This window comes from Dendrobates tinctorius, unplaced genomic scaffold, assembly GCF_039654945.1.
Source record: "Dendrobates tinctorius isolate UK_male_01 unplaced genomic scaffold, ASM3965494v1 ptg000254l, whole genome shotgun sequence".
In the NCBI taxonomy this organism is placed as follows: Eukaryota; Metazoa; Chordata; class Amphibia; order Anura; family Dendrobatidae; genus Dendrobates; species Dendrobates tinctorius.
The window spans coordinates 21,135,077-21,279,255 of record NW_027361921.1 but is presented as its reverse complement, the minus strand read 5'-3'; the positions used below and the strand labels follow the sequence as shown (position 1 = coordinate 21,279,255).

Below are 144,179 nucleotides of genomic sequence, written 5' to 3'. Positions count from 1 at the left end.
CTGAAGTCTTTTGAAAGATTCCATTTCTCCCCAGTCCTCTATAAACCTTTTTTACACCATTCAGAATGAGCCTGTTACTTTGAGGTGTAAAATACCCAGGGCCTAACAGAATGCAACTGTGTCCTGAAGTCTGTAGAGAGATTCCATTTCTCCCCAGTTCTCTGTACACCTCTTTTACACCATCCAGATTCAGCCTGTTACTTTGAGGTGTAAAATACACAGGTTCTGACTAAATCCAACTGTGTCATGAAGTTTGTAGAGAGATTCCATTTCTCCCCAGTTCTCTATACAACTTTTTTACACCATCCAGAGTGAGCCTGTTACTTTGAGGTGTAAAATACACAGGGCCTGACAGAATACAACTGTGTCCTGAAGTCTGTAGAGAGATTCCATTTCTCACCAGTCCTCTATAAACCTTTTTTACACCATTCAGAATCAGCCTGTTACTTTGAGGTGTAAAATACACAGGGCCTGACAGAGTAGAACTGTGTCCTGCAGTCGGTAGATATATTCTATTTCTCCCCAGTCCTCTATACACCTCTTTTACACCATCCAGAATCAGCCTGTTACTTTGAGCTGTAAATTACACAGGACCTGACAGAATCCAACTGTGTCCTGAAGTCTGTAGAGAGATTCCATTTCTCCCCAGTCCTCTATAAACCTTTTTAACACCATTCAGAATCAGCCTGTTACTTTGAGGTATAAAATACACAGGGCCTGACAGAATACAACTGTGTCCTGAAGTATGTAGAGAGATTCCATTTCTCCCCAGTCCTCTATACACCTCTTTTACACCATCCAGAATCAGCCTGTTACTTAGAGGTGTAAAATACACAGGGCCTGACAGAATACAACTGTGTCCTGAAGTCTGTAGAGAGATTCCAATTCTACCCAGTCATCTATACATCTTTTTACACCATCCAGAATCATCCTGTTACTTTAAAATACACAGGGCCTGACAGAATACAACTGGGTCCTGAAGTCTGTTGAGAGATTCCATTTCTCCCCAGTCCTCTATACACCTTTTTTACACCATCCAGAATGAGCCTGTTTCTTTGAAGTGAAAAATACACAGGGCCTGACAGAATACAACTGTGTCCTGAAGTCTGTAGAGAGATTCCATTTCTGCCCAGTCCTCTATCAACCTTTTTTACACCATTCAGAATCAGCCTGTTACTTTGAGGTGTAAATTACACAGGGCCTGACAGAATCAACTGTGTCCTGAAGTCTGTAGAGAGATTCCATTTCTCCCCAGTCCTCTATAAACCTTTTTTACTCCATTCAGAATCAGCCTGTTACTTTGAAGTGAAAAATACACAGGGCCTGACAGAATACAACTGTGTCCTGAAGTCTGTTGAGAGATTCCATTTCTCCCCAATCCTCTATACACCTTTTTTACACCATCCAGAATGAGCCTGTTACTTTGAAGTGAAAAATACACAGGGCCTGACAGAATACAACTGTGTCCTGAAGTCTGTAGAGAGATTCCATTTCTGCCCAGTCCTCTATCAACCTTTTTTACACCATTCAGAATCAGCCTGTTACTTTGAGGTGCAAATTACACAGGGCCTGACAGAATCAACTGTGTCCTGAAGGCTGTAGAGATATTCCATTTCTCCCCTGTCCTCTAAACACCTCTTTGACACCACCCAGAATCAGCCTGTTATATTGAGGTATAAATTACACAGGGCCTGACAGAATCCAACTGTGTCCTGAAGTCTGTAGAGAGATGTCATTGCTCCACAGTCCTCTATACACCTCTTTTACACCATCCAGAATCAGCCTGTTACTTTGACATGTAAAATACACAGGGCCTGACAGAATACAGCTGTGTCCTGAATTCTGTAGAAAGATTCCATTTCTCCCCATTCCTCTATACACCTCTTTTACACCATCCAGAATCATCCTGTTACTTTAAAATACACAGGGCCTGACAGAATACAACTAGATCCTGAAGTCTGTAGATAGATTCCATTTCTCCCCAGTCCATTATAATGCTTTTTTTCACCATCGAGAATCAGCCTGTTTACTTTGAGGTGTAATATACACAGGGCCTGACAGAAACCATATGTGTCCTGAAGTCTGTAGAGAGATTCCATTTCTCCCCAGTCCTCTAGAAACCTTTTTTACACCATCCAGAATGAGCCTGTTACTTTGAGGTGTAAAATACACAGGGCCTAACAGAATGCAACTGTGTCCTGAAGTCAGTAGAGAGATTCCATTGCTCCCCAGTCCTCTATACACCTCTTTTACACCATCCAGAATCAGCCTGTCACTTTGAGGTGTAAAATACACAGGGCCTGACAGAGTACAACTGTGTCCTGAAGTCTGTAGATAGATTCCATTTCTCCACAGTCCTCTATACACCTCTTTTACACCATCCAGAATCAGCCTGTTACTTTGATGTGTAAAATACACAGGGCCTTACAGAATACAACTATGTCTTGAAGTCTGTAGAGAGATTCCATTTCTCCCCAGTCCTCTAGAAACCTTTTTTACACCATCCAGAATGAGCCTGTTACTTTGAGGTGTAAATTACACAGGGCCTGACAGAATCCAACTGTGTCCTGAAGTCTGTAGAGAGATTCCATTTCTCCCCAGTCCTCTATAAACCTTTTTTACACCATCCAGAATCAGCCTGTTACTTTGAGGTGTAATATACACAGGGTGTGACAGAATCCATCTGTGTCCTGAAGTCTGTAGAGAGATTCCATTTCTCCCCAGTCCTCTATACACCTCTTTTACACCATCCAGAATCAGCCTGTTACTTAGAGGTGTAAAATACACAGGGCCTGACAGAATACAACTGTAACCTGAAGTCTGTAGAGAGATTCCAATTCTCCCCAATCATCTATACATCTTTTTTACACCATCCAGAATCAGCCAGTTACTTTGAGTTGTAAAATACACAGGGTCTTACAGAATCCAACTGTGTCCTGAAGTCTGTAGAGAGATGCAATTTCTCCCCAGTCCTCTATACACCTCTTTTACACCATCCAGAATCAGCCTGTTAGTTTGACACGTAAAATAAACAGGGCCTAACAGAATACAGCTGTGCCCTGAAGTCTGTAGAGAGATTCCATTTCTCCCCAGTCCTCTATACACCTCTTTTACACCATTCAGAATCATCCTGTTTCTTTAAAATACACAGGGCCTGACAGAATACAACTGGGTCCTGAAGTCTGTAGAGAAATTCCATTTCTCTCCAGTCCACTATAAAGCTTTTTTACACCATCCAGAATCAGCCTGCTTACTTTGAGGTGTAATATACACAGGGTCTGACAGAATCCATCTGTGTCCTGAAGTCTGTAGAGAGATTCCATTTCTCCCCAGTCCTCTATACACCTCTTTTACACCAACCAGAATCAGCCTGTTACTTAGAGGTGTAAAATACAGAGGGCCTTACAGAGTTCAACTGTATCCTGAAGTCTGTATAGAGATTCCAATTCTCCCCAATCATCTATACACTTTTTTTACACCATCCAGAATACGCCTGTTACTTTGAGGTGTAAAATACATAGGGCCTAACAGAATACAACTGTGTCCTGAAGTCTGTAGAGAGATTCCATTTCTTCCCAGTCCAATATAAACCTTTTTTTACACCATTCAGAATCAGCCTGTCACTTTGAGGTGTAAAATACACAGGGCCTGACAGAGTACAACTGTGTCCTGAAGTCTGTAGATAGATTCCATTTCTCCCCAGTCCTCTATACACCTCTTTTACACCATCCAGAATCAGCCTGTTACTTTGAGGTGTAAAATACACAGGGCCTTACAGAATACAACTGTGTCTTGAAGTCTGTAGAGAGATTCCAATTCTCCCCAGTCCTCTATAAACCTTTTTTACACCATCCAGAATGAGCCTGTTACTTTGAGGTGTAAAATACACAGGGCCTAACAGAATGCAACTGTGTCCAGAAGTCAGTAGAGAGATTCAATTTCTCCCCAGTCCTGTATTAACCTTTTTTACACCATTCAGAATCAGCCTGTCACTTTGAGGTGTAAAATACACAGGGCCTGACAGAGTACAACTGTGTCCTGAAGTCTGTACAGAGATGCTATTTCTCCCCAGACCTCTATACAACTCTTTTACACCATCCAGAAACAGCCTGTTACTTTGACGTGTAAAATACACAGGTCCTGACAGAGTACAACTGTGTCCTGAAGTCTGTAGAGAGATTCCATTTCTCCCAAGTCCTCTATACACCTCTTTTACACCATCCAGTATCAGCCTGTTACTTTGAGGTGTAAATTACACAGGGCCTGACAGAATCCAACTGTGTCCTGAAGTCTGTAGAGAGATTCCATTTCTCCCCAGTCCTCTATAAACCTTTTTTACACCATCCAGAATCAGCCTGTTACTTTGAGGTGTAAAATACACAGGGCCTGACAGAGTAGAACTGTGTCCTGCAGTCGGTAGATATATTCTATTTCTCCCCAGTCCTCTATACACCTCTTTTACACCATCCAGAATCAGCCTGTAACTTTGAGCTGTAAATTACAGAGGACCTGACAGAATCCAACTGTGTCCTGAAGTCTGTAGAGAGATTCCATTTCTCCCCAGTCCTCTATAAACCTTTTTAACACCATTCAGAATCAGCCTGTTACTTTGAGGTATAAAATACACAGGGCCTGACAGAATACAACTGTGTCCTGAAGTATGTAGAGAGATTCCATTTCTCCCCAGTCCTCTATACACCTCTTTTACACCATCCAGAATCAGCCTGTTACTTAGAGGTGTAAAATACACAGGGCCTGACAGAGTACAACTGTGTCCTGAAGTCTGTAGAGAGATTCCAATTCTACCCAGTCATCTATACATCTTTTTACACCATCCCGAATCATCCTGTTACTTTAAAATACACAGGGCCTGACAGAATACAACTGGGTCCTGAAGTCTGTAAAGAGATTCCATTTCTCCCCAGTCCTCTCTAAAGCTTTATTACACCATCCAGAATCAGCCTGCTTACTTTGAGGTGTAATATACACAGGGCCTGACAGAATCTATTTGTGTCCTGAAGTCTGTAGAGGGATTCCATTTCTCCCCAGTCCTCTATAAACCTTTTTTACACCATTCATAATCAGCCTGTCTCTTTGAGGTGTAAAATACATACGGCCTTACAGAGTACAACTGTGTCCTGAAGTCTGCAGATAAATTCCATTTCTCCCCAGTCTTCTATACACCTCTTTAACACCATCCAGAATCAGCCAGTTACTTTGAGGTGCAAAATACACAGGGCCTTACAGAATACAACTGTGTCCTGAATTGTGTAGAGAGATTCCATTTCTCCCCAGTCATCTATACACCTCTCTTACACCATCCAGAATCAGCCTGTTACTTAGAGGTGTAAAATACACAGGGCCTGATAGAATACAACTGTGTCCTGAAGTCTGTAGAGAGATTGCAATTCTCCCCAGTCATCTATACATCTTTTTACACCATCCAGAATCAGCCTGTTACTTTGAGGTGTAAAATACAGAGGGCCTTACAGAATACAACTGTGTCCTGAAGTCTGTAGAGAGATTCCATTTCTCCCCAGTCCTCTATAAACCTTTTTTACACCATTCAGAATCAGCCTGTTACTTTGAAGTGAAAAATACACAGGGCCTGACAGAATACAACTGTGTCCTGAAGTCTGTTGAGAGATTCCATTTCTCCCCAGTCCTCTATACACCTTTTTTACACCATCCAGAATGAGCCTGTTACTTTGAAGTGAAAAATACACAGGGCCTGACAGAATACAACTGTGTCCTGAAGTCTGTAGAGAGATTCCATTTCTGCCCAGTCCTCTATCAACCTTTTTTACACCATTCAGAATCAGCCTGTTACTTTGAGGTGTAAATTACACAGGGCCTGACAGAATCAACTGTGTCCTGAAGGCTGTAGAGATATTTCATTTCTCCCCTGTCCTCTAAACACCTCTTTGACACCACCCAGAATCAGCCTGTTATATTGAGGTGTAAAATACACAGATCCTGACAGAGTACAACTGTGTCCTCAAGTCTGTAGAGAAATTCCATTTCTCCCCAGTCCTCTATACACCTCTTTTACACCATCCAGAATCAGCCTGTACTTTGAGGTATAAAATACACAGGGCCTGACAGAATCCAACTGTGTCCTGAAGTCTGTAGAGAGATGTCATTGCTCCACAGTCCTCTATACACCTCTTTTACACCATCCAGAATCAGCCTGTTACTTTGACATGTAAAATACACAGGGCCTGACAGAATACAGCTGTGTCCTGAATTCTGTAGAAAGATTCCATTTCTCCCCAGTCCTCTATACACCTCTTTTACACCATCCAGAATCATCCTGTTACTTTAAAATACACAGGGCCTGACAGAATACAACTAGATCCTGAAGTCTGTAGATAGATTCCATTTCTCCCCAGTCCATTATAATGCTTTTTTTCACCATCGAGAATCAGCCTGTTTACTTTGAGGTGTAATATACACAGGGCCTGACAGAAACCATATGTGTCCTGAAGTCTGTAGAGAGATTCCATTTCTCCCCAGTCCTCTAGAAACCTTTTTTACACCATCCAGAATGAGCCTGTTACTTTGAGGTGTAAAATACACAGGGCCTAACAGAATGCAACTGTGTCCTGAAGTCAGTAGATAGATTCCATTGCTCCCCAGTCCTCTATACACCTCTTTTACACCATCCAGAATCAGCCTGTCACTTTGAGGTGTAAAATACACAGGGCCTGACAGAGTACAACTGTGTCCTGAAGTCTGTAGATAGATTCCATTTCTCCCCAGTCCTCTATACACCTCTTTTACACCATCCAGAATCAGCCTGTTACTTTGAGGTGTAAAATACACAGGGCCTTACAGAATACAACTATGTCTTGAAGTCTGTAGAGAGATTCCAATTCTCCCCAGTCCTCTATAAACCTTTTTTACACCATCCAGAATGAGCCTGTTACTTTGAGGTGTAAAATACACAGGGCCTAACAGAATGCAACTGTGTCCAGAAGTCAGTAGAGAGATTCAATTTCTCCCCAGTCCTGTATAAACCTTTTTTACACCATTCAGAATCAGCCTGTCACTTTGAGGTGTAAAATACACAGGGCCTGACAGAGTACAACTGTGTCCTGAAGTCTGTACAGAGATGCTATTTCTCCCCAGACCTCTATACAACTCTTTTACACCATCCAGAAACAGCCTGTTACTTTGACGTGTAAAATACACAGGTCCTGACAGAGTACAACTGTGTCCTGAAGTCTGTAGAGAGATTCCATTTCTCCCAAGTCCTCTATACACCTCTTTTACACCATCCAGTATCAGCCTGTTACTTTGAGGTGTAAATTACACAGGGCCTGACAGAATCCAACTGTGTCCTGAAGTCTGTAGAGAGATTCCATTTCTCCCCAGTCCTCTATAAACCTTTTTTACACCATCCAGAATCAGCCTGTTACTTTGAGGTATAAAATACAGAGGGCCTGACAAAATCCAACTGTGTTCTGAAGGCTGTAGAGAGATTCCATTTCTCCCTAGTCCTCTATACACCTCTTTTACACCATCCAGAATCAGCCTGCTTACTTTGAGGTGTAATATACACAGGGTCTGACAGAATCCATCTGTGTCCTGAAGTCTGTAGAGAGATTCCATTTCTCCCCAGTCCTCTATACACCTCTTTTACACCATCCAGAATCAGCCTGTTACTTAGAGGTGTAAAATACACAGGGCCTGACAGAATACAACTGTATCCTGAAGTCTGTAGAGAGATTCCAATTCTCCCCAATCATCTATACATCTTTTTTACACCATCCAGAATCAGCCAGTTACTTTGAGTTGTAAAATACACAGGGTCTTACAGAATCCAACTGTGTCCTGAAGTCTGTAGAGAGATGCCATTTCTCCCCAGTCCTCTATACAACTCTTTTACACCATCCAGAATCAGCCTGTTAGTTTGACATGTAAAATAAACAGGGCCTAACAGAATACAGCTGTGCCCTGAAGTCTGTAGAGAGATTCCATTTCTCCCCAGTCCTCTATACACCTCTTTTACACCATCCAGAATCAGCCTGTTAGTTTGACATGTATAATAAACAGGGCCTAACAGAATACAGCTGTGCCCTGAAGTCTGTAGAGAAATTCCATTTCTCTCCAGTCCACTATAAAGCTTTTTTACACCATCCAGAATCAGCCTGCTTACTTTGAGGTGTAATATACACAGGGTCTGACAGAATCCATCTGTGTCCTGAAGTCTGTAGAGAGATTCCATTTCTCCCCAGTCCTCTATACACCTCTTTTACACCAACCAGAATCAGCCTGTTACTTTGAGGTATAAAATAAACAGGGCCTGACAGAATCCAACTGTGTCCTGAAGTCTGTAGAGAGATTATATTTCTCCCAAGTCCTCTATACACCTCTTTTACACCATCCAGAATCAGCCTGTTACTTTGAGGTGTAAAATACACAGGTCCTGACAGAGTACAACTGTGTCCTGAAGTCTGTAGAGAGATTCCATTTCTCCCCAGTCCTCTATACATCTCTTTTACACCATCCAGAATCAGCCTGTTATTTTGAGGTATAAAATACACAGGGCCTGACAGAATCCAACTGTGTCCTGAAGTCTGTAGAGAGATGCCATTTCTCCCCAGTCCTCTATACACCTCTTTTACACCATCCAGAATCAGCCTGTTACTTTGAGGTGTAAAATACAGAGGGCCTTACAGAATACAACTGTGTCCTGAAGTCTGTAGAGAAATTCCATCTCTCCCCAGTCCTCTATACACCTCTTTTACACCATCCAGAATCAGCCTGTTACTTAGAGGTGTAAAATACACAGGACTTGACAGAATACAACTGCTTACTGAAGTCTGTAGATAGATTCCATTTCTCCCCAGTCCTCTATAAACCTTTTTTACACCATTCAGAATCAGCCTGTTACTATGAAGTGAAAAATACACAGGGCCTGAAAGAATGCAACTGTGTACTGAAGTCTGTAGAGAGATTCCATTACTCCCCAGTCCTCTATACACTTTTTTTACACCATCCAGAATGTGCCTGTTACTTTGAGGTGTAAAATACATAGGGCCTAACAGAATACAACTGTGTCCTGAAGTCTGTAGAGAGATTCCATTTCTCCCCAGTCCTCTATAAACCTTTTTTACACCATTCAGAATCAGCCTGTTACTTTGAGGTGTAAAATACACAGGGACTGACAGAATCCAACTGTGTCCTGAAGGCTGTAGAGAGATTCCATTTCTCCCCAGTCCTCTATACACCTCTTTTACACCATCCAGAATCAGCCTGTTACTTTGAGGTTTAAAATACACAGGTCCTGACAGGGTACAACTGTGTCCTAAAGTCTGTAGATAGATTCCATTTCTCCCCAGTCCTCTATACACTTCTTTTACACCATCCAGAATCAGCCTGTTACTTTGAGGTTTAAAATACACATGGCCTGACAGCATCCAACTGTGTCCTGAAGTCTGTACAGAGATGCTATTTCTCCCCAGACCTCTATACAACTCTTTTACACCATCCAGAAACAGCCTGTTACTTTGACGTGTAAAATACACAGGGCCTGACAGAATACAACTGTGTCCTGAAGTCTGTAGAGAGATTACATTTCTCCCCAGTCCTCTGTACACCTCTTTTTCACCATCCAGAATCAGCCTGTTACTTTAAAATACTCAGGGCCAGACAGAATACAGCTGGGTCCTGAAGTCTGTAGAGAGATTCCATTTCACCCCAGTCCTCTATAAACCTTTTTTACACCATTCAGAATGAGCCTGTTACTTTGAGGTGTAAAATACCCAGGGCCTAACAGAATGCAACTGTGTCCTGAAGTCTGTAGAGAGATTCCATTTCTCCCCAGTTCTCTATACAACTTTTTTACACCATCCAGAGTGAGCCTGTTACTTTGAGGTGTAAAATACACAGGGCCTGACAGAATACAACTGTGTCCTGAAGTCTGTAGAGAGATTCCATTTCTCACCAGTCCTCTATAAACCTTTTTTACACCATTCAGAATCAGCCTGTTACTTTGAGGTATGAAATACATAGGGCCTGACAGAATACAACTGTGTCCTGAAGTATGTAGAGAGATTCCATTTCTCCCCAGTCTTCTATACACCTCTTTTACACCATCCAGAATCAGCCTGTTACTTAGAGGTGTAAAATACACAGGGCCTGACAGAATACAACAGTGTCCTGAAGTCTGTAGAGAGATTCCAATTCTCCACAGTCATCTATACATCTTTTTACACCATCCAGAATCAGCCTGTTACTTTAAGGTGTAATATACAAAGGGCCTGACAGAATCCAACTGTGTCCTGAAGGCTATAGAGAGATTCCATTTCTCCCCTGTCCTCTATACACCTCTTTGACACCATCCAGAATCAGCCTGTTACTTTGAGGTTTAAAATACACAGGGCCTGACAGAATCCAAATGTGTCCTGAAGTCTGTAGAGAGATGTCATTGCTCCCCAGTCCTCTATACACCTGTTTTACACCATCCAGAATCAGCCTGTTACTTTGATGTGTAAAATACACAGGGCCTGACAGAATACAGCTGTGTCCTGAATTCTGTAGAGAGATTCCATTTCTCCCCAGTCCTCTATACACTCCTTTTACACCATCCAGAATCATCCTGTTACTGTAAAATACACAGGGCCTGACAGAATACAACTAGGTCCTGAAGTCTGTAGAGAGATTCCATTTCTCCCCAGTCCATTATAATGCTTTTTTACACCATCGAGAATCAGCCTGTTTCCTTTGAGGTGTAATATAAACTGGGCCTGACAGAAACCATATGTGTCCTGAAGTCTGTAGAGAGAATCCATTTCTCCCCAGTCCTCTAGAAACCTTTTTTACACAATCCAGAATGAGCCTGTTACTTTGAGGTGTAAAATACACAGGGCCTAACAGAATGCAATTGTGTCCTGAAGTCAATAGAGAGATTCCATTGCTCCCCAGTCCAATATAAACCTTTTTTTACACCATTCAGAATCAGCCTGTCACTTTGAGGTGTAAAATACACAGGGCCTGACAGAATACAACTGTGTCTTGAAGTCTGTAGAGAGATTCCATTTCTCCCCAGTCCTCTATACACCTCTTTTACACCATCCAGAATCAGCCTGTTACTTTGAGGTGTAAAATACACAGGGCCTTACAGAATACAACTGTGTCTTGAAGTCTGTAGAGAGATTCCATTTCTCCCCAGTCCTCTATAAACCTTTTTTACACCATCCAGAATGAGCATGTTACTTTGAGGTGTAAAATACACAGGGCCTAACAGAATGCAACTGTGTCCAGAAGTCAGTAGAGAGATTCAATTTCTCCCCAGTCCTGTATAAACCTTTTTTACACCATTCAGAATCAGCCTGTCACTTTGAGGTGTAAAACACACTGGGCCTGACAGAGTACAACTGTGCCCTGAAATCTGAAGATAGATTCCATTTCTCCCCAGTCCTCTATAAACCTTTTTTACACCATTCAGAATCAGCCTGTTACTTTGAAGTGAAAAATACACAGGGCCTGAAAGAATACAACTGTGTCTTGAAGTCTGTAGAGAGATTCCATTTCTCCCCAGTCCTCTATACACCTTTTTTACACCATCCAGAATGAGCCTGTTACTTTGAAGTGAAAAATACACAGGCCCTGACAGAATACAACTGTGTCCTGAAGACTGTAGAAAGATTCCATTACTCGCCAGTCCTCTATGCACTTTTTTTACACCATCCAGAATGCGCCTGTTACTTTGAGGTGTAAAATACATAGGGCGTAACAGAATACAACTGTGTCCTGAAGTCTGTAGAGAGATTCCATTTCTCCCCAGTCCTCTATAAACCTTTTTTACACCATTCAGAATCAGCCTGTTACTTTGAGGTGTAAAATACACAGGGACTGACAGAATCCAACTGTGTCCTGAAGGCTGTAGAGAGATTCCATTTCTCCCCAGTCCTCTATACACCTCTTTTACACCATCCAGAATCAGCCTGATACTTTGAGGTATAAAATACACAGGGCCTGACAGAATCCAACTGTGTCCTGAAGTCTGTACAGAGATGCTATTTCTCCCCAGACCTCTATACACCTCTTTTACACCATCCAGAAACAGCCTGTTACTTTGACGTGTAAAATACACAGGGCCTGAGAGAATACAACTGTGTACTGGAGTCTGTAGAGAGATTCCATTTCTCCCCAGTCCTCTGTTCACCTCTTTTACACCATCCAGAATCAGCCTGTTACTTTAAGGTGTAATATACACAGGGCCTGACAGAATCCATCTGTATCCTGAAGTCTTTTGAGAGATTCCATTTCTCCCCAGTCCTCTATAAACCTTTTTTACACCATTCAGAATGAGCCTGTTACTTTGAGGTGTAAAATACCCAGGGCCTAACAGAATGCAACTGTGTCCTGAAGTCTGTAGAGAGATTCCATTTCTCCCCAGTTCTCTGTACACCTCTTTTACACCATCCAGATTCAGCCTGTTACTTTGAGGTGTAAAATACACAGGTTCTGACTAAATCCAACTGTGTCATGAAGTTTGTAGAGATTCCATTTCTCCCCAGTTCTCTATACAACTTTTTTACACCATCCAGAGTGAGCCTGTTACTTTGAGGTGTAAAATACACAGGGCCTGACAGAATACAACTGTGTCCTGAAGTCTGTAGAGAGATTCCATTTCTCACCAGTCCTCTATAAACCTTTTTTACACCATTCAGAATCAGCCTGTTACTTTGAGGTGCAAATTACACAGGGCCTGACAGAATCAACTGTGTCCTGAAGGCTGTAGAGATATTCCATTTCTCCCCTGTCCTCTAAACACCTCTTTGACACCACCCAGAATCAGCCTGTTATATTGAGGTATAAATTACACAGGGCCTGACAGAATCCAACTGTGTCCTGAAGTCTGTAGAGAGATGTCATTGCTCCACAGTCCTCTATACACCTCTTTTACACCATCCAGAATCAGCCTGTTACTTTGACATGTAAAATACACAGGGCCTGACAGAATACAGCTGTGTCCTGAATTCTGTAGAAAGATTCCATTTCTCCCCATTCCTCTATACACCTCTTTTACACCATCCAGAATCATCCTGTTACTTTAAAATACACAGGGCCTGACAGAATACAACTAGATCCTGAAGTCTGTAGATAGATTCCATTTCTCCCCAGTCCATTATAATGCTTTTTTTCACCATCGAGAATCAGCCTGTTTACTTTGAGGTGTAATATACACAGGGCCTGACAGAAACCATATGTGTCCTGAAGTCTGTAGAGAGATTCCATTTCTCCCCAGTCCTCTAGAAACCTTTTTTACACCATCCAGAATGAGCCTGTTACTTTGAGGTGTAAAATACACAGGGCCTAACAGAATGCAACTGTGTCCTGAAGTCAGTAGAGAGATTCCATTGCTCCCCAGTCCTCTATACACCTCTTTTACACCATCCAGAATCAGCCTGTCACTTTGAGGTGTAAAATACACAGGGCCTGACAGAGTACAACTGTGTCCTGAAGTCTGTAGATAGATTCCATTTCTCCACAGTCCTCTATACACCTCTTTTACACCATCCAGAATCAGCCTGTTACTTTGATGTGTAAAATACACAGGGCCTTACAGAATACAACTATGTCTTGAAGTCTGTAGAGAGATTCCATTTCTCCCCAGTCCTATAGAAACCTTTTTTACACCATCCAGAATGAGCCTGTTACTTTGAGGTGTAAATTACACAGGGCCTGACAGAATCCAACTGTGTCCTGAAGTCTGTAGAGAGATTCCATTTCTCCCCAGTCCTCTATAAACCTTTTTTACACCATCCAGAATCAGCCTGTTACTTTGAGGTGTAATATACACAGGGTGTGACAGAATCCATCTGTGTCCTGAAGTCTGTAGAGAGATTCCATTTCTCCCCAGTCCTCTATACACCTCTTTTACACCATCCAGAATCAGCCTGTTACTTAGAGGTGTAAAATACACAGGGCCTGACAGAATACAACTGTAACCTGAAGTCTGTAGAGAGATTCCAATTCTCCCCAATCATCTATACATCTTTTTTACACCATCCAGAATCAGCCAGTTACTTTGAGTTGTAAAATACACAGGGTCTTACAGAATCCAACTGTGTCCTGAAGTCTGTAGAGAGATGCAATTTCTCCCCAGTCCTCTATACACCTCTTTTACACCATCCAGAATCAGCCTGTTAGTTTGACACGTAAAATAAACAGGGCCTAACAGAATACAGCTGTGCCCTGAAGTCTGTAGAGAGATTCCATTTCTCCCCAGTCCTCTATACACCTCTTTTACACCATTCAGAATCATCCTGTTTCTTTAAAATACACAGGGCCTGACAGAATACAACTGGGTCCTGAAGTCTGTAGAGAAATTCCATTTCTCTCCAGTCCACTATAAAGCTTTTTTACACCATCCAGAATCAGCCTGCTTACTTTGAGGTGTAATATACACAGGGTCTGACAGAATCCATCTGTGTCCTGAAGTCTGTAGAGAGATTCCATTTCTCCCCAGTCCTCTATACACCTCTTTTACACCAACCAGAATCAGCCTGTTACTTAGAGGTGTAAAATACAGAGGGCCTTACAGAGTTCAACTGTATCCTGAAGTCTGTATAGAGATTCCAATTCTCCCCAATCATCTATACACTTTTTTTACACCATCCAGAATACGCCTGTTACTTTGAGGTGTAAAATACATAGGGCCTAACAGAATACAACTGTGTCCTGAAGTCTGTAGAGAGATTCCATTTCTTCCCAGTCCAATATAAACCTTTTTTTACACCATTCAGAATCAGCCTGTCACTTTGAGGTGTAAAATACACAGGGCCTGACAGAGTACAACTGTGTCCTGAAGTCTGTAGATAGATTCCATTTCTCCCCAGTCCTCTATACACCTCTTTTACACCATCCAGAATCAGCCTGTTACTTTGAGGTGTAAAATACACAGGGCCTTACAGAATACAACTGTGTCTTGAAGTCTGTAGAGAGATTCCAATTCTCCCCAGTCCTCTATAAACCTTTTTTACACCATCCAGAATGAGCCTGTTACTTTGAGGTGTAAAATACACAGGGCCTAACAGAATGCAACTGTGTCCAGAAGTCAGTAGAGAGATTCAATTTCTCCCCAGTCCTGTATTAACCTTTTTTACACCATTCAGAATCAGCCTGTCACTTTGAGGTGTAAAATACACAGGGCCTGACAGAGTACAACTGTGTCCTGAAGTCTGTACAGAGATGCTATTTCTCCCCAGACCTCTATACAACTCTTTTACACCATCCAGAAACAGCCTGTTACTTTGACGTGTAAAATACACAGGTCCTGACAGAGTACAACTGTGTCCTGAAGTCTGTAGAGAGATTCCATTTCTCCCAAGTCCTCTATACACCTCTTTTACACCATCCAGTATCAGCCTGTTACTTTGAGGTGTAAATTACACAGGGCCTGACAGAATCCAACTGTGTCCTGAAGTCTGTAGAGAGATTCCATTTCTCCCCAGTCCTCTATAAACCTTTTTTACACCATCCAGAATCAGCCTGTTACTTTGAGGTGTAAAATACACAGGGCCTGACAGAGTAGAACTGTGTCCTGCAGTCGGTAGATATATTCTATTTCTCCCCAGTCCTCTATACACCTCTTTTACACCATCCAGAATCAGCCTGTAACTTTGAGCTGTAAATTACACAGGACCTGACAGAATCCAACTGTGTCCTGAAGTCTGTAGAGAGATTCCATTTCTCCCCAGTCCTCTATAAACCTTTTTAACACCATTCAGAATCAGCCTGTTACTTTGAGGTATAAAATACACAGGGCCTGACAGAATACAACTGTGTCCTGAAGTATGTAGAGAGATTCCATTTCTCCCCAGTCCTCTATACACCTCTTTTACACCATCCAGAATCAGCCTGTTACTTAGAGGTGTAAAATACACAGGGCCTGACAGAATACAACTGTGTCCTGAAGTCTGTAGAGAGATTCCAATTCTACCCAGTCATCTATACATCTTTTTACACCATCCCGAATCATCCTGTTACTTTAAAATACACAGGGCCTGACAGAATACAACTGGGTCCTGAAGTCTGTAAAGAGATTCCATTTCTCCCCAGTCCTCTCTAAAGCTTTATTACACCATCCAGAATCAGCCTGCTTACTTTGAGGTGTAATATACACAGGGCCTGACAGAATCTATTTGTGTCCTGAAGTCTGTAGAGGGATTCCATTTCTCCCCAGTCCTCTATAAACCTTTTTTACACCATTCATAATCAGCCTGTCTCTTTGAGGTGTAAAATACATACGGCCTTACAGAGTACAACTGTGTCCTGAAGTCTGCAGATAAATTCCATTTCTCCCCAGTCTTCTATACACCTCTTTAACACCATCCAGAATCAGCCAGTTACTTTGAGGTGCAAAATACACAGGGCCTTACAGAATACAACTGTGTCCTGAATTGTGTAGAGAGATTCCATTTCTCCCCAGTCATCTATACACCTCTCTTACACCATCCAGAATCAGCCTGTTACTTAGAGGTGTAAAATACACAGGGCCTGATAGAATACAACTGTGTCCTGAAGTCTGTAGAGAGATTGCAATTCTCCCCAGTCATCTATACATCTTTTTACACCATCCAGAATCAGCCTGTTACTTTGAGGTGTAAAATACAGAGGGCCTTACAGAATACAACTGTGTCCTGAAGTCTGTAGAGAGATTCCATTTCTCCCCAGTCCTCTATAAACCTTTTTTACACCATTCAGAATCAGCCTGTTACTTTGAAGTGAAAAATACACAGGGCCTGACAGAATACAACTGTGTCCTGAAGTCTGTTGAGAGATTCCATTTCTCCCCAGTCCTCTATACACCTTTTTTACACCATCCAGAATGAGCCTGTTACTTTGAAGTGAAAAATACACAGGGCCTGACAGAATACAACTGTGTCCTGAAGTCTGTAGAGAGATTCCATTTCTGCCCAGTCCTCTATCAACCTTTTTTACACCATTCAGAATCAGCCTGTTACTTTGAGGTGTAAATTACACAGGGCCTGACAGAATCAACTGTGTCCTGAAGGCTGTAGAGATATTCCATTTCTCCCCTGTCCTCTAAACACCTCTTTGACACCACCCAGAATCAGCCTGTTATATTGAGGTGTAAAATACACAGATCCTGACAGAGTACAACTGTGTCCTCAAGTCTGTAGAGAAATTCCATTTCTCCCCAGTCCTCTATACACCTCTTTTACACCATCCAGAATCAGCCTGTACTTTGAGGTATAAAATACACAGGGCCTGACAGAATCCAACTGTGTCCTGAAGTCTGTAGAGAGATGTCATTGCTCCACAGTCCTCTATACACCTCTTTTACACCATCCAGAATCAGCCTGTTACTTTGACATGTAAAATACACAGGGCCTGACAGAATACAGCTGTGTCCTGAATTCTGTAGAAAGATTCCATTTCTCCCCAGTCCTCTATACACCTCTTTTACACCATCCAGAATCATCCTGTTACTTTAAAATACACAGGGCCTGACAGAATACAACTAGATCCTGAAGTCTGTAGATAGATTCCATTTCTCCCCAGTCCATTATAATGCTTTTTTTCACCATCGAGAATCAGCCTGTTTACTTTGAGGTGTAATATACACAGGGCCTGACAGAAACCATATGTGTCCTGAAGTCTGTAGAGAGATTCCATTTCTCCCCAGTCCTCTAGAAACCTTTTTTACACCATCCAGAATGAGCCTGTTACTTTGAGGTGTAAAATACACAGGGCCTAACAGAATGCAACTGTGTCCTGAAGTCAGTAGAGAGATTCCATTGCTCCCCAGTCCTCTATACACCTCTTTTACACCATCCAGAATCAGCCTGTCACTTTGAGGTGTAAAATACACAGGGCCTGACAGAGTACAACTGTGTCCTGAAGTCTGTAGATAGATTCCATTTCTCCCCAGTCCTCTATACACCTCTTTTACACCATCCAGAATCAGCCTGTTACTTTGAGGTGTAAAATACACAGGGCCTTACAGAATACAACTATGTCTTGAAGTCTGTAGAGAGATTCCAATTCTCCCCAGTCCTCTATAAACCTTTTTTACACCATCCAGAATGAGCCTGTTACTTTGAGGTGTAAAATACACAGGGCCTAACAGAATGCAACTGTGTCCAGAAGTCAGTAGAGAGATTCAATTTCTCCCCAGTCCTGTATAAACCTTTTTTACACCATTCAGAATCAGCCTGTCACTTTGAGGTGTAAAATACACAGGGCCTGACAGAGTACAACTGTGTCCTGAAGTCTGTACAGAGATGCTATTTCTCCCCAGACCTCTATACAACTCTTTTACACCATCCAGAAACAGCCTGTTACTTTGACGTGTAAAATACACAGGTCCTGACAGAGTACAACTGTGTCCTGAAGTCTGTAGAGAGATTCCATTTCTCCCAAGTCCTCTATACACCTCTTTTACACCATCCAGTATCAGCCTGTTACTTTGAGGTGTAAATTACACAGGGCCTGACAGAATCCAACTGTGTCCTGAAGTCTGTAGAGAGATTCCATTTCTCCCCAGTCCTCTATAAACCTTTTTTACACCATCCAGAATCAGCCTGTTACTTTGAGGTATAAAATACAGAGGGCCTGACAAAATCCAACTGTGTTCTGAAGGCTGTAGAGAGATTCCATTTCTCCCTAGTCCTCTATACACCTCTTTTACACCATCCAGAATCAGCCTGCTTACTTTGAGGTGTAATATACACAGGGTCTGACAGAATCCATCTGTGTCCTGAAGTCTGTAGAGAGATTCCATTTCTCCCCAGTCCTCTATACACCTCTTTTACACCATCCAGAATCAGCCTGTTACTTAGAGGTGTAAAATACACAGGGCCTGACAGAATACAACTGTATCCTGAAGTCTGTAGAGAGATTCCAATTCTCCCCAATCATCTATACATCTTTTTTACACCATCCAGAATCAGCCAGTTACTTTGAGTTGTAAAATACACAGGGTCTTACAGAATCCAACTGTGTCCTGAAGTCTGTAGAGAGATGCCATTTCTCCCCAGTCCTCTATACAACTCTTTTACACCATCCAGAATCAGCCTGTTAGTTTGACATGTAAAATAAACAGGGCCTAACAGAATACAGCTGTGCCCTGAAGTCTGTAGAGAGATTCCATTTCTCCCCAGTCCTCTATACACCTCTTTTACACCATCCAGAATCAGCCTGTTAGTTTGACATGTATAATAAACAGGGCCTAACAGAATACAGCTGTGCCCTGAAGTCTGTAGAGAAATTCCATTTCTCTCCAGTCCACTATAAAGCTTTTTTACACCATCCAGAATCAGCCTGCTTACTTTGAGGTGTAATATACACAGGGTCTGACAGAATCCATCTGTGTCCTGAAGTCTGTAGAGAGATTCCATTTCTCCCCAGTCCTCTATACACCTCTTTTACACCAACCAGAATCAGCCTGTTACTTTGAGGTATAAAATAAACAGGGCCTGACAGAATCCAACTGTGTCCTGAAGTCTGTAGAGAGATTATATTTCTCCCAAGTCCTCTATACACCTCTTTTACACCATCCAGAATCAGCCTGTTACTTTGAGGTGTAAAATACACAGGTCCTGACAGAGTACAACTGTGTCCTGAAGTCTGTAGAGAGATTCCATTTCTCCCCAGTCCTCTATACATCTCTTTTACACCATCCAGAATCAGCCTGTTATTTTGAGGTATAAAATACACAGGGCCTGACAGAATCCAACTGTGTCCTGAAGTCTGTAGAGAGATGCCATTTCTCCCCAGTCCTCTATACACCTCTTTTACACCATCCAGAATCAGCCTGTTACTTTGAGGTGTAAAATACAGAGGGCCTTACAGAATACAACTGTGTCCTGAAGTCTGTAGAGAAATTCCATCTCTCCCCAGTCCTCTATACACCTCTTTTACACCATCCAGAATCAGCCTGTTACTTAGAGGTGTAAAATACACAGGACTTGACAGAATACAACTGCTTACTGAAGTCTGTAGATAGATTCCATTTCTCCCCAGTCCTCTATAAACCTTTTTTACACCATTCAGAATCAGCCTGTTACTATGAAGTGAAAAATACACAGGGCCTGAAAGAATGCAACTGTGTACTGAAGTCTGTAGAGAGATTCCATTACTCCCCAGTCCTCTATACACTTTTTTTACACCATCCAGAATGTGCCTGTTACTTTGAGGTGTAAAATACATAGGGCCTAACAGAATACAACTGTGTCCTGAAGTCTGTAGAGAGATTCCATTTCTCCCCAGTCCTCTATAAACCTTTTTTACACCATTCAGAATCAGCCTGTTACTTTGAGGTGTAAAATACACAGGGACTGACAGAATCCAACTGTGTCCTGAAGGCTGTAGAGAGATTCCATTTCTCCCCAGTCCTCTATACACCTCTTTTACACCATCCAGAATCAGCCTGTTACTTTGAGGTTTAAAATACACAGGTCCTGACAGGGTACAACTGTGTCCTAAAGTCTGTAGATAGATTCCATTTCTCCCCAGTCCTCTATACACTTCTTTTACACCATCCAGAATCAGCCTGTTACTTTGAGGTTTAAAATACACATGGCCTGACAGCATCCAACTGTGTCCTGAAGTCTGTACAGAGATGCTATTTCTCCCCAGACCTCTATACAACTCTTTTACACCATCCAGAAACAGCCTGTTACTTTGACGTGTAAAATACACAGGGCCTGACAGAATACAACTGTGTCCTGAAGTCTGTAGAGAGATTACATTTCTCCCCAGTCCTCTGTACACCTCTTTTTCACCATCCAGAATCAGCCTGTTACTTTAAAATACTCAGGGCCAGACAGAATACAGCTGGGTCCTGAAGTCTGTAGAGAGATTCCATTTCACCCCAGTCCTCTATAAACCTTTTTTACACCATTCAGAATGAGCCTGTTACTTTGAGGTGTAAAATACCCAGGGCCTAACAGAATGCAACTGTGTCCTGAAGTCTGTAGAGAGATTCCATTTCTCCCCAGTTCTCTATACAACTTTTTTACACCATCCAGAGTGAGCCTGTTACTTTGAGGTGTAAAATACACAGGGCCTGACAGAATACAACTGTGTCCTGAAGTCTGTAGAGAGATTCCATTTCTCACCAGTCCTCTATAAACCTTTTTTACACCATTCAGAATCAGCCTGTTACTTTGAGGTATGAAATACATAGGGCCTGACAGAATACAACTGTGTCCTGAAGTATGTAGAGAGATTCCATTTCTCCCCAGTCTTCTATACACCTCTTTTACACCATCCAGAATCAGCCTGTTACTTAGAGGTGTAAAATACACAGGGCCTGACAGAATACAACAGTGTCCTGAAGTCTGTAGAGAGATTCCAATTCTCCACAGTCATCTATACATCTTTTTACACCATCCAGAATCAGCCTGTTACTTTAAGGTGTAATATACAAAGGGCCTGACAGAATCCAACTGTGTCCTGAAGGCTATAGAGAGATTCCATTTCTCCCCTGTCCTCTATACACCTCTTTGACACCATCCAGAATCAGCCTGTTACTTTGAGGTTTAAAATACACAGGGCCTGACAGAATCCAAATGTGTCCTGAAGTCTGTAGAGAGATGTCATTGCTCCCCAGTCCTCTATACACCTGTTTTACACCATCCAGAATCAGCCTGTTACTTTGATGTGTAAAATACACAGGGCCTGACAGAATACAGCTGTGTCCTGAATTCTGTAGAGAGATTCCATTTCTCCCCAGTCCTCTATACACTCCTTTTACACCATCCAGAATCATCCTGTTACTGTAAAATACACAGGGCCTGACAGAATACAACTAGGTCCTGAAGTCTGTAGAGAGATTCCATTTCTCCCCAGTCCATTATAATGCTTTTTTACACCATCGAGAATCAGCCTGTTTCCTTTGAGGTGTAATATAAACTGGGCCTGACAGAAACCATATGTGTCCTGAAGTCTGTAGAGAGAATCCATTTCTCCCCAGTCCTCTAGAAACCTTTTTTACACAATCCAGAATGAGCCTGTTACTTTGAGGTGTAAAATACACAGGGCCTAACAGAATGCAATTGTGTCCTGAAGTCAATAGAGAGATTCCATTGCTCCCCAGTCCAATATAAACCTTTTTTTACACCATTCAGAATCAGCCTGTCACTTTGAGGTGTAAAATACACAGGGCCTGACAGAATACAACTGTGTCTTGAAGTCTGTAGAGAGATTCCATTTCTCCCCAGTCCTCTATACACCTCTTTTACACCATCCAGAATCAGCCTGTTACTTTGAGGTGTAAAATACACAGGGCCTTACAGAATACAACTGTGTCTTGAAGTCTGTAGAGAGATTCCATTTCTCCCCAGTCCTCTATAAACCTTTTTTACACCATCCAGAATGAGCATGTTACTTTGAGGTGTAAAATACACAGGGCCTAACAGAATGCAACTGTGTCCAGAAGTCAGTAGAGAGATTCAATTTCTCCCCAGTCCTGTATAAACCTTTTTTACACCATTCAGAATCAGCCTGTCACTTTGAGGTGTAAAACACACTGGGCCTGACAGAGTACAACTGTGCCCTGAAATCTGAAGATAGATTCCATTTCTCCCCAGTCCTCTATAAACCTTTTTTACACCATTCAGAATCAGCCTGTTACTTTGAAGTGAAAAATACACAGGGCCTGAAAGAATACAACTGTGTCTTGAAGTCTGTAGAGAGATTCCATTTCTCCCCAGTCCTCTATACACCTTTTTTACACCATCCAGAATGAGCCTGTTACTTTGAAGTGAAAAATACACAGGCCCTGACAGAATACAACTGTGTCCTGAAGACTGTAGAAAGATTCCATTACTCGCCAGTCCTCTATGCACTTTTTTTACACCATCCAGAATGCGCCTGTTACTTTGAGGTGTAAAATACATAGGGCGTAACAGAATACAACTGTGTCCTGAAGTCTGTAGAGAGATTCCATTTCTCCCCAGTCCTCTATAAACCTTTTTTACACCATTCAGAATCAGCCTGTTACTTTGAGGTGTAAAATACACAGGGACTGACAGAATCCAACTGTGTCCTGAAGGCTGTAGAGAGATTCCATTTCTCCCCAGTCCTCTATACACCTCTTTTACACCATCCAGAATCAGCCTGATACTTTGAGGTATAAAATACACAGGGCCTGACAGAATCCAACTGTGTCCTGAAGTCTGTACAGAGATGCTATTTCTCCCCAGACCTCTATACACCTCTTTTACACCATCCAGAAACAGCCTGTTACTTTGACGTGTAAAATACACAGGGCCTGAGAGAATACAACTGTGTACTGGAGTCTGTAGAGAGATTCCATTTCTCCCCAGTCCTCTGTTCACCTCTTTTACACCATCCAGAATCAGCCTGTTACTTTAAGGTGTAATATACACAGGGCCTGACAGAATCCATCTGTATCCTGAAGTCTTTTGAGAGATTCCATTTCTCCCCAGTCCTCTATAAACCTTTTTTACACCATTCAGAATGAGCCTGTTACTTTGAGGTGTAAAATACCCAGGGCCTAACAGAATGCAACTGTGTCCTGAAGTCTGTAGAGAGATTCCATTTCTCCCCAGTTCTCTGTACACCTCTTTTACACCATCCAGATTCAGCCTGTTACTTTGAGGTGTAAAATACACAGGTTCTGACTAAATCCAACTGTGTCATGAAGTTTGTAGAGATTCCATTTCTCCCCAGTTCTCTATACAACTTTTTTACACCATCCAGAGTGAGCCTGTTACTTTGAGGTGTAAAATACACAGGGCCTGACAGAATACAACTGTGTCCTGAAGTCTGTAGAGAGATTCCATTTCTCACCAGTCCTCTATAAACCTTTTTTACACCATTCAGAATCAGCCTGTTACTTTGAGGTGTAAAATACACAGGGCCTGACAGAGTAGAACTGTGTCCTGCAGTCGGTAGATATATTCTATTTCTCCCCAGTCCTCTATACATCTCTTTTACACCATCCAGAATCAGCCTGTTACTTTGACCTGTAAATTACACAGGATCTGACAGAATCCAACTGTGTCCTGAAGTCTGTAGAGAGATTCCATTTCTCCCCAGTCCTCTATAAACCTTTTTAACACCATTCAGAATCAGCCTGTTACTTTGAGGTGTAAAATACACAGGGCCTGACAGAATACAACTGTGTCCTGAAGTCTGTAGAGAGATTCCAATTCTACCCAGTCATCTATACATCTTTTTACACCATCCAGAATCATCCTGTTACTTTAAAATACACAGGGCCTGACAGAATACAACTGGGTCCTGAAGTCTGTAAAGAGATTCCATTTCTCCCCAGTCCTCTCTAAAGCATTATTACACCATCCAGAATCAGCCTGCTTACTTTGAGGTGTAATATACACATGGCCTGACAGAATCTATTTGTGTCCTGAAGTCTGTAGAGGGATTCCATTTCTCCCCAGTCCTCTATAAACCTTTTTTACACCATTCAGAATCAGCCTGTCTCTTTGAGGTGTAAAATACATACGGCCTGACAGAGTACAACTGTGTCCTGAAGTCTGCAGATAAATTCCATTTCTCCCCAGTCTTCTATACACCTCTTTAACACCATCCTGAATCAGCCAGTTACTTTGAGGTGTAAAATACACAGGGCCTTACAGAATACAACTGTGTCCTGAATTGTGTAGAGAGATTCCATTTCTCCCCAGTCATCTATACACCTCTCTTACACCATCCAGAATCAGCCTGTTACTTAGAGGTGTAAAATACACTGGGCCTGATAGAATACAACTGTGTCCTGAAGTCTGTAGAGAGATTGCAATTCTCCCCAGTCATCTATACATCTTTTTACACCATGCAGAATCAGCCTGTTACTTTGAGGTGTAAAATACAGAGGGCCTTACAGAATACAACTGTGTCCTGAAGTCTGTAGAGAGATTCCATTTCTCCCCAGTCCTCTATAAACCTTTTTTACACCATTCAGAATCAGCCTGTTACTTTGAAGTGAAAAATACACAGGGCCTGACAGAATACAACTGTGTCCTGAAGTCTGTTGAGAGATTCCATTTCTCCCCAGTCCTCTATACACCTTTTTTACACCATCCAGAATGAGCCTGTTACTTTGAAGTGAAAAATACACAGGGCCTGACAGAATACAACTGTGTCCTGAAGTCTGTAGACAGATTCCATTTCTGCCCAGTCCTCTATCAACCTTTTTTACACCATTCAGAATCAGCCTGTTACTTTGAGGTGCAAATTACACAGGGCCTGACAGAATCAACTGTGTCCTGAAGGCTGTAGAGATATTCCATTTCTCCCCTGTCCTCTAAACACCTCTTTGACACCACCCAGAATCAGCCTGTTATATTGAGGTGTAAAATACACAGATCCTGACAGAGTACAACTGTGTCCTGAAGTCTGTAGAGAAATTCCATTTCTCCCCAGTCCTCTATACACCTCTTTTACACCATCCAGAATCAGCCTGTTACTTTGAGGTATAAAATACACAGGGCCTGACAGAATCCAACTGTGTCCTGAAGTCTGTAGAGAGATGTCATTGCTCCACAGTCCTCTATACACCTCTTTTACACCATCCAGAATCAGCCTGTTACTTTGACATGTAAAATACACAGGGCCTGACAGAATACAGCTGTGTCCTGAATTCTGTAGAAAGATTCCATTTCTCCCCAGTCCTCTATACACCTTTTTTACACCATCCAGAATCATCCTGTTACTTTAAAACACACAGGGACTGACAGAATACAACTTGATCCTGAAGTCTGTAGATAGATTCCATTTCTCCCCAGTCCATTATAATGCTTTTTTTCACCATCGAGAATCAGCCTGTTTACTTTGAGGTGTATTATACACAGGGCCTGACAGAAACCATATGTGTCCGGAAGTCTGTAGAGAGATTCCATTTCTCCCCAGTCCTCTAGAAACCTTTTTTACACCATCCAGAATGAGCCTGTTACTTTGAGGTGTAAAATACACAGGGCCTAACAGAATGCAACTGTGTCCAGAAGTCAGTAGAGAGATTAAATTTCTCCCCAGTCCTCTATAAACCTTTTTTACACCATTCAGAATCAGCCTGTCACTTTGAGGTGTAAAATACACAGGGCCTGACAGAGTACAACTGTGTCCTGAAGTCTGTAGATAGATTCCATTTCTCCCCAGTCCTCTATACACCTCTTTTACACCATCCAGAATCAGCCTGTTACTTTGAGGTGTAAAATACAAAGGGCCTTACAGAATACAACTGCGTACTGAAGTCTGTAGAGAGATTCCATTTCTCCCCTGTCCTCTATAAACCTTTTTTACACCATTCAGAATCAGCCTGTCACTTTGAGGTGTAAAACACACAGGGCCTGACAGAGTACAAATGTGTCCTGAAGTCTGTAGATAGATTCCATTTCTCTCCAGTCCTCTATACACTTCTTTTACACCATCCAGAATCAGCCTGGTACTTTGAGGTATAAAATACACAGGGCCTGACAGAATCCAACTGTGTCCTGAAGTCTGTACAGAGATGCTATTTCTCCCCAGACCTCTATACACCTCTTTTACACCATCCAGAAACAGCCTGTTACTTTGACGTGTAAAATACACAGGGCCTGAGAGAATACAACTGTGTACTGGAGTCTGTAGAGAGATTCCATTTCTCCCCAGTCCTCTGTTCACCTCTTTTACACCATCCAGAATCAGCCTGTTACTTTAAGGTGTAATATACACAGGGCCTGACAGAATCCATCTGTATCCTGAAGTCTTTTGAGAGATTCCATTTCTCCCCAGTCCTCTATAAACCTTTTTTACACCATTCAGAATGAGCCTGTTACTTTGAGGTGTAAAATACCCAGGGCCTAACAGAATGCAACTGTGTCCTGAAGTCTGTAGAGAGATTCCATTTCTCCCCAGTTCTCTGTACACCTCTTTTACACCATCCAGATTCAGCCTGTTACTTTGAGGTGTAAAATACACAGGTTCTGACTAAATCCAACTGTGTCATGAAGTTTGTAGAGATTCCATTTCTCCCCAGTTCTCTATACAACTTTTTTACACCATCCAGAGTGAGCCTGTTACTTTGAGGTGTAAAATACACAGGGCCTGACAGAATACAACTGTGTCCTGAAGTCTGTAGAGAGATTCCATTTCTCACCAGTCCTCTATAAACCTTTTTTACACCATTCAGAATCAGCCTGTTACTTTGAGGTGTAAAATACACAGGGCCTGACAGAGTAGAACTGTGTCCTGCAGTCGGTAGATATATTCTATTTCTCCCCAGTCCTCTATACATCTCTTTTACACCATCCAGAATCAGCCTGTTACTTTGAGCTGTAAATTACACAGGATCTGACAGAATCCAACTGTGTCCTGAAGTCTGTAGAGAGATTCCATTTCTCCCCAGTCCTCTATAAACCTTTTTAACACCATTCAGAATCAGCCTGTTACTTTGAGGTGTAAAATACACAGGGCCTGACAGAATACAACTGTGTCCTGAAGTCTGTAGAGAGATTCCAATTCTACCCAGTCATCTATACATCTTTTTACACCATCCAGAATCATACTGTTACTTTAAAATACACAGGGCCTGACAGAATACAACTGGGTCCTGAAGTCTGTAAAGAGATTCCATTTCTCTCCAGTCCTCTCTAAAGCATTATTACACCATCCAGAATCAGCCTGCTTACTTTGAGGTGTAATATACACATGGCCTGACAGAATCTATTTGTGTCCTGAAGTCTGTAGAGGGATTCCATTTCTCCCCAGTCCTCTATAAACCTTTTTTACACCATTCAGAATCAGCCTGTCTCTTTGAGGTGTAAAATACATACGGCCTGACAGAGTACAACTGTGTCCTGAAGTCTGCAGATAAATTCCATTTCTCCCCAGTCTTCTATACACCTCTTTAACACCATCCTGAATCAGCCAGTTACTTTGAGGTGTAAAATACACAGGGCCTTACAGAATACAACTGTGTCCTGAATTGTGTAGAGAGATTCCATTTCTCCCCAGTCATCTATACACCTCTCTTACACCATCCAGAATCAGCCTGTTACTTAGAGGTGTAAAATACACAGGGCCTGATAGAATACAACTGTGTCCTGAAGTCTGTAGAGAGATTGCAATTCTCCCCAGTCATCTATACATCTTTTTACACCATCCAGAATCAGCCTGTTACTTTGAGGTGTAAAATACAGAGGGCCTTACAGAATACAACTGTGTCCTGAAGTCTGTAGAGAGATTCCATTTCTCCCCAGTCCTCTATAAACCTTTTTTACACCATTCAGAATCAGCCTGTTACTTTGAAGTGAAAAATACACAGGGCCTGACAGAATACAACTGTGTCCTGAAGTCTGTTGAGAGATTCCATTTCTCCCCAGTCCTCTATACACCTTTTTTACACCATCCAGAATGAGCCTGTTACTTTGAAGTGAAAAATACACAGGGCCTGACAGAATACAACTGTGTCCTGAAGTCTGTAGACAGATTCCATTTCTGCCCAGTCCTCTATCAACCTTTTTTACACCATTCAGAATCAGCCTGTTACTTTGAGGTGCAAATTACACAGGGCCTGACAGAATCAACTGTGTCCTGAAGGCTGTAGAGATATTCCATTTCTCCCCTGTCCTCTAAACACCTCTTTGACACCACCCAGAATCAGCCTGTTATATTGAGGTGTAAAATACACAGATCCTGACAGAGTACAACTGTGTCCTGAAGTCTGTAGAGAAATTCCATTTCTCCCCAGTCCTCTATACACCTCTTTTACACCATCCAGAATCAGCCTGTTACTTTGAGGTATAAAATACACAGGGCCTGACAGAATCCAACTGTGTCCTGAAGTCTGTAGAGAGATGTCATTGCTCCACAGTCCTCTATACACCTCTTTTACACCATCCAGAATCAGCCTGTTACTTTGACATGTAAAATACACAGGGCCTGACAGAATACAGCTGTGTCCTGAATTCTGTAGAAAGATTCCATTTCTCCCCAGTCCTCTATACACCTTTTTTACACCATCCAGAATCATCCTGTTACTTTAAAACACACAGGGCCTGACAGAATACAACTAGATCCTGAAGTCTGTAGATAGATTCCATTTCTCCCCAGTCCATTATAATGCTTTTTTTCACCATCGAGAATCAGCCTGTTTACTTTGAGGTGTAATATACACAGGGCCTGACAGAAACCATATGTGTCCGGAAGTCTGTAGAGAGATTCCATTTCTCCCCAGTCCTCTAGAAACCTTTTTTACACCATCCAGAATGAGCCTGTTACTTTGAGGTGTAAAATACACAGGGCCTAACAGAATGCAACTGTGTCCAGAAGTCAGTAGAGAGATTAAATTTCTCCCCAGTCCTCTATAAACCTTTTTTACACCATTCAGAATCAGCCTGTCACTTTGAGGTGTAAAATACACAGGGCCTGACAGAGTACAACTGTGTCCTGAAGTCTGTAGATAGATTCCATTTCTCCCCAGTCCTCTATACACCTCTTTTACACCATCCAGAATCAGCCTGTTACTTTGAGGTGTAAAATACAAAGGGCCTTACAGAATACAACTGCGTACTGAAGTCTGTAGAGAGATTCCATTTCTCCCCTGTCCTCTATAAACCTTTTTTACACCATTCAGAATCAGCCTGTCACTTTGAGGTGTAAAACACACAGGGCCTGACAGAGTACAACTGTTCCCTGAAGTCTGTAGATAGATTCCATTTCTCCCCAGTCCTCTATAAACCTTTTTTACACCATTCAGAATCAGCCTGTTACTATGAAGTGAAAAATACACAGGGCCTGAAAGAATGCAACTGTGTGGTGAAGTCTGTAGAGAGATTCCATTACTACCCAGTCCTCTATACACTTTTTTTACACCATACAGAATGCGCCTGTTACTTTGAGGTGTAAAATACATAGGGTCTAACAGAATACAACTGTGTCCTGAAGTCTGTAGAGAGATTCCATTTCTCCCCAGTCCTCTATAAACCTTTTTTACACCATTCAGAATCAGCCTGTTACTTTGAGGTGTAAAATACACAGGGACTGACAGAATCCAACTGTGTCCTGAAGGCTGTAGAGAGATTCCATTTCTCCCCAGTCCTCTATACACCTCTTTTACACCATCCAGAATCAGCCTGTTACTTTGAGGTTTAAAATACACAGGTCCTGACAGGGTACAACTGTGTCCTGAAGTCTGTAGAGAGATTCCATTTCTCCCCAGTCCTCTATACACTTCTTTTACACCACTCAGAATCAGCCTGTTACTTTGAAGTGAAAAATACACAGGGCCTGACAGAATACAACTGTGTACTGAAGTCTGTAGAAAGATTCCATTTCTCCCCAGTCCTCTTTGCGCCTTTTTTACACCATCCAGAATGCACCTGTTACTTTGAGGTGTAAAATACCCAGGGCCTAACAGAATATAAATGTGTCCTGAAGTCTGTAGAGAGATTCCATTTCTCCCCATTCCTCTATAAACCTTTTTTACACCGTCCTGAATAAGCCTGTTACTTTGAGGTGTAAAATACAGATGGCCTTACAGAATACAACTGTGTCCTGAAGTCTGTAGAGAGATTCCATCTCTCCCCAGTCCTCTATACACCTCTTTTACACCATCCAGAATCAGCCTGTTACTTAGAGGTGTAAAATACACAGGACTTGACAGAATACAACTGTGCCCTGAAGTCTGTAGATAGATTCCATTTCTCCCCAGTCCTCTACAAACCTTTTTTACACCATTCAGAATCAGCCTGTTACTATGAAGTGAAAAATACACAGGGCCTGAAAGAATGCAACTGTGTCCTGAAGTCTGTAGAGAGATTCCATTACTCCACAGTCCTCTATACACTTTTTTTACACCATCCAGAATACGCCTGTTACTTTGAGGTGTAAAATACATAAGGCCTAAAAGAATACAACTGTGTCCTGAAGTCTGTAGAGAGATTCCATTTCTCCCCAGTCCAATATAAACCTTTTTTTACACCATTCAGAATCAGCCTGTCACTTTGAGGTGTAAAATACACAGGGCCTGACAGAGTACAACGGTGTCCTGAAGTCTGTAGATAGATTCCATTTCTCCCCAGATCTCTATACACCTCTTTTACACCATCCAGAATCAGCCTGTTACTTTGAGGTGTAAAATACACAGGGCCTTACAGAATACAACTATGTCTTGAAGTCTGTAGAGAGATTCCAATTCTCCCCAGTCCTCTATAAACCTTTTTTACACCATCCAGAATGAGCCTGTTACTTTGAGGTGTAAAATACACAGGGCCTAACAGAATGCAACTGTGTCCAGAAGTCAGTAGAGAGATTCAATTTCTCCCCAGTCCTGTATAAACCTTTTTTACACCATTCAGAATCAGCCTGTCACTTTGAGGTGTAAATTACACAGGGCCTGACAGAATCCAACTGTGTCCTGAAGTCTGTAGAGAGATTCCATTTCTCCCCAGTCCTCTATAAACCTTTTTTACACCATCCAGAATCAGCCTGTTACTTTGAGGTATAAAATACAGAGGGCCTGACAAAGTCCAACTGTGTTCTGAAGGCTGTAGAGAGATTCCATTTCTCCCCAGTCCTCTATACACCTCTTTTACACCATCCAGAATCAGCCTGCTTACTTTGAGGTGTAATATACACAGGGTCTGACAGAATCCATCTGTGTCCTGAAGTCTGTAGAGAGATTCCATTTCTCCCCAGTCCTCTATACACCTCTTTTACACCATCCAGAATCAGCCTGTTACTTAGAGGTGTAAAATACACAGGGCCTGACAGAATACAACTGTATCCTGAAGTCTGTAGAGAGATTCCAATTCTCCCCAATCATCTATACATCTTTTTTACACCATCCAGAATCAGCCAGTTACTTTGAGTTGTAAAATACACAGGGTCTTACAGAATCGAACTGTGTCCTGAAGTCTGTAGAGAGATGCCATTTCTCCCTAGTCCTCTATACACCTCTTTTACACCATCCAGAATCAGCCTGTTAGTTTGACATGTAAAATAAACAGGGCCTAACAGAATACATCTGTGCCCTGAAGTCTGTAGATAGATTCCATTTCTCCCCAGTCCTCTATACACCTCTTTTACACCTTTCAGAATCATCCTGTTACTTTAAAATACACAGGGCCTGACAGAATACAACTGGGTCCTGAAGTCTGTAGAGAAATTCCATTTCTCTCCAGTCCACTATAAAGCTTTTTTACACCATCCAGAATCAGCCTGCTTACTTTGAGGTGTAATATACACAGGGTCTGACAGAATCCATCTGTGTCCTGAAGTCTGTAGAGAGATTCCATTTCTCCCCAGTCCTCTATACACCTCTTTTACACCAACCAGAATCAGCCTGTTACTTAGAGGTGTAAAATACAGAGGGCCTTACAGAGTTCAACTGTATCCTGAAGTCTGTATAGAGATTCCAATTCTCCCCAATCATCTATACACTTTTTTTACACCATCCAGAATACGCCTGTTACTTTGAGGTGTAAAATACATAGGGCCTAACAGAATACAACTGTGTCCTGAAGTCTGTAGATAGATTCCATTTCTCCCCAGTCCTCTATACACCTCTTTTACACCATCCAGAATCAGCCTGTTACTTTGAGGTGTAAAATACACAGGGCCTTACAGAATACAACTGTGTCTTGAAGTCTGTAGAGAGATTCCAATTCTCCCCAGTCCTCTATAAACCCTTTTTACACCATCCAGAATGAGCCTGTTACTTTGAGGTGTAAAATACACAGGGCCTAACAGAATGCAACTGTGTCCAGAAGTCAGTAGAGAGATTCAATTTCTCCCCAGTCCTGTATAAACCTTTTTTACACCATTCAGAATCAGCCTGTCACTTTGAGGTGTAAAATACACAGGGCCTGACAGAGTACAACTGTGTCCTGAAGTCTGTACAGAGATGCTATTTCTCCCCAGACCTCTATACAACTCTTTTACACCATCCAGAAACAGCCTGTTACTTTGACGTGTAAAATACACAGGTCCTGACAGAGTACAACTGTGTCCTGAAGTCTGTAGAGAGATTCCATTTCTCCCAAGTCCTCTATACACCTCTTTTACACCATCCAGTATCAGCCTGTTACTTTGAGGTGTAAATTACACAGGGCCTGACAGAATCCAACTGTGTCCTGAAGTCTGTAGAGAGATTCCATTTCTCCCCAGTCCTCTATAAACCTTTTTTACACCATCCAGAATCAGCCTGTTACTTTGAGGTATAAAATACAGAGGGCCTGACAAAATCCAACTGTGTTCTGAAGGCTGTAGAGAGATTCCATTTCTCCCCAGTCCTCTATACACCTCTTTTACACCATCCAGAATCAGCCTGCTTACTTTGAGGTGTAATATACACAGGGTCTGACAGAATCCATCTGTGTCCTGAAGTCTGTAGAGAGATTCCATTTCTCCCCAGTCCTCTATACACCTCTTTTACACCATCCAGAATCAGCCTGTTACTTAGAGGTGTAAAATACACAGGGCCTGACAGAATACAACTGTATCCTGAAGTCTGTAGAGAGATTCCAATTCTCCCCAATCATCTATACATCTTTTTTACACCATCCAGAATCAGCCAGTTACTTTGAGTTGTAAAATACACAGGGTCTTACAGAATCCAACTGTGTCCTGAAGTCTGTAGAGAGATGCCATTTCTCCCCAGTCCTCTATACACCTCTTTTACACCATCCAGAATCAGCCTGTTAGTTTGACATGTAAAATAAACAGGGCCTAACAGAATACAGCTGTGCCCTGAAGTCTGTAGAGAGATTCCATTTCTCCCCAGTCCTCTATACACCTCTTTTACACCATTCAGAATCATCCTGTTACTTTAAAATACACAGGGCCTGACAGAATACAACTGGGTCCTGAAGTCTGTAGAGAAATTCCATTTCTCTCCAGTCCACTATAAAGCTTTTTTACACCATCCAGAATCAGCCTGCTTACTTTGAGGTGTAATATACACAGGGTCTGACAGAATCCATCTGTGTCCTGAAGTCTGTAGAGAGATTCCATTTCTCCCCAGTCCTCTATACACCTCTTTTACACCAACCAGAATCAGCCTGTTACTTAGAGGTGTAAAATACAGAGGGCCTTACAGAGTTCAACTGTATCCTGAAGTCTGTATAGAGATTCCAATTCTCCCCAATCATCTATACATCTTTTTTACACCATCCAGAATCAGCCAGTTACTTTGAGTTGTAAAATACACAGGGCCTTACAAAATACAACTGTGTCCTGAAGTCTGTAGAGAGATTCCATTTCTCCCCTGTCCTCTATACACCTTTTTTACACCATCCAGAATCAGCCTGTTACTTTGAGGTGTAATATACACAGGGCCTGACAGAATCCAACTGTGTCCTGAAGTCTGTAGAGAGATTGCATTTCTCCCCAGTCCTCTATAAACCTTTTTTACACCATTCAGAATCAGCCTGTTACTTTGAGGTGTAAAATACACAGGGCCTGACAGAATACAACTGTGTCCTGAAGTCTGTAAAGAGATTCCATTTCTCCCCAGTCCTCTATATACCTTTTTTACACCATCCAGAATCATCCTGTTACTTTGAGGTATAAAATAAACAGGGCCTGACAGAATCCAACTGTGTCCTGAAGTCTGTAGAGATATTATATTTCTCCCAAGTCCTCTATACACCTCTTTTACACCATCCAGAATCAGCCTGTTACTTTGAGGTGTAAAATACACAGGTCCTGACAGAGTACAACTGTGTCCTGAAGTCTGTAGAGAGATTCCATTTCTCCCCAGTCCTCTATACATCTCTTTTACACCATCCAGAATCAGCCTGTTACTTTGAGGTATAAAATACACAGGGCCTGACAGAATCCAACTGTGTCCTGAAGTCTGTAGAGAGATGCCATTTCTCCCCAGTCCTCTATACACCTCTTTTACACCATCCAGAATCAGCCTGTTACTTTGATGTGTAAAATACACAGGGCCTAACAGAATACAGCTATGTCCTGAAGTCTGTAGAGAGATTCCATTTCTCCCCAGTCCTCTATACACCTATTTTACACCATCCAGACTCATCCTGTTACTTTAAAATACACAGGGCCTGACAGAATACAACTGGGTCCTGAAGTCTGTAGAGAGATTCCATTTCTCCCCAGTCCTCTATAAAGCTTTTTTACACCATCCAGAATGAGCATGTTATTTTGAGGTGTAAAATACACAGGGCCTAACAGAATGCAACTGTGTCCTGAAGTCAGTAGAGAGATTACATTGCTCCCCAGTCCTCTGTAAACCTTTTTTACACCATTCAGAACCAGCTTGTCACTTTGAGGTGTAAAATACACAGGGCCTGACAGAGTACTACTGTGTCCTGAAGTCTGTAGATAGATTCCAATTCTCCCCAGTCCTCTATAAACCTTTTTTACACCATTCAGAATCAGCCTGTTACTTTGAGGTGTAAAATACACAGGGAGTGACAGAGTACAACTGTGTCCTGAAGTCTGTGGAGAGATTCCATTTCTCCCCAGTCCTCTATACACCTCTTTTACACCATCCAGAATCAGCCTGTTACTTTGAGGTGTAAATTACCCAGGGCCTGACAGAATCCAACTGTGTCCTGAAGTCTGTAGAGAGATTCCATTTCTCCCCAGTCCTCTATACACCTCTTTTACACCATCCAGAATCAGTCTGTTACTTTATGGTGTAAAATACACAGGGCCTTACAGAACACAACTGTGTCCTGAAGTCTGTAGAGAGATTCCATTTCTCCCCAGTCCTCTATACACCTCTTTTACACCATCCAGAATCAGCCTGTTACTTAGAGGTGTAAAATACACAGGACCTGACAGAATACAACTGTGTGCTGAAGTCTGTAGAGAGATTCCATTTCTCCCCAGTCCAATATAAACCTTTTTTACACCATTCAGAATCAGCCTGTCACTTTGAGGTGTAAAATACACAGGGCCTCACAGAGTACAACTGTGTCCTGAATTCTGTAGAGAGATTCCATTTCTCCCCAATTCTCTATACACCTCTTTTACACCATCCAGAATCAGCCTGTTACTTTAAAATACTCAGGGCCAGACAGAATACAGCTGGGTCCTGAAGTCTGTAGAGAGATTCCATTTCACCCCAGTCCTCTATAAAGCTTTTTTACACCATCCAGTATCAGCCTGTCACTTTGAGGTGTAAAATACACAGGGCCTGACAGAGTACAACTGTGCCCTGAAGTCTGTAGATAGATTCCATTTCTCCCCAGTCCTCTATAAACCTATTTTACACCATTCAGAATCAGCCTGTTACTTTGAAGTGAAAAATACCCAGGGTCTGACAGAATACAACTGTGTCCTGAAGTCTTTTGAGAGATTCTATTTCTCCCCAGTCCTCTATACACCTTTTTTACACCATTCAGAATCAGCCTGTTACTTTGAAGTGAAAAATACACAGGGCCTGACAGAATCCAACTGTGTCCTGAAGTCTGTAGAGAGATTCCATTTCTCCCCAGTCCTCTATAAACCTTTTTTACATCATTCAGAATCAGCCTGTTACTTTGAAGTGAAAAATACACAGGGCCTGAGAGAAAACTACTGTGTCCTGAAGTTTGTAGAGAGATTCCTTTTCTCCCCAGTTCTCTATACACCTTTTTTACACCATCCAGAGTGAGCCTGTTACTTTGAGTTGTAAAATACACAGGGCCTGACAGAGTAGAACTGTGTCCTGAAGTCTGTAGATATATTCCATTTCTCCCTAGTCCTCTATACACCTCTTTTACACCATCCAGAATCAGCCTGTTACTTTGAGCTGTAAATTTCACAGGACCTGAAAGAATCCAACTGAGTACTGAAGTCTGTAGAGAGATTCCATTTCTCCCCAGTCCTCTATAAACCTTTTTTTACACAATCCAGAATCAGCCTGTTACTTTGAGGTATAAAATACACAGGGCCTGACAGAATCCAACTGTGTCCTGAAGTCTGAAGAGGGATGCCATTTCTCCCCAGTCCTCTATACACCTCTTTTACACCATCCAGAATCAGCTTGTTACTTTGAGGTATAAAATACACAGGGCCTGACAGAATACAGCTGTGTCCTGAAGTCTGTAGAGAGATTCCATTTCTCCCCAGTCCAATATAAACCTTTTTTTACACCATTCAGAATCAGCCTGTCACTTTGAGGTGTAAAATACACAGGGCCTGACAGAGTACAACTGTGTCCTGAAGTCTGTAGATAGATTCCATTTCTCCCCAGTCCTCTATACACCTCTTTTACACCATCCAGAATCAGCCTGTTACTTTGAGGTGTAAAATACACAGGGCCTTACAGAATACAACTATGTCTTGAAGTCTGTAGAGAGATTCCAATTCTCCCCAGTCCTCTATACACCTCTTTTACACCATCCAGAATCAGCCTGTTACTTAGAGGTGTAAAATACACAGGGCCTGACAGAATACAACTGTATCCTGAAGTCTGTAGAGAGATTCCAATTCTCCCCAATCATCTATACATCTTTTTTACACCATCCAGGATCAGCCAGTTACTTTGAGTTGTAAAATACACAGGGTCTTACAGAATCCAACTGTGTCCTGAAGTCTGTAGAGAGATGCCATTTCTCCCCAGTCCTCTATACACCTCTTTTACACCATCCAGAATCAGCCTGTTAGTTTGACATGTAAAATAAACAGGGCCTAACAGAATACAGCTGTGCCCTGAAGTCTGTAGAGAGATTCCATTTCTCCCCAGTCCTCTATACACCTCTTTTACACCATTCAGAATCATCCTGTTACTTTAAAATACACAGGGCCTGACAGAATACAACTGGGTCCTGAAGTCTGTAGAGAAATTCCATTTCTCTCCAGTCCACTATAAAGCTTTTTTACACCATCCAGAATCAGCCTGCTTACTTTGAGGTGTAATATACACAGGGTCTGACAGAATCCATCTGTGTCCTGAAGTCTGCAGAGAGATTCCATTTCTCCCCAGTCCTCTATACACCTCTTTTACACCAACCAGAATCAGCCTGTTACTTAGAGGTGTAAAATACAGAGGGCCTTACAGAGTTCAACTGTATCCTGAAGTCTGTATAGAAATTCCAATTCTCCCCAATCATCTATACACTTTTTTTACACCATCCAGAATACGCCTGTTACTTTGAGGTGTAATATACACAGGGTCTGACAGAATCCATCTGTGTACTGAAGTCTGTAGAGAGATTCCAATTCTCCCCAGTCCTCTATACACCTCTTTTACACCATTCAGAATCAGCCTGTCACTTTGAGGTGTAAAATACACAGGGCCTGACAGAGTACAACTGTGTCCTGAAGTCTGTAGATAGATTCCATTTCTCCCCAGTCCTCTATACACCTCTTTTACACCATCCAGAATCAGCCTGTTACTTTGAGGTGTAAAATACACAGGGCCTTACAGAATACAACTGTGTCTTGAAGTCTGTAGAGAGATTCCAATTCTCCCCAGTCCTCTATAAACCTTTTTTACACCATCCAGAATGAGCCTGTTACTTTGAGGTGTAATATACACAGGGTCTGACAGAATCCATCTGTGTCCTGAAGTCTGTAGAGAGATTCCATTTCTCCCCAGTCCTTTATACACCTTTTTTACACCATCCAGAATCAGCCTGTTACTTTGAGGTGTAATATACACAGGGCCTTACAGAGTTCAACTGTATCCTGAAGTCTGTATAGAGATTCCAATTCTCCCCAATCATCTATACATCTTTTTTACACCGTCCAGAATCAGCCAGTTACTTTGAGTTGTAAAATACACAGGGCCTTACAAAATACAACTGTGTCCTGAAGTCTGTAGAGAGATTCCATTTCTCCCCTGTCCTCTATACACCTTTTTTACACCATCCAGAATCAGCCTGTTACTTTGAGGTGTAATATACACAGGGCCTGACAGAATCCAACTGTGTCCTGAAGTCTGTAGAGAGATTGCATTTCTCCCCAGTCCTCTATAAACCTTTTTTACACCATTCAGAATCAGCCTGTTACTTTGAGGTGTAAAATACACAGGGCCTGACAGAATACAACTGTGTCCTGAAGTCTGTAAAGAGATTCCATTTCTCCCCAGTCCTCTATAAACCTTTTTTACACCATCCAGAATCAGCCTGTTACTTTGAGGTATAAAATAAACAGGGTCTGACAGAATCCAACTGTGTCCTGAAGTCTGTAGAGAGATTATATTTCTCCCAAGTCCTCTATACACCTCTTTTACACCATCCAGAATCAGCCTGTTACATTGAGGTGTAAAATACACAGGTCCTGACAGAGTACAACTGTGTCCTGAAGTCTGTAGAGAGATTCCATTTCTCCCCAGTCCTCTATACATCTCTTTTACACCATCCAGAATCAGCCTGTTACTTTGAGGTATAAAATACACAGGGCCTGACAGAATCCAACTGTGTCCTGAAGTCTGTAGAGAGATGCCATTTCTCCCCAGTCCTCTATACACCTCTTTTACACCATCCAGAATCAGCCTGTTACTTAGAGGTGTAAAATACACAGGGCCTGACAGAATACAACTGTATCCTGAAGTCTGTAGAGAGATTCCAATTCTCCCCAATCATCTATACATCTTTTTTACACCATCCAGGATCAGCCAGTTACTTTGAGTTGTAAAATACACAGGGTCTTACAGAATCCAACTGTGTCCTGAAGTCTGTAGAGAGATGCCATTTCTCCCCAGTCCTCTATACACCTCTTTTACACCATCCAGAATCAGCCTGTTAGTTTGACATGTAAAATAAACAGGGCCTAACAGAATACAGCTGTGCCCTGAAGTCTGTAGAGAGATTCCATTTCTCCCCAGTCCTCTATACACCTCTTTTACACCATTCAGAATCATCCTGTTACTTTAAAATACACAGGGCCTGACAGAATACAACTGGGTCCTGAAGTCTGTAGAGAAATTCCATTTCTCTCCAGTCCACTATAAAGCTTTTTTACACCATCCAGAATCAGCCTGCTTACTTTGAGGTGTAATATACACAGGGTCTGACAGAATCCATCTGTGTCCTGAAGTCTGCAGAGAGATTCCATTTCTCCCCAGTCCTCTATACACCTCTTTTACACCAACCAGAATCAGCCTGTTACTTAGAGGTGTAAAATACAGAGGGCCTTACACAGTTCAACTGTATCCTGAAGTCTGTATAGAAATTCCAATTCTCCCCAATCATCTATACACTTTTTTTACACCATCCAGAATACGCCTGTTACTTTGAGGTGTAATATACACAGGGTCTGACAGAATCCATCTGTGTACTGAAGTCTGTAGAGAGATTCCAATTCTCCCCAGTCCTCTATACACCTCTTTTACACCATTCAGAATCAGCCTGTCACTTTGAGGTGTAAAATACACAGGGCCTGACAGAGTACAACTGTGTCCTGAAGTCTGTAGATAGATTCCATTTCTCCCCAGTCCTCTATACACCTCTTTTACACCATCCAGAATCAGCCTGTTACTTTGAGGTGTAAAATACACAGGGCCTTACAGAATACAACTGTGTCTTGAAGTCTGTAGAGAGATTCCAATTCTCCCCAGTCCTCTATAAACCTTTTTTACACCATCCAGAATGAGCCTGTTACTTTGAGGTGTAATATACACAGGGTCTGACAGAATCCATCTGTGTCCTGAAGTCTGTAGAGAGATTCCATTTCTCCCCAGTCCTTTATACACCTTTTTTACACCATCCAGAATCAGCCTGTTACTTTGAGGTGTAATTTACACAGGGCCTTACAGAGTTCAACTGTATCCTGAAGTCTGTATAGAGATTCCAATTCTCCCCAATCATCTATACATCTTTTTTACACCGTCCAGAATCAGCCAGTTACTTTGAGTTGTAAAATACACAGGGCCTTACAAAATACAACTGTGTCCTGAAGTCTGTAGAGAGATTCCATTTCTCCCCTGTCCTCTATACACCTTTTTTACACCATCCAGAATCAGCCTGTTACTTTGAGGTGTAATATACACAGGGCCTGACAGAATCCAACTGTGTCCTGAAGTCTGTAGAGAGATTGCATTTCTCCCCAGTCCTCTATAAACCTTTTTTACACCATTCAGAATCAGCCTGTTACTTTGAGGTGTAAAATACACAGGGCCTGACAGAATACAACTGTGTCCTGAAGTCTGTAAAGAGATTCCATTTCTCCCCAGTCCTCTATAAACCTTTTTTACACCATCCAGAATCAGCCTGTTACTTTGAGGTATAAAATAAACAGGGTCTGACAGAATCCAACTGTGTCCTGAAGTCTGTAGAGAGATTATATTTCTCCCAAGTCCTCTATACACCTCTTTTACACCATCCAGAATCAGCCTGTTACATTGAGGTGTAAAATACACAGGTCCTGACAGAGTACAACTGTGTCCTGAAGTCTGTAGAGAGATTCCATTTCTCCCCAGTCCTCTATACATCTCTTTTACACCATCCAGAATCAGCCTGTTACTTTGAGGTATAAAATACACAGGGCCTGACAGAATCCAACTGTGTCCTGAAGTCTGTAGAGAGATGCCATTTCTCCCCAGTCCTCTATACACCTCTTTTACACCATCCAGAATCAGCCTGTTACTTAGAGGTGTAAAATACACAGGGCCTGACAGAATACAACTGTATCCTGAAGTCTGTAGAGAGATTCCAATTCTCCCCAATCATCTATACATCTTTTTTACACCATCCAGGATCAGCCAGTTACTTTGAGTTGTAAAATACACAGGGTCTTACAGAATCCAACTGTGTCCTGAAGTCTGTAGAGAGATGCCATTTCTCCCCAGTCCTCTATACACCTCTTTTACACCATCCAGAATCAGCCTGTTAGTTTGACATGTAAAATAAACAGGGCCTAACAGAATACAGCTGTGCCCTGAAGTCTGTAGAGAGATTCCATTTCTCCCCAGTCCTCTATACACCTCTTTTACACCATTCAGAATCATCCTGTTACTTTAAAATACACAGGGCCTGACAGAATACAACTGGGTCCTGAAGTCTGTAGAGAAATTCCATTTCTCTCCAGTCCACTATAAAGCTTTTTTACACCATCCAGAATCAGCCTGCTTACTTTGAGGTGTAATATACACAGGGTCTGACAGAATCCATCTGTGTCCTGAAGTCTGCAGAGAGATTCCATTTCTCCCCAGTCCTCTATACACCTCTTTTACACCAACCAGAATCAGCCTGTTACTTAGAGGTGTAAAATACAGAGGGCCTTACAGAGTTCAACTGTATCCTGAAGTCTGTATAGAAATTCCAATTCTCCCCAATCATCTATACACTTTTTTTACACCATCCAGAATACGCCTGTTACTTTGAGGTGTAATATACACAGGGTCTGACAGAATCCATCTGTGTACTGAAGTCTGTAGAGAGATTCCAATTCTCCCCAGTCCTCTATACACCTCTTTTACACCATTCAGAATCAGCCTGTCACTTTGAGGTGTAAAATACACAGGGCCTGACAGAGTACAACTGTGTCCTGAAGTCTGTAGATAGATTCCATTTCTCCCCAGTCCTCTATACACCTCTTTTACACCATCCAGAATCAGCCTGTTACTTTGAGGTGTAAAATACACAGGGCCTTACAGAATACAACTGTGTCTTGAAGTCTGTAGAGAGATTCCAATTCTCCCCAGTCCTCTATAAACCTTTTTTACACCATCCAGAATGAGCTTGTTACTTTGAGGTGTAATATACACAGGGTCTGACAGAATCCATCTGTGTCCTGAAGTCTGTAGAGAGATTCCATTTCTCCCCAGTCCTTTATACACCTTTTTTACACCATCCAGAATCAGCCTGTTACTTTGAGGTGTAATATACACAGGGCCTTACAGAGTTCAACTGTATCCTGAAGTCTGTATAGAGATTCCAATTCTCCCCAATCATCTATACATCTTTTTTACACCGTCCAGAATCAGCCAGTTACTTTGAGGTGTAAAATACACAGGGCCTTACAAAATACAACTGTGTCCTGAAGTCTGTAGAGAGATTCCATTTCTCCCCTGTCCTCTATACACCTTTTTTACACCATCCAGAATCAGCCTGTTACTTTGAGGTGTAATATACACAGGGCCTGACAGAATCCAACTGTGTCCTGAAGTCTGTAGAGAGATTGCATTTCTCCCCAGTCCTCTATAAACCTTTTTTACACCATTCAGAATCAGCCTGTTACTTTGAGGTGTAAAATACACAGGGCCTGACAGAATACAACTGTGTCCTGAAGTCTGTAAAGAGATTCCATTTCTCCCCAGTCCTCTATAAACCTTTTTTACACCATCCAGAATCAGCCTGTTACTTTGAGGTATAAAATAAACAGGGTCTGACAGAATCCAACTGTGTCCTGAAGTCTGTAGAGAGATTATATTTCTCCCAAGTCCTCTATACACCTCTTTTACACCATCCAGAATCAGCCTGTTACATTGAGGTGTAAAATACACAGGTCCTGACAGAGTACAACTGTGTCCTGAAGTCTGTAGAGAGATTCCATTTCTCCCCAGTCCTCTATACATCTCTTTTACACCATCCAGAATCAGCCTGTTACTTTGAGGTATAAAATACACAGGGCCTGACAGAATCCAACTGTGTCCTGAAGTCTGTAGAGAGATGCCATTTCTCCCCAGTCCTCTATACACCTCTTTTACACCATCCAGAATCAGCCTGTTACTTTGATGTGTAAAATACACAGGGCCTAACAGAATACAGCTATGTCCTGAAGTCTGTAGAGAGATTCCATTTCAACCCAGTCCTCTATACACCTATTTTACATCATCCAGACTCATCCTGTTACTTTAAAATACACAGGGCCTGACAGAATACAACTGGGTCCTGAAGTCTGTAGAGAGATTCCATTTCTCCCCAGTCCTCTATAAAGCTTTTTTACACCATCCAGAATGAGCATGTTATTTTGAGGTGTAAAATACACAGGGCCTAACAGAATGCAACTGTGTCCTGAAGTCAGTAGAGAGATTACATTGCTCCCCAGTCCTCTATAAACCTTTTTTACACCATTCAGAACCAGCCTGTCACTTTGAGGTGTAAAATACACAGGGCCTGACAGAGTACTACTGTGTCCTGAAGTCTGTAGATAGATTCCAATTCTCCCCAGTCCTCTATAAACCTTTTTTACACCATTCAGAATCAGCCTGTTACTTTGAGGTGTAAAATACACAGGGAGTGACAGAGTACAACTGTGTCCTGAAGTCTGTGGAGAGATTCCATTTCTCCCCAGTGATCAATACACCTCTTTTACACCATCCAGAATCAGCCTGTTACTTTGAGGTGTAAATTACACAGGGCCTGACAGAATCCAACTGTGTCCTGAAGTCTGTAGAGAGATTCCATTTCTCCCCAGTCCTCTATACACCTCTTTTACACCATCCAGAATCAGCCTGTTACTTTATGGTGTAAAATACACAGGGCCTTACAGAACACAACTGTGTCCTGAAGTCTGTAGAGAGATTCCATTTCTCCCCAGTCCTCTATACACCTCTTTTACACCATCCAGAATCAGCCTGTTACTTAGAGGTGTAAAATACACAGGACCTGACAGAATACAACTGTGTGCTGAAGTCTGTAGAGAGATTCCATTTCTCCCCAGTCCAATATAAACCTTTTTTACACCATTCAGAATCAGCCTGTCACTTTGAGGTGTAAAATACACAGGGCCTCACAGAGTACAACTGTGTCCTGAATTCTGTAGAGAGATTCCATTTCTCCCCAATTCTCTATACACCTCTTTTACACCATCCAGAATCAGCCTGTTACTTTAAAATACTCAGGGCCAGACAGAATACAGCTGGGTCCTGAAGTCTGTAGAGAGATTCCATTTCACCCCAGTCCTCTATAAAGCTTTTTTACACCATCCAGTATCAGCCTGTCACTTTGAGGTGTAAAATACACAGGGCCTGACAGAGTACAACTGTGCCCTGAAGTCTGTAGATAGATTCCATTTCTCCCCAGTCCTCTATAAACCTATTTTACACCATTCAGAATCAGCCTGTTACTTTGAAGTGAAAAATACACAGGGTCTGACAGAATACAACTGTGTCCTGAAGTCTTTTGAGAGATTCTATTTCTCCCCAGTCCTCTATACACCTTTTTTACACCATTCAGAATCAGCCTGTTACTTTGAAGTGAAAAATACACAGGGCCTGACAGAATCCAACTGTGTCCTGAAGTCTGTAGAGAGATTCCATTTCTCCCCAGTCCTCTATAAACCTTTTTTTACATCATTCAGAATCAGCCTGTTACTTTGAAGTGAAAAATACACAGGGCCTGAGAGAAAACTACTGTGTCCTGAAGTTTGTAGAGAGATTCCATTTCTCCCCAGTTCTCCATACACCTTTTTTACACCATCCAGAGTGAGCCTGTTACTTTGAGTTGTAAAATACACAGGGCTTGACAGAGTAGAACTGTGTCCTGAAGTCTGTAGATATATTCCATTTCTCCCTAGTCCTCTATACACCTCTTTTACACCATCCAGAATCAGCCTGTTACTTTGAGCTGTAAATTTCACAGGACCTGAAAGAATCCAACTGAGTACTGAAGTCTGTATAGAGATTCCATTTCTCCCCAGTCCTCTATAAACCTTTTTTTACACAATCCAGAATCAGCCTGTTACTTTGAGGTATAAAATACACAGGGCCTGACAGAATCCAACTGTGTCCTGAAGTCTGTAGAGGGATGCCATTTCTCCCCAGTCCTCTATACACCTCTTTTACACCATCCAGAATCAGCTTGTTACTTTGAGGTATAAAATACACAGGGCCTGACAGAATACAGCTGTGTCTTGAAGTCTGTAGAGAGATTCCATTACTCCCCAGTCCTCTATACACCTCTTTTACACCATCCAGAATCATCCTGTTACTTTAAAATACACAGGGCCTGACAGAATACAACTAGGTCCTGAAGTCTGTAGAGAGATTCCATTTCTCCCCAGTCCTCTATAACGCTTTTTTACAACATCCAGGATGAGCCTGTTACTTTGAGGTTTAAAATACACAGGGCCTAACAGAATGCAACTGGGTCCTGAAGTCAGTAGAGAGATTCCATTGCTCCCCAGTCCAATATAATCCTTTTTTACACCATTCAGAATCAGCCTGTCACTTTGAGGTGTAAAATACACAGGGCCTGACAGAGTACAACTGTGTCCTGAAGTCTGTAGATAGACTCCATTTCTCCCCAGTCCTCTATACACCTCTTTTACATAATCCAGAATCAGCCTGTTACTTTGAGGTGTAAAATACAAAGGGCCTTACAGAATACAACTGTGTCCTGAAGTCTGTAGAGAGATTGCATTTCTCCCCAGTCCTCTATAAACCTTATTTGCACCATTCAGAATCAGCCTGTCACTTTGAGGTGTAAAATACACAGGGTCTGACAGAGTACAACTGTGTCCTGAAGTCTGTAGATAGATTCCATTTCTCCCCAGTCCTCTATACACCTGTTTTACACCATCCCGAATAAGCCTGTTACTTTGAGGTATAAAATACAGAGGGCCTGACAGAATGCAACTGTGTCCTGAAGTCTGTAGAGAGAATCAATTTCTCCCCAGTCCTCTATAGACCTCTTTTACACCATCCAGAATCAGCCTTTTACTTTGAGGTGTAAAATACACTGGGCCTGACAGAATCCAACTGTGTCCTGAAGTCTGTAGAGAGATTCCATTTCTCCCCAGTCCTCTATACATCTTTTTTACACCATCCAGAATCAGCCTGTTACATTGAGGTGTAATATACACAGGGCCTGACAGAATACAACTGTGTCCTAAAGTCTGTAGAGAGACTCCAATTCTCCCCAGTCCTCTATAAACCTTTTTTACACCATTCAGAATCAGCCTGTTACTTTGATGTACAAAATACACAGGGCCTGACAGAATACTACTGTGTCCTGAAGTCTGTAGAGAGATTCCATTTCTCCCCAGTCCTCTATAAACCTTTTTTACACCATTCACAATCAGCCTGTTAATTTGAGGTATAAAATACACAGGGCCTGACAGAATCCAACTGTGTCCTGAAGTCTGTAGAGGGATGCCATTTCTCCCCAGTCCTCTATACACCTCTTTTACACCATCCATAATCAGCCTGTTACTTTGAGGTATAAAATACACAGGGCCTGACAGAATACAGCTGTGTCCTGAAGTCTGTAGAGAGATTCCATTTCTCCCCAGTCCTCTATACACCTCTTTTACACCATCCAGAATCATCATGTTACTTTAAAATACACAGAGCCTGACAGAATACAACTAGGTCCTGAAGTCTGTAGAGAGATTCCATTTCTCCCCAGTCCTCTATAACGCTTTTTTACAACATCCAGGATGAGCCTGTTACTTTGAGGTTTAAAATACACAGGGCCTAACAGAATGCAACTGGGTCCTGAAGTCAGTAGAGAGATTCCATTGCTCCCCAGTCCAATATAATCCTTTTTTACACCATTCAGAATCAGCCTGTCACTTTGAGGTGTAAAATACACAGGGCCTGACAGAGTACAACTGTGTCCTGAAGTCTGTAGATAGACTCCATTTCTCCCCAGTCCTCTATACACCTCTTTTACATAATCCAGAATCAGCCTGTTACTTTGAGGTGTAAAATACAAAGGGCCTTACAGAATACAACTGTGTCCTGAAGTCTGTAGAGAGATTGCATTTCTCCCCAGTCCTCTATAAACCTTATTTGCACCATTCAGAATCAGCCTGTCACTTTGAGGTGTAAAATACACAGGGTCTGACAGAGTACAACTGTGTCCTGAAGTCTGTAGATAGATTCCATTTCTCCCCAGTCCTCTATACACCTGTTTTACACCATCCCGAATAAGCCTGTTACTTTGAGGTATAAAATACAGAGGGCCTGACAGAATGCAACTGTGTCCTGAAGTCTGTAGAGAGAATCAATTTCTCCCCAGTCCTCTATAGACCTCTTTTACACCATCCAGAATCAGCCTTTTACTTTGAGGTGTAAAATACACTGGGCCTGACAGAATCCAACTGTGTCCTGAAGTCTGTAGAGAGATTCCATTTCTCCCCAGTCCTCTATACATCTTTTTTACACCATCCAGAATCAGCCTGTTACATTGAGGTGTAATATACACAGGGCCTGACAGAATACAACTGTGTCCTAAAGTCTGTAGAGAGACTCCAATTCTCCCCAGTCCTCTATAAACCTTTTTTACACCATTCAGAATCAGCCTGTTACTTTGATGTACAAAATACACAGGGCCTGACAGAATACTACTGTGTCCTGAAGTCTGTAGAGAGATTCCATTTCTCCCCAGTCCTCTATAAACCTTTTTTACACCATTCACAATCAGCCTGTTAATCTGAGGTATAAAATACACAGGGCCTGACAGAATCCAACTGTGTCCTGAAGTCTGTAGAGGGATGCCATTTCTCCCCAGTCCTCTATACACCTCTTTTACACCATCCATAATCAGCCTGTTACTTTGAGGTATAAAATACACAGGGCCTGACAGAATACAGCTGTGTCCTGAAGTCTGTAGAGAGATTCCATTTCTCCCCAGTCCTCTATACACCTCTTTTACACCATCCAGAATCATCATGTTACTTTAAAATACACAGAGCCTGACAGAATACAACTAGGTCCTGAAGTCTGTAGAGAGATTCCATTTCTCCCCAGTCCTCTATAACGCTTTTTTACAACATCCAGGATGAGCCTGTTACTTTGAGGTTTAAAATACACAGGGCCTAACAGAATGCAACTGGGTCCTGAAGTCAGTAGAGAGATTCCATTGCTCCCCAGTCCAATATAATCCTTTTTTACACCATTCAGAATCAGCCTGTCACTTTGAGGTGTAAAATACACAGGGCCTGACAGAGTACAACTGTGTCCTGAAGTCTGTAGATAGACTCCATTTCTCCCCAGTCCTCTATACACCTCTTTTACATAATCCAGAATCAGCCTGTTACTTTGAGGTGTAAAATACAAAGGGCCTTACAGAATACAACTGTGTCCTGAAGTCTGTAGAGAGATTGCATTTCTCCCCAGTCCTCTATAAACCTTATTTGCACCATTCAGAATCAGCCTGTCACTTTGAGGTGTAAAATACACAGGGTCTGACAGAGTGCAACTGTGTCCTGAAGTCTGTAGATAGATTCCATTTCTCCCCAGTCCTCTATACACCTGTTTTACACCATCCCGAATAAGCCTGTTACTTTGAGGTATAAAATACAGAGGGCCTGACAGAATCCAACTGTGTCCTGAAGTCTGTAGAGGGATGCCATTTCTCCCCAGTCCTCTATACACCTCTTTTACACCATCCATAATCAGCCTGTTACTTTGAGGTATAAAATACACAGGGCCTGACAGAATACAGCTGTGTCCTGAAGTCTGTAGAGAGATTCCATTTCTCCCCAGTCCTCTATACACCTCTTTTACACCATCCAGAATCATCATGTTACTTTAAAATACACAGAGCCTGACAGAATACAACTAGGTCCTGAAGTCTGTAGAGAGATTCCATTTCTCCCCAGTCCTCTATAACGCTTTTTTACACCATCCAGAATCAGCCTGTTTACTTTGAGGTGTAATATATACAGGGCCTGACAGAAACCATCTGTGTCCTGAAGTCTGTAGAGAGATTCAATTTCTCCCCAGTCCTCTATAAACCCTTTTTACACCATCCAGAATGAGCCTGTTACTTTGAGGTGTAAAATACACAGGGCCCAACAGAATGCAACTGTGTCCTGAAGTCAGTAGAGAGATTCCATTGCTCCCCAGTCCAATATAAACCTTTTTTACACCATTCAGAATCAGCCTGTCAATTTGAGGTGTAAAATTCACAGGGCCTGACAGAGTACAACTGTGTCCTGAAGTCTGTAGAAAGATTCCATTTCTCCCCAGTCCTCTATACACCTCTTTTACACCATCCAGACTCAGCCTGTTACTTTCAGGTGTAAAATACACAGGGCCTTACAGAATACAACTGTGTCCTGAAGTCTGTAGAGAGATTCCATTTCTCCCCAGTCCTCTATAAACCTTTTTTGCACCATCCAGAATGAGCCTGTTACTTTGAGGTGTAAAATACACAGGGCCTAACAGAATGCAACTGTGTCCTGAAGTCAGTAGATAGATTCCATTTCTCCATAGTTCTGTATAAACCTTTTTTACACCATTCAGAAACAGCCTGTCACTTTGAGGTGTAAAATACACAGGGCCTGACAGAGTACAACTGTGTCCTGAAGTCTGCAGATAGATTCCATTTCTCCCCAGTCTTCTATACACCTCTTTTACACCATCCAGAATCAGCCAGTTACTTTGAGGTGTAAAATACACAGGGCCTTACAGAATACAACTGTGTCCTGAAGTCTGTAGAGAGATTCCATTTCTCCCCAGTCCTCTATACACCTCTTTTACACCATCCAGAATCAGCCTGTTACTTAGAGGTGTAAAATACACAGGACCTGACAGAATACAACTGTGTGCTGAAGTCTGTAGAGAGATTCCATTTCTCCCCAGTTCTCTATAAAACTTTTTTACACCATTCAGAATCAGCCTGTCACTTTGAGGTGTAAAATACCCAGGGCCTGACAGAGTACAACTGTGCCCTGAAGTCTGTAGATAGATTCCATTTCTCCCCAGTCCTCTATAAACCTTTTTTATACCATTCAGAATCAGCCTGTTACTTTGAAGTGAAAAATACACAGGGCCTGACAGAATACAACTGTGTCCTGAAGTCTGTAGAGAGATTCCATTTCTGCCCAGTCCTCTTTCAACCTTTTTTACACCATTCAGAATCAGCCTGTTACTTTGAGGTGGAAATTACACAGGGCCTGACAGAATCAACTGTGTCCTGAAAGCTGTAGAGAGATTCCATTTCTCCCCTGTCCTCTATACACCTCTTTGACACCACTCAGAATCAGCCTGTTACTTTGACATGTAAAATACACAGGGCCTGACAGAATACAGCTGTGTCCTGAATTCTGTAGAAAGATTCGATTTCTCCCCAGTCCTCTATTCACCTCTTTTACACCATCCAGAATCATCCTGTTACTTTAAAATACACAGGGCCTGACAGAATATTACTAGGTCCTGAAGTCTGTAGAGAGATTCCATTTCTCCCCAGTCCATTATAATGCTTTTTTTCACCATCGAGAATCAGCCTGTTTACTTTGAGGTGTAATATACACAGGGCCTGACAGAAACCATATGTGTCCTGAAGTCTGTAGAGAGATTCCATTTCTCCCCAGTCCTCTAGAAACCTTTTTTACACCATTCAGAATCAGCCTGTCATTTTGAGGTGTAAAATACACAGGGCCTAACAGAATGCAACTGTGTCCTGAAGTCAGTAGAGAGATTCCATTGCTCCCCAGTCCAATATAAACCTTTTTTACACCATTCAGAATCAGCCTGTCACTTTGAGGTGTAAAATACACAGGGCCTGACAGAGTACAACTGTGTCCTGAAGTCTGTAGATAGACTCCATTTCTCCCCAGTCCTCTATACACCTCTTTTACACCATCCAGAATCAGCCTGTTACTTTGAGGTGTAAAATACACAGGGCCTTACAGAATACAACTGTGTCCTGAAGTCTTTAGAGATTCCATTTCTTCCCAGTCCTCTATAAACCTTTTTTGCACCATCCAGAATGAGCCTGTTACTTTGAGGTGTAAAATACACAGGGCCTTACAGAATACAACTGTGTCCTGAAGTCTTTAGAGATTCCATTTCTTCCCAGTCCTCTATAAACCTTTTTTGCACCATCCAGAATGAGCCTGTTACTTTGAGGTGTAAAATACACAGGGCCTAACAGAATGCAACTGTGTCCTGAAGTCAGTAGATAGATTCCATTTCTCCATAGTCCTGTATAAACCTTTTTTACACCATTCAGAATCAGCCTGTTACTTTGAGTTGTAAAATACACAGGGCCTTAAAGAGTACAACTGTGTCCTGAAGTGGGTAGATAGATTCCATTTCTCCCCAGTCCTCTATACACCTCTTTTACACCATCCATTATCAGTCTGTTACTTTCAGGTGTAAAATACACAGGGCCTTACAGAATACAACTGTGTCCTGAAGTCTGTAGAGAGATTCCATTTCTCCCCAGTCCTCTATAAACCTTTTTTACACCATTCAGAATCAGCCTGTCACTTTGAGGTGTAAAATACCCAGGGCCTGACAGAGTACAACTGTGCCCTGAAGTCTGTAGATAGATTCCATTTCTCCCCAGTCCTCAATAAACCTTTTTTACACCATTCAGAATGAGCCTGTTACTTTGAGGTGTAAAATACCCAGGGCCTAACAGAATGCAACTGTGTCCAGAAGTCAGTAGAGAGATTCAATTTCTCCCCAGTCCTGTATAAACCTTTTTTACACCATTCAGAATCAGCCTGTTACTTAGAGGTGTAAAATACACAGGACTTGACAGAATACAACTGCGTACTAAAGTCTGTAGAGAGATTCCATTTCTCCCCTGTCCTCTATAAACCTTTTTTACACCATTCAGAATCAGCCTGTCACTTTGAGGTGTAAAACACACAGGGCCTGACAGAGTACAACTGTGCCCTGAAGTCTGTAGATAGATTCCATTTCTCCCCAGTCCTCTATAAAACTTTTTTACACCATTCAGAATCAGCCTGTTACTATGAAGTGAAAAATACACAGGGCCTGAAAGAATGCAACTGTGTCCTGAAGTCTGTAGAGAGATTCCATTACTCCCCAGTCCTCTGTACACTTTTTTTTACACCATCCAGAATGCGCCAGTTATTTTGAGGTGTAAAATACATAGGGCCTAACAGAATACAATTGTGTCCTGAAGTCTGTAGAGAGATTCCATTTCTCCCCAGTCCTCTATAAACCTTTTTTACACCATTCAGAATCAGCCTGTTATCAGCCTGTTATCAGCCTGTTATCAGCCTGTTACTTCAGCCTGTTAATCAGCCTCTTTTACATCTTCCAGAATCAGCCAGTTACTTTGAAGTGTAAAATTCACAGGGCATTACAGAATACAACTGTGTCCTGAAGTCTGTAGAGAGATTCCATTTCTCCCCTGTCCTCTAAACACCTCTTTTACACCATCCAGAATCAGCCTGTTACTTAGAGGTGTAAAATACACAGGGCCTGACAGAATACAACTGTGTCCTGAAGTCTGTAGAGAGATTCCAATTCTCCCCAGTCATCTATACATCTTTTTACACCATCCAGAATCAGCCTGTTACTTTGAGGTGTAATATACACAGGGCCTGACAGAATCCAACTGTGTCCTGAAGTGTGTTGATATTCCATTTCTCCCCAGTCCTCTATACAACTTTTTTTACACCATCCAGAATCAGCCTGTTACTTTGTGGTGTAATATACACAGGGCCTGACAGAATCCAACTGTGTCCTGAAGTCTGTAGAGAGATTCCATTTCTCCCCAGTCCTCTATAAATCTTTTTTACAACATTCAGAAACAGCCTGTTACTTTGAAGTGTAAAATACACAGGGAGTGACAGAGTACAACTGTGTCCTGAAGTCTGTAGAGAGATTCCTTTTCTCCCCAGTCCTCTATACACCTCTTTTACACCATCCAGAATCAGCCTGTTACTTTGAGGTATAAAATACCCAGGGCCTAACAGAATCTAACTGTGTCCTGAAGTCTGTAGAGAGATTCCATATCTCCCCAGTCCTCTATATTCCTTTTTTACACGATTCAGAATCAGCCTGTTACTTTGAGGTGTAAAATATACAGGGCCTGACAGAGTACAACTGTGTCCTGAAGTCGGTAGAGAGATTCCATTTCTCCCCAGTCCACTATACACCTCTTTTACACCATCCAGAATCAGCCTGTTATTTAGAGGTGTAAAATACACACGGCCTGACAGAATGCAACTGTGTCCTGAAGTCTGTAGAGAGATTCCAATTCTCCCCAGTCATCTATACATCTTTTTACACCATCCAGAATCAGCCTGTTACTTTGAGGTGTAATATACACAGGGCCTGACAGAATCCAACTGTGTCCTGAAGTGTGTAGAGAGATTCCATTTCTCCTCAGTCCGCTATAAACCTTTTTTACACCATTCAGAATCAGCCTGTTACTTTGAGGTGTAAAATACACAGGGCATGACAGAGTACAACTGTGTCCTGAAGTCTGTAGAGAGATTCCATTTCTCCCCAGTCCTCTATACACCTCTTTTACACCAACCAGAATCAGCCTGTTACTTTGAGGTGTAAATTACACAGGGCCTGACAGAATCCAACTGTGTCCTGAAGTCTGTAGAGAGATTCCATTTCTCCCCAGTCCTCTATAAACCTTTTTTGCACCATCCAGAATCAGCCTGTTACTTTGAGGTATAAAATACACAGGGAGTGACAGAATCCAACTGTGTCCTGAAGTCTGTAGAGAGATTCCATTTCTCCCCAGTCCTCTATACACCTCTTTTACACCATCCAGAATCAGCCTGTTACTTTGAGGTATAAAATACACAGGGCCTGACAGAATCCAACTGTGTCCTGAAGTCTGTACACAGATGCCATTTCTCCCCAGTCCTCTATACACCTGTTTTACACCTTCCAGAATCAGCCTGTTCCTTTGAGATGTAAAATACACAGGGCCTGACAGAATCCAACTAGGTCCTGAAGTCTGTAGAGAGATTCCATTTCTCCCCAGTCCTCTATACATCTCTTTTACACCATCCAGAATCAGCCTGATACTTTGAGGTATAAAATACACAGGGCCTGACAGAATCCAACTGTGTCCTGAAGTCTGTAGAGAGATGCCATTTCTCCCCAGTCCTCTATACACCTCTTTTACACCATCCAGAATCAGCCTGTTACTTTGACGTGTAAAATACACAGGGCCTAACAGAATACAGCTATGTCCTGAAGTCTGTAGAGAGATTCCATTTCTCCCCAGTCCTCTATACACCTATTTTACACCATCCAGACTCATCCTGTTACTTTAAAATACACAGGGCCTGACAGAATACAACTGGGTCCTGAAGTCTGTAGAGAGATTCCATTTCTCCCCAGTCCTCTATAAAGCTTTTTTACACCATCCAGAATGAGCATGTTATTTTGAGGTGTAAAATACACAGGGCCTAACAGAATGCAACTGTGTCCTGAAGTCAGTAGAGAGATTACATTGCTCCCCAGTCCTCTATAAACCTTTTTTACACCATTCAGAACCAGCCTGTCACTTTGAGGTGTAAAATACACAGGGCCTGACAGAGTACAACTGTGTCCTGAAGTCTGTGGAGAGATTCCATTTCTCCCCAGTCCTCTATACACCTCTTTTACACCATCCAGAATCAGCCTGTTACTTTGAGGTGTAAATTACACAGGGCCTGACAGAATCCAACTGTGTCCTGAAGTCTGTAGAGAGATTCCATTTTTCCCCAGTCCTCTATACACCTCTTTTACACCATCCAGAATCAGCCTGTTACTTTATGGTGTAAAATACACAGGGCCTTACAGAACACAACTGTGTCCTGAAGTCTGTAGAGAGATTCCATTTCTCCCCAGTCCTCTATACACCTCTTTTACACCATCCAGAATCAGCCTGTTACTTAGAGGTGTAAAATACACAGGACCTGACAGAATACAACTGTGTGCTGAAGTTTGTAGAGAGATTCCATTTCTCCCCAGTCCAATATAAACCTTTTTTACACCATTCAGAATCAGCCTGTCACTTTGAGGTGTAAAATACACAGGGCCTCACAGAGTACAACTGTGTCCTGAATTCTGTAGAGAGATTCCATTTCTCCCCAATTCTCTATACACCTCTTTTACACCATCCAGAATCAGCCTGTTACTTTAAAATACTCAGGGCCAGACAGAATACAGCTGGGTCCTGAAGTCTGTAGAGAGATTCCATTTCACCCCAGTCCTCTATAAAGCTTTTTTACACCATCCAGTATCAGCCTGTCACTTTGAGGTGTAAAATGCACAGGGCCTGACAGAGTACAACTGTGCCCTGAAGTCTGTAGATAGATTACATTTCTCCCCAGTCCTCTATAAACCTATTTTACACCATTCAGAATCAGCCTGTTACTTTGAAGTGAAAAATACACAGGGTCTGACAGAATACAACTGTGTCCTGAAGTCTTTTGAGAGATTCTATTTCTCCCCAGTCCTCTATACACCTTTTTTACACCATTCAGAATCAGCCTGTTACTTTGAAGTGAAAAATACACAGGGCCTGACAGAATCCAACTGTGTCCTGAAGTCTGTAGAGAGATTCCATTTCTCCCCAGTCCTCTATAAACCTTTTTTACATCATTCAGAATCAGCCTGTTACTTTGAAGTGAAAAATACACAGGGCCTGAGAGAAAACTACTGTGTACTGAAGTTTATAGAGAGATTCCATTTCTCCCCAGTTCTCTATACACCTTTTTTACACCATCCAGAGTGAGCCTGTTACTTTGAGGTGTAAAATACACAGGGCCTGACAGAATACAACTGTGTCCTCAAGTCTGTAGAGGGATGCCATTTCTCCCCAGTCCTCTATACACCTCTTTTACACCATCCAGAATCAGCTTGTTACTTTGAGGTATAAAATACACAGGGCCTGACAGAATACAGCTGTGTCCTGAAGTCTGTAGAGAGATTCCATTACTCCCCAGTCCTCTATACACCTCTTTTACACCATCCAGAATCATCCTGTTACTTTAAAATACACAGGGCCTGACAGAATACAACTAGGTCCTGAAGTCTGTAGAGAGATTCCATTTCTCCCCAGTCCTCTATAACGCTTTTTTACACCATCCAGGATGAGCCTGTTACTTTGAGGTTTAAAATACACAGGGCCTAACAGAATGCAACTGGGTCCTGAAGTCAGTAGAGAGATTCCATTGCTCCCCAGTCCAATATAATCCTTTTTTACACCATTCAGAATCAGCCTGTCACTTTGAGGTGTAAAATACACAGGGCCTGACAGAGTACAACTGTGTCCTGAAGTCTGTAGATAGACTCCATTTCTCCCCAGTCCTCTATACACCTCTTCTACATAATCCAGAATCAGCCTGTTACTTTGAGGTGCAAAATACAAAGGGCCTTACTGAATACAACTTTGTCCTGAAGTCTGTAGAGAGATTGCATTTCTCCCCAGTCCTCTATAAACCTTTTTTGCCCCATTCAGAATCAGCCTGTCACTTTGAGGTGTAAAATACACAGGGTCTGACAGAGTACAACTGTGTCCTGAAGTCTGTAGATAGATTCCATTTCTCCCCAGTCCTCTATACACCTGTTTTACACCATCCCGAATAAGCCTGTTACTTTGAGGTATAAAATACAGAGGGCATGACAGAATGCAACTGTGTCCTGAAGTCTGTAGAGAGAATCAATTTCTCCCCAGTCCTCTATAGACCTCTTTTACACCATCCAGAATCAGCCTTTTACTTTGAGTTGTAAAATACACTGGGCCTGACAGAATCCAACTGTGTCCTGAAGTCTGTAGAGAGATTCCATTTCTCCCCAGTCCTCTATACATCTTTTTTACACCATCCAGAATCAGCCTGTTACATTGAGGTGTAATATACACAGGGCCTGACAGAATACAACTGTGTCCTAAAGTCTGTAGAGAGACTCCAATTCTCCCCAGTCCTCTATAAACCTTTTTTACACCATTCAGAATCAGCCTGTTACTTTGAGGTACAAAATACACAGGGCCTGACAGAATACTACTGTGTCCTGAAGTCTGTAGAGAGATTCCATTTCTCCCCAGTCCTCTATAAACCTTTTTTACACCATTCACAATCAGCCTGTTACTTTGAAGTGTAAAATACACAGGGCCTGACAGAGTACAACTGTGTCCTGAAGTCTGTAGAGAGATTCCATTTCTCCCCAGTCCTCTATACACCTCTTTTACACCATCCAGAATCAGCCTGTTAATTTGAGGTATAAAATACACAGGGCCTGACAGAATCCAACTGTGTCCTGAAGTCTGTAGAGGGATGCCATTTCTCCCCAGTCCTCTATACACCTCTTTTACACCATCCATAATCAGCCTGTTACTTTGAGGTATAAAATACACAGGGCCTGACAGAATACAGCTGTGTCCTGAAGTCTGTAGAGAGATTCCATTTCTCCCCAGTCCTCTATACACCTCTTTTACACCATCCAGAATCATCATGTTACTTTAAAATACACAGAGCCTGACAGAATACAACTAGGTCCTGAAGTCTGTAGAGAGATTCCATTTCTCCCCAGTCCTCTATAACGCTTTTTTACACCATCCAGAATCAGCCTGTTTACTTTGAGGTGTAATATATACAGGGCCTGACAGAAACCATCTGTGTCCTGACGTCTGTAGAGAGATTCAATTTCTCCCCAGTCCTCTATAAACCCTTTTTACACCATCCAGAATGAGCCTGTTACTTTGAGGTGTAAAATACACAGGGCCCAACAGAATGCAACTGTGTCCTGAAGTCAGTAGAGAGATTCCATTGCTCCCCAGTCCAATATAAACCTTTTTTACACCATTCAGAATCAGCCTGTCAATTTGAGGTGTAAAATTCACAGGGCCTGACAGAGTACAACTGTGTCCTGAAGTCTGTAGATAGACTCCATTTCTCCCCAGTCCTCTATACACCTCTTTTACACCATCCAGACTCAGCCTGTTACTTTCAGGTGTAAAATACACAGGGCCTTACAGAATACAACTGTGTCCTGAAGTCTGTAGAGAGATTCCATTTCTCCCCAGTCCTCTATAAACCTTTTTTGCACCATCCAGAATGAGCCTGTTACTTTGAGGTGTAAAATACACAGGGCCTAACAGAATGCAACTGTGTCCTGAAGTCAGTAGATAGATTCCATTTCTCCATAGTTCTGTATAAACCTTTTTTACACCATTCAGAAACAGCCTGTCACTTTGAGGTGTAAAATACACAGGGCATGACAGAGTACAACTGTGTCCTGAAGTCTGCAGATAGATTCCATTTCTCCCCAGTCTTCTATACACCTCTTTTACACCATCCAGAATCAGCCAGTTACTTTGAGGTGTAAAATACACAGGGCCTTACAGAATACAACTGTGTCCTGAAGTCTGTAGAGAGATTCCATTTCTCCCCAGTCCTCTATACACCTCTTTTACACCATCCAGAATCAGCCTGATACTTAGAGGTGTAAAATACACAGGACCTGACAGAATACAACTGTGTGCTGAAGTCTGTAGAGAGATTCCATTTCTCCCCAGTTCTCTTTAAAACTTTTTTACACCATCCAGAATCAGCCTGTCACTTTGATGTGTAAAATACCCAGGGCCTGACAGAGTACAACTGTGCCCTGAAGTCTGTAGATAGATTCCATTTGTCCCCAGTCCTCTATAAACCTTTTTTATACCATTCAGAATCAGCCTGTTACTTTGAGGTGTAAATTACACAGGGCCTGACAGAATCAACTGTGTCCTGAAGTCTGTAGAGAGTTTCCATTTCTCCCCAGTCCTCTATACACCTCTTTTACAGCATCCAGAATCAGCCTGTTACTTTGACATGTAAAATACACAGGGCCTGACAGAATACAGCTGTGTCCTGAATTCTGTAGAAAGATTCCATTTCTCCCCAGTCCTCTATACATCTCTTTTACACCATCCAGAATCATCCTGTTACTTTAAAATACACAGGGCCTGACAGAATACAACTAGGTCCTGAAGTCTGTAGAGAGATTCCATTTCTCCCCAGTCCATTATAATGCTTTTTTTCACCATCGAGAATCAGCCTGTTTACTTTGAGGTGTAATATACACAGGGCCTGACAGAAACCATATGTGTCCTGAAGTCTGTAGAGAGATTCCATTTCTCCCCAGTCCAATATAAACCTTTTTTACACCATTCAGAATCAGCCTGTCACTTTGAGGTGTAAAATACACAGGGCCTGACAGAATACAACTGTGTCCTGAAGTCTGTAGATAGACTCCATTTCTCCCCAGTCCTCTATACACCTCTTTTACACCATCCAGAATCAGCCTGTTACTTTGAGGTGTAAAATACACAGGGCCTTACAGAATACAACTGTGTCCTGAAGTCTTTAGAAATTCCATTTCTTCCCAGTCCTCTATAAACCTTTTTTGCACCATCCAGAATGAGCCTGTTACTTTGAGGTGTAAAATACACAGGGCCTAACAGAATGCAACTGTGTCCTGAAGTCAGTAGATAGATTCCATTTCTCCATAGTCCTGTATAAACCTTTTTTACACCATTCAGAATCAGCCTGTTACTTTGAGGTGTAAAATACACAGGGCCTGAAAGAGTACAACTGTGTCCTGAAGTGTGTAGATAGATTCCATTTCTCCCCAGTCCTCTATACACCTCTTTTACACCATCCATTATCAGCCTGTTACTTTGAGGTGTAAAATACACAGGGCCTTACAGAATACAACTGTGTCCTGAAGTCTGTAGAGAGATTCCATTTCTCCCCAGTCCTCTATAAACCTTTTTTACACCATTCAGAATCAGCCTGTCACTTTGAGGTGTAAAATACCCAGGGCCTGACAGAGTACAACTGTGCCCTGAAGTCTGTAGATAGATTCCATTTCTCCCCAGTCCTCAATAAACCTTTTTTACACCATCCATAATGAGCCTGTTACTTTGAGGTGTAAAATACCCAGGGCCTAACAGAATGCAACTGTGTCCAGAAGTCAGTAGAGAGATTCAATTTCTCCCCAGTCCTGTATAAACCTTTTTTACACCATCCAGAATCAGCCTGTTACTTTGAGGTGTAAAATACACAGGGCCTTACAGAATACAACTGTGTCCTGAAGTCTTTAGAAATTCCATTTCTTCCCAGTCCTCTATAAACCTTTTTTGCACCATCCAGAATGAGCCTGTTACTTTGAGGTGTAAAATACACAGGGCCTAACAGAATGCAACTGTGTCCTGAAGTCAGTAGATAGATTCCATTTCTCCATAGTTCTGTATAAACCTTTTTTACACCATTCAGAAACAGCCTGTCACTTTGAGGTGTAAAATACACAGGGCATGACAGAGTACAACTGTGTCCTGAAGTCTGCAGATAGATTCCATTTCTCCCCAGTCTTCTATACACCTCTTTTACACCATCCAGAATCAGCCAGTTACTTTGAGGTGTAAAATACACAGGGCCTTACAGAATACAACTGTGTCCTGAAGTCTGTAGAGAGATTCCATTTCTCCCCAGTCCTCTATACACCTCTTTTACACCATCCAGAATCAGCCTGATACTTAGAGGTGTAAAATACACAGGACCTGACAGAATACAACTGTGTGCTGAAGTCTGTAGAGAGATTCCATTTCTCCCCAGTTCTCTTTAAAACTTTTTTACACCATCCAGAATCAGCCTGTCACTTTGATGTGTAAAATACCCAGGGCCTGACAGAGTACAACTGTGCCCTGAAGTCTGTAGATAGATTCCATTTGTCCCCAGTCCTCTATAAACCTTTTTTATACCATTCAGAATCAGCCTGTTACTTTGAGGTGTAAATTACACAGGGCCTGACAGAATCAACTGTGTCCTGAAGTCTGTAGAGAGTTTCCATTTCTCCCCAGTCCTCTATACACCTCTTTTACAGCATCCAGAATCAGCCTGTTACTTTGACATGTAAAATACACAGGGCCTGACAGAATACAGCTGTGTCCTGAATTCTGTAGAAAGATTCCATTTCTCCCCAGTCCTCTATACACCTCTTTTACACCATCCAGAATCATCCTGTTACTTTAAAATACACAGGGCCTGACAGAATACAACTAGGTCCTGAAGTCTGTAGAGAGATTCCATTTCTCCCCAGTCCATTATAATGCTTTTTTTCACCATCGAGAATCAGCCTGTTTACTTTGAGGTGTAATATACACAGGGCCTGACAGAAACCATATGTGTCCTGAAGTCTGTAGAGAGATTCCATTTCTCCCCAGTCCAATATAAACCTTTTTTACACCATTCAGAATCAGCCTGTCACTTTGAGGTGTAAAATACACAGGGCCTGACAGAATACAACTGTGTCCTGAAGTCTGTAGATAGACTCCATTTCTCCCCAGTCCTCTATACACCTCTTTTACACCATCCAGAATCAGCCTGTTACTTTGAGGTGTAAAATACACAGGGCCTTACAGAATACAACTGTGTCCTGAAGTCTTTAGAAATTCCATTTCTTCCCAGTCCTCTATAAACCTTTTTTGCACCATCCAGAATGAGCCTGTTACTTTGAGGTGTAAAATACACAGGGCCTAACAGAATGCAACTGTGTCCTGAAGTCAGTAGATAGATTCCATTTCTCCATAGTCCTGTATAAACCTTTTTTACACCATTCAGAATCAGCCTGTTACTTTGAGGTGTAAAATACACAGGGCCTGAAAGAGTACAACTGTGTCCTGAAGTGTGTAGATAGATTCCATTTCTCCCCAGTCCTCTATACACCTCTTTTACACCATCCATTATCAGCCTGTTACTTTGAGGTGTAAAATACACAGGGCCTTACAGAATACAACTGTGTCCTGAAGTCTGTAGAGAGATTCCATTTCTCCCCAGTCCTCTATAAACCTTTTTTACACCATTCAGAATCAGCCTGTCACTTTGAGGTGTAAAATACCCAGGGCCTGACAGAGTACAACTGTGCCCTGAAGTCTGTAGATAGATTCCATTTCTCCCCAGTCCTCAATAAACCTTTTTTACACCATCCAGAATGAGCCTGTTACTTTGAGGTGTAAAATACCCAGGGCCTAACAGAATGCAACTGTGTCCAGAAGTCAGTAGAGAGATTCAATTTCTCCCCAGTCCTGTATAAACCTTTTTTACACCATTCAGAATCAGCCTGTTACTTAGAGGTGTAAAATACACAGGACTTGACAGAATACAACTGCGTACTGAAGTCTGTAGAGAGATTCCATTTCTCCCCTGTCCTCTATAAACCTTTTTTACACCATTCAGAATCAGCCTGTCACTTTGAGGTGTAAAACACACAGGGCCTGACAGAGTACAACTGTGCCCTGAAGTCTGTAGATAGATTCCATTTCTCCCCAGTCCTCTATAAACCTTTTTTACACCATTCAGAATCAGCCTGTTACTATGAAGTGAAAAATACACAGGGCCTGAAAGAATGCAACTGTGACCTGAAGTCTGTAGAGAGATTCCATTACTCCCCAGTCCTCTGTACACTTTTTTTTACACCATCCAGAATGCGCCAGTTACTTTGAGGTGTAAAATACATAGGGCCTATCAGAATACAATTGTGTCCTGAAGTCTGTAGAGAGATTCCATTTCTCCCCAGTCCTCTATAAACCTTTTTTACACCATTCAGAATCAGCCTGTTATCAGCCTGTTATCAGCCTGTTATCAGCCTGTTACTTCAGCCTGTTAATCAGCCTCTTTTACATCTTCCAGAATCAGCCAGTTACTCTGAAGTGTAAAATACACAGGGCATTACAGAATACAACTGTGCCCTGAAGTCTGTAGATAGATTCCATTTCTCCCCTGTCCTCTATACACCTCTTTTACACCATCCAGGATGAGCCTGTTACTTTGAGGTTTAAAATACACAGGGCCTAACAGAATGCAACTGGGTCCTGAAGTCAGTAGAGAGATTCCATTGCTCCCCAGTCCAATATAATCCTTTTTTACACCATTCAGAATCAGCCTGTCACTTTGAGGTGTAAAACACACAGGGCCTGACAGAGTACAACTGTGCCCTGAAGTCTGTAGATAGATTCCATTTCTCCCCTGTCCTCTATACACCTCTTTTACACCATCCAGAATCAGCCTGTTACTTAGAGGTGTAAAATACACAGGGCCTGACAGAATACAACTGTGTCATGAAGTCTATAGAGAGATTCCAATTCTCCCCAGTCATCTATACATCTTTTTACACCATCCAGAATCAGCCTGTTACTTTGAGGTGTAATATACACAGGGCCTGACAGAATCCAACTGTGTCCTGAAGTGTGTAGAGATTCCATTTCTCCCCAGTCCTCTATACACCTTTTTTTACACCATCCAGAATCAGCCTGTTACTTTGTGGTGTAATATACACAGGGCCTGACAGAATCCAACTGTGTCCTGAAGTCTGTAGAGAGATTCCATTTCTCCCCAGTCCTCTATAAATCTTTTTTACAACATTCAGAATCAGCCTGTTACTTTGAGGTGTAATATACACAGGGCCTGACAGAATCCAACTGTGTCCTGAAGTGTGTAGAGATTCCATTTCTCCCAAGTCATCTATACATCTTTTTACACCATCCAGAATCAGCCTGTTACTTTGAGGTGTAATATACACAGGGCCTGACAGAATCCAACTGTGTCCTGAAGTGTGTAGAGATTCCATTTCTCCCCAGTCCTCTATACACCTCTTTTACACCATCCAGAATCAGCCTGTTACTTTGAGGTAAAAAATACCCAGGGCCTAACAGAATCTAACTGTGTCCTGAAGTCTGTAGAGAGATTCCATATCTCCCCAGTCCTCTATATTCCTTTTTTACACCATTCAGAATCAGCCTGTTACTTTGAGGTGTAAAATATACAGGGCCTGACAGAGTACAACTGTGTCCTGAAGTCGGTAGAGAGATTCCATTTCTCCCCAGTCCTCTATACACCTCTTTTACACCATCCAGTATCAGCCTGTTTTTTAGAGGTGTAAAATACACACGGCCTGACAGAATGCAACTGTGTCCTGAAGTCTGTAGAGAGATTCCAATTCTCCCCAGTCATCTATACATCTTTTTACACCATCCAGAATCAGCCTGTTACTTTGAGGTGTAATATACACAGGGCCTGACAGAATCCAACTGTGTCCTGAAGTGTGTAGAGAGATTTCATTTCTCCTCAGTCCTCTATAAACCTTTTTTACACCATTCAGAATCAGCCTGTTACTTTGAGGTGTAAAATACACAGGGCCTGACAGAGTACAACTGTGTCCAGAAGTCTGTAGAGAGATTCCATTTCTCCCCAGTCCTCTATACACCTCTTTTACACCATCCAGAATCAGCCTGTTACTTTGAGGTGTAAATTACACAGGGCCTGACAGAATCCAACTGTGTCCTGAAGTCTGTAGAGAGATTCCATTTCTCCCCAGTCCTCTATAAACCTTTTTTACACCATCCAGAATCAGCCTGTTACTTTGAGGTATAAAATACACAGGGAGTGACAGAATCCAACTGTGTCCTGAAGTCTGTAGAGAGATTCCATTTCTCCCCAGTCCTCTATACACCTCTTTTACACCATCCAGAATCAGCCTGTTACTTTGAGGTATAAAATACACAGGGCCTGACAGAATCCAACTGTGTCCTGAAGTCTGTACACAGATGCCATTTCTCCCCAGTCCTCTATACACCTGTTTTACACCATCCAGAATCAGCCTGTTCCTTTGAGATGTAAAATACACAGGGCCTGACAGAATCCAACTGTGTCCTAAAGTCTGTAGAGAGATTCCATTTCTCCCCAGTCCTCTATACACCTCTTTTACACCATCCAGAATCAGCCTGTTACTTTAAAATACTCAGGGCCTGACAGAATACAGCTGGGTCCTGAAGTCTGTAGAGAGATTCCATTTCACCCCAGTCCTCTATAATGCTTTTTTAAACCATCCAGAATCAGCCTGTTTACTTTAAGGTGTAATATACACAGGGCCTGACAGAATCTATCTATATCCTGAAGTCTCTAGAGAGATTCCATTTCTCCACAGTCCTCTATAAACCTTTTTTACACCATCCAGAATGAGCCTGTTAGTTTGAGGTGTAAAATACCCAGGGCCTAACAGAATGCACCTGTGTCCTGAAGTCTGTAGAGAGATTCCATTTCTCCCCAGTTCTCTATACACCTCTTTTACACCATCCAGATTCAGCCTGTTACTTTGAGGTGTAAAATACACAGGGCCTGACAGAATCCAACTGTGTCCTGAAGTCTGTAGAGAGATTCCATTTCTCCCCAGTCCTCTATAAACCTTTTTTACATCATTCAGTATCAGCCTGTTACTTTGAAGTGAAATATACACAGGGCCTGAGAGAATACAACTTTGTCCTGAAGTCTGTAGATAGATTCCATTTCTCCCCAGTCCTCTATAAACCTTTTTTACACCATTCAGAATCAGCCTGTTACTTTGAAGTGAAAAATACACAGGGCCTGAAAGAATACAACTGTGTCCTGAAGTCTGTTGAGATTCCATTTCTCCCCAGTACTCTATACACCTTTTTTACACCATCCAGAATGAGCCTGTTACTTTGAAGTGAAAAATACACAGGGCCTGACAGAATACAACTGTGTCCTGAAGTCTGTAGAGAGATTCCATTTCTCCCCAGTCCTCTATACACCTCTTTTACACCATCCAAAATCAGCCTGTTACTTTGACGTGTAAAATACACAGGGCCTGACAGAATACAGCTGTGTCCTGAATTCTGTAGAGAGATTACATTTCTCCCCAGTCCTCTATACACCTCTTTTACACGATCCAGAATCATCCTGTTACTTTAAAATACACAGGGCCTGACAGAATACAACTAGGTCCTGAAGTCTGTAGAGAGATTCCATTTCTCCCCAGACCATTATAACGCTTTTTTACACCATCCAGGATCATCCTGTTTACTTTGAGGTGTAATATACACAGGGCCTGACAGAAGCCATATGTGTCCTGAAGTCTGTAGAGAGATTCCATTTCTCCCCAGTCCTCTAGAAACCTTTTTTACACCATCCAGAATGAGCCTGTTACTTTGATGTGTGAAATACACAGGGCCTAACAGAATGCAATTGTGTCCTGAAGTCAGTAGAGAGATTCCATTGCTCCCCAGTCCTCTATACACCTTTTATACACCATCAAGAATCAGCCTGTTACTTTGAGGTGTAAAATACACAGGGCCTTACAGAATTCAACTGTGTCTTGAAGTCTGTAGAGAGATTCCATTTCTCCCCAGTCCTCTATAAACCTTTTTTACACCATCCAGAATGAGCCTGTTACTTTGAGGTGTAAAATACACAGGGCCTAACAGAATGCAACTGTGTCAAGAAGTCAGTAGAGAGATTCAATTTCTCCCCAGTCCTCTGTACACCTCTTTTACACGATCCAGAATCAGCCTGTTACTTTGAGGTGTAAAATACAGAGGGCCTTACAGAATACAACTGTGTCATGAAGTCTGTAGAGAGATTCCATCTCTCCCCAGTCCTCTATACACCTCTTTTACACCATCCAGAATCAGCCTGTCACTTTGAGGTGTAAAACACACAGGGCCTGACAGAGTACAACTGTGCCCTGAAGTCTGTAGATAGATTCCATTTCTCCCCAGTCCTCTATAAACCTTTTTTACACCATTCAGAATCAGCCTGTTACTTTGAGGTGTAAAATACACAGGACTTGACAGAATACAACTGTGTACTGAAGTCTGTAGATATTCCATTTCTCCCCAGTCCTCTATAAACCTTTTTTACACCATTCAGAATCAGCCTGTCACTTTGAGGTGTAAAACACACAGGGCCTGACAGAGTACAACTGTGCCCTGAAGTCTGTAGATAGATTCCATTTCTCCCCAGTCCTCTATAAACCTTTTTTACACCATTCAGAATCAGCCTGTTACTTTGAAGTGAAAAATACACAGGGCCTGACTGAATACAACTGTGTCCTGAAGTCTGTAGAGAGATTCCATTTCTCCCCAGTCCTCTATACACCTTTTTTACACCATCCAGAATGAGCCTGTTACTTTGAAGTGAAAAATACACAGGGCCTGACAGAATACTACTGTGTCCTGAAGACTGTAGAAAGATTCCATTACTGCCCAGTCCTCTATACACTTTTTTTACACCATCCTTAATGTGCCTGTTACTTTGAGGTGTAAAATACATAGGGCCTAACAGAATACAACTGTGTCCTGAAGTCTGTAGAAAGATTCCATTTCTCCCCAGTCCTCTTTAAACCTTTTTTACACCAATCAGAATCAGCCTGTTACTTTGAGGTGTAAAATACACAGGGACTGACAGAATCCAACTGTGTCCTGAAGGCTGTAGAGAGATTGCATTTCTCCCCAGTCCTCTATACACCTCTTTTACACCGTCCAGAATCAGCCTGTTACTTTGAGGTTTAAAATACACAGGTCCTGACAGAGTACAACTGTGTCCTGAAGTCTGTAGATAGATTCCATTTCTCCCCAGTCCTCTATACACCTCTTTTACACCATCCAGAATCAGCCTGTTACTTTGAGGTATAAAATACACAGGGCCTGACAGAATCCAACTGTGTCCTGAAGTCTGTACAGAGATCCTATTTCTCCCCAGACTTCTATACACCTCTTTTACACCATCCAGAAACAGCCTGTTACTTTGATGTGTAAAATACACAGGGCCTGACAGAATACAACTGTGTCCTGAAGTCTGTAGAGAGATTCCATTTCTCCCCAGTCCTCTGTACACCTCTTTTACACCATCCAGAATCAGCCTGTTACTTTAAAATATTCAGGGCCTGACATAATACAGCTGGGTCCTGAAGTCTGTAGAGAGATTCCATTTCACCCCAGTCCTCTATAAAGCTTTTTTACACCATCCAAAATCAGCCTGTTTACTTTAAGGTGTAATATACACAGGGCCTGACAGAATCCATCTGTATCCTGAAGTGTCTAGAGAGATTCCATTTCTCCCCAGTCCTCTATAAACCTTTTTTTACACCATCCAGAATGAGCCTGTTACTTTGAGGTGTAAAATACACAGGGCCTGACAGAATCCAACTGTGTCCTGAAGTCTGTAGAGAGATTCCATTTCTCCCCAGTCCTCTAAAAACCTTTTTTACATCATTCAGAATCAGCCTGTTACTTTGAAGTGAAAAATACACAGGGCCTGAGAGAATACAACTGTGTCCTGAAGTTTGTAGAGAGATTCCATTTCTCCCCAGTTCTCTATACACCTTTTTTACACCATCCAGAGTGAGCCTGTTAGTTTGAGGTGTAAAATACACAGGGCCTGACAGAATACAACTGTGTTCTGAAGTCTGTAGAGAGATTCCATTTCTCCCCAGTCCTCTATAAACCTTTTTTACACCATTCAGAATCAGCCTGTTACTTTGAAGTGAAGAATACACAGGGCCTGACAGAATACAACTGTGTACTGAAGTCTGTAGAGAGATTCCATTTCTCCCCAGTCCTCTATACACCTTTTTTACACCATCCAGAATGAACCTGTTAGTTTGAAGTGAAAAATACACAGGGCCTGACAGAATACAACTGTGTCCTGAAGTCTGTAGAGAGATTACATTTCTGCCCAGTCCTCTATCAACCTTTTTTACACCATTCAGAATCAGCCTGTTACTTTGAGGTGTAAAATACAAAGGGCCTGACAGAGTACAACTGTGTCCTGAAGTCTGTAGATGTATTCCATTTCTCCCCAGTCCTCTATACACCTCTTTTACACCTCCAGCATCAGCCTGTTACTTTGAGGTGTAAATTACAAAGGGCCTGAGAGAATCCAGCTGTGTCCTGAAGTCTGTAGAGAGATTCCATTTCTCCCCAGTCCTCTATAAACCTTTTTTACACCATCCAGAATCAGCCTGTTACTTTGAGGTATAAAATACACAGGGCCTGACAGAATCTAACTGTGTCCTGAAGGCTGTAGAGAGATTCCATTTCTCCCCTGTCCTCTATACACCTCTTTGACACCACCCAGAATCAGCCTGTTACTTTGAGGTATAAAATACACAGGGCCTGACAGAATCCAACTGTGTCCTGGAGTCTGTAGAGAGATGCCATTGCTCCCCCGTCCTCTATACACCTCTTTTACACCATCGAGTATCAGCCTGTTACTTTGAGGTATAAAATACACAGGGCCTGACAGAATCCAACTGTGTCCTGGAGTCTGGAGAGAGATGCCATTGCTCCCCAGTCCTCTATACACCTCTTTTACACCATCCAGAATCAGCCTGTTACTTTGACGTGTAAAATACACAGGGCCTGACAAAATACAGCTGTGTCCTGAATTCTGTAGAGAGATTCCATTTCTCCCCAGTCCTTTATACCCTTCTTTTAAACCATCCAGAATCATCCTGTTACTTTAAAATACACAGGGCCTGACAGAATACAACTAGGTCCTGAAGTCTGTAGAGAGATTCCATTTCTCCCCAGTCCATTATAACGCTTTTTTACACCATCCAGAATCAGCCTGTTTACTTTGAGGTGTAATATACACAGGGCCTGACAGAAACCATATGTGTCCTGAAGTCTGTAGAGAGATTCCATTTCTCCCCAGTCCTCTAGAAACCTTTTTTTTCACCATCCAGAATGAGCCTGTTACTTTGAGGTGTAAAATACACAGGGCCTGCACAGTACAACTGTTTTCTGAAGTCTGTAGAGAGATTCCTTTTCTCCCCAGTTCTCTATACACCTCTTTTACACCATCCAGATTCAGTCTTTTACTTTGAAGTGAAAAATACACAGGGCCTGAGGGAATACAACTGTGTACTGAAGTTTGTAGAGAGATTCCATTTCTCCCCAGTTCTCTATACACCTTTTTTACACCATCCAGAATCAGCCTGTTACTTTGAGGTGTAAAATACACAGGGCCTGACAGAGTAGAACTGTGTCCTGAAGTCTGTAGATATATTCCATTTCTCCCCAGTCCTCTATACACCTCTTTTTCGCCATCCAGAATCAGCCTGTTACTTTGAGGTATAAATTACACAGGGCCTTACAGAATACAACTGTGTCCTGAAGTCTGTAGAGAGATTCCATTTCTCCTCAGTCCTCTATACACCTCTTTTACACCATCCAGAATCAGCCTGTTACTTTGAGGTATAAAATACAGAGGGCCTGACAGAATGCAACTGTGTCCTGAAGTCTGTAGAGAGAATCAATTTCTCCCCAGTCCTCTATAGACCTCTTTTACACCATCCAGAATCAGCCTTTTACTTTGAGGTGTAAAATACACAGGGCCTGACAGAATATAACTTTGTCCTAAAGTCTGTAGAGAGACTCCAATTCTCCCCAGTCCCCTATACATCTTTTTCACACCATCCAGATTAAGCCTGTTACTTTGAGTTGTAATATACACTGGGCCTGACAGAATCCAACTGTGTCCTGAAGTCTGTAGAGAGATTCCATTTCTCCCCAGTCCTCTATACACCTCTTTTACACCATCCAGAATCAGCCTGCTACTTTGAGGTGTAAAATACACAGGGCCTGACAGAATACAACTGTGTCCTGAAGTCTGTAGAGAGACTCCAATTCTCCCAAATCCTCTATAAAGCTTTTTTACACTATCCAGAATCAGCCTGTTACTTTGAGGTGTAAAATACACAGGGCCTGACAGAATCCAACTGTGTCCTGAATCTGTAGAGAGAGTCCATTTCTCCCCAGTCCTCTATAAACCTTTTTTACACCATTCAGAATCAGCCTGTTACTTTGAGGTTTAAAATACACAGGGCCTAACAGAACTCGACTGTGTCCTGAAATCTGTAGAGAGATTCCATTTCTCCCCAATATTCTATAAACTTTTTTTACACTATTCAGAATCAGCCTCTTACTTTGAGGTGTAAAATACACAGGGCCTGACGGAATATAACTGTGTCCTGAAGTCTGTACAGAGATTCCATTTCTCCCCAGTCCTCTATACACCTCTTTTACACCATCCAGAATCAGCCTGCTACTTTGAGGTGTAAAATACACAGGGCCTGACAGAATACAACTGTGTCCTGAAGTCTGTAGAGAGATTCAAATACTCCCCACTACTATATACACTTTGTACCTTGTTTTACAGTACCATATAAGTGGTGGTATTTTGGGTACATTTTCCCCAAAAATGAGGAAGTGTGGTGGTAGAGTCCGTGGATGTGGGTGGGGGTTGGCAGCTGGTAATGATGGTGTTGGTGGTGGATCTACTGGTAGTCGCAAAAGCAAAATAGCACCAAATGCAGGAGTTGTTGAGCCTGCGTCATCGTCTGGCTCCACAAGGCCTCGAAGGATCCCTTTTCTGGGAGTAGGTAAACCGCTTTTAATGCCGCAGCTTCAGGAATAAGTTTTGGCTTACATTGCTGACTCAGCCTCCAGCTCTATCGCCTCCTCTTCTGAAGTTTTAAAAAATAAAAGCACTGAGTCGTCATTGGTGGCTCATGGTCATGAACCACACCTTTCCTTGTGTCCTTCACCCCAACCAAAATTGAAGGATGCGGCAGGCCACACTACAGATTACTCCATGGAGCTGTTTTCACATACTATGCCTGGGTTATCAAGTCAAATCGTGAATTACCCAGGCCAAGATGAATCTGACATGGAGTGCACTGATGCACAGCCACTGCTAGATTTATCTGCTGGTACATTTACTCAGAGCACTACATTGTCCTCACAGTGTACTGAGCCAGAATCTGACCCTGATGAAACTCAGTTGCCCCCTCCCGCATACTATACCACCATACACGGTGACACAGAGGAAGGTACACATGACATTGAAGAGGAGGTGATGGATGACCCAGTTGTTGACCCAGATTGGCATCCATTGGGGGAAGTTGGTGCCGCTGCCAATAGCTCAGAAGAGAAGAAGGAGCATCCGCAGCAGGCATCGACATCGCAACAGCTGTTATCTGGCAGGCCCGGAGCAGGGCTTTGACGCACATTAAGGAGCAGGCGTCTGCAGCTGAGGAGGAAGAGGAGGAGGGAAGCCTTGATGACAGTAAGCCATTGTCTGGTCAGGGAAGTCTCGTGGACGAGGTGGAGGAAGAAGAGGAGGAGGAGGATGATGATGGGGATGATTATTTAGGGGAGGAGGATGCTTCTCGTGGGGTTAGAGAAAATTTTGGCATGGCAAGGTCTGGTACAGGGTTGGTGCGTGACTGGAGGGATGTGGATTTGCCAGAAAGTGCTCCTCCACCCAGCACTCGCAGTGCATCAGTGACACTGGGAACATTGGCCCACATGTCAGATTATGCCTTGCAGATCATAAAAAGGGACCCCCGCATTGCCAAAATGATGAACGATGACGACTACTGGTTGGCCAGCATCCTGGATCCACGCTATAAAGGCAAATTCCATAACATAATGCCACAGGAGAACCCAAACATGCAACTCTGGTAAACCGGTTGGTTGAGACATTCCCAGCACAAAGCAGCGGTTATGGTACTCACACGAGCCGTAGGGGCCGGGGGCAGATTGGAAGAGGTGTTCGTGGTGCACACAGCAGAAGTGGCGTTGGAGACAGGGCCTTCATGACCATGTTGTGGACTGATTTTTCAAGTCCCGCTCACACAACTGGTAATATTGCATCGATTGAAAATGACAGGAGACAGCAGTTGTCAACTATGGTTGCAAACTACTTCTCGTCCCATATCGATGTTCTCCTTCACAGGTCATTCCCATTTGACTATTGGGCCGCTAAACTGGACACCTGGACAGAATTGACACAATATGCTTTACAGGAGCTCACTTGCCCACCTGCAAGTGTGCTATCGGAAAGAGTCTTCAGTGCAGCTGGATCAATCCTAACAGAAAAAAGGACCGTCTGCTGACCGAAAATGTGGATGATCTAACCTTCATTAAAATGAACCATGCATGGGTTTCCAAGGATTTTGTCCCACCTTACCCTGATGACACATAGGTTGCCAGAAAAATGGCTTGCTTTTGTCCTCCTCTTCCTCGGACTTGACCAATTTCGCCTTTAGCAGCAGCTGAATGTCCCACATCAACATGTGCCATTTTGTAAACCTCCCTAACTGGGCTGCCTCCCCCCCCATGGCCGGGGTCACCACCTAGCACACGCAAACATGCAAGTGCCATTGCCCTGGACAGGTGGGTAGGCCGACTCTTGGGCATGGGCACTGGCACAGGGTCCCTCATAGTGCGATCAAGTGTCTCTGATGGTGGGGGTGCACACCCACCGTCAAACTCACCGCCGTACTATGAGGGGCCCAGTGCCAGTACCGGCGCCCACGAGTGTGCCCCCCTTGCTTGGGCAGGGCCACAGCATTTACAATGTTTACCTCTCCCTGCTCCTCCGCTGTGTAGTCTGGGCTGTCAAATCCTTCACTGGGACTGCCACTACAAATTCGTTGAACTGATAGATGATGGTTAAGATGTAGCTATGCCCTGTCCCGCTGGCCGGGCTCTAGCTTCTTCAGATGATCAATGGCTTCCATTTCTTATGGACATCGACTCACAGTGACATGCAGTGGTGGTTTATCATCAGCTTTCACAGTTTTCCTACTCACAGACGTGTGACATTCCGGCACACATTTTTAAATGTGCCCTCTCATGCCAATCCCATAGGATCACCTACAGCCTGTGGCTTCTGTCTTTTGCACTCCAAAGTTACGTGACAGATCATGATAGGCAGTGAGCACCATGTTTACATCTCTCCCTGTGATAAAAATTTAATGGAGATGAGTAACGCTGATGGGATCAACGGTACTGCGATACAGCAACACTTTCTTCACAAAGAAATGTTTTCGCTGTCTCCACACACAAATTAATTGAGGGTCAGCATCGCCTCTGAGAATTGTGAGGGAAGTTTTTCCCGTGATTCTTAATTCCTAGATTTCTGCAATCACTAGACTTTATGTCAGTAATTGTATGCATCTCAATTCCTATTGCGGAGAGGCTGGACTGTCTTACTGAAACAGAAATATATATGAATATTTAAAAATACCACCAAAAGTGTACACTGGTGTACGCTTCAAATACATTTCCTTTTATCTACTTTTTAGATTGTTGTCTAATCCATACTGAGAACACGGAGATTTTAAATGTTTAAACTATGCTATATATACCTGCTACCCTGTGATAATGTACCCTTTCTCAACTTTGTACTATCTGGTCAAATCCATACTGGGCCTGAGACCATCAGAGCCTGCCTCCTGATCTATAGACATAGGTTTTTAATGTGTAAACTATGCTATACATACCTGTAATCCGGTGATACGTTACCCTTTATCAACTTTCTACAATGTTGTCGAATCCATACTGGGCCTGAGAACGGCTGCCGAGTTATTAAGCAAGCTACAGCACCTGTGGTTTGGACACGTAATTTTTTCATTTTTTCAGGAATGCCGTTTAGGCCTAATTCCATAATTGTGGTTGACCTGCACTTACTGGGAAATTATCGTTCACGTGGAATAATTGGAATTACAGATCCCCATCACTAACTGTGTTCAGTGGGTTATCAGCACCTGTAAGCGACAAAAGCTGGTCCTTTCAGTGTAGCGCGCATTCAGCCCCAGACATGTAAGGGCATGATAGACCTGTTATTGCTGGAACCTCGCGTATCCCTCTAGTAAGTTTGACGCATACCGCGGGGGCATGCTGGAATCTCGGTCGTTAACGGAATAAAGCTGAGAAATCGCTAGCACAATGACAAACGGACATACCACAAAGCTTGCAATCTGTCCATCTTTTCTGTAGCTTGTATGGTTGTTGTTTCCCAGGTGGGATCCAATTAAGCCACAGGCTCCGCTCCTGGTGGTGCCCTTTTGGACATTCCTTTAAGGTTCAGCTTTGCAATCATACAGCCCCCGGAAACCAAACACTTTGCCTTCATGGATGCTGTTTGGAGGTTTGTGGGAATAACATCGCCCCATCGGCAGTTGGCATAATTTATTGGTGGGAAGTCCGACGGTATATGATCGTGTTCGATGTCAGAATTTTTTATTTTTTTTTTGGTTTGTATTTAACATTTTTATTCCATCCTTTCTGGACTTCATAAGGGCATGACAAGCCTATATCTGTATCTCCTCCACCTCCTCCTTTTACTCCTCCACCTCTTTTCTAAATGTAGTTGCCCTTTTCCATATGTTATTTTTGTATTCTGAGTAGAGTTGAGCGATACCAGCCGATACTTGAAAATATCGGATCGGAATGGATCGGCCGATCTTAAAAAAAAGTATCGGTATCGCCGATTCCGATACCGGGAACCAATGCAAGTCAATGGGGCCAAAATATCGGAATTAAAAAAAAACCTTTCTTTCCTTGTAGGTTAATTCTACATGAAGAAAAACAACTAAGAATAATGTAGAATGTATTGTGGGAGGTGGAGGAGACATTAAAGCCATAGAGGTTTAGCCCAATCAAATGGAATAGCAGGAATTAAACTTTTTTTTTTAAAGATGTTAGGAGTTACAAAGATATTGACTATGTTAGCCTCATTTATATTTTGCCAGACATGTATGTCTTCTTCTTCTACTTCCTTTTTTTACATTCTTCTTCTTCTTCTTCTACTTCCTTTTTTTACATTCTTCTTCTTCTTCTTCTACTTCCTTTTTTTACATTCTTCTTCTTATTCCTTTTTTTACATTCTTCTTCTTCTTCTTCTACTTCCTTTTTTTACATTCTTCTTCTTCTTCTTCTTCTTCTTCTTCTTCTTCTTCTTCTTCTTCTTCTTCTTCTTCTTCTTCTTCTTCTTCCTTTTCTTACATTCTTCATATTCTTCTTATTCAACAATTATTATTCTACATATTCAGCTTCTTCATCTTCTTCCTATTCTTCTTCATCATATTCTTGTTTGTGTCAGGCATTCCTGTAGTTGTTATCTAGAAAAGTTAGAAGTTTACACCTTCCGTTCTGCCTGTCACAAAAGATTTACAACAGGATTTGTCCGCGTTCAGTTTGGCCTGCAGAAGCAGGCCTTTTCCAGGGGCACCACGAGGAGGAACGGACTCACCCCCATACACTGCTTAGTCTTCTTCTGCTTATAAATAAGATAATATCATTTGCTCAGAGTATTAGTCTTATGCTTAATGTTCTTCTGCTTTGTTTTTTTTATGCTTCTTTGTCTTCTCTCTCTTGTTGTTCTGCATCTTGGTGGTTGTCTTCCTGTTCTTTGTCCTCTTGAACCAGCTGACGGTACTGGCACCCGGAGGGGCAGCAGAAGGAACAAGAGCCAATGGCACTACCGAGGACCAGCTGACGGTGCTGGAACCCGGTTACTAAGCAGGAGGTACCTGTGCTACAAAGCACTACCAAGGACCAGCAGACGTTGCCGGAACTCGGATACCGAGATGGAGGCACCTAGGCCAAACGCTCTGACGAGAACCAGCTGACGGTGCTGGAACCCGGAGGGGTAGCATAAGCTGCAAGAGCAAATGGAAATAGCGAGGACCAGCTGACAGTGCTGGCACCCGGAGGGGCAGCAGAAGGAATAAGAGCCAATGGCACAACCGAGGACCAGCTGACGGTGCTGGAACCCGGTTACTAAGCAGGAGGTACCTGTGCTACAAAGCACTACCAAGGACCAGCAGACGTTGCCGGAACTCGGATACCGAGATGGAGGCACCTAGGCCAAAGGCTCTGACGAGAACCAGCTGACGGTGCTGGAACCCGGAGGGGTAGCATAAGCTGCAAGAGCAAATGGAAATAGCGAGGACCAGCTGACAGTGCTGGCACCCGGAGGGGCAGCAGAAGGAATAAGAGCCAATGGCACAACCGAGGACCAGCTGACGGTGCTGGAACCCGGTTACTAAGCAGGAGGTACCTGTGCTACAAAGCACTACCAAGGACCAGCAGACGTTGCTGGAACTCGGATACCGAGATGGAGGCACCTAGGCCAAAGGCTCTGATGAGAACCAGCTGACGGTGCTGGAACCCGGAGGGGTATCAGAAGTTACCCCTGAAAAGCAAAGTTGGCATGCCGCAAGCTGGCCGCAGTTACCGAATCACACAGTCCTACAGGGGGTGCTTGTCCTACTGGCACTATGGAACAAACCTTTCTTACCAGAACCCGCAGTCCACATAGGAAGCACCTAAACTGCTGGCACCCTAGCCTCGGCTAACCCAACCGCAACACGACATGGCAACTTGGGGTGGCAAACTGACATTGACACTTCCCGGAAACAGCAGGCAGGGCTGGAACCAAGCTGGGCAGGAGGGAGTACCCGTGCCAAAGTCAGTTATGAGCAGCAACTGGCGATGTTGGAGCCCAGGACAAGCACTTAGCAGGCTGAGGCCTGATGTGCTGTCAATTGGGAGGCAGCAGGACAGATTGCCATCAAAACAGCAGGGGAACAGCTGACGTTACTGAACCCCACAAACACAGGAGCTAGTGTTTTACTCTGTGAAGACGGCACTTCCGAGCAACAACTGGCTGTGTTGAAGCCCAGGGACAAGCACGGAGCAGGCTTAGGCTGCATTGAAGAAATTTTAAGATCGGTTGTAGACTACTAATTTGAACCAAGCTCCACTTAGGCCTGTGGATTCACTGATTTTCGTATTTCCCCTGTCCTCCAACCCCGCCAGTTACAGCTCCGAAGTGGCGTCTGCACAATCCACACTTGTTCCTGTGTTACAGGTGTTCAGTCCGGTCAGTTAATCCCCTGATGTGTGTCCGGCAATGTCGCCTGCTCTGTCCACATTCCGATAATGGGAATGTGGACAGAGCAGGCGACATTGCCGGACACACATCAGGGGATTAACTGATCGGACTGAACACCTGTAACACAGGAACAAGTGTGGATTGTGCAGACGCCACTTCGGAGCTGTAACTGGCAGGGTTGGAGGACAGGGGAAATACGAGAGACAGTGGAGCCACAGGCCTAATTGGAGCACGGTTAAAAATCAGTAGTGGTACGACTGTGTAGGCAGCAGGAGACTTTGCCATCCACACAGCAGGGGATCAGCTGACATTACTGAACCCCACTGAGACACGGGAGCAAGTATCTCTTTCCGTGTGGACGGCACTTCCGAACTACAACTGGCTGTGTTGAAGCCCAGGAAATAGGAGGGTGTAGGCAGAGGCCTACTGTATTTTGAATGAGTTTACAGCAGGAGAGACTGCCATCCACAAAGCAGGGGATCAGCTGACGTTACTGAACCCCACTGAGACACGGGAGCAAGTATCTCTTTCCGTGTGGACGGCACTTCCGAACTACAACTGGCTGTGTTGAAGCCCAGGAAATAGGAGGGTGTAGGCAGAGGCCTACTGAATTTTGAATGAGGTGACAGCAGGAGAGACTGCCATCCACACAGCAGGGGATCAGCTGACGTTACTGAACCCCACTGAGACACGGGAGCAAGTATCTCTTTCCGTGTGGACGGCACTTCCGAACTACAACTGGCTGTGTTGAAGCCCAGGAAATAGGAGGGTGTAGGCAGAGGCCTACTGTATTTTGAATGAGTTTACAGCAGGAGAGACTGCCATCCACACAGCAGGGGATCAGCTGACGTTACTGAACCCCACTGAGACACGGGAGCAAGTGTCTCTTTCCGTGTGGACGGCACTTCCGAACTACAACTGGCTGTGTTGAAGCCCAGGAAATAGGAGGGTGTAGGCAGAGGCCTACTGTATTTTGAATGAGTTTACAGCAGGAGAGACTGCCATCCACACAGCAGGGGATCAGCTGACGTTACTGAACCCCACTGAGACACGGGAGCAAGTGTCTCTTTCCGTGTGGACGGCACTTCCGAACTACAACTGGCTGTGTTGAAGCCCAGGAAATAGGAGGGTGTAGGCAGAGGCCTACTGTCTTTGTAATGCGGAGACAGCAGGAGAGACTGCCATCTCCACAGCAGGGGAACAGCTGGCAGTGCTGAACCCCACTAACACTTGAACGAATGTGTTTGGCTCTGTGGAGACGACACTTCTGAACACCAACTGACGCTGTTGGAGCCCAGGATTAGGCGAGGAGCAGGCTGGGGCCTACTGGATTTTGGCAGGTGAAGGCAGCAGGAGACTTGCCATCTCCACAGCAGGGGAACAGCTGGCAGTGCTGAACCCCACTAACACTTGAACGAATGTGTTTGGTTCTGTGGAGACGACACTTCTGAACACCAACTGACGCTGTTGGAGCCCAGGATTAGGCGAGGAGCAGGCTGGGGCCTACTGGATTTTGGCAGGTGAATGCAGCAGGAGACTTGCCATCTCCACAGCAGGGGAACAGCTGGCAGTGCTGAACCCCACTAACACTTGAACGAACGTGTTTGGCTCTGTGGAGACGACACTTCTGAACACCAACTGACGCTGTTGGAGCCCAGGATTAGGCGAGGAGCAGGCTGGGGCCTACTGGATTTTGGCAGGTGAAGGCAGCAGGAGACTTGCCATCTCCACAGCAGGGGAACAGCTGGCAGTGCTGAACCCCACTAACACTTGAACGAATGTGTTTGGCTCTGTGGAGACGACACTTCTGAACACCAACTGACGCTGTTGGAGCCCAGGATTAGGCGAGGAGCAGGCTGGGGCCTACTGGATTTTGGCAGGTGAAGGCAGCAGGAGACTTGCCATCTCCACAGCAGGGGAACAGCTGGCAGTGCTGAACCCCACTAACACTTGAACGAATGTGTTTGGTTCTGTGGAGACGACACTTCTGAACACCAACTGACGCTGTTGGAGCCCAGGATTAGGCGAGGAGCAGGCTGGGGCCTACTGGATTTTGGCAGGTGAAGGCAGCAGGAGACTTGCCATCTCCACAGCAGGGGAACAGCTGGCAGTGCTGAACCCCACTAACACTTGAACGAATGTGTTTGGTTCTGTGGAGACGACACTTCTGAACACCAACTGACGCTGTTGGAGCCCAGGATTAGGCGAGGAGCAGGCTGGGGCCTACTGGATTTTGGCAGGTGAAGGCAGCAGGAGACTTGCCATCTCCACAGCAGGGGAACAGCTGGCAGTGCTGAACCCCACTAACACTTGAACGAATGTGTTTGGCTCTGTGGAGACGACACTTCTGAACACCAACTGACGCTGTTGGAGCCCAGGATTAGGCGAGGAGCAGGCTGGGGCCTACTGGATTTTGGCAGGTGAAGGCAGCAGGAGACTTGCCATCTCCACAGCAGGGGAACAGCTGGCAGTGCTGAACCCCACTAACACTTGAACGAATGTGTTTGGTTCTGTGGAGACGACACTTCTGAACACCAACTGACGCTGTTGGAGCCCAGGATTAGGCGAGGAGCAGGCTGGGGCCTACTGGATTTTGGCAGGTGAAGGCAGCAGGAGACTTGCCATCTCCACAGCAGGGGAACAGCTGGCAGTGCTGAACCCCACTAACACTTGAACGAATGTGTTTGGCTCTGTGGAGACGACACTTCTGAACACCAACTGACGCTGTTGGAGCCCAGGATTAGGCGAGGAGCAGGCTGGGGCCTACTGGATTTTGGCAGGTGAAGGCAGCAGGAGACTTGCCATCTCCACAGCAGGGGAACAGCTGGCAGTGCTGAACCCCACTAACACTTGAACGAATGTGTTTGGTTCTGTGGAGACGACACTTCTGAACACCAACTGACGCTGTTGGAGCCCAGGATTAGGCGAGGAGCAGGCTGGGGCCTACTGGATTTTGGCAGGTGAAGGCAGCAGGAGACTTGCCATCTCCACAGCAGGGGAACAGCTGGCAGTGCTGAACCCCACTAACACTTGAACGAATGTGTTTGGCTCTGTGGAGACGACACTTCTGAACACCAACTGACGCTGTTGGAGCCCAGGATTAGGCGAGGAGCAGGCTGGGGCCTACTGGATTTTGGCAGGTGAAGGCAGCAGGAGACTTGCCATCTCCACAGCAGGGGAACAGCTGGCAGTGCTGAACCCCACTAACACTTGAACGAATGTGTTTGGTTCTGTGGAGACGACACTTCTGAACACCAACTGACGCTGTTGGAGCCCAGGATTAGGCGAGGAGCAGGCTGGGGCCTACTGGATTTTGGCAGGTGAAGGCAGCAGGAGACTTGCCATCTCCACAGCAGGGGAACAGCTGGCAGTGCTGAACCCCACTAACACTTGAACGAATGTGTTTGGCTCTGTGGAGACGACACTTCTGAACACCAACTGACGCTGTTGGAGCCCAGGATTAGGCGAGGAGCAGGCTGGGGCCTACTGGATTTTGGCAGGTGAATGCAGCAGGAGACTTGCCATCTCCACAGCAGGGGAACAGCTGGCAGTGCTGAACCCCACTAACACTTGAACGAATGTGTTTGGCTCTGTGGAGACGACACTTCTGAACACCAACTGACGCTGTTGGAGCCCAGGATTAGGCGAGGAGCAGGCTGGGGCCTACTGGATTTGGGCAGGTGAAGGCAGCAGGAGACTTGCCATCTCCACAGCAGGGGAACAGCTGGCAGTGCTGAACCCCACTAACACTTGAACGAATGTGTTTGGCTCTGTGGAGACGACACTTCTGAACACCAACTGACGCTGTTGGTGCCCAGGATTACGCATGCCGCATGCAGAGGCCAATGGGCAGCGGTTTTTATGGAGGTTGTGGACTACTACTGATTCTAACCATGCTCCACTTAGGCCTCTGGCTCCACTGTCTCTACTATTTACCCTGGCCTCCAACCCCGCCAGCTACATCTCTGAAGTGGCGTCAGCACAATCTACACTTGTTCCTGTGTTACTGGTGCTCAGTCCCATCAGTTGATCCCCTGATGTTTGTCCAGCAAGTTCGCCAGCTCTGTCCTCATTCCCACTACTGGTTATGGGAATGTGGACAGAGCAGGAGACCTTGCCGGACACACATCAGGGGATAAACTGATGGGACTGAGCCACAGGAACACAGGAACAAGTGTAGATTGTGCTGACGCCACTTCAGAGATGTAGATGGCGGGGTTGGAGGTCAGGGGAAATAGTAGAGACAGTGGAGCCAGAGACCTAAGTTGGGCACGGTTAAAAATCAGTAGTGGTTTGAATGTTGATGGAGCTGGTGACTCTGCCGTCCACACAGCAGGGGATCAGCTGGCATTACTGAACCCCAGTAACACAGGAGCTAGTGTGTTTCTCTGTGCAGACGACACATCTGAGCGACAACTGGCTGTGTTGAAGCACAGGGATTATAGTTCAGGTGGTAGAAAAATGAACACACCAGCAGACCTGGATACAGTTGCCAACCACTAATTTAGTCTGTAAGAGGAATGGCAAAGTCTTTGGAGATCCAGGCCTTGTTCATTTTCAGAAAAGTCAGCCGGTCAACATTATCGGAAGATAGTCGCGTGCGACGGTCTGTTAGTACACCACCTGCGGCACTAAAGACACGTTCCGATAATACACTGGCAGCAGGGCAAGCCAGCACCTCCAATGCATACTGGCTAAGCTCTGGCCATGTATCCAGCTTAGAGACCCAAAACTTGAAGGGGGAAGAGCCATCTGGGAGTACAGCGACAGGGCAAGACATGTAGTCTGACACCATCTGACGGAAGCGTTGCCTCCTGCTGACTCGAGGCGTCGCTGATGGTGTAGACAATTGTGGTGGACACACAAAACTTTGCCACATTTGGGCCATAGTGGTCTTGCCTTGTGCTGCGGCACTGCCTCTGCTCCCTCTTTGTGCAGAGTTTCCTCCACTGCCTCGACGCACAGAGCTGCTTTGTAAAGCACTTGCAACAATGCTGTCGGGTGGAATGGAAAACATTATGGACTGCACCAGTGACTCTTCGTACTCCCGCATTTTACGCTCCCGGTTCAACGTTGGTATGAGCCTTTGTACGCTGTCCCGGTAGCGAGGATCTAGGAGGGTGTACACCCAATAATCAGCCGAGACGAGAATGTGGGCGATGCGGCGGTCGTTTCTCAGGCACTGCAGCATGAAATCAACCATGTGCTGCAGACTCCCAACTGCCAAAGAACCGCTGTCCCCTGTTTGAGGCGTGACCTCGACCTGCTCTGCATCACCCCACCCTCGCTGTACATACTGAGTAGAGGTTTGTGTACCTCCCTCCTCTGGAGAGATGTCTTCCTCCTCCATCGACTCCTCCTCATCCTCCTCACAAAGTGTCCCCTGCCTAGGCCTTTGTGAGGAAACACGTAGCGCAGACTGTCCAGAAGCAGATGGCATTTGGGACTCCTCATCCTCCACCTCTTCTGAAACCTCATCCCTTAGTGCTTGCAGTGTTTGTTGAAGCAGGCAGATAAGGGGGACAGTCATGCTGACTAGTGCATCATCTGCACTCGCCATCCGCGTGGATTCATCGAAGGCACGCAAAACGAGGCAGATGTCCTTCATAGAGGCCCACTCAATGGTGCTGAAGTGTGAACGGCGCACAGTGCGACTTGTTTGCGCCTGATGCAGCTGGTACTCCATGACTGCTGCCTGCTGCTCACACAACCGCTCCAACATATGTAACGTTGAATTCCACCGGGTGGGTAGGTCACATATGATGCGATGTTCTGGAAGGCCAAATCGTCGCTGCAGAGCAGCGAGGCGCGATCTTGCCGTGCTGGAACGTCGCAAGTGAGCGCACTCTATGCGGACCTTGTGCAACAGTGCATCAAGATCCGGATAGTCCCTCAGAAAGCTCTGCACGACCAAGTTAAGAACATGTGCCAGACATGGGATGTGTGTGAGGTTGCCTAGGCCAAGAGCTGCCACCAGATTTTGGCCATTGTCACACACTACCAAGCCCGGCTGGAGATTCGCTGGCCCAAACCACACATCGCTCTCCAGCTTGATAGCATTCCAGAGCTCCTGCGCTGTGTGGCTTCGATTCCCCAAAGAAATTAATTTGAGTACAGCCTGTTGACGTTTGGCCACGGCTGTGCTCATATCGGTCGTAACAGGCTCCTGCTCTGCTGTTTCTGAGGAACTTGAGTAGGAGGAGGAGTCTATGTGTACAGACTGGAGTCCTGCAATCCGTGGCGTTGGAAGAACACGTACAGCGCCACTCTCCAGATCCGTACCCGGCTCCACAACATTGACCCAGTGGGCAGTGAGGGAAAGGTATCGTCCCTGTCCATGGTTACTGGTCCACGCATCGGTGGTCAGGTGGACCTTGCTACTAACGGCGTTTAGTAGCGCATGTTTTATTTTGCCCTCAACATGTTTCTGCAGGGCAGGGACGGCTCGCCTGCTGAAATAAAAGCGGCTGGGCACGTTGTATTGGGGGACTGCCAATGCCATTAAGTCCCGGAAGGTGTCAGTGTCCACCAGCCTGAATGACAGCATTTCAACTGCCAGAAGTTTGGCAATGCCAGCATTCAGAGACTGTGCTCGGGGATGGTTTGCCGAGTAAGGGCGCCTTTTATCCCATGCCTGTGCTACCGATGGCTGTGATGGATGGGAACGTGCTGTTATGGGTGGAATCTGACAGGGTCTCCGGACAACAGTGGCAGAGGTTCTTCCTTGGCGATCCTGTGAGGAAGCCGAACCAGCAGTGTGTGAGCTGGAGGAAGAGGGCCCAACACGAACTGAAGAGGTGGTAGGTGGTGCTGTACGTTGGCCTACGTCTTGAGGGTGTCTATGCAACTCCAACTCGTGCTTGGTGCGCACATGTTTCCACATATTTGTGGTATTGAGGTTGCTGACATTTCTCCCTCTTTTGACTCTCTGATGACACAGCTTGCATTTGACAAAGCAAATGTCATCTGCAACTGTGTCAAAAAAGGACCACGCACTGCAACTCTTGTGAGCGCCCGGTTTGCCTTTGGAAGGAGGAATGCTCCTAACGGGTGCCGAAGTGGAGGGTACAGGCAACCAAGTCTTCCCCCTCCCTCTGCCTCCTGTTTTGGCCGGTAGGGGAATCTCTTCCTCCGAGCTGCTCCCACCACCTTCCTGTTGCTCACGCCATGATGGGTCAAGGACCTCATCATCTTCCCTCCCCTCTTCAAACAGCTGCTTCTCCGGGGTTGTCTCGCCAGCACCGTACGCACCAGAAAGTGGCAACTGAGTCTCGTCATCATCTGATGCGTACTGAGGTGTGCTGACCATAGGCACTGGCCCACTCGCCTCTTCAGATTCAGAGGGACAAAGAAGTTGCGCATCACTGCATACTCCCTCTTCTTCACATTCAGGAATGCTGCTTGGCTGGCCCCCTCTTTCCAAGCCAACAGATTCCGAGAACAGAAGTAGAGATTGTGATGGCTCCTGTCCATGTCTCTCTGACTGCCTGGGCACTTTGGCAGGTGGTGAAGAGACAGATGGTTGCTCTTCGGTGCTCTGACCCTGAGAGGATGCGGAAGTAATTGAAGTCGATGCGTTAGCTGCCATCCATCCGACAACGGCTTCAATTTGTTCCTCCCGCAGCAGTGGGGTACGTTGAGGTCCTACAAAGCTGCGCATAAAGGACTGTTGCCTGCTAAAACTGGGGGATGCTGATCCACTGGTGCCCGCAGCAGGCCCAGAATCCCCACGTCCTCTACCTGTAGAATCCCCACGTCCTCTCCCTGCAGAATCCCCACGTCCTCTCCCTGCTGAAACTCCACGCCCACGCCCACGCCCCCGCGCCTTACTCCCTGCCTTCTTCATCTTGCAAGACTGCTTAAGATAGGCAAAAAAGGACAAAGGGGGGCCTTAGTGTGCTTATTCCTGAACAGCTGGTTACAGGTACAAGAAACACTAATTTTATGAAGTGTGTGTGTGTGGACTAGACTTTAATAGGAGCTGATGTGGCCTACACAAGTTCAAAATGTAGTGTTTGGTGAACTTTTTATGTGGTTTCTTTGTTTGAAACAAACTCAAAGTATGAGAACAAAGAATTGAAACTGATAGTATCACCAACTTTTTGGAGCTATTACAATGCAGGCAGGTAACCTACAATGCAAAAGATGAGGCTCCAAAAAAATTGGGTAATACTAATCTGGCTGCGCCGGCAGGGCACAAGCCAGAAAAAAAGGCTCCTCTATCTACTCCTATATAGTGTTTGCAACCAACCAATGTTGATGGATACGGATGGATGCACACTAATAGGAGAAGAAAAAATGAGCTGCACTCAGAGACAAATATGTGTGAGGCAGTGACGCACGTTGAGCGTCCTACAACCAGACGTAGCTGCAGGACACTCTACTCAGCGTGAGCTGCACTCACACACAGTCAGAGACCTCTCAGACAGCCGTCAACAGTGCAGCTAAGTGGGCACTGGCACTGACAGGCTGCAGAAAGGCTCCGCTGTGTACTCCTATATAGTGTTTGCAACCACCGTAGATGGAGACGGATGGATGCACACTAATAGAAGAAAAAATGAGCTGCACTCAAATAAAAATATGTGTGAGGCAGTGACGCACGCTGAGCGTCCTACAGCCAGACGTAGCTGCAGGACACACTACTCAGCATGAGCTGCACTCACACACAGTCAGAGACCTCTCAGACAGCCGTGAACAGTGCAGCAAAGTGGACACTAGCACTGAAAGGCTGCAGAAAGGCTCCGCTGTCTACTACTAGTGTTTGCAACCAACGTATATGGATACGGATGGAAGCACACTAGATTGAAATTATTTAAAAAATGCAGCTCAAAAAATAAAAGATGTATGAGGCAGCAGTGATCACACTGGGTGGCCTACAGCCTGACGTGGCTGCAGGACCCACTCCACAGCGTGAGCTGCACTCACACAGCCCTTGCAGACAGCTGTGAAAACAGCGCTGCTAGGGAAAAGCAAGCTACAGTGGTGGTTTATGTAGCCTGGATAAAGCACAATATTGTTTTTAGAATCGCTATTTCTAACTGTCCCTCACAGTCTTCTACAGCAGCCTGTCCCTAACTGAATTCACAGCAGAGTGACCAGAAATGGCGGCTGCGGTGGCTTTTATAGTGCATCATGACATCATTTCGGCAGCCAATCACAGCCATGCCAATAGTTAACATGCCTACATGCCTAACAGGATGTGCCCACACTTCGGAGGATTCCCATTGGCTTAATCAAAGCAAGCAGGCTCATAGCATGATGGGAACTTCCTATTCCGATTCCGATCCCGGAATCCGATATGAAAAAAGTATCGGAATTAAGTATCGGAATTCCGATACCGCTGATATCGGCCGATACCCGATACTTGCGGTATCGGAATGCTCAACACTAATTCTGAGCATTTTGTCTGCTTTGGGACACCTTTAACGGTGTTTTGTAATTGTTTTCTATGTGTTTGTATGTGTTTGTGTTTGCCTGTCATTGTTTTCAATGGGGTTCGACGGTGTTCTTCGAACAAACATTCGACGAACTTGCCTCCTGTGCGACGAACCAAAACACTAGCGGGGTGGCTCACCACTACTCCTGATATACAGACATACATTGTTAATATTTAAAGTATGCTATACTTATCTGGTGATACTGTACACTTTCTGCCAGGAAGTCCTCCTCCAACCAACACTCTAAGTATATCATTGGCACCTGTAACATTATCCCACATGTGTGATTATTTCTTGCGGATTTTCTTGTTATATTGTGGTGTGATCCATCCTGAGCGTGTGAGTGTCTATGGGTTACTCCTGCAATTTAGATGTACATTTAAAAATTACCCCATCACTGTATACAGCTCTACACTTGTGATTAGTGTTGAGCGATACCGTTCGATACCCAAAAATATCGTATCAGATGGTATCGCCCGATACGAAAAAAATATCGGGTATCGCCGATTCCGATACCAGAAGTCCCATTCAAGTCAATGGGACTTCCGGTATCAGAATTTAAAAAAGCCCTTTATTTCCTTGTTGGCTATGTGATAAAACACTCTGGGATCAGCTTTTTTGGGGTCAAAGGTCACGTGCGTTCAGCATGAAACTCAGGCGCAGAGCTGGGATTCGGGTGTAACTGACCCTGGGTCAGGTTTATTAAAGGTGAAAGCAATGCAAAAAGGAAATAAAACATAAAACAAATCCTTGCCTGTCCGGCACTAACTAAACAATGGACAACCTAACTACCAACTGGCGGGCTTCTCCCGTCCAGCCAAACCACAGTTGCAGTGGGCACTGCTTCCACTCACGTGTGTCTCTCACACAGACAGGCTCTCTGTGTTCCCAGGCTGAGACACTCACACAACCACCTGGCATCCTTTTATATCCACCTCCCATTATTCATTAGTAAGCAGGTGCGATACTGACCAGACTAGGCCACATAGGAAAGGAATCTGGGCGAGATATACCTGCCCTCATCCATTATTCCCACATGATTCTCACATATCCCCCCCCTCTGCTCAGACCACTCCGGTCGAGCAATGACACCCGCCAAACAGTGCACTCGGGACAGGGCATCTGCATTCCCCATCTGTACCCCTGGGCGGTGCTCCACCGTAAAAGTGTAGGCCTGCAGGGCAAGGAACCACCGGGTCACCCGGCTATTCCGTTCCTTGTTCAAGTGCATCCACTTGAAAGGGGCATGGTCAGTGATCAGCCTGAACTTTCTGCCCACCAGGTAATATTTGAGGGCCTCTAGAGCCCACTTAATGGCGAGGCACTCTTTTTCTATGACTGCATACCTTTGCTCGTGTTTATTCAGCTTCCTGCTGAGATAGAGGACTGGGGGTTCCACTCCGTCCCTCACTTGTGAGAGTACGGCCCCGATACCGGTATCAGAGGCATCCGTTTGTACCACAAACTCGCTGCGGAAGTCCGGAGTCACCAGTACGGGCTGAGAGCAAAGTGCCCGTTTTAGGCTATGGAAGGCTTCTTCAGCCGCTAAACTCCATTTAATCATGACGGAGTCTTTCCCTTTTGTAAGATCCGTCAGGGGGGTAGCGATGGCTGCAAAATTGGGTATGAACCGGCGATAATAGCCGGCGATCCCCAGAAAGGCTTGCACCTGCTTCTTGTTGACAGGTTGCGGCCAGTCCTGAACCGCCTGAATCTTATCGAGCTGGGGTTTAACAACACCCCTCCCAATTACATACCCCAAATACCCGGCTTCTTCTAGCCCGATGTGACATTTCTTGGGGTTCGCGGTTAGACCTGCCTCCCACAGGTCGTCAATCACAGCTTGTACTTTCTGGAGATGAGTCTCCCAGTCCAAGCTGTAAATGACAATGTCGTCCAAATAGGCCGAAGCGTACTGCCTATGTGGCCTCAGGACTCGATCCATCAGTCTCTGGAAGGTCGCCGCTGCTCCGTGCAGTCCAAACGGCATATACACATACTGAAATAGACCTTCTGGGGTAGCAAATGCCGTCTTTTCTCTGGCAGCCTCCGCCAGAGGGATCTGCCAATACCCCTTTGTTAGGTCTAGGGTCGTAATATACCGGGCTTTTCCTAACCGATCTATTAACTCATCGACCCGGGGCATAGGGTAGGCATCAAATTTTGAGACCGCATTCAGTTTCCTGAAGTCATTGCAGAACCGGATGGTGCCGTCCGGTTTAGGAATTAGCACAATCGGGCTGGACCAAGCACTGTGCGATTCCTCAATGACACCTAACTCTAACATTGCCTTCCCTTCTCGGGAAACGGCTTCACGGCACGCTTCCTGGATTCGGTGGCGTTTTACGTGAACTGTGACACCAGGTTCCGTTACGATGTCATGTTTCATTAGCGTAGTCTGCCCGGGTTTTTCTGAGAAAAACTTTTGGTTGTGAAGTAGAAACTGCCTGACCTCAGTCTTTTGCCGCTCCGAGAGAGTCTCTGCAACCCGTACCTCCGGTATGGTATGCGAGCAGACGGGACGGGCCAGCTCCGCTGACAAGGCAGACCGATCTTTCCAGGGTTTTATCAGATTTACATGATAAATCTGTTCAGGTTTCCGTTTACCTGCCTGGTATACTTTGTAGTTTACTTCACCAACTCTTTCCTTAATCTCAAAGGGCCCCTGCCACTTTGCCAGGAACTTACTGTCCACCGTGGGGACCAGGATCAACACCCTATCTCCGGGTGCAAACGTACGGATCTTGGCGCCCCTATCATAGATTCTTTTTTGGGCTCCTTGAGCCTGTATCATGTGTTCTTTGACAATAGGCATAACAGCCACAATATGGTCCTGCATTTGTGTGACGTGATCTATCACTGTTTTAAACGGAGTGACCTGACCCTCCCAGGTTTCTTTTGCAACGTCTAAAGGTGAGAATGCCGTGGAAGACTGGGGTACTTCCCTGATGGCAAAAAGCAAATACGGCAGTAAATAGTCCCAGTTCTTCCCATCCTTGTCTATCACCTTTCTCAGCATCTGCTTCAGAGTTTTATTGAACCGTTCGACCAACCCGTCTGTTTGAGGGTGATACACGGATGTGCGTAACGGTTCGATTTGTAACAATCGGCAGAGCTCCTTCATTACCCTGGACATAAAGGGGGTCCCCTGGTCAGTGAGTATCTGTTTTGGTATACCTACCCGACTAAACACATGCACCAGTTCCTTGGCAATCGTCTTGGTGGCCGTGTTACGCAAAGGGATGGCCTCCGGGTAACGAGTGGCATAATCCAAGATGACCAGGATATGTTGGTGTCCACGTGCAGACCGTGGAAGGGGCCCAACTAAATCCATCCCAATCCTCTCAAATGGGACTTCAATAATAGGTAGGGGTACCAAAGGGCTACAGAATCGGGGCTTAGGTGCAGAGACTTGGCAGTCAGGACAAGACTCACAATATACACGAATATCGTGATGCATGCCTGGCCAAACAAAACAGTGTAATATCCTTTCGGTGGTTTTCTGGACTCCCAGGTGACCTCCCATCACATGTCCGTGGGCCAGGTCCAGCACCTGCCGCCGGTAGGGTTTTGGCACGACTAATAGTTGCACCGTATCTTCCCCCTTTTTCTCTATCTGATAGAGTAAATCATTCTCCAGAACCATGTAAGGATATGCCAGCCTAGAGCCAGGTTCTACGGGTACCCCATTTATCACTTTTACATTTGTCCTAGCCTGAGAAAGGGTAGGATCCTTTATTTGCTCGCTTTGGAAGTCATCTTTCTGAACTTCTAAATCCGGCAAACGGGGAGGTGGACGGCTGTCGGCCTCCTCCTCTTCCCCGGTCTCCTCCGTATCACCCGCCATGACCGAAAACGGGAACTGCAGGTCATTTCCAGAAGACTCTTCCCCCGAGTCTTCCGGGGAGACCTCTTCCAGGGGTTCGGGACCCACACGCGCCCTGGGAGAAGAACCATGTACACTATTACCCGAAGGCATCAACTGATTCTCCCACAATTGCCAGAAGTGGGGAAAATCCCGGCCCAGAATAACATCATGCAATAACGCCGGGACGAGTCCCACTTTATGTTGCACAGACCCATAAGAAGTAGTAATGCATATGACCGTGGTGAGGTACGAACAGGTGTCTCCATGCACACACGTTACAGAAAATTTGTCTGATGGTCCAGTCGGGGCTGATACCAGACTGGCCTTCACCAGAGTCACCACACTTCCTGAGTCTAACAATGCCACCACATTTTTGCCATCAACAGTTAAATCACACAAGTGTTTTTCCACATCCTTTTGACCGGCATTCACACTCACTACCCGTGCAACCATAGACATGCGGTTTTTAGTGTCTGTGACGTCGCACTGCATGGGTTCAGTAGTGACCGGACAGTTCGCAGCAATATGTCCCATCTCTTGGCAGCGGAAACACCTAACGGGCCCCTTGCTTAGACCATAGTTCGTTACTCTCGGCCTCTCAGTGCGGGCAGTCCCGTTTTCCTCCCACACTGTCTTAGGGATTTTTCCATCTCCCCTACTCCCTGGAACAGTCTTACCGGTTCCATGTGGAGATGATGACGAACGAGGTGGGGTAGCGTCGTATCGGAGTCCTTCCGCCACGGAGTAACGTTCAACGAGATCCACAAGTTGATCTGCCGTCGTAGGATTTCCATGCCTTACCCACTTCCTCAGGGCTGGCGGTAGAGCTCTCAGGTACTTGTCCATGACGACTCTCTGGATTATCTCTGGCGCTGTCAACACCTCAGGTTGTAGCCACTTCTTCGTCACATGGATCAGGTCGAACATCTGTGACCGCGGTGGTTTATCCGGCTGATAAGTCCATTGATGCACTCTCTGTGCACGGACAGCGGTCGTCACTCCCAGCCGGGCCAAGATCTCGGCTTTCAATTTGTCAAAGTCCTGCGCAGCTTCAGGTTCCAAGTCATAATACGCCTTTTGGGCCTCACCGGAAAGAAACGGGGCAATCAGGCCGGCCCATCGTGCCTTCGGCCATTTTTCTCGCACCGCCGTCCGTTCAAACGTGGTCAGGTATGCCTCGACGTCATCTTCGGTCGTCATCTTCTGCCAGTACCGACTCACGTGAATCACTCTCGACTCTGCTTCCAGGTTAACCTCAGGTAAGCTTGCCAGGCGCTGTGCCACCTGCTGGAGAAGCGAACGATCGGTAGCTGTCATGTCCACCAACTCCTTCAGCTGGGCCATCATCACCCGATTAGCTTCTTGCTGGACGGCGGTGGACTGTACCAGCGCTTTCACCACGTCCTCCATGCTCATGCTTGCAACATGATGCCCGCGTTCTCCACCACAATGTGATAAAACACTCTGGGATCAGCTTTGTTGGGGTCAAAGGTCACGTGCGTTCAGCATGAAACTCAGGCGCAGAGCTGGGATTCGGGTGTAACTGACCCTGGGTCAGGTTTATTAAAGGTGAAAGCAATGCAAAAAGGAAATAAAACATAAAACAAATCCTTGCCTGTCCGGCACTAACTAAACAATGGACAACCTAACTACCAACTGGCGGGCTTCTCCCGTCCAGCCAAACCACAGTTGCAGTGGGCACTGCTTCCACTCACGTGTGTCTCTCACACAGACAGGCTCTCTGTGTTCCCAGGCTGAGACACTCACACAACCACCTGGCATCCTTTTATATCCACCTCCCATTATTCATTAGTAAGCAGGTGCGATACTGACCAGACTAGGCCACATAGGAAAGGAATCTGGGCGAGATATACCTGCCCTCATCCACTATTCCCACATGATTCTCACAGCTAATTCTACATAATTGAAAACAAATAAGAATCATGTAGAATGTATTGTGGGAGGTGCAGGAGATATTAAAGGCATAGTGGTTTATTCAAATCACATGGCATAGCATTAATTCCAATTTTTTTTTTCAAGACGTTCAGAGTTAAAAAGATATTGACTATGTTAACTTTTTTATATTTAGTCAGATATGTATGTTTCACAACTTCCATGCTCTTCACCTTCTTTTGTACTTCTCCCACACTTTCTCCTTCATGATCCGCAGCAGTAGCATTTTTTTCATCAACTTTTTCTTCACTTTATTCATCTTTTTCTTCTTCATCTTCTTCCCATTAATTTTTTTTCCATTCTTCATATTCTTCTTATTCAGCTATTATCAATTTTAATATGCTATTTCTTCATCTTCTTCCTATTCTTCTTTTTCTTCATTTTCTTATGGTGACAGGCATTCCTGTAGTACTTATCTATAAAAGTTATAAGATTACACCTTACGTTCTGCCTGTCACAAAAGATTTACAACAGGATTTGTCCGTGTTCAGTTTGGCCTGCAGCAGCAGGCATTTTCCAGGGGCACAACGAGGAGGAACGGACTCACCCCCATTTTCTGCTTAGTCTTCTTCTGCTTATAATTTTGATTTCTTCTATGCTGATTTTTAGTCTTATGCTTAATGTTCTTCTGCTTTCTGTTCTTCTGCTTTTGCTTCTTCTGCTTCTTGTTCTTCTGGCTTTTGTTCTGTATCTTGGTGGTTGTCTTCATGTTCTTTGTCCTCTTGGTCATATTATTTAGGGTCATATTTCTGGTCTTCTTTGGTGTGGTCTTCAGGGTCGTCATCATGGAGATCAATAAGGATTACCAAAGACAATTTCAAAAAGCTTGATCTTGGAAATGTAGCAGAAGGTACAAGAAGGCTGAGAAACGGGTGAGAACCAGCTGACAGTACTGGAACAGGTAGTGGCAACAGAAGGAACAATAGCCAATGGCACTACTGAGGAACAGCTACGGTGCTATACCCCGGTTACTATGCAGGAGGTACCTGTGCTAGAAACCACTACCAAGGACCAGCTGACGTTGCTGGACCTCAGATACCGAGATGGAGGCACCTAGGCCAAAGGCTCTGGCGAGAACCAGCAGACAGTGCTGGAACCTGGATGGGTAGCAGAAGGAACAAGAGCCAATGGCACTACTGAGGACCAATTGACGGTGCTGGACCACGGTTACTTAGCAGAAGGTACCTGTGCTTAAAAGCACTACCAAGGACCAGCTGACGGTGCTGGAACTCGGATACCGAGATGGAGGCACCTAGGCCAAAGGCTCTGGCGAGAACCAGCAGACAGTCCTGGAACCTGGATGGGTAGCAGAAGGAACAAGAGCCAATGGCACTACCGAGGACCAACTGACGGTGATGGACCACGGTTACTAAGAAGAAGGTAAATGTGCTAAAAAGCACTACCAAGGACCAACTGACGGTGCTGGACTTCGGATACTGAGATGGAGGCACCTAGGCCAAAGGCTCTGGCGAGAACCAGCTGACAGTGCTGGCACCCGGATGGGTAGCAGAAGGAACAAGAGCCAATGGCACTACCGAGGACCAACTGACGGTGCTGGACCACGGTTACTAAGCAGAAGGTACCTGTGCTAAAAAGCACTACCAAGGACCAGCTGACGGTGCTGGACCTTGGATACCGAGATGGAGGCACCTAGGCCAAAGGCTCTGGCGAGAACCAGCTGACAGTGCTGGCACCCGGGTGGGTAGCAGAAGGTACCCATCCAAAGCAAAGTAGCCAGGCCGCAAGCCGGCCGCAGTTACCAAAACCCACAGTCCTACAGGGGGTCCATGTCCCATTGGCACTACGGATCCAGCCTTCAGTGCCAGCTGCCGCAGCCCACATAGGTGTCAGCTAAACTGCAGGCACCGTAGAGTCAGCTAACCCAGCCGCAAGATGACAGGACAACAGATTGGAGGCATAGTGACCTTGACACTACCCGGAAACAGCTGGCGTGCTGGAACCAGGCTGGGCAACAGGGAGTTCCCGTGCCAAAGACACTACCGAGAACCAGCTGACGGTGCTGGAACCCAGATGGGTAGCAAAAGCTACAAGAGCCAATGGCACTACCGAGGAGCAGCTGACATTGCTGGACCACGGTTACTAGGCAGGACGTACCTGTGCTAGAAAGCACTACCAAGGACCAGCTGACGGTGCTGGACCTTCGGATACCGAGATGGAGGCACCTAGGCCAAAGGCTCTGGCGAGAACCAGCTGACAGTGCTGGCACCCGGGTGGGTAGCAGAAGGTACCCATCCAAAGCAGAGTAGCCAGTCCGCAAGCCGGCGGCAGTTACCAAAACCCACAGTCCTACACGGGGTCCATGTCCCATTGGCACTACGGATCCAGCCTTCAGTGCCAGTTCCCGCAGCCCACATAGGAGTCACCTAAACTGCAGGCACCGTAGAGTCGGCTAACCCAGCCGCAAGACGACAGGACAACGTATTGGTGGCATAGTGACCTTGACACTACCCGGAAACAGCTGGCGTGCTGGAACCAGGCTGGGCAACAGGGAGTACCCATGCCAAAGACACTGCAGAGCATCAACTGGCGTTGTTGGAACCCAGGGACAATCATGGTGCAGGCCGAGGCCTACTTGGTGGCAGTTTTACATTGTTTGTAGGCTACAACAGACTGTCAACGTGCTCCAATTAGGCATCTGTCTCCACTCTGTTTCCAGGATTTCACGTGACCACCAACACCGCCAGTTTATGCGTGAAGCAGCCGTCTGCCCAATCCACACGTATTCCTGTGTTACTGGGGTTCTGTAATGTCAGCAGATCCCCTGATGTGTGTCTGCCACTGTCTCCTGCTCTGTCCACTTTCCCACCGCTTGCAGTGGGAAGGTGGACAGCGCAGGAGACAGTGGCGGACACACATTGGGGGATCTGCTGATGTAACAGAACACCAGGAACACAGGAACAAGTGTGGAATGCGCGGACGGCAACTGTGAGCAGGAACTGGCGGTGCTGGAGGTCAGGGGAAATACTAGAGACAGAGTGTAGACAGAGGCCAAATCAGAAAATGTTTAAATCTGAAGTAGTTACAATTTGGAGGCAGCAGCAGTTTGCCCTCCATACAGCAGGGGATCAGCTGACGTTACCGAACCCCACTTTCACATGAACGAGTGTTTTTTTCTGTGTGGACAGCACTTCCGAACAACAACTGACGATGTTGGAGCCCAGGGATAGTCATTTTGTAGGCTGAGGCCTACTTGGAGGCAGTTTAAGATAAGACGTTGTTTGAATTTGGAGGCAGCAGGAGAGTTTGCCGTACACACTGCAGGGGATCAGCTGACGTTAGCGAACCCCACTTACACATGAACAAGTGTGTTTTTCTGTGTGGACAGCACTTCCGAGCACCAACTAGCGTTGTTGGAGCCCAGGGACAATCATGGTGCAGGCCGAGGCCTACTTGGTGGCAGTTTTACATTGTTTGTAGGCTACAACAGTCTGTCAACGTGCTCCAATTAGGCATCTGTCTCCACTCTGTTTCCAGGATTTCACGTAACCACTAACACCGCCAGTTTATGCGTACAGCAGCCATCTGCCCAATGCAAACGTGTTCCTGTGTAACTGGGGTTTTGTAATGTCAGCAGATCCCCTGATGTGTGTCTGCCACTGTCTCCTGCTCTGTCCACCTTCCCACCGCTTGCAGTGGGAAGGTGGACAGCGCAGGAGTCAGTGGCGGACACACATTGGCCGATCTGCTCACGTAACAGAACACCAGGAACACAGGAACAAGTGTGGAATGCGCGGACGGCAACTGTGAGCAGGAACTGGCGGTGCTGGAGGTCAGGGGAAATACTAGAGACAGAGTGGAGACAGAGGCCAAATCAGAGAATGTTTAAATCTGAAGTAGTTACAATTTGGAGGCAGCAGCACTTTGCCCTCCACACAGCAGGGGATCAGCTGACGTTACCGACCCCCACTTTCACATGAATGATTGTTTTTTTCTGTGTGGACAGCACTTCTGAGCAACAACTGGTGGTGTCAGAGCCCAGGGAAAATCAGGTAGTAGGCCGAGGGCTACTTGGAGCCAGGTGTAAATCTGAGGTTGTTTGACTGTGGAGGGAGCAGGACACTTTGCCATACACACAGCAGGGGATCAGCTGACGTTACCGAACCCCACTTACACATGAGCGAGTGTTTTGTCTGTGCGGACAGCACTTCTGAGCACCAACTGGCGGTGTCAGAGCCCAGGGAAAATCAGGTAGTAGGCCGAGGCCTACTTGGAGTCAGGTGTAAATCTGAGGTTGTTTGACTGTGGAGGGAGCAGGACACTGCCATACACACAGCAGGGGATCAGCTGACGTTACCGAACCCCACTTACACATGAGCAAGTGTTTTGTCTGTGCGGACAGCACTTCTGAGCACTAACTGGCAGTGTCGGAGCCCAGGGAAAATCAGGTAGTAGGCCGAGGCCTACTTGGTGGCAGTTTTCGATTGTTTGTTTCTAGACTACTACTAACTGTCAACGTACTCCAATTAGGCCTCTGTCTTCACTCTGTTTCGAGTATTTCCTCTGGCTTCCAACCACGCCAGTTGCTGCTCTGAAATGTCGTCTGCACAACCCACACTTGTTCCTGTGTTAGAGGGGTTCTGTAACAGCAGTTTCTCCCTAGAGGTGAGTCAGGCAAGGTCTCCTGCTCTGTCCACTTTTCCACTACAAGTAGTGGGAATGTAGACAAAGCAGGAGACATTGCCGGACTCACCTCTGGAGATGAGCAGATGTTACAGGACCCAGGTAACACAGGAAAAAGTGTGGATTGTGCAGACGGCACTGGAGAGCAGAAACAGGCGGCGTTGTAGGCCGTAGGAAATACTCAAAACAGAGTGGAGACAGAGGGCAAATCAGAGAACATATTAAATCAGAGGTAGCCAGAAGTTGTAGGCAGCAGGAGAGTTTGCCGTACACACAGCAGGGGATCAGCTGACGTTATGGAACCCCACTTACACATGAGCGAGTGTTTTGTCTGTGCGGACAGCACTACTGAGCACCAACTGGTGGTGTCGGAGCCCAGGGAAAATCAGGTAGTAGGCCGAGGCCTACTTGGAGCCAGGTGTAAATCTGAGGTTGTTTGACTGTGGAGGGAGCATGACACTTTGCCATACACACAGCAGGGGATCAGCTGACGTTGCCGAACCCCACTTACACATGAGCGAGTGTTTTGTCTGTGCGGACAGCACTTCTGAGCACCAACTGGCAGTGTCGGAGCCCAGGGAAAATCAGGTAGCAGGACGAGGCCTACTTGGAGCCAGGTGTAAATCTGAGGTTGTATGACTGTGGAGGGAGCAGGACACTTTGCCATACACACAGCAGGGGATCAGCTGACGTTACCGAACCCCACTTACACATGAGCGAGTGTTTTGTCTGTGTGGACAGCACTTCTGAGCAACAACTGGCGTTGCTGTAGCCCAGGAAATAAAGTTCAGGTCATAGAAACATGAACACAACAGGAGACCTGGATCCTGTTGCCAGGCAATTATTTATTCTGGAAGATGACTGGCAAATTCAGGTGAGATCCAGGCCTTGTTCATTTTCAGAAAAGTAAGCCGGTCAACATTATCGGCGGATAGTCGCGTGCGACGGTCTGTTACCACACCACCTGCAGCACTAAAGACACGTTCTGATAATAAAATGGCAGCAGGGCAAGCCAGCACCTCCAATCCATACTGGCTAAGCTCTGGCCATGTATCCAGCTTAGAGACCCAATACTTGAACGGGGAAGAGCCGTCTGGGAGTACACTAACAGGGCAAGACAAGTAGTCTGTCACCATCTGACGGAAACGTTGCCTCCTGCTGACTGGAGCCGTCTGTGATGGTGTAGCCATTTGTGGCGGTCCCAAAAAACTTTTCCACATTTGGGCCATACTGGCCTTGCCTTGTCCTGCGGCACTGCCTGGGCTACCTCTTTGTGCAGAGCTTCCTCCACTGCCTCTACCCACATGGCTGCTTTGAAAAGCACTACCAGCAACACTTGCGGGGGGAATGCAGAACATGATGGCCTGCACAAGTGTTTCTTGGTACTCCCGCATTTTTCGCTCCCGGTTCAACTGTGGTATGATGCTTTGTAAGTTGTCCCGGTAGCGAGGATCTAGGAGGGTGTACACCCAATAATCAGCCGTGTGGAGAATGTTGGCGATGCGGCGGTCATTTAACAAGCACTGCAGCATGAAATCAACCATGTGCTGCAGACTGCCAACTGGACCGGAAACGCTATCCCCAGCTTGAGGCAGCATCTCAGCCTGCTCAGCATCACCCCACCCTCGCTGTACACACTGACTACTAGAGCCTTGTGTACCTCCCTCCTCTGGAGAGATGTGTTCCTCCTCCTCCATTGACTCCTCGTCATCCTCCTCACTAAGTGTCCCCTGCCTGGGCCTTTGTGTGGAGGCACGTTGCGCAGACTTGCCAGAAGCAGATGGCATTTCTGACTCCTCATCCTCGACCTCTTCAAAAACCTCCTCACTTAGTGCTTGTAAGGTTTTTTGAAGCAGACAGATAAGGGGGACAGTCATGCTGACTAGTGCATCATCTGCACTGGCCATCCGCATGGAGTCATCGAAGGCACGCAAAACTTGGCAGATGTCCCTCATAGTGGCCCACTCAGTGGTGGTGAAGTGTGTCCGTCGCACAGTGTGACTTGTTTGTGCCTGATGCAGCTGGTACTCCATTACTGCTGCCTGCTGCTCACACAACCGCTCCAACATATGTAACGTTGAATTCCACCTGGTGGGGAGGTCACATATGATGCGATGTTCTGGCAGGCGGAATCGGCGTTGCAGAGATGCAATGCGCGATCTTGCCATGCTGGAACGCCGCAAGTGAGCACACTCTAGGCGAACCTTGTGCAGCAGTGCATCAAGATCCGGATAGTCCCTCAGAAAGCTCTGCACGACCAAATTGAGCACGTGTGCCAGACATGGTATGTGAGTGAGGCTGCCTAGGCCCAGAGCTGCCACTAGATTTCGGCCATTGTCACTCACTACCAAACCTGGCTGGAGATTCGCTGGCTCAAACCACATATCGCTCTCCTGCTTGATGGCATTCCAGAGCTCCTGTGCTGTGTGGCTCCGATTCCCCAAAGAAATTAATTTAAGGACGGCCTGTTGACGTTTGGCCACACCTGTGCTCATATCTGGCCTAACAGGCTCATGCAGTGCTGATTCCGAGGAACTAGAGTAGGAGGAGGACTCAATATGTACAGACTGCATTCCTGCAATCCTTGGAGTTGGCAGAATACGTACAGAGCCACTCTCCAGATCTGTACCCGGCTCCACAACATTGACCCAATGGGCAGTGAGGGAAAGGTATCGTCCCTGTCTATGGCTACTGGTCCACGCATAGGTGGTCAGGTGGACCTTGCTACTGACGGCGTTTAGTAGCGCATTTTTAATTTTTCCCTCCACATGCTTTTGCAGGGCAGGGACGGCTTGCCTGCTGAAATAAAAGCGGCTGGGCATATTGTATTGTGGAACTGCCAATGACAACAAGTTCTGGAAGGTGTCAGTCTCCACCAGCCTGAATGACAGCATCTCAAGGGCCAGTAGTTTGGCAATGCCGGCATTCAGAGCCAGTGCTCGGGGATGGTTTGCCGAGTATGGCCGCTTTTTCTCCCATGCCTGTGCTACCGATTGCTGGTGAGTGGCCTGGGAGTGTGCTGATGACTGAGAACGTGGTTCAGTGGGTGGAATTTCACTGGTTCTCTGGACAACAGTGGCAGAGGTTCTTCCATGGCGTTCCAGTGAGGAAGCCGAACCAGCTGTGTGTGAGCTGGAGGAAGAGGCCCCAACACAAGCTGAAGAGGTGGTAGGTGCTGCTGAAGGTTGGCCTGCATCTTCAGTGTGTCTGTGTAACTCCACCTCGTGCTTGGTACGCACATGTTTCCACATATTTGTGGTATTGAGGTTGCTCACATTTTTCCCTCGTTTAACTTTCTGATAATACAGCTTGCATTTGACAAAGCAGATGTCATCTGCAACTGTGTCAAAAAAAGACCACACACTGCAAGTCCTGGCGGCGCCCGTTTTCTGTTTTGGAAGAGGATTGCTCCTCACGGGTGCCAAAGTGGAGGCTACAGGCAATCAAGTCTGCCCCCGCCCTATCCCTCCTCTTTTGGCTGTTCGGGGAATCTCTTCCTCAGAGCTGCTCCCACCACCTTCCTGTGGCTGATGCCACGATGGGTCAAGGACCTCATCATCTCCACTCCCCTCTTCAAGCACCGGCTGGTCCTGGGTTGTCTCGCCAGCACCGTATGCACCAGAAATTGGCAACTGAGTCTCATCATCATCAGATGAGCACTGAGGTGTGCTGACAATAGGCACTGGCCCACCCGCCTCTTCAGATTCAGAGGGACAAAGCAGTTGGGCATCACTACATACTCCCTCTTCCTCACGCTCTAGAATGCTGCTTGGCTGGCCACCTCTTTCCAAGCCAACAGATTCTGAGAACAGAAGTAAAGATTGAAATGGCTCCTGTCCCTTCAGCCAGCCAGACTAGGGTGATACTAGTCTGGCTGGCTGAAGGGCACAAGCCAGCAAAAAGGCTCCTCTATCTAATCCTATATAGTGTTTGCAACCAACCAATGACAATGGATGCGGTTGGAAGCACACTAATATAGGAGCAAAAATCTGGCTAAATTTTCTGCAAAAAAAGGACTATGTATGAGGCAGTGACGCATGCTGAGCGGACTACAACGAGCGGTGGCTGTAGAACACACTGCAACGTGAGCTGCACTCACACACAGAGAGACCTATCAGACAGCCAAAAACAGTGCAGGGAAATGGGCTATAGCACTGAAAGGCTGCTGAAAGGCTCCACTGTCCACTCCTTTAGTGTTTGCAACCAACGTATATGGATACGTATGGAAGCACACTATACAGGAGAAAAAAAAAAGAGCAATAAAAGAAAAATGTGTATGAGGCAGAGACACACGCTGGGCGGCCTACAAGCAGACGTGCCTGCAGGACACACTACACAGCGTGGGTCTGCACTCACATAGCCCTTACAGACAGCTATTAAAACAGTGCTGCTGGGCTACAAAAATGCTATAGTGGTGGATTATGTAGCCTGGGTAGAGCAATAGATATGTTTGATGATCGCTATTTCTAACTGTCCCTCACAGTCTTCAACAGCAGCCTGTCCCTAACTGAATTCACAGCAGAGTGACCAGAAATGGCGGCTGCTGCGGTTTTTATTGTGCATCATGGCATCATTCCAGCAGCCAATCACAGCCATGCCAGTAGTTAACATACCTACATGCCTAACAGGATGTGCCCACACTTCTGAGGATCCCCATTGGCTGAATCAAATCGAGCAGGCTCCTAGCATTATGGGAACTTCTGATTCCGGTATTCGATATGAAAAAAGTATCGGAACTAAGTATCGGAATTCCGATACAGCTAATATCGGCCGATACCCGATACTTGAGGTATCGGAATGCTCAACACTACTTGTGATACATTACCCATTTACTGCTTTTTAGATTCTGGTCTAATCCAAACTGACCAAGTGAGTTATTTTCTGACTGTGGAAAGAAATACTGAGATTGACAACAATGACACCTACACTGTGTACAGCTGTACTTTTCAGATCCATTACCGTTTTACGGCTTTTTAGATTGTGTTGTAATCCAATACTGAACCTGAGAGTGTCTGTGTGTGCCTCCTCAAATATCTACGGAGATTTAGAATCTTTAAACTATACTATATATACTGGCTATCTGATGATACTGTACACTTTGTCTAATTTTTATATTCTTGTCTACTCCATACTGAGCCTGTGAGCGTCTCTGTGAGACTGATGGAATATATAGGGAGATTGACAATTATCCTTTGACTGAATAGAGCTGTACGCTGCTGATACAGTGCCATATATCTGATGTTATTTTGGGTCTATTTTCTGCAAAATTTTGAAGTTTGGTGTAAGAGGCCGCGGGCGTGGGGGGGCCAGCTGGTGCTGATGGTGGTGGTGCATCTGCTGGTAGTGGTAAAAGGACAATAGCTAGTGATGGGCGAGTCCTAAATTACTCGGAATCGCTTGACTCTAGCGAGTCCGAGCCCGGGACTCGCTACTCGTTGCGAGTCTAGCGAGTCCAATGTTAATGAATGGGGAAGCGAGTCTTAGCGAGTAATGTGCGATTTACAAATCGCAGATGTGTCTCGGAAAGCGCTTGCATTGGCGATTTGTAAACCCCACTCGCAACAGTTTGTTGCTGCTGTGTCCGAGTCCAAACTCGCATTTGTTTGTCTTATTTAGCGCGGATGAGGCGAGGGAAGCGATTTTCTCTAGCACACACCATGCTTTGAGCAAACAGGAAATAATCCGAGTCGAGTTGACATACGCACACACACACACAGAGCAATACAGAGCAATCATGGCCCGTGTCACTGTCAACACGCTGCAGTTGATTGATCTGGTGGAGGCTCGGCCCCTGCTTTGGCTCCCCACTGACCCTGCCTATGGGCATAACATCCAGCGGACTACAGCCTGGAGGGAGATCGCTCAAGTGATGTTCCCTGCACTGCTACGGCCACGACCTCGTCCCTTTGCAACCTCTTTTTTGGGAAATTGTGGTTTTTGTGACATTGTTGACAAATGCACAGTCACCGAGATGGAGTTAGGTGGTGCTGTAGGCGTCACTTGCTGGCGGGGTAAGTGTGTGTGCTGATACCTAGCAGTGAAGCTGCACACTAGTCCCTGCACTGTGCACTGCACTGTAAGGCTTGATCCTCCCTGCCTGCCTGCCTACAGTCTACACAGTACTCCTCTGTCCTCCTGGTAGCTCTCAGAAGAGCTGTTTGGGTTTAATATAAGGAATCTTGAAGTTTCCCTACACTAACTGACAATCCCTATGATCTGCTCAAGCATCTACCTCACCCTGCTCTATCTCAGATCTCTCAGGAATGTAGAGGAAATGGCGGTGGAAAAGGCTTATATACAGCCTCGCCTCTCATACATGACATAGGCATCACGATGGACAGAAGCCAATCATAGTCCTGCCACAACCAACATTACTGAATATGATTGGCTAACATGCTTGTCCATCTAAAAAAGTTTTCTGACCTAACACGCTAGGCTGTCTCGGAAGCTTTGTAGGAACATAACAGATTCTATATTTGCGAGTCCCGAATCCAGTATACAGGACTCGGGATTCGTAGACTCGCTCAGACTCGCTCACAATCGCTGTGTGTTGACATAGGCTGTCTTGGAAACTTGTAGGAACATAACAGATTCTGTATAAGCGAGTCCCGAATCCAGTATACAGGACTCAGAATCGTAGACTCGCTCAGACTCGCTCAGACTCGCTGTTGTCAGCGATGTGATATAGCGAGTCTAGCGAGTGAGAAAAAAAAACTCTGTCAAAACTAGGATTGCCATTGACTTGCATTGGACTCGTTACTGTGCGAGTAATCACTGGGAGACTCGCCGAGTAACGAGTCCAGCGAGTCCCTTACTATTCGCCGAGTAACGAGTCCTAGCGAGTAGACTCGCCCATCCCTAACAATAGCAACTAAGGCAAGAGGTGTTGAGCCGGCATCATGGTCTGGCTCCAGAACGCCTGGAAGGCTACATTTTCTGGGAGTAGGTTAACCGCTTTTAAAGCCGGAGCATGAGGAACTGGTTTTGGCTTACTTTGCCGAAACAGACACCAGCAAATATGCCCACCTCTTCTGAAGTTTCAAAAAATGCAAGCACTGAGTCGTCAAGTGCTGGCTCCTGATCAGGAAGAACCCCTTTCCTTGTGTCCTTCACCCCCACCAAAAGTGAATGATGCAGCTGGCCACACTTCACATTAGTCCATGTAGCTTTTTCTATCATACCATGCCTGGGTTATCAAGTCAAATTGTGAATTCCCAAATCCAAGATTAATCTGACATGGAGTGTGGGTGGCCAGCCAGGGCAGTGGGGTTAATCGGTACCGGGCCGATGTCTCACAGGGATGTGTCACGTGGTGGTGACCCGTTCCGTGGCCCTGGACGTCCATGCAAAGGGGTGAATTACGTTTATAGGTGAATGATACGTGACACCACCAGTGGTTTCTGATTAGATTAACCAGCGCCGCAGTGTCGCTTCTCTGGGACAGATGTTGTGGTGCAGCTAAGATGTAGAAGCCCTGCACAGGTAGGGCCGTAGTCGCAGGGCAGATGAAAGAGTTGGTAGATGGTGTGCAGTGCAGGATTTAGCAGAGCCGTGTGCCAGGCGCAGGAGAAAGATGACAGACACAGTCGTGCAGTTCCTTTACCTGTACTTGGTAAGTGCAATCCAGGACCCAGAGTACAGATGGAGAAGGAGTTGGTCAGCCTGGAAGCCAATTTCGAATTCTCTCTCTGCAGATAGGTAGTGTGGCCTCCGTTCCAGCGCTTATCTGAGGTACTCGCAGTGCTGAGTTCAATGAAGTTCCACCTGTTGACTCTCTTTTGGAACTTTATCGTATGGCATGCAGCCATAGCCTTTTCCTTCTGGCTCCCACACGTCATTGCTGGGGCCTCCGAGCCTTAGTTGGGTACAGAGCATTTACAGATGCTACTTCCTCCGTTTTCTGCTGCAGGAACGCCAGTGTCCCTACAAACTCGAAGACCGGAATCCTGACCATGCGCTCCAGCTAGGAGTGAACCTTAACTCTTCTCATCCTCCAGCTCCCCTTCTCACGTCCACACACTTCCCCTTCCCTGCACAGAGTGCCCTAACTTACCTCCTCCCGACCACAGAGAGCAGCTCCTCAGCAGTCAGGTTCAGAGGTCTCCCTGCTGGCCTGGAGTGGGAAATGTGTTGTGTGTTGGTTGAACTGCTAGAGAGATCCTTCATTGCTCCCAAGCATGACATCACACTCCCTAGGAGGAAGGTAATGCCACTGTGGCGTCCGTACTCCTGGGGATGCCACAAGTGCACTGATGCCCAGCCACTGCTAGCTGATTCTGCTGGTACATTGACCCAGACCACTACATTCCCCTCACACTCTACACAGCCAGAATCAGACCCTGAGGAAACTCAGGTTCCCCTTCCCGCATACTATACCACCTTACAAGGTGACAAAGAGGAAGGTGCAGATGAAAGTGCAGGTTCCTTGAGCAGGTGGGGGGGCATACTCATGGGTAACGGCACTGTAACAGTGCCCCTCATAGTACGCAAAAGTGTCTCTGCCTCTGTACTATGAGGGGCCCTGTGCCAGTGCCGTCGCCAACGAGTGGGCCCCCCCCTGCTCTCTCCACATCACAGCACTTGCAAAGTTGAAATACTTACCTCTCCCTGCTCCACCGCCATGACTAGAGTTGAGCGACTTTTGGTTTTTTAGGGTCGCGTTTCGTTTCGTGAAACCCGACTTTTCCAAAAGTCGGGTCGAGCAAGATCGTCCGATTATAGGGAAAAGTCGGGGTCGTCCCGAAACACGAAACCCAATGTAAGTCAATGGGGAATAAAAGTCGGCAGTGAGAGGAGGACAGGAAACACACCTACAGTGCCCATTTGAATGCCAAAAGCATCAATTCTTCTTTCTTAAGCTTGTCAACCTTAATTAACTTCATAATACAAGTTACGCACTGAAAAATGGGGGTTATTTGGCTACAAACTGTGGGGGGGAGGGCTGGCTCCAGGTTTTCATGTGCCCTGGGCGAAAGAGCACCCCTTTAACACATACCACAACTCATCATACTCCGATACGGCAGAGAAATAGCGGTATAGTACAATGAAAAATACCTCACTTTTTACATCTCATGACGAGGCCCATCTATTTCTCCATACAGAATCATTGGTCCCATATAATGTTTGAAACAGTATATGATGAACTCCACATAATGCTACAGTATATGTTGGTCCCCATGGATGAAGCTCCACTGTCTTATGGGCCCAAATAATGCTCCAAACATAATGGGCCCCATTTCTAATGCTCTAGTGTATAATGGGCCCTGTAAATGCTGCTCCAGTGTCTGATGTCCACCTTTGGAATGTTCCAGTGTATGGTGGGCCCCATCTATCATTCTCCAGAGTATAGTGCTCCCCAAAAATTGCTGTCCCAACATTGAAAACAATCAAATAAGTCTCCTCGCTAGGGAATCCCTGTAATTGTCTGGACAGGTGCTGTAGCTTGCTTAACAGCTCACCAGCCGTTCTCACGCCCAGTATGGATTGCACGTGATTGCACAAAGGTTAGAAAGGGTACCGTATCCCCGGATAACATGTATGGATAGCGTACACATTCAAAATATATGTCTATACAGCATGAGGCAGGCTCAGACGGTGTTAGGCCCAGTATGGATTGCACGTGATTGCACAAAGGTTAGAAAGGGTACCGTATCCCTGGATAACATGTATGGATAGCGTACACATTCAAAATATATGTCTATACAGCATGAGGCAGGCTCAGACGGTGTAAGGCCCAGTATGGATTGCACGTGATTGCACAAAGGTTAGAAAGGGTACCGTATCCCCGGATAACATGTATGGATAGCGTACACATTCAAAATATATGTCTATACAGCATGAGGCAGGCTCAGACGGTGTTAGGCCCAGTATGGATTGCACGTGATTGCACAAAGGTTAGAAAGGGTACCGTATCCCCGGATAACATGTATGGATAGCGTACACATTCAAAATATATGTCTATACAGCATGAGGAAGGCTCAGACGGTGTTAGGCCCAGTATGGATTGCATGTGATTGCACAAAGGTTAGAAAGGGTACCGTATCCCCGGATAACATGTATGGATAGCGTACACATTCAAAATGTATGTCTCAGGAGGCAGGCTCAGACGGTGTTAGGCCCAGTATGGATTGCACGTGATTGCACAAAGGTGAGAAAGGGTACCGTATCCCCGGATAACATGTATGGATAGCGTACACATTCAAAATATATGTCTATACAGGATGAGGCAGGCTCAGACGGTGTTAGGCCCAGTATGGATTGCACGTGATTGCACAAAGGTTAGAAAGGGTACCGTATCCATGGATAACATGTATGGATAGCGTACACATTCAAAATATATGTCTCAGGAGGCAGGCTCAGACGGTGTTAGGCCCAGTATGGATTGCACGTGATTGCACAAAGGTTAGAAAGGGTACCGTATCCCCGGATAACATGTATGGATAGCGTACACATTCAAAATATATGTCTATACAGCATGAGGCAGGCTCAGACGGTGTTAGGCCCAGTATGGATTGCACGTGATTGCACAAAGGTTAGAAAGGGTACCGTATCCCCGGATAACATGTATGGATAGCGTACACATTCAAAATATATGTCTATACAGCATGAGGCAGGCTCAGGCGGTGTTAGGCCCAGTATGGATTGCACGTGATTGCACAAAGGTTAGAAAGGGTACCGTATCCCCGGATAACATGTATGGATAGCGTACACATTCAAAATATATGTCTATACAGCATGAGGCAGGCTCAGACGGTGTTAGGCCCAGTATGGATTGCACGTAATTGCACAAAGGTTAGAAAGGGTACCGTATCCCTGGATAACATGTATGGATAGCGTACAAATTCAAAATATATGTCTCAGGAGGCAGGCTCAGACAGTGTTAGGTCCAGTATGGATTGCACGTGATTGCACAAAGGTTAGAAAGGGTACCGTATCCCCGGATAACATGTATGGATGGCGTACACATTCAAAAGATATGTCTATACAGCATGAGGCAGGCTCAGACGGTGTTAGGCCCAGTATGGATTGCACGTGATTGCACAAAGGTTAGAAAGGGTACCGTATCCCTGGATAACATGTATGGATAGCGTACACATTCAAAATATATGTCTCAGGAGGCAGGCTCAGACGGTGTTAGGCCCAGTATGGATTGCACGTGATTGCACAAAGGTTAGAAAGGGTACCGTATCCCCGGATAACATGTATGGATAGCGTACACATTCAAAATATATGTCTATACAGCATGAGGCAGGCTCAGACGGTGTTAGGCCCAGTATGGATTGCACGTGATTGCACAAAGGTTAGAAAGGGTACCGTATCCCCGGATAACATGTATGGATAGCGTACACATTCAAAATATATGTCTATACAGCATGAGGCAGGCTCAGACGGTGTTAGGCCCAGTATGGATTGCACGTGATTGCACAAAGGTTAGAAAGGGTACCGTATCCCTGGATAACATGTATGGATAGCGTACACATTCAAAATATATGTCTATACAGCATGAGGTAGGCTCAGACGGTGTTAGGCCCAGTATGGATTGCACGTGATTGCACAAAGGTTAGAAAGGGTACCGTATCCCTGGATAACATGTATGGATAGCGTACACATTCAAAATATATGTCTATACAGCATGAGGTAGGCTCAGACGGTGTTAGGCCCAGTATGGATTGCACGTGATTGCACAAAGGTTAGAAAGGGTACCGTATCCCTGGATAACATGTATGAATAGCGTACACATTCAAAATATATGTCTCAGGAGGCAGACTCAGACGGTGTCAGGCACAGTATGGATTTGACGGCCCAGATTACACAGCGGAGGAGCAGGGAGAGGTAAAGATTGCAAATGCTGGGGCCCTGCCCAAGCAAGGGGGGCCCACTCGTGGGCATCGGTACTGGCACTGGGCCCCTCATAGTACAGCGGTGTGTCTGACGGCGGGTGTGCACCACCACCGTCAGAGACACTTGATTGCACTATGAGGGACCCTGTGCCAGTGCCCGTGCCCAAGAGTCGGCCTACCCACCTGTCCAGGGCAACGGCACTCGCACGGTGTCGTGCGGTAGGTGGTGACCCCGGCCATGGGGGGGGGAGGCAGCACAGTTAGGGAGTTTTAGAAAGTGGCATATGTTGATGTTGGACATTCAGCTGATGCAAAAGGCGAAATAGGTGAAGTACCAGGAAGAGGTGGACCAAAGCAAGCCATTTTTCTGTCACCCTATGTGTCATCAGGGGAAGGTGGGACAAAATCCTTGGAAACCCTTGCGTGGTTCATTTTAATGAAGGTTAGATCACCCACATTTTGGGTTGACAGACGGGTCCTTTTTTCTGTCAGGATTGATCCAGCTGCACTGAAGACTCTTTCCGATAGCACACTTGCAGCTGGGCAAGCGAGCTCCTGTAAGGCATATTGGGCCAATTCAGGCCAGGTGTCCAGTTTAGCGGCCCAATAGTCAAAGGGGAATAACCAGTGTGGGAGAACATCGATATGGGAGGAAAAGTAGTTTGTTACCATAGTTGACAACTGCTGTCTCCTGTCACTTTCCATCGATGCAGTATTACCAGTTGTGTGAGCGGTATTTGAAAAATCAGTCCACAACATTGTCATGAAACCCCTGTCTCCAACGCCACTTCTGCTGTGTGCACCACGAACACCTCTGCCAAGCTGCCCCCGGCCCGTACGGCTCGTGTGAGAACCATCACCGCTGCTGTGTGCTGGGAATGCCTCAAGCAACCGATTTACCAGAGTTGCTTGTTTATTAGCCAATATTAGGTCAAGGTTCTCCTGTGGCATGATGTTTTGTAATTTGCCTTTATAGCATGGATCCAGGATGCTGGCCAACCAGTAGTCGTCATCGTTCATCATTTTGGCAATGCGGGGGTCCCTTTTTAGGATCCGCAAGGCATAATCTGACATGTGGGCCGATGTTCCCAGTGTCAATGATGCACTGCGAGTGCTGGGTGGAGGAGCACTTTCTGGCAAATCCACATCCCTCCAGTCACGCACAAACCCTGTACCAGACCTTGCCACGCCAACATTTTCACTTGCCCCACGAGATGCATCCTCCTCCCCTAAGTAATCATCCCATCATCCTCCTCCTCCTCCTCTTCTTCCTCCACCTCGTCCAGGAGAGGTCCCTGAGCAGACAATGGCTGAATGTCATCAAGGATTCCCTCCTCCTCTTCCTCCTCATCAACATTGGCTGCAGACGCCTGCTCCTTAAGGTGCGTCAAAGTTTGCATGAGCAGACGCATAAGTGGGATGCTCATGCTTAGGATGGCGTCGTCTGCGCTTACCAGCCGTGTGCATTCCTCAAAACACTGAAGGACTTTACAAAGGTCTTTCAGCTTCGACCACTGCACACCTGTCAACTCCATGTCTGCTCTCAAAGTGCCTGGCCGTGTATCCTCCCACAAATGCATTATGGCCTGCCTCTGCTCGCACAGCCGCTCCACCATGTGCAGGGTGGAGTTCCACCTTGTTGCAATGTCGATAATGAGGCGGTGGTTGGGAAGATGGAGCAATCGCTGCAGCTTCTGCATACGAACGGAGTGTACAGGCGACCGGCGGATGTGCGCGCACAGTCTTCGCACCTTCTGGAGCAGGGCTGTTAACTCCGGATAATTTTTGAGGAAGCACTGCACCACCAGGTTCAAGGTGTGAGCCAAGCAAGGTATGTGGCTGAGTTTTGAAAGGGCTATGGCTGCCACAAAATTACGGCCGTTATCACTAACTACCTTGCCTGCCTCAAGATGTACACTGCCCAGCCATGACTCAGTTTGTCGCTTCAAGTACTCAGCCAGCACCTCGGCGGTGTGTCTGTCGCCCAAACACATCATCTGCAACACAGCCTGCTGACGCTTTCCACTAGCTGCTCGATAGGGGGACACATCGTGTGCAACAGTGGCAGCTGCAGATGGAGTGCTCGTACGACTGCGCTCTGTGGACGAGCTTTCGCTTCTGGAGGAGGTGGAGGAGGAGGAGGGTCGAACGCCTACAGCCAACTGTTTCCTATACCGTGGGTTAGGCAGCACTGTCCCACCACCGCCGTCCCCTCTGGACCCTGCATCCACCACATTAACCCAGTGCGCAGTGATGGACACGTAACGGCCCTGGCCATGCCGACTGGACCATGCATCAGTTGTGAGGTGCACCTTTCCGCTCACTGACTGCTTGAGTGCATGGACAATGCGGTCTTTCACATGATGGTGGAGGGCTGGGATGGCTTTGCGAGAGAAGAAGTGGCGACTGGGTAGGTCATAGCGTGGTACTGCATAGGCCATGAGTTCGCGGAAAGCTGTGCTTTCCACCAACCGAAAGGGCATCATCTCAAACGAGATTAGTTTGGCAATGTGGGCGTTCAAACCCAGTGTACGCGGATGAGAGACTGAGTACTTTCTTGACCTACTCATAGTGTCTGGGAGGGTGAGCTGGACTTGAGAGCTGCATATGGTGGAAGTAGCGGTGGACAGGGCGGACTGAGAGAGGGTTGATGATGGTGATGGAGTTGGTGTTCTTTCTGATGGCCTAGAATCAGTCTTTCGTTGATATAACAGTGGGATTCCCTGACTGCTGTGGTCTTGCAACGACACCTCAACATTTGCTGCTGTGCTAACCGGTGGGCTTACAGTGGGGGAAACAATGTAGCGTTGCTGACTACCTTCGTTGTGATCAGTTGCACATGTGGCACTTGAGGTTTGGTGTTGTGTCCACGCTTGCAAGTGCATGCTGGTTAAATGTCTAAGCATGCAACTGGTATTCAAATTTTTCAGATTTTTCCCTCGGCTAAAGGTCTTTGCGCACTTCTTACAGATAACCTTGGCCTGATCATGAGGATTTTGTTCAAAAAAGTGCCACACTGCACTCTTCCTACTTTGGCAGACATTTTGCAGCCTAGCACGCTGTGATCTTTTGACCCTCTGGACAAGCTGTCCAGCAACTCTTTTGATGTTTGGAACCTGTCTTTGGAATGTTCCGGGCCTGCCAGATAACAGCTGTTGCGATGTCGATGTCTGCTGTGGATGCTCCTCATCTGAGCTATTGGAAGCAGCACCCTCTTCCCCCAATGGATGCCAATCTGGGTCAACAACTGGGTCATCCATCACCTCCTCTTCTATGTCATGTGCACCTTCCTCTGTGTCACCGTGTATGGTGGTATAGTGTGCGGGAAGGGGCACCTGAGTCTCATCAGGGTCAGAATCTGGCTCTGTACACTGCGAGGACAATGTAGTGCTCTGAGTGAATGTACCAGCAGAATCATCCATCAGCGGCTGTGCATCAGTGCACTCCATGTCAGATTCATCTTGGCCTGGGTAATTCACCATTTGACTTGATAATCCAGGCATGGTATGTGAAAACAGCTCCATGGAGTAATCAGTAGTATGGCCTGCGGCATCCTTCAATCTTGGTTGGGGTGAAGGACACAAGGAAAGGTGTGGTTCATGAACATGAGCCTCCAATGACGACTCAGTGCTTTTACTTTTTACAACTGAAGAAGAGGAGGCGATAGAGCTGGAGGCTGAGTCAGCAATGTAAGACAAAACTTTTTCCTGATGCTCTGGCTTTAAAAGCGGTTTGCCAACTCCTAGAAAACTAAGCATTCGAGGCCTTATGTAGCCAGACGATGACGCAGGGTCAGCACCTCCTGCATTCGGTCCTATTTTGCTCTTGCCACTACCATCAGATCCACCACCAACACCATCATTACCAGCTGCCAACCCCCGCCCAATTCCACGGCCTCTTCCACCAGCCTTCCTCATTTTTGGTAGAAATGTAGACAAAATCCAACAAACTATATAGTAATGTAAAACAAGGTACAAGGTGTCTATAGGGCAGGGGAGATTTTGAATTTCTGCACACACTTGTGGACAGTGGACACTTTTGGATTGTGTGAGGCCCACTGATATCTGAGCGCTATGTGACAGGCTCGATGGCACTGCTGTGACAAAAGTGACTAGAGGATAAGGGAGATTTTGAATATCTGCACACACTTTTGGACACTGGACACTTTTGGATTGTGTGAGGCCCACTGATATCTGAGCGCTATGTGACAGACTCAATGGCACAGCTGTGACAAAAATGACTAGAGGATAAGGGAGATTTTGAATTTCTGCACACACTTTTGGACACTGGACACTTTTGGACTGTGTGAGGCCCACTGATATCTGAGCGCTATGTGACAGGCTCGATGGCACAGCTGTGACAAAAGTGACTAGAGGATAAGGGAGATTTTGAATATCTGCACACACTTTTGGACACTGGACACTTTTGGATTGTGTGAGGCCCACTGATATCTGAGCGCTATGTGACAGGCTCGATGGCACTGCTGTGACAAAAGTGACTAGAGGATAAGGGAGATTTTGAATATCTGCACACACTTTTGGACACTGGACACTTTTGGATTGTGTGAGGCCCACTGATATCTGAGCGCTATGTGACAGGCTCGATGGCACAGCTGTGACAAAAGTGACTAGATGATAAGGGAGATTTTGAATTTCTGCACACACTGGTGGACAGTGGACACTTTTGGATTGTGTGAGGCCCACTGATATCTGAGCGCTATGTGACAGGCTCGATGGCACTGCTGTGACAAAAGTGACTAGAGGATAAGGGAGATTTTGAATATCTGCACACACTTTTGGACAGTGGACACTTTTGGATTGTGTGAGGCCCACTGATATCTGAGCGCTATGTGACAGGCTCGATGGCACTGCTGTGACAAAAGTGACTAGAGGATAAGGGAGATTTTGAATATCTGCACACACTTTTGGACACTGGACACTTTTGGATTGTGTGAGTCCCACTGATATCTGAGCGCTATGTGACAGGCTCGATGGCACTGCTGTGACAAAAGTGACTAGAGGATAAGGGAGATTTTGAATATCTGCACACACTTTTGGACACTGGACACTTTTGGATTGTGTGAGGCCCACTGATATCTGAGCGCTATGTGACAGGCTCGATGGCACAGCTGTGACAAAAGTGACTAGAGGATAAGGGAGATTTTGAATATCTGCACACACTTTTGGACACTGGACACTTTTGGATTGTGTGAGGCCCACTGATATCTGAGCGCTATGTGACAGGCTCGATGGCACAGCTGTGACAAAAGTGACTAGAGGATAAGGGAGATTTTGAATTTCTGCACACACTTTTGGACACTGGACACTTTTGGATTGTGTGAGGCCCACTGATATCTGAGCGCTATGTGACAGGCTCGATGGCACAGCTGTGACAAAAGTGACTAGAGGATAAGGGAGATTTTGAATTTCTGCACACACTTGTGGACAGTGGACACTTTTGGATTGTGTGAGGCCCACTGATATCTGAGCGCTATGTGACAGGCTCGATGGCACTGCTGTGACAAAAGTGTCTAGAGGATAAGGGAGATTTTGAATATCTGCACACACTTTTGGACACTGGACACTTTTGGATTGTGTGAGGCCCACTGATATCTGAGCGCTATGTGACAGGCTCGATGGCACAGCTGTGACAAAAGTGACTAGAGGATAAGGGAGATTTTGAATTTCTGCACACACTTTTGGACACTGGACACTTTTGGATTGTGTGAGGCCCACTGATATCTGAGCGCTATGTGACAGGCTCGATGGCACAGCTGTGACAAAAGTGACTAGAGGATAAGGGAGATTTTGAATTTCTGCACACACTTGTGGACAGTGGACACTTTTGGATTGTGTGAGGCCCACTGATATCTGAGCGCTATGTGACAGGCTCGATGGCACTGCTGTGACAAAAGTGACTAGAGGATAAGGGAGATTTTGAATATCTGCACACACTTTTGGACACTGGACACTTTTGGATTGTGTGAGGCCCACTGATATCTGAGCGCTATGTGACAGGCTCGATGGCACTGCTGTGACAAAAGTGACTAGAGGATAAGGGAGATTTTGAATCTCTGCACACACTTTTGGACACTGGACACTTTTGGATTGTGTGAGGCCCAATGAATATCTGAGCGCTATGTGACAGGTTCGATGGCACAGCTGTGACAAAAGTGACTAGAGGATAAGGGAGATTGGATTGCTTTTAAAAAAGCAGTTTGCGGAGCAGTGGGTAAACAGCAATGCCAGCCTGTCAGGAAGCCTTAGAAGGCAGCCCAACAACCAACACCACTGATACACCACTATATAGCCTCCCCTTGCACTGCACACACAGTGACTGGTGTGTTGTGCAGGCCAAATCGCTAGCAGCAGAAGCAGTTTTTTTGTCTTCTTCCCTGCCTAATGCTCTCCCTACAGAATCAGCAGCAACCTCTCCCTATACTAAGATCGGCAGAAGTAAGATGGCGGTCGGCGTACACGCCCTTTTATACCCCCTGTGACGCCCACCAAAGCAAGCCAATCACTTGCATACCCTTCTGAAAGATGGTGGTGACCCGTGCCTATGTCATCACGTTGCCCACAGTGTCCGTGGATCCTGATTGGCTGAAAAAGAGCGCAAAACAAACTTTTGAAACGCGACTTTGGCGCGTAAGTCGCCGACCTCGTGGCCGACCTCATCCTAGGGTCGGGTTTCGTTTCATGAAACCCGACTTTGCCAAAAGTCGGCGACTTTTGAATTTTTTCGACCCGTTTCACTCAACTCTAGCCATGATGTCTTCCGCGTGTCCTGACAGTGATATTCTGATCAGAGAGCGCAATGACATCACGTTTGTACGCCCTCTGCCTAAACAGCCAAGTGCAGTGAGATGGAAGATGGGGACGACGAGGAGTCCAGACTAGTACAGGGATTCCCTAACGAGGAGACTTATTTAATTGTTTTCAATGTTGGGACAGCAATTTTTGGGGAGCACTATACTCTGGAGAATGATATACAGTGGGGAAAAAAAGTATTTAGTCAGTCAGCAATAGTGCAAGTTCCACCACTTAAAAAGATGAGAGGCGTCTGTAATTTACATCATAGGTAGACCTCAACTATGGGAGACAAACTGAGAAAAAAAAATCCAGAAAATCACATTGTCTGTTTTTTTTTCATTTTATTTGCATATTATGGTGGAAAATAAGTATTTGGTCAGAAACAAGCAATCAAGATTTCTAGCTCTCACAGACCTGTAACTTCTTCTTTAAGAGTCTCCTCTTTCCTCCACTCATTACCTGTAGTAATGGCACCTGTTTAAACTTGTTATCAGTATAAAAAGACACCTGTGCACACCCTCAAACAGTCTGACTCCAAACTCCACTATGGTGAAGACCAAAGAGCTGTCAAACGACACCAGAAACAAAATTGTAGCCCTGCACCAGGCTGGGAAGACTGAATCTGCAATAGCCAACCAGCTTGGAGTGAAGAAATCAACTGTGGGAGCAATAATTAGAAAATGGAAGACATACAAGACCACTGATAATCTCCCTCGATCTGGTGCTCCACGCAAAATCCCACCCCGTGGGGTCAGAATGATCACAAGAACGGTGAGCAAAAATCCCAGAACCACGCGGGGGGACCTAGTGAATGAACTGCAGAGAGCTGGGACCAATGTAACAAGGCCTACCATAAGTAACACACTACGCCACCATGGACTCAGATCCTGCAGTGCCAGACGTGTCCCACTGCTTAAGCCTGTACATGTCCGGGCCCGTCTGAAGTTTGCTAGAGAGCATTTGGATGATCCAGAGGAGTTTTGGGAGAATGTCCTATGGTCTGATGAAACCAAACTGGAACTGTTTGGTAGAAACACAACTTGTCGTGTTTGGAGGAAAAAGAATACTGAGTTGCATCCATCAAACACCATACCTATTGTAAAGCATGGTGGTGGAAACATCATGCTTTGGGGCTGTTTCTCTGCAAAGGGGCCAGGACGACTGATCCGGGTACATGAAAGAATGAATGGGGCCATGTATCGTGAGATTTTGAGTGCAAACCTCCTTCCATCAGCAAGGGCATTGAAGATGAAACGTGGCTGGGTCTTTCAACATGACAATGATCCAAAGCACACCGCCAGGGCAACGAAGGAGTGGCTTTGTAAGAAGCATTTCAAGGTCCTGGAGTGGCCTAGCCAGTCTCCAGATCTCAACCCTATAGAAAACCTTTGGAGGGAGTTGAAAGTCCGTGTTGCCAAGCGAAAAGCCAAAAACATCACTGCTCTAGAGGAGATCTGCATGGAGGAATGGGCCAACATACCAACAACAGTGTGTGGCAACCTTGTGAAGACTTACAGAAAACGTTTGACCTCTGTCATTGCCAACAAAGGATATATCACAAAGTATTGAGATGAAATTTTGTTTCTGACCAAATACTTATTTTCCACCATAATATGCAAATAAAATGAAAAAAAACCAGACAATGTGATTTTCTGGATTTTTTTTTTCTCAGTTTGTCTCCCATAGTTGAGGTCTACCTATGATGTAAATTACAGACGCCTCTCATCTTTTTAAGTGGTGGAACTTGCACTATTGCTGACTGACTAAATACTTTTTTTCCCCACTGTATTGGGCCAACCATACACTGGAGCATTCCAAAGGTGGACATCAGACACTAGAGCAGCATTTACAGTGCCCATTTTACGCTAGAGCAGTAGAAATGGGGCCCATTATATATGGAGCATTATTTGGGCCCATAAGACAGTGGAGCTTCATCCATGGGGACCAACATATACTGTAGCATCATGTGGAGCTCATCATATACTGTTTCAAACATTATATGGGAACAATGATTCTGTTTGGAGAAATATATGGGCCTCATTACTCTGTATAGCGCACTATGCGGTGCCCATAATACTGTATGGAGTTATATACTGTCCTTTTTTTGAGCTATTGGAGAATTTAAAATGGATATCAGTCATGAGATGTAAAAAGTGAAGTATTTGTCATTGTACTATACCGCTATTTCTCTGTCGTATCAGAGCATCATGAGTTGTGGTATGTGTTAAAGGGGCGCTCTTTGGCCCAGGGCACATGAAAACCTGGAGCCAGCCCTACCCCCCCCCACAACTTTAGCCAAATAACCCCCAGTTTTCAGTGCGTAACTATTATTATAAAGTAAATTAAGGTTGACAAGCTTCAGTAATAAAAATTGATGTTTTTGCCATTCAAATGGGCACTGTAGGTGTGTTTAATGTCCTCCACTCCCTGCCGACATTGCTTCCCCAGTGCCTTGCATTGGGTTTCGTGTTTCAGTCGGCCTTCGACTTTTCACGATAATCAGCCGATTTCGTTCGACCCGACTTTTGAGAAAGTCGGGTTTCATGAAACCCGACTCGACCCGAAAAAAGGCAAAGTTGCTCATCTCTATACAGCACTATTAAGCAAAAAAAAAAAAAAAAAAAATACAGGCCACTCATTTTTCGGTGTGGTATCTCCGTGCAGCTCATATCTGTGCGTGCTCAAAGTTTGGCCAGTTTAGGCTGATTATCCTCTTTTGTCCTTTGTGTCAATGTACTTATATACAGCACTATTTAGACAAAAAAGCAAAAAATACAAGCCACACATTTGTTGGTGTGGTATCTCCATGTCAGCTTATTTCTGTGGTGCTCAAGATTTGTCCAGTTTAGGCTGGTCTCCATTTTTGTCCTGTATGTCATTGTACTTATATGCAGCACAATTAAGCAAAAAAAACAAAAAATACAGGCCACTTATTTGTCGGTGTGGTATTTCTGTGCCAGCTCATAGTTTGGCCAGTTTAGGCCGGTTTTCCATTTTTGTCCTTTGTGTCACTGTACTTAAATACAGCACTATTTAGCCAAAAATTTAAAAAAATTAAAGGCCACACATTTATTGGTGTGGTATCTTCCTAACAGGCCTCATTTATCTATTCCAAAAGTTTGGCCATTTTAGGCCTACATATTGTATTTTTTTGCTGTCTTTTAACATACTTTTTGACACAAATTTGATAAGGCAAAAAACATTTTTACCTACAATCCAGATAGGTAAAAGTGTGGTTTTTCAGCACACGTATCACATACAAGATACCTCCCAAATCAGCCATTTGTAGTGAACGTGTATAATATACTAGTCCATTTACATTGGGCAAGGCGCATGGCAAGGGATGGGGAAGTGGACGTGATGGTGCAGGCCAAGGCTGTGGGCAAGCTGAATTTGGGCCACCAAAAACACCCACATCTTCTTGCTGGACCTTAGTGTCCGAAGTCCTAGTGGACCGCAGCAAGACTGCGCTATTGAAGCCCAAGCAGTGTGAAAAAGTTGTTGGTAGGATAGTGGATAATACCTCCAGTTACTTATTCACCACCATCAGCACCCTGTCTTCTACACGGTCAAGTCACAGTAGCCGTGAATCTGGTCCGCATATTCCTTACCCTAATTCTCCTTCCTCCCACCATGCTGAGTGCCCAGGAGACAACTGATCCCACACTCGGACACTCTGAAGAGCTGTTCAGTTTTCCATTTGGAGATTCGTGCCTCTCGCCCGGTCCACTTGAAGCGAGGCAAGATGATATTCCATGTAGCGATGCACAAATTTTTGAGCAGTCATGGTCACAAGGGGTGGATGATGATGAGACACAATTGCCGGAAAGTCAGGAGGAGGACGAGGGTGGAGAAGTGGAAGATGAGGTGGTGGATGATATAGTAACAGACCCAACCTGGCAGGAGGACATGCAAAGCGAGGACAGCAGCACTCAGGGGGAGGTAGGCGTTGCACCACTTCAGGCAGGAAGAAGCAGTGTGGTGGCTGCAGACAGAAGGCGTGCAACTGCTCCCAGTAACACCAACATGATGGAAGGTGGCAGTCCAACTGTTAGGTCTTCCCGAGTCTGGTTATTTTTTAAAGACTCTGCCGATAACTCCAAACAGGCCATTTGCAACACCTGTCATGTCAGCATCAGCATGGGTAGCAAAACTACAAACCTTACCACCACCAGCATGATCAGGCACATGGCAGAAAAGCACCCAACTTTGTGGGCCTAACCCTATGCTGCAGGAACTGTGTCTGCGGGTGACACCACAGCTTCTTCCACTGTTGTGCGTGCAAGCCAATCCCCTGTCCAGGGTGCATGTGAAGATGCCTCCTGCCCTGCACCTGCCGTTGCCCACAGTCAAATGGCATCATCATCAAGCATGTCCTTGTCCCAGCACAGCCTTCAGTAGTCCATACCTCAGTCATTGTAGCGTAAGCGAAAATACGCAGCCAACGCCCCACAGGCCACATTACTCAATTCTCATATATCTTGTCTGCTTGCACTCAAAATGTTGCCTTTTAGGCTCGTGGAGCAAGAAGCTTTCCACAACCTGATGGTGGCAACTGTCCCAAGGTAATCGGTCCCCAGCTGCCAATATTTCTCCTGCTGTGCCGTCTGGGCATTACACAAGCATGTGTGGCACCCTGCGTCTTTACCGATTAAATATGTATTGTTTTGTATGTGGTTTGTAATCAATGGGAGTTATGCTTTCTCTGCTAGAGACCACAACACACACAATTTACCTCACTCCCTTACTTGTCTGAAGCTTAGAGCTTTGCAGACAGACCCTATCTGGGAGGGGGAGGAGTCGAGAGTTGTTGTTTCAGTGAAGAAGAAGGAGGAAGAATGCTCCTGGAAGCCATGATGACATTTGATCCCTCCAGGAGTAAAGCTAATAAGAATCAGGGAGTCAGCCCCTAAGCCATCCATGCTTTCAGAGCAGGGTGGTAAGCTGAGAGACTATGTGAGTTTATGCAACCACTAGCAGAGTGTTTCCCTGGGAAGACTGCAGTAAGCTAGGATCAGTGAAGGATTGTGCAAGAAGAGCTTCACACAGGAACCAAGCTGCAAGTTGCCCGAGGAGGAAAACACAGTGAGTAGAGGCTATACTAGAAGTTCCAAACTCTGGTAAGCCTTGGTCCCTAAAGGGATTAGAATAGCAGGAAGCTTACACTGAGTCACAGCAGAGAGAAGGATAACTCCCCTTCTCCAGAGCAGACTGTAACCTTTTGAGAGTTGTAATATCTCCTCTGAACTGCACCTGAACTGCAGTAAATGATAAAGTGACTTTCCTTGTCTCCTGCCTTATTACTCCATGCCTTCTACTTCCATCACAATCTCTGGGGTCAGCCCTGGTTGGAGAGGGTTTACCATCTGCACTGCCATCACCATCTACTCTCCCAAGGATCATCTGCAGTGCCAGCTATGCTACAGTCGAACACTCCAACTGGCGTCACGAATCACTACATAAACTTTATCCCTTATCAATACTCTCCTTTTACATGACCGCCAGGGGCCACGGACCAGGTCACTGCCACTGTGACATATCCCTTTAAGACGATTGGCCCGGTACCGAGTATCCCACGGCCTCTGGGGCGCGTCACATGTGTCCCACAACATTACCTTTGCCATCAACAATGCAGTTACTGGGAAAGTACACCTAGCCACGGACACATGGACAAGTGCTTGTGGCCAGGGACGGTACATCTCGCTGATGGCACACTGGGTTAACATAGTGGAAGCCGGTACTCAATCAGACATTGAGATTGAACACATCCTCTCGACACCAAGGAACGTGGGCCCTCCAGCTCTGGCACCTTCTCTTCCTCTTCAATCTCCATCTCCGAAATGAGCACATTAGTCACAAGCTGGAAGCACTGCAGCACTGCCAAAGTCAAGCCGCCACAGGCTATGCTCAAGCTAATTTGCTTAGGTGATAAACCACACAATGCTGAAGAGTTGTTGACAACTCTGAAAGAGCAGGCAGATGTGTGGCTGACACCGCTGAATCTCCGGCCAGGCATGGTTGTGTGTGACAATGGCAGGAACCTGGTGGCAATTCTGAGGCGGGGTGAACTGACACACGTACCATGCCTGGCTCATGTGCTTAACCTCGTTGTTCAATGTTTCCTAAAAAGCTGCCCGAAGCTGCCGGATCTGCTGGTGAAAGTACGCCACCTGTGTGCCCATTTTAGAAAGTCATCAAAAAGCAAGTGGAGGGCACCATCAGAAATAATTAGTTATAAAAAGCAGGGGATCTGATGATGGCATGTGCATAACTGCGATCAATAAAAGAAAAAAAAAGGCATGCTAAGCTGGCGATCACCCAAAAAAGATCAGATATATTTCAAAAAAGGTATAAATATTTATTAGCAACATATGCAGAAAAAACACACACATTAAAATCATTTCAAACCAATGCCCAAAAGAAAACATGGGTTTTTACCCCACAGACCTAAATTCGAGTATTACAATAAATACAAATCACAATGGATATTGGGCATTGATTTTAAATGATTTTAATGTGTGTTTTTTCTGCATATGTTGCTAATAAATATTTATACCTTTTTTGAAATATATCTGATCTTTTTAGGGTGATCGCCAGCCTAGCATGCCTTTTTTTTCTTTTGTTGATCGCATTTTAGAAAGTCAGCTACAGCTTCAGCTGCTCTTGTTGTGCTTCAGCAGCGATTGCAGATTCCGGCTCACCAACTGGTGTGTGATGTCCCCACGTGTTGGAACTCTACACTGCATATGTTGTAAAGGATTTGTGAGCAGAAGCGGGCAGCTGTTGAATACCAGCATCAACAAGGCCATCGCTTTTCAGGTTTGACTCCACACATAAAACCTCTGGAGTGGACATGGATGTCAGACATATGTAACATCCTCCAAAACTTTGAGGAGTCCACCAAGATGGTGAGCAGTGAGGACGCCATAATTAGCATCACCATCCAGCTCATCTGCATTCTGAAAAGCTCTCTGCTCACAATGAAAGAGGATGCATTGGAGGCAGAGTATGAGGACATGGATTAAGGAACTATACAGGGTGATAACACACAGCCCAGTCTCATGTCATCCCAACATGGATTGGTTGACAATGAGGAAAAGGAGGAGGAAGAACAGGAGCTACTTTCATGCGCTATAGACAGGACTATAACCACAACTGTCATGCTGTCTGTTCAGCGTGGATGGCCTGAGGACAGGGAAGAAGAGGAGGAGGAGGAGAACACCATGGTCAGTCATCTTCTTGGTGAGGACACGGAATGCTTGCCGCTACCAGTATGGCACGCATGGCTGACTTTATGTTGCGCTGCCTTTCCCGTGACCCTCTTATTGACAAAATATTGGGTAACAGTCTAATGACTGTTGTCTAATGACTTGTCTAAACAGTCTAATGACTGGCTAGTGACACTTTTAGGCCCACACTACAAGGAAAGCTTTCAATCTCTTGTTCAAGAGGCAGACAGGTGTACCAAAATGGTGCAGTATCATTGTTACAGAATTATTAAAAAAATTCCCATGTCAAAACGCTGGCGACAGAGATAACAGTTTGTTGGCCAACCAAGGAGGACAGGCGAGAGAGACACAACTCCAGTCCAGCAGAGGCAGGGGAACACTGGCAAAGTTCTGGGACAGTTTTCTAAGACCTTCCCATTGTCCTGGCACTGAGGCGTGGGGTAATCTCACAAGGAATGCAATGTTTTATAAGATGCTGAGGGAGTACCTTTTTGACCGTACCAACATCCTCCATGATTCCTCTGTGCCTTTTAATTATTCGGTATCCAAGCTGGACACATGGCATGACCTGGCTCTCTACACCTTGGAGGTCCTGGCCTGCTCTGCCACTAGCGTTTTGTCAGAGCGAGTTTTTAGTGCCGCTGGTGGAATTGTCATAAATAAGCGCATTCACCTTTCCACAGAAAATGCAGACAGGCTGACTCTTATAAAAATGAACCAGAGATGGATTGGGCCTGACTTCTCAACACCACCAAATGATTACATTGGAGTTTGTTTCGCTGTCGTGTCTTTTTGGGAGGTGTATTCCCATGCACCTCTTCACAATAAAACATGAGTATATGCTTCCTGATTTTGGCTATTTGGTGTCCTACTCCTCCTTCTCCTCATTCTCACCGTCCACCACCACTCGAACACCAGGGTGAACGAATTCAGTCATGCTCCAGCCACTCTATTTTTTGGCAAGGGTGTAATGATGCCCGTCACCAAAATGCAAAAAAAAATTTACACCCCCAAGGGGAAATGCTTGCCTGCCTATACACTAAGTGTGGCGCCCCTGAGGCTTCAGTCGCCACAGAGGTACTGCACCTTCTCCTAAGGTGTAGTGCCCCACCATCCAGGTAAGGTGGGAACTCCTGAACACGCTCCACACCTGCATTCCACACACAGGATAGTTCGGTGGGGCCACCTAACAGCTCCAGGTTGGGGGTTAGCAGAGCACCCCTCGTGGAACCCTGCTTCGTAACACGAGATGTGCTGGGAGGCGGGTGGAGTGTGATGATACAAAAGAGAGGGAAAGCGTAGGATGTCAAGTCAGTCTGAAAGTCAGTGAGTCTGGGGTGAGTCCCAGAGAAGGGAGTCAGACAAGGGTCTGAGAGAGAGCAGGCTGACAGCAGGTCAGCCTGAGAGGGGCTCAAGGTGGAGGAAGACAGTCAGTCAGGAGAGGCTGAGGACTGGTCTTAGTGGAACGAGCTCCTCATGGAAGGAAGAGAAGGAGATAGAGACATAGACCGGAGACTACAGATTCCATAAGAGAGATAGAACCGAGCAAAACGAAGGAGAATAGAAGGACGGTGGGAAGAAGGTTGAGAAAGAGAGAGAACCCTTCCAGTCCAGAGAGCGCAAAGGCCGGGGCCCGGTCCTCGAAGTTGATTGGATCTTTATGTCCGGCAACAGACACCGGAGGAGTAGTGAACCGCTAACGCCTTGCTCCCTTCATAGACTTGGGACACAACAGCAACCGATTTGCGAGCCTGGACTCTGAGAGGAGTCCCCGATAGAGGCTACAGCTGTCTGTCATACAAGTAAACACTAGGAACACCTAGAGAGAGGCATTCCAGAGTAACTAAGTACTGGAGTGCTTCGCACCTAAAGGCGCTTTGGAGGAGTCGTTCAGTAAGGTACTTGTTGACGGAGGTTGGAAGGGAGAATCCTATCCTGCCTGGAGGTTGGCTGGAGCCTAACCTGGAGAACACAGTACGGAGGCAGGCAGTGATGTGAACTGCAAACAGTGAGTAAAGCTTTGGAACCGCATACTCTGGTGTCCTCCAGTTATTCCAACACCGCTACATCTGGGTACCAGCATCCGTACCATTCTGCGCCTCTCCACATCCATTGCACCTACACTGCCCTGGGACTACAGTTCCACCTGTGGGGAGCTACACCATCTTTGCTGCACCACAACATCAGTCCCAGCGGATCTGCATGCAGCGTTGGCTCAACATCTTACTTGCCAAACACCACGGGTGGCATCACAAACTATTCATATAAACTCTACACCATTAACATCACCACCATTGTTATTGGGCACACAGGGCCACGGACCGGGTCGCCGCTGCTGTGACACATTCCCGCCTGACACCGGCCGCTGGCGTGGAGAAGAAGGGCGTGAAGAGATGGGAGGTCCTAAGAAAAGACCACGAAGAGTCTTGGGCCATCCCTGCCTGAATTACTATGTGACAGATGCATGGCCCACCCCCGGAGGGGTTCGTATACTGACTTGGTATGGAGGCGCGGGAAGAAGATGCCGCCCCTGGAAGGAGGGGCAGAGAAAGCCAGTGGCGAGCAGAAGGGTGGAACAAGAAGAAGAACGCCAGAATGCCATGATGAAAGCAGATGAGAAGACAGGAGAACAGGAGGGGGAGAAGTCACCCGTCCCTATGCAGCCTACGCGGAGGCTGCGACCGCTGATTCATCCTCAGCTGCGTCCACCACCGCCTCACAACAGATACTGTCATTGGGTGAGCCCCGTCCGGAGGAGATACACGAGGGCTCTGGAACAGAATGGAGGACCGGGACTGCGTCTCCGCCTGGACTGGGCGCGGTGGCGCCGGCCTCCGCCGTCAAACTCAGCTGAGACCGGCCTGGTCCCAGGACGGATCCAACTACGGCCTACTCCCCTGGTCACTTCGGGCGTTGCAGCTGCTGCCATCTACCACCAGGAACTGGAGCCAGAACCGCGACTGGAAACGCCAGGTATGATCGCTACCCCCGGTCTGACCCTGATTTTGGGAGCGGAACACATAGATAGGAATGGGCCCATTGACCTTCGCCGATGATCCCCGGCTGCAGTGCTTATGCGGGGAGATGATCAAGTTGTTCCTGGCTGGTGGCCTCGGGCTGCGGCACCATCCCCTGAACTTCCTATGGAACTGGAATGACCCATATCCCCGCAGACAGTAGAAATTTCCATGGCCCTTTCCCTGGATCCCACCAATCCCTATCCCTCTCTATGGGAAGTTGAGTACATGCGCTTGGCAAGAAATCAGCAGGATCAGGCAGAACTCGACTTCATGGTGGCAGAACAACCAACCCCAACCAGTATGTCACCTCTACCCCAAGATGAAGATACCCAAAGTGTTACATTAGGTGATGGTTCCAGTTCAGCTACCAGAACCCCAGGAGGGGACCACAATTAAGAAAAATGTCTAAATCTCGTACCCAGGAGGGTTTTGTTTGCACCAGTTGTGCCTTTTTCTATTTTGGCTATCATGTTTTTTTGGTAGCACTTTTGTTGCCTGTTTTTGATTGGCAGTGTTTTTCTATAAATGGAACTGAGGAGATCATGAACGCTGTATGATCCAAAACTTTCTTGTAAATAGTTTGCACCTCTTTAGGTGTCCTTTCTTGGTTTTACATATAAAGACTCTTTGCGAAGATAATGTTTTTGCATGGACACTTTTCGAAGAATGATGTCTACCTCAAGGGACACTGCAAGAAATCCCGGCTGGGAGCAGTGTTCAGCACCTTACAAGAATTTTGAATGTTTTATGATAACGTATTTGATAATGTTGTGTCTTATGAAAAGTAAATGTCTTTTATAGAATATTTGATACAGAGAATTAGAAAAGTTTTGAGATAGAATGTGAGAATTGAATAAAGACTGAAGATTTGAAAGTGACAGGTGACAGGCCAAGTGTAGATGGTCAGTGTCTTGCGTCCAGTAGAAAGAAAGAGAAAGAAAGAGAAAAAGGAAAAGAGAGTAATTGATAGAAAATGTAATAAAGAAAATGTGTTGAGTATAGCACTTTGAATTGAGAATTGTACTTAAGTAAACTTTTTATATTTAGATAGGAAGTTAGCCTGTTTGTAATGTTTAAGAAATGTGCCTCCTATACTAGGAAGATTAGATAAGTATTGTTAAGCAGCATGTAAAATTTTTGTGTGTTCCTGTATTGTATCTTTTGTTGTCTTACAGCCCGTGGACATGCTGTGTTTAACGGGGGGTATGTGGCGCCCCTGAGGCTTCAGTCGCCACAGAGGTACTGCACCTTCTCCTAAGGTGTAGTGCCCCACCATCCAGGTAAGGTGGGAACTCCTGACCACGCTCCACACCTGCATTCCACACACAGGATAGTTCAGTGGGGCCACCTAACAGCTTCAGGCTGGGGGTTAGCAGAGCACCCCTCGTGGAACCCTGCTTCGTAACACGAGATGTGCTGGGCGGCGGGTGGAGTGTGATGATACAAAAGAGAGGGAAAGTGTAGGATTTCAAGTCAGTCTGAAAGTCAGTGAGTCTGGGGTGAGTCCCAGAGAAGGGAGTCAGACGAGGGTCTGAGAGAGAGCAGGCTGACAGCAGGTCAGGTCAGCCTGAGAGGGGCTCAAGGCGGAGGAAGACAGTCAGTCAGGAGAGGCTGAGGACTGGTCGGAAGAGAAGGAGATAGAGACATAGACCGGAGACTACAGATTCCATAAGAGAGATAGAACCGAGCAGAACGAAGGAGAATAGAAGGACGGTGGGAAGAAGGTTGAGAAAGAGAGAACCCTTCCAGTCCAGAGAGCGCAATGGCCGGGGCCCAGTCCCCGAGGTTGATTGGATCTTTATGTCCGGCAACAGACACCGGAGGAGTAGTGAGCCGCTAACGCCTTGCTCCCTTCATAGACTTGGGACACAACAGCAACCGATTTGTGAGCCAGGACTCTGAGAGGAGTCCCCGATAGAGGCTACAGCTGTCTGTCATACAAGTAAAGACTAGGAACACCTAGAGAGAGGCATTCCAGAGTAACTAAGTACTGGAGTGCTTCGCACCTAAAGGCGCTTTGGAGGAGTCGTTCAGTAAGGTACATGTTAGCGGAGGGTGGAAGGGAGAATCCTATCCTGCCTGGAGGTTGGCTGGAGCCCTGACCTGGAGGACACAGTACGGTGGCAGGCAGTGGTGTGAACTGCAAACAGTGAGTAAAGCTTTGGAACCGCATACTCTGGTGTCCTCCAGTTATTCCAACACCGCTACATCTGGGTACCAGCATCCGTACCATTCTGTGCCTCTCCACATCCATTGCACCTACACTGCTCTGGGACTACAGCTCCACCTGTGGGGAGCTACACCATCTTTGCTGCACCACAACATCAGTCCCAGCGGATCTGCATGCAGCGTTGGCTCAACATCTTAATTGCCAAACACCATGGGTGGCATCACAAACTATTCATATAAACTCTAACACCATTAACATCACCGCCATTGATATTGGGCGCCCAGGGCCACGGACCGGGTCGCCGTTGCTGTGACACAGTCCCGCCTGACACCGGCCCGGTACCGAGTAAACCACCCCGCTGCCCTGGGTGTGCGACGCCCAATGCGCGTGGGGCGACCCATAAGCGTATGGGCATTCCAAGTCTATGAGACCCGCTCCTAGAAATTGGGCCTATTTTTTAGTCAGGCCTTTTTCCACGTCTCATCATCCACCGCCACTAGATCAACAGGGTTAACATGTTCCGTGCTGCTACAGCCAATGTCAGATTCTGAGCAAGGGTGGGTGATAATGCTGGGCGTAAAATACTTGTTCTGAAAAAGGTTGAGGTGTATCCCGCAGGGAAAATGTTTGACAGCCTATACACTACGTGTATGAGCATTGCAAGTCTATGAGAACTGCTCATAGAAATTGGGCCTATTTTTTAATCAGGCCTTCCTCCACGTCTCATCATCCACTGCCACCAGATCAAAAGGGTTAACGTGTTCCGTGCAGCTACAGCCAGTGTTGAATTATTAACAAGGGTTGTGGTTATGCTGAAAAAGGTTGAGGTGTACCCCACAGGGGAAATGTTTGACAGCCCATACACTAAGTGTATGGACATTACAAGTCTATGAGACCCGCTCCTAGAAATTGGGCATATTTTTTAATCAGGCCTTCCTCCTCGTCTCATCATCCACCGCCACTAGATCAACAGGGTTAACTTGTTCCGTGCTGCTACAGTCAGTGTCGAATTCTGAGCAAGGGTGGGTGGTTATGCTGGGCGTAAAATACTTGTTCTGAAAAAGGTTGAGGTGTACTCCACAGGGGAAATGTTTGCTAAGTGTATGGGCTTTACAAGTCTAAGAGACCCGCTGCTTTTACATGGGACATTTTTGGTTAAGAGCCTTTCCTCCATGTTTCTTCCAAGGGGGGATTGGGGTTATTGGGGTGTATATGACTTGGTAGCAAGGCAGGCCTTGTAGTCAATGCATAAGAAAACAGAATGGGAGTAAAAAATGAATAATGTGAAGTGGATTTTCCTAGGCCCATCCAGTACCTGGGTTCAAAGGCATATTGGGGTGCCTATGACTTGGGAGCAGGGCAGGCATTGCAGTCAATGCATAAGAAAACAGAATGGGAGTACAAAATGAATAATGTGTAGTGGATTTTCCTGGACCCATCAAGTACCTGAGTTCAAAGGCATATTGGGGTGCAGATGACTTGGTAGCAGGGCAGGCCTTGCAGTCAATGCATAAGAAAACAGAATGGGAGTACAAAATGAATAACGTGAAATGGATTTTCCTGTGCCCACCAGTACCTGGGTTCAAAGGCATATTGGGGTGCATATGACTTGGCAGCAGGGCAGGCCTTGCTGTGAATGCATAAGAAAACAGAATGGGAGTACAAAATGAATAACGTGAAATGGATTTTCCTGTGCCCACCAGTACCTTGGTTCAAAGGCATATTGGGGTGCATATGACTTGGCAGCAGGGCAGGCCTTGCTGTGAATGCATAAGAAAAGAGTATGGGAGAGCAAAATGAATAATGTGAAGTGGATTTTCCTGGGCCCATCCAGTATGTGGGTTCAAAGGCTTATTGGGGTGCATATGACTTGGTAGCAGGGCAGGCCTTGCAGTCAATGCTTAAGAAAACAGAATGGGAGTACAAAATAATAATGAGCAGTGGATTTTCCTGGGCCCAAGAAGTACCTGGGTTCAAAGGCATATTGGGATGCAGATGACTTGGCAGCAGGGCAGGCCTTGCTTTCAATGCATAAGAAAAGAGTATGGGAGAGCAAAATGAATAATGTGAAGTGGATTTTCCTGGGCCCATCCAGTATGTGGGTTCAAATGCTTAGAGGGGTGCATATGACTTTGTAGCAGGGCAGGCCTTGCAGTCAATGCATAAGAAAACAGAATGGGAGTACAAAATGAATAATGTGATGTGGATTTTCCTGGGCCCATCCAGTACGTGGGTTCAAAGGCTTATTGGGGTTCTTATGACTTGGCAACAGGGCAGGTCTTGCAGTCAATGCATAAGAAAACTGAATGGGAGTACTGTCACGTGGACCCGTCCTGTGTGACGCGACCAGCAGACCGGTAACTATAAACAACAAGACGCGGCACGTGAAGCTGTCCTGTGTGACACTGCCCGCAGGCCGGTAACTGTAAACAATAAGACAAGGGGCAGGGAACGCAGTTACAATGGTGGGCCCTGTGATAGGGAAAGGGGACGTGGAGACCTCCTGCACTCCCCTGAGTCAGTGTCCCTAACGCTCCTAATGTTCCCTATGCCGGTTACGCACCAGGCGCCGCTCAGGATACCTGTTGCCCTAGCACACCCTACACCTATCCCTTCCTAGGGAGCAGGGTGGTGCAGGCACTGGCCCCACCGCTGTACTAATACACACAAACGAAAAACACAAACAGGGGAACACCACTTAGCTTTACTCTGTGCACTTGCTCCTGGCAACAGAGTCCACCACCAGAATGCAGTTCTCCTCCTGAAACGCTGCCACCAAGCTCTGTCAGAGCTCCAAGGAAATCCACTCTGACACCTTCCACACCAGGGCTCTGACCATGCTGCAAGGAGCTCTCTCCAGCTCTTTCCTCCACCAGGGATGGTTGGAAATGAATACTATCACCAACACTGATTGCAACACCTGTGACTCTTTTATAGCAGAGCCAGCAATCACACCTGCAATCTAATCATGTGCACTTAACTAAAGAAACAGAGTGTAATGACGTTCACCACCACCGGGGGGCAAATTTAGAACAAAAGACACCACAGTGCAATAATCCCAATGGCCACCGGGGGCAAAAACCAAACCTAAGCAGAACAAAAAGGTTATCTGTGCTTTATATCAGTCCTGATCCAGCATGGATCATGACAAGTACAAAATGAATAATGTGAAGTGGATTTTCCTGGGCCCATCCAGTACCTGGGTTCAAAGGCTTATTAGGGTGCAGATGACTTGGTAGCAGGGCAGGCCTTGCTGTCAATGCATAAGAAAAGAGCATGGGAATACAAAATGAATAATGTGAAGAGGATTTTCCTGGACCCATCCAGTATGTGGGTTCAAAGGCTTATTGGGGTGCATATGACCTGGCAGCAGGGCAGGCCTTGCAGTCAATGGAAAAGAAAAGAGTTTGGGATTATGAAATGAATAATGTGAAGTGGATTTTCCGGTGGCCATCCAGGACGTGGCTTGAAAAGCTTATTGGGGTGCATGTAACTTTAGGGCAAGCCAGGCCTTGCATTCAATGCAACATTTTTTTTGGAAGCCCTCCTTTACCTCTCGTGAAAGGGGTATTGGGGTGCGTGGTAATTCTTGGCAGCCCATCCATTCACTGCATAGGCAATAACAGTTTAGGAGACCCACTGTTTAATAATGGCCCTTTAAGAAGATTAATGTTGCCTGATGCCGCGCTAAAATTAGGCTCTGTGACTTTAAGTGTCCCTCCTTCATAAATGAAACAAGATGTGTCTGATTATGTGTCACACATGACATGGCCAGCTAGGGTTGTTAAATGTTACAATGACATTTCCCAGTACATGCATTTGCATTGGTTGAAAGCAATGTTAAATTTGAAAAATGCTTCAAAAACGCTGCGTCTGAACATAGCCCAAGTGGGGGAGGAACATTTTGGTATGGGGTTAATTATTTTGCCTTATATACAAGTCATTAAACTGGAAAGGATGTACCTTAACATATTTCCCAGCAAAATCCATTTTGGTTTCGTTTTGGTATGTTTTTTGATGCGCCAGTAAAAATGGCATGAAACTTTGACAACATTGCTTAAAGCTGTGAACTAGGAGTCTGAAATGCTTCCAGGGGCGATCCCCATGATGTCCCCGTGTCATTTGTGCAGTATTTACATCATTTTCAGATGTTTTTACACTCCCTGACAGAAGTTATGTCGCTTATCCATGTTATGTAAATAAAAGCTTATAACCTGACGTTAAATTCATCCATTGGTTGTATAAATTATTGTTTTGAAAGCTGAAACCATCTGAAATGTGGCCAGAAAAACAGTGATTCCTGTGCTGGGCATATCACCACCGCCCCCAGGTCACAGCTGCATTTTATTCGGGAACTCAGCCCCGGCAAGTGTGGAGGAAGTGCTTCCATAATGTCAGTAACTCATGCCGGTAGTTGAAAAAGGCCTTCGGTAATGCAAGGATGTCGGGTGCAGTCCGCATGAGGATGCGGTGCGCGTGCGGGTCGCCATTTTTAAGAAGTACAATGTCCGCGGCTATTTTGGGATGTATATATTTGCCACCAGCAATGACATCAGACGCGATGCGGTGTGCATGCGCAAGCGGGTTGCAATTATTCACAAGTACAATGTTTTCGGCCATTTTGGGGTGGATATATTTACTGCCAGCGTGCTGTCAAGGTGGGAACATGAAGGAAACAGGTAAATAGGTACCAAGAGCCCACCGAATGGGAGATGAATACATATGAAAGCTACTTATGTGAAAAAGGGGGGGATAAGTGAATTTGACATCACTAATATAAAGTGCAGATGCAAATAAAATGCAACCAAATTGGAAATGAAATATCTATCCCACTAGACAAAGGTAATTTTATTAGACCACTGTACTCCAATGTATGTAAGAAATATGTATAAATGAAGCATACCATTAAAGAATAATAAAGTGCACAGTGCAAGAGGACATGTAGACCCATGAAAATCAGTGAGAGAACCAAAGCGTTTCAGTAAAAAAAAAGGGGGGGTGAGTGTGAAGAATATAATCAACAAATATTTTGTAAACTTATACTAAAAAATTGACTAGGGAGGGACCAATACAAAATAAATAAAAAATAAATAAATAAAAAAATAATAAAAGGGAAAAATAATGGTAAGTGATGAAAGAATATATAAAATAAATAATATATAAATCCTTAATACACAAAGTCCTATGATTAAGAAGTCTCAGATAAACTGCAGTAGGATCATTGATGCATCTAGTTCAGTCTTCTTTTCTTCAAACAATGGTAATATAGAAATTCATGGTACACAGCAAAGAATCTCATTTCCCAACTGCTGGTGCCTGATTGATCACCTCAAATGGAGAAGTCCAGAGTTCTCAAAGGTTGATAGCAATGCATGGGAAGAACAAAGACAAGTATGAGTAAACTACTGTATATCAAACTCTATGCATGTCATATTATTGTCTTGATTATATATCTACAGCCACGGGCATCACTTGTCCTAATGTCAGGTTCAGATGACCATATGAAAAATTGCATTTTATTCAGAAAATAATGAACGGTTGACAATTTTATTCTGTGCACGCACATCTGTATGTCATCTATATGTCTAACTTTTTCATCCATATGAGATCTTTTTAGAATTTGTTTTTGCACATCAAAAGTTAATATTTGCAATCTATGTGCAAAAAGCTTGGAGCATGGGTGATCCTTATGATAACTGCTCTTTTTTGCACTAATAGATCTAAATATGTAAGTCACATCTGAAACTAGAGGAGACTAATACTTGCTGGAATTTTTTTTCTTGTGAAAAAAGTCTTGGACATGGTCGACACATGATTGCAAAATACCCATGTCTGAACCTGGCCTATTCATAAATTGTATTGTGCGCTTAGAAATAACTATTCAACAATTATTCCAGCTATTTATTTTAAGCAATGAAAATACAGCACTATTAATATAAATGTATAATTTTTGTAACAGAAGAAAATCTCTCAATATTTAATACAGCTTCATTTTATTTCTCTATGCGTTTATTTTTCTAATTTAAACAGCTGTAATTGTGCTTAATCTCAATTTATGCAGAAACACATCTTCATTACTGAGTCATGCATTAATAATTTACAAAATGTATACATACTCAGCATGAATAATAAAAGCAAGATAAAAAAAATTACATAAAGTACGCGTTTTAGGCAAGTTACCCTTTGGGCCATATTTTAAAACTATTTCTTATAGAGTTTCTTCCAAATGATTTCTGTTGATCTCTGCCTCTGTGTTCACTTGTAGCGGCCTTAATGATTCCTTTAAGGATATGTCATCAACCTGCTTCTCGTCATCCTCAATGGCCTCTTCTTGAATCCACTGAGGCAAACATTCTTGGTCAGAGTTACTTCTAACATACCCAGGCAAATTCATGTGTCCATCGACTTGTTTGCTGACACTTCGACTGACTTTGCTGGAGATCAATACCATCCGAGAGCTGGTTACCATTTGTGACTGGCTGCTAGTGCTGTGGGTCATATTCGTCAGGACAGAGCCATATCTGAAGTTTCCACAGTGTGTTGTGTTTTTCCAGTCAAAAGCAAGATTCCATCTAGTCCAAGTTTTCTTAATTTCTGTTTGCACCTGTAAGCAAAGTACAAGACAAAATTATGGCTTTTGACCTAAACTTATGTAACTCTATGTTGAATAAAGAGGTAAAAGAAGATTGCATCAAATTTGCATAACTTTGAAGTTGTATTAATAGAGGATTCATATTAATAATAATAGTAGCAATAATAATATTTTTTAATTATTATTTTAATATGTTCCTATTTGTAAAGCAACAACTTATTCTGCAGCACTTAACAACCCAGAGACATGCTTTATTGGGATACCACTTTATTAGCTTGATTTCAGCTGAAAAAAGACTGGCCTACGAGTATGAATCAAGGGCTCATTTTTTTTATAAATCACGGTGCTTGGAAAAATTTTGACACAAAGTGTATTAGTGCCCACAATAGAAAACACAAAGTTGCATTCCTTTACTTTGCTAATTTAATATAGCTCTTTTTTACATAGAGAGTACTGATGCTCCTTCACACTGAAAAACAGTGAAGGACCGGTGGTAGGATATTCACTAATCATACCTTGATTGCATGCACTAAGAAAAACTATCAATTGAATATTCCAGAAATTCTTTAAAATAATTAAATGCCATATGTCTGAAATTGGCTTACAATATTAAATCAGTATCTAGTGAGCTCTTAACCCTTTTCTAACATCTGACGTAATATTCCATTCATGTGACCTGGGCCTATCTGACTACATACGGAATATTATGTCATCGCGATAGGCCGCACACACGGGGGTGAGTGGACGATCGCTGCCGGGTGTCAGCTGATTCTGCCAGCTGACATCTGGCACTAGATGACACGAGCAGTCACAGACCGTTCCCAGCAATTTAACTCCTGAAATGCTGCAATCAAACACAATCGCATTATTCCGAAAGCTGGCAGAGTGCTCACAGCCCCTCTGCCTTAGGATCAGAGACCCCGTGGCGTGACATGCGGTCCTGATTGTTGCCATCATGACATCCGGGTTTCCAGACCTAGCAAATTTGCTGATAATGCGCAGTGCATGATCAGCAAATATCTCTGTGAGTGCAGCACTGACAGCTTCTATGGCATGGAGATGCTGCTTCATCTGCATGCTATAGAAGCGATCAGCCTGCAAAAAATGATTGTCCCATAGTGGAACAAAGTAAAAAAGTAAAATAAATAAATAAATAATTGTAAAAATATAAAAAGATCAAAAATAATTAAAAAAAACAATATATATTCTATCACTAAGTAAATATTTGAATGAAAAATAATCTTACCAATAAAAGTACACATATTTGGTATTGCTGCATCCGCAACGACCCAACCTATAAAAAACTATCCCACTAGTTAACCCCTTTAGTGAACACCATTAAAAAGCTCCAGCAAGTGTCCAGGACTGCAGAGCGGCGTTGGAAGAAAACAAATTCGCAAGACGACTTCACTGCATTCAAACAGGCAACACTCGCTTTCAAATCTGTCCTCACCTCTGCTAAACAGGCCTACTTCACAACCCTCATATCTTCCCTATCCTACAATCCCAAACAGTTATTCAAAACTTTCAACTCCTTCCTCTGCCCACCACTGCCCCCTCCAACCTCCCCCATCTCTGCTGAGGACTTTGCCACACACTTCAAAAATAAGATCGACTAAACAAGGCAAGTCTTCATTGTTCAACCACCACAACCCCTTTGTATACCAGACCAATGCCCAAACCGCATAACCTTCCTCTCCAACATCACTGAAGGGGAGTTTAATCGCCTCTTCTCCAAATCGCACCTCACAACCTGTGCACTTGACCCCATCCCATCCCACCTCCTCCCCAACCTCACCACCACACTTATCCCATCCCTAACCCACCTCTTCAACCTATCGCTAACGTCCGGTACCTTCCCTTCTGCTTTTAAACATGCCACAATCACACCTATCCTTAAAAAGCCAACCCTCGACCCAACCACTATGTCCAGCTATCGCCCAATATCACTGCTCCCATTCACTTCCAACTCCTGGAGCTGCACCTCCACGCTGAACTTTCCTCCCACCTCTCATCTAATTTGCTCTTTGACAATCTACAATCTGGTTTCCGCTCCATCACTCCACTAAGACATCCCTGACCAAAATTACTAACGACTAGTGTTGAGCGACTTTTGTTTTTTTAGGGTCGAGTTTCGTTTCATGAAACCCGACTTTTCCAAAAGTCGGGTCGAGCAAAATCGGCCGACTATAGGGAAAAGCCGGGGTCGTCCCGAAACACGAAACCCAATGTAAGTCAATGGAGAATTAAAGTCGGCAGTGAGAGGAGGACAGGAAACACACCAACAGTGCCCATTTGAATGCCAAAAGCATAAATTCTTGTTACTGAAGCTTGTCAACCTTAATTAACTTCATAATACTAGTTACGCACTGAAAAATGGGGGTTATTTGGCTACAGTTGTGGGGGTGGAGGGCTGGCTCCAGGTTTTCGTGGGCCCAGGGCCAAAGAGCGCCCCTTTAACACATACCACAACTCATGATGCTCCGATACGGCAGAGAAATAGCAGTATAGTACAATGAAAAATTCTTCACTTCTTACATCTCATGACTGATATCCATTTTAAATTCTCCAATACCTCCAAAAACGGACAGTATATAACTCCATACAGTATTATAGCCAGCGCTTAGTGCGCTATACAGAGTAATGAGGCCCATATATTTCTCCATACGGAATCATTATTCCCATATAATGTTTCAAACCGTATATGATGAGCTCCACATAATGCTACAGTATATGTTGGTCCCAATGGATGAAGCTCCACTGTATTATGGGCCCAAATAATGTTCCATATATAATGGGCCCCATTTCTACTGCTCTAGTGTATAATGGGCCCTGTAAATGCTGCTCCAGTGTCTGATGTCCACCTTTGGAATGCTCCAGTGTATGGTGGGCCCCATATATCATTCACCAGAGTATAGTGCTCCCCAAAAATTGCTGTCCCAACATTGAAAACAATTACATTAGTCTCCTTGCTAGGGAATCCCTGCACTACTCTGAACTCCTTGTTGTCCCCATCTTCCATCTCACTGCACTTGGCTGTTTAGGACCTCCCACCGGCAGAGACACTTTTGCGTACTATGCAGTGCCCTGTGCCAGTGCCATCGCCCATGAGTATGCCCCCCACCTGCTCAAGGAACCTGCACTTTCATCTGCACCTTCCTCTTTGTCACCGTGTAAGGTGGTATAGTATGCGGGAAGGGGAACCTGGGTTTCCTCTGGGTCAGATTCTGGCTGTGTAGAGTGCGAGGGGAATGTAGTGGTCTGGGTCAATGTCCCAGCAGCATCATCCAGCAGTGGCTGGGCCTCAGTGCACTTGTGGCGTCCCCAAGAGTACGGTCGCCACTGTGGCATTGCCTTCCTCTTAGGGAGTGTGTTGTCAAGCTTGGGAGCAACGAAGGATCTCTCTAGCAGTGAAACCAACACACAACACATTTCCCACTCCAGGCCAGCAGGGAGACCTCTGAACCTGACTGCTGAGGAGCTGCTCTCTGTGGTTGGGAGGGGGTAAGTTAGGGCACTCTGTGCAGGGAAGGGGAAGTGTGTGGACGTGAGAAGGGGAGCTGGAGGATGAGCAGAGTTAAGTCTCACTCCTAGCTGGAGTGCATGGTCCGGATTCCAGTCTCCGAGTTTCTAGGGACACTGACTTTCCTGCAGCAAAAACCGGGGGAAGTAGCAGCTATAAATGCTCTGTACCCAACAAAGGCTCGGAGGCCCCAGCATCGACGTGTGCGTGGCAGAAGGAAAAGGCTACAGCTGTCTGCCATACAAGTAAAGTCTGAGGAACATCTGTTAGACAGGAGGCGTTTCAGTGAACCTCGGTCCTGTGAGTCCTTCCCCCACAAGCGCTAGAAAGGAGACGTTCAGGAAGGTACATATTGGCGGAGTGTTGGAAGGGAGCTTTCCATTCTGGTCCCAGAGGTTGGCAGAGGTCCTGACCCGGAGGACACAGCACGGAGGCAGGCATCTGTGTAACCTGCAGACTGTGAGTAAAGCTTTGGAACTGCACGCTCTGGTGTCCTACAGTTATTCCAGCACCGCTACATCTGGGTACCAGCACCTACACAGCCTGTGCCTTTCCCCATCACTACATCTACACTTCCCTGGGACTCCAGCTCCACCTGTGGGGAGCTTCACCATCTTTGCTGCACAACACCATCAGTCCCAGAGGATCTGCATGCAGCGTCGGCCTAACATCTATGTTGCCGAACACCACAGGTGGCGTCAAATTATCTATATAAACTCTTCACCATTATATCACGCCATTTACATGGGTGCCCAGGGCCACCGTCCGGGTCACCGCTGCTGTGACACATCCCACTGACACCGGCCCGGTACCGAGTACCCCACAGCCCTGGGAGGGCGACCCATATGCCGACTGCTGATCGGGCGGCGTTATTCCCACGAACCTCCACCTGAAGGCAAAGTTTTTGGTTTCCGGGGGCAGTATGATTGCAAAGCAGAACCTTAAAGGAATGTCCAAAAGGGCACCACCAGGAGTGGAGCCTGTGGCTTAATTGGACTGCACCCGGGAAACCACTACCATACAAGCTACAGAAAAGATGGACAGATTGCAAGCTTTGTCGATTCTGTGTGTGGTGTGGTATGTCCGTTTGTAGTTGTGCTAGCGATTTCTCAGCTTTATTCCGTTAACGACCAAGACTCCGGCATGGCCCCGCGGTACACGTCAAGCTTACTAGAGGGATATGCGAGGCTGTGGCACGTGAGATCGAGCAATAATAGGTCTAGCATTCCAGTACATGTCCGGGGCTGCATGCACGCTACACTGAAAGGACCAGCTTTTGTCGCTTCCAGGTGCAGATAACCTGCTGAACTCCGTTAGTGATGGGGATCTGGGATTCAGATTATTCCCCACGAACGATGATTTCCCAGTAAGTTCAGGTCAACCGCAATTCCGGAGTTCAGCCTAACCGTCATTCCTGAAAAAATTACGTGTCCAAACCACAGGTGCTGTAGCTTGCTTAACACCTCGGCAGCCGTTCTCAGGCCCAGTATGGATTCAACAACATTGTAGAAAGTTGATAAAGGGTACAGTTTCACTGGATAACACGTATATATGTAGCCTAGTTTACACATTAAAAATATATGCCTATAGATCAGGATGCAGACTCAGATGTTCTCAGGCCCAGTATGGATTTGTCCAGATTGTACAAAGTTGAGAAAGGGTACTTTATCACTGGATAGCAGGTATATATAGCATAGATTAAACATGTATAATCTCTGTGTTCTCAGTATGGATTACACAGCAATCTAAAAAGTGGAAAAAAGGAGATGCATTTGAGGCGTACACAACTATATACTTTTGGTGTTATTTTTAAATTTTCATATATATTTCTGTTTCAGTAATACAGTCCAGCCTCTCCACAATAGGAAATGAGATGCATACAATTAGTGACATAAAGGCTATTGATTGCAGAAATCTAGGAATTATTATTCACGGGAAAAACTTCGGTCACAATTCTCATAGGCGATGCTGACCCTCAATTAATTTGTGTGTTGAGACAGTGAAAACATTTTTTTGTGAATAAAGTCTTGCTGTATCGCACTTCCGTGGATTCCATCACTGTTACTCATCTCAATCCAATTTTTATCACAGGGAGCAATGTAAACATGGTGCGCACTGGCTATCATGATCTGTTACGTAACTTTGGAGTGCAAAAGACAGAAGCCACAGGCCGTAGGAGATTCTATTTGATTGGCATGAGAGGGCACATTTTGAAATGTGCACCGGAATGTCACACGTTTGTGAGTAGGAAAACTGTGAAAGCTGATGATAAACCACCACTGCATGTAATTGTGAGTCGACGTCCATAAGAAATGGAAGCCACTGATCATCTGGAGTTAGAGCCCGGCCAGCAGGACAGGGCATAGCTACGTCTTAACTATCATCTTCTATTAGTTAACCAAATTTGTAGTGGCAGTCCCAGTGAGGGATTTGACAGCCCAGACCACCACTGTCAGAGACACTTGATTGCACTATGAGGGACCCTATGCCAGTGCCCATGCCCAAGAGTCGGCCTACCCACCTGTCCAGGGCAACGGCACTCGCATGGGTTTGTGCGCTAGGTGGTGACCCCGGCCATGGGGGGTGGGCGCCCACTTAGGGAGGTTTACAAAGTGGCATATGTAGATGTGGGTCATTCAGCTGCTGCAAAAGGCGAAATAGGTCAAGTTCGCGGAATAGGAGGAGGACCAAAGCAAGCCATTTTTCTGGCAACCTATGTGTCATCAAGGGAAGGTGGGACAAAATCCTTGGAAACCCATGCATGGTTCATTTTAATGAAGGTTAGATCATCCACATTTTGGGTTGACAGACGGGTCCTTTTTTCTGTCAGGATTGATCCAGCTGCACTGAAGACTCTTTACAATTGCACACTTGCAGCTGGGCAAGCGAGCTCCTGTAAGGCATATAGTGGCAATTCAGGCCAGGTGTCCAGTTTAGCGGCACAATAATCACCAAACACCTATTCCACTGAAGCCCTCGTTCTCCTGTAATAAAACTAAATTAAAAAAACAACAATATACCATACCTGTCAGTCATTCTTTCACATGCCGTAATCCATGTCTGGGGGATAATTAGTTTTCAACCTGGACGGTGCCAAGATGCCACCGTCCAGGCTGAGAACCACTGGTGAATGAGCTGCTGGGAAAGCAGCGTCAGTGACTGGGGGTGACGTCAAAGAGGTTACCTCTGGTCAGTGAGGCACTGCTCCCAGCCAGGCTGAACTATGGTGAGATCTGGTGAGATCTCGAATAGCACTGTGAGCGCTCACAGCTCACATTGCTAGTGGAGATCTCTCCGAAGTCACCGCAGTTCAGCCTGGCTGGGAAAGGAGCCTGTTGTCTCTTTTTTTCACTTAAAATGTAACACTCATCATTTGCCCTGCTCCGATCACCAGCAGAGCAGGGGAGAATGATGAGATCCATGTTCAGCACCCGGCGCTATTGAACAGCTCTTACTGTAATGCTTCTTACCCAGCGCTGATGTGTGAAACATGGATGACATCTATGTGTGATATGTGCATGCACCAGTGCGGGACGTTTTATGGCCCGTGTTGACATTTAAAAATGAACATGTCAGCATGTTTTGCCCATGGACACACAGTTTTTAGAAACACACTGACATGTGCACAGACCCATTCATTCGAATAGGCAAATAGCGCTCCATTCCTCCCGAGTCACTCCGTATAACTAAGTAGCAATGTACAGTCACATATGGGGCATTTCTAAGATCAGTAGGATTGTGGGACAAATTTTGGTGCTATTTTTACCCAATTCTTATGTGAACATGTAAAATCTTTGGCTAAAACAAAATTTTGGTGGTAAAAATGTACTTATTTTGTTTTCACTGCCCAATTGTATAAAATTCTGTGATGCACCCATGGTGTCAATATAATCACTGCACCCCTAAATTAATTGAGAGGTGTGGTTTTGTAAAATGGGGGTCACTTTTGGGGGTCCTGCTGTTCTGGTACCTCATGGGCTGTCCCAGTGGGTCATGGCACCTGCAAACCATAACTGTAATATCTTGTGCTCCTTGCCTTCTGAGCTTTGCACTGTGCCTGGAAAATATTTCCAGATTATATGCAGTATATTGCACACTGAGGAAAAAATGGACCTCAGTTTATTGCAAAAAAAAATTCCTATTAACCCTTAGAAAAATTGAAAACTTGGGGATAAAACAACATTTTAGTGGTAAAAATGGAATTGATTCTTTCTTCACCTCTCAGTGGTATAAAATTATGTGAGGCACAAGTGGTGTTAATATGATCACTGCACCCCTAGATAAATTCATTGGGGAGTTTAGATTGTAAAATGAGTTCACATATACTGGGTTTCTGTTGTTCTGGCACCTCAGGGGCTCTGCCAATGTGACATGGCAGCCTCAAACCATTCCATCAAAATCTGAACACCAATATGTCACTTCTTCCCTTCTGAGCTTTGCACTGGGCCTCAAAAGTAGTATTTCCCTACATATAGGGTATCGGCGTATTGAAGAGAAATTGCACAACAACTTTTGGGGTCCAATTTCTCGTGTTACCCTTGGTAAAATAAAAAATTGGGGGCAAAAAGATCATTTTTATGGAAAAAAATATGATTTTTTTATTTTTACTGCTCTGCGTTATAAACTTCTGCAAAGCACTTGGGTGTTCAAAGTGCTCACCACTCATCTAGATAAGTTCTTTGGGGGTCTTGTCTCTAAAATGGTGTCACTTCTGGGGGTTTCCACTGTTTAGGCACATAAGGGTCTCTCCAAACGCGACATAGCGTCCAATCTCAATTCCAGCCAATTTTATGCTGAAAAAATCAAACGGCGCTCCTTGCCTTCCAAGCTCTGCCATGTGCCCAAACAGTGGTTTACCTCCACTTATGGGGTATCAGCATACTCAGGACAAATTGTACAACAAATTTTGGGGTCCAGTTTCTCCTTTTGCTCTTATTAAAATAAAAAATTGGGGACGAAAAGATCATTTTTGTTTAAAAAACATGATTTTTTATTTTCACGGCTCTACATTATAAACTTCTGTGAAGCACTTGGGGGTTCAAA

At 45.2% G+C, this 144,179-nt stretch overlaps 1 protein-coding gene across 2 annotated transcripts in view; it reads right to left on the bottom strand.

Moving 5' to 3' along the window:
- Nucleotides 1-134,908: 134,908 nt before the first annotated feature.
- PTH2R (parathyroid hormone 2 receptor) overlaps nucleotides 134,909-144,179 on the bottom strand; it is a 2,104,896-nt gene continuing 2,095,625 nt past the window's right edge. For both annotated transcript variants that reach the window (XM_073558211.1, XM_073558212.1), the window contains one exon: nucleotides 134,909-135,625. In XM_073558211.1, coding sequence (XP_073414312.1) covers nucleotides 135,230-135,625 — 396 coding nt within the window. In that variant the 3' untranslated portion in view covers nucleotides 134,909-135,229. The remainder of the gene's footprint in view (nucleotides 135,626-144,179) is intronic.